The sequence below is a fragment of the Varanus komodoensis genome, unplaced genomic scaffold (genome assembly GCF_004798865.1).
Source record: "Varanus komodoensis strain SLA01 unplaced genomic scaffold, ASM479886v1 scaffold4, whole genome shotgun sequence".
In the NCBI taxonomy this organism is placed as follows: Eukaryota; Metazoa; Chordata; class Lepidosauria; order Squamata; family Varanidae; genus Varanus; species Varanus komodoensis.
This window is the reverse complement of record NW_025335941.1, coordinates 15,875,016-16,019,194: the sequence shown is the minus strand read 5'-3', so window position 1 is coordinate 16,019,194 and position 144,179 is coordinate 15,875,016. Positions and strand designations below refer to the sequence as shown.

The 144,179-nt window shown below is 40.5% G+C and overlaps 1 protein-coding gene across 1 annotated transcript; it reads right to left on the bottom strand.

Annotated features, from left to right (window-relative positions):
* Positions 1 to 24,308: 24,308 nt before the first annotated feature.
* On the bottom strand, positions 24,309 to 113,425 carry TIAM1 (TIAM Rac1 associated GEF 1). Its single transcript, XM_044442696.1, has 26 exons — positions 113,351 to 113,425; positions 112,022 to 112,998; positions 89,157 to 89,601; positions 84,453 to 84,625; positions 78,356 to 78,589; positions 76,341 to 76,526; positions 74,125 to 74,271; positions 71,229 to 71,303; positions 68,580 to 68,750; positions 64,324 to 64,428; positions 62,383 to 62,464; positions 57,769 to 57,855; positions 53,617 to 53,841; positions 50,308 to 50,411; positions 42,730 to 42,909; positions 40,561 to 40,629; positions 40,153 to 40,278; positions 38,061 to 38,169; positions 32,874 to 33,053; positions 31,199 to 31,317; positions 29,663 to 29,771; positions 28,276 to 28,334; positions 27,567 to 27,669; positions 27,008 to 27,095; positions 26,106 to 26,278; positions 24,309 to 25,127 (listed from the first exon to the last, which is right to left on the bottom strand). Exons 2-26 carry the CDS (start codon positions 112,985 to 112,987, stop codon positions 24,643 to 24,645), a joined length of 4,800 nt encoding a protein of 1,599 aa, XP_044298631.1. The 5' UTR covers positions 112,988 to 112,998; positions 113,351 to 113,425; the 3' UTR covers positions 24,309 to 24,642.
* Between the last annotated feature and the right edge of the window lie 30,754 nt (positions 113,426 to 144,179).

Here is a 144,179-nt window from a genome sequence, read left to right as displayed (position 1 = left end):
CCTATCATGTTGTCCACAGGACCCACTCAAGCCATTCAGCCTCTGTATGGGGCAAAATGAGGAAGAGGCAGATGACACAGGCAGGCAGTGATGAACCTTGGGACTGAATTTCAGATGCAATGAAATGGGGAGAATGGAAACCATGAGAAAGTAGAAACCACTTGGATGTATGTCAGGCAGATCATGGTAAAACTCACTGATCCCTGGTAACTATGCAGGGTTCTTTGTTAGGTTGTCTGACCTCTGTATTGCAATGCTAGGCTAGTTCAATAAAGGACAGTATTTTAGAAGCTTTCACCTTGATCTGCTGGAAAGCAAAGAGGAGAGAGTGTGGTCACGACAGATGGCTTGCCATAAACAGCACCTTCCCTAATGGCTATTCTGTCAAGGACAGAGGGCAAGCGCAGTCCAGCAACATTTGCAAGACCACATGTCCCAGGGAATGTTGCCACTGCCTCTGTAGTTGCTTCCAGGCTGATCTGGGCCCCATAAAAGGGCTTTCCCTCTTGGTGCAGCTTTTCTGACAAGCATTTAAATTAATTTATTTATATTATTTGCAAGATTTATATAATGCCTCATATGTTAGTCTTGTATTTTGGAGCAATGAAGTATAAAAGATAAAACATAGAAAAGAGCAAAGCAATATATTTAAAACAAGATCAATAAAACTATATCAGTAGACGGTGGCCGGTTAGGTCCTGAAATAAAAGTGCTTTTTGGAGGCACTGGAAACAATACAAAGTTGGCACCTGTCTGACCTCCAGAAGCAGGGAATTCCAAAGAAACGGAGCTACTGCTCAGAAAGCTCTTCTCTGACTGGACTCTGAATGGGCCGTGGGTTCACCTGAAGCCACTAGGGACTTTCCATCCCATGACCTCAGTGACTGGGCAGGTAGGCAATGGAGGATGCACTCTCTCATTCGTGTGGGATTTTTAGCATCCCACATAAATATACCTAGCTTCTTAGACAATTCTTAGACAACTTGTGCAGTATACTAAACACACCATCAGAAAAACCACTTGGAGTTTACACAATAATCTTGTCATAAAGAGAGCAGTGGGAGGCATGTGAAAGGTGTCTTAGGGCACAGTCCTATGTGTGTTTACACAAAAAAGAGACTATAAGGACTTTTTGTCTAAATATGTATAGAATTCCACCCTTAATATCCTTTGCTAGTGTACTCTCTCCAAGGTCACTGCAAATGCTGGCTTAAGATGATGAAGACGACGATGATGACAATGACAGAGGATAGCCCCCACTGGAAGGTAAGAGGCCATGTGAATTATCACAGCAAAATGCTTGTCCAGTTTTCCCAGGAAATGCCAAAAGCAAAGTAGAAGCCCAAGTATTCGTTCTACTGTGGAAATCCCTCCTCAAATTGTGCTGCCCCAGGCAGCTGCCAAATATTTAGCTGAGCTCTCCCTCTCTGGCGTGTTTTGTACAACCTCTTGGATGAAATAACTCACTGGGTCCATTCCATGCTACTCACTTCCAACAAGGCATTTTTGTGACTGAAGGGGGGCATGAGTACCTCCATAAATTGCATTTAAGGAAGACAAGCACACATAAATAATTTCCTAAACTGAAAGATCAGTCATAAATATTTTTTCCCAATTGTCTTGCAAGTCCAATCTTATTTTAACAGTACTGGGTAACTGTCAAAGGAAACATCAAAGTCCTTTCACTTCAGGACATAAATTCTGTACAGTTCGATACAGCAACATAAGGTTATGAGGGTTTTAACTAGCCACCTTTTTTTAACCAGAACCAGCCTTTTCCTGACTTCCCTCACAATCAATTTATTTCTCAGCCCAGTCCAAATGGTTTGGTGTTGGCCTATAAAGCATGACATGGCTTGAGACTGTGATACCTGATAGAAAGTCTCTTTCCATAGCTATCTTAGGTCATATTTGAAAGGCCTTTTCCATATGTCCTGTCAATCAAACATTTGGAGGCTGGCCTAAGGGGGGGCGCTTTTTCTGTGGTGACCCTGCCTCTTCCAGCTTTGGAATACTCTCCCTGGCACTTACATTATTGTCTTTTCAGTGCTAGACTAAGGCTTTTCTGATTCTTGAGCTTTTGAAGATCCGCATTTTAGTCCCGGCAGCTTAGTTTGAACTCTTATTCAGATAGCTGTTTTTAGCTTTTGTGATTTACGTTGTATTTTATGGCATGACGTGAGCATGCGCTTGTTGGAGTCTTTATCTGTAGTAGTATTTAACGGATTGTAGAGTTTTAATTGCTTGCGGTTTTTATTGCAGTTTTATTGTGTTTTATTCTATACAATGTGGAGAGGGACTTTGCCTATGAGGTATTGAAGCAATAATAAATTATACGCTCAGTAATAAAATACAGCATAGATTTAGCTGGATCCCTGTAAATCCAGTCTATTCTATCCACAAAAGACTAATATTTCGAAGGCATGTTTCATCTTTTTCAGGATCTTAGGAGACATGGTACTGAATTTAGAGGTGCTTTCTGCACTTTAGTTTTGAAAGGTAATAAAAATTATGACTTAAAAGTATTTTATGTTCCTAATACTAACTAGAGTTAAGTTCTACAAGAATAATGTGTGATCCCTGAAACTCTTTTAACTTACCATGAATCATGGACAAACACCAAGGAAACATGCTCAGCTCAGAACCAAAATGGACTGCTCAAGCTTGGAATATCTGGAAAACCTCAGTGGGTTTTCACATGTTTAGCTTAGACGCACAGAGTTGGACAAACTTCAGTGATCATCTAATGCAGCTCTCCACTGCGACAGGAAATCTACTGCTACAGCAACCCTGAAGTCTGGCCTTCCAGTCTGGCCTCTACCCTCTGTGCTCTCCTGAAATGCACCTTGCTGAAGCCACTGATGAGCTTTCCATGGGTCTGGGAGAAAAGCACGTGAGCAGCCGCTGAATCTCTGCCAAGGATGAAATGCCCACTCTGCCGGGAAGGGATGCAATCAAATCACAGAGCAGGGTGATGGGTGCACTCTCTCTTCATCCAGGCGCCCAGGGTATCTACACATTCAGTGCAGGGCTGTGTGCATTGGCCGTGATTAGGAACCAATCGAATGGAAATGCACTTGAAGGCTGCGTATGTGTTATGGCTGATCTTGCAGTTGAGGATTCCCTGATGAGATTACAGAGAAACCTGGGCTTCTCTGGAGCATAATCCATTAGAAGCATCCATGAGAAAAGATCCCAAGGTTAAAAGAAGCAATTGTCTGATGATGTGGCCTTTTTCAGTTTCAAAAGCAACAGGCTGCTTGATAAAAAATTAGGAATATTCATTGACAGTGACCTTTGACTCCAAATTCAGATCTTTTCAGAAAGTTTTTCATTATGACCAGGTTGCCACTGGTGCAATGGAAATGCTTCTGGCAAATACTGCTTTAACCTTTGCACCCATCCTTAATTAAAGTGGTATTTTCTTCATTGTTGATTGGTCACATGGACTTTAGCACTTCCAGAAATAGAAACAGAAACAGGTCTTTCAGTTTGGACTACGTGTTAACAGCTTCCATGAATTAGAATGACAGAATGTTGGCTGTGTTTTATGTTTCCTTTCTGACATATTAATACTTGAAAATATTTGTGACCATACACAATCAATATTTATTCCAACTATCCCAAGGTATTACAGCAATGCAGTGACAGACTTGCTTGTGCGAATAGTTTGCATGTGTCAACATAAGGTGTGTGAAGAACGATGGACGGAATGCTAAGAAACTAAATGAATCATAACGTAGAGAAACACTTCCAATGGCGGACTGTTGGTTTAAAATAAGGTCCATGTAAAGTCGATTGTCACAGACTATACTCAAGGGTTCCTAGCTGAAGTCAGATATAGTATAGGGAGGGAGCTTGCATTGCTGTGAGTCTGCATTTTATTTTAACCATGGCCTCTAGCTTGAAAGATTTGTTTTCCCCCAGTTTCAGCTGGTGCATCACTGTACCCCCTTCTTGAACAAGGCAGAGCCAGCTCCTGTAAACCTCGCCTCCCGATTAAATGACAGCAAATCTCCCTGCATGCTTCTGTTCTTGAAAAGTGTTTAGAATTGGCAGCTGGTACAAACTAGAGCGGCCAAATGACTTTCCAGTATACACTTTTAGGTCATGCTACAGTGATCCTATGACAGCTGTAAATGCTTCCGATGCATTCCAAGGTCCAGTTCATGGTGCTGATATTATAAGCGTAAGTCCCGGACTGCCCCAGGGGTGCGGTTTATGCCAAGTGGCAGGAAAGGGGAGATGGTTGTGGCTTTGCGTGCACAGGTTCCTGCCAGCATGCTTCCTTGGTACAAGCAGGTTCGAGGAGGCTTTTCCTTCACTCTGTGCTGCAGCTATGCAAAGAGAGCTGCAGCCAGCTGAAGGAAGCTGCAGCCTTGGCCTCTCTCCTAGCTGATCACCACAGACTGGCCTGACCCTGCTACCTGTGAGCATACATTCACTGCTGCAGGCATCATCAGCCACAGCTGGGCAGGGCTAGGAAGGAATTTTACCTGGGAGGTGGATGGCATTGGTCTGGATCAAGATCAAAGGCGAAGGAAGTACACGCCTCCTCTTTAACAAGGACAGGGCTTGTTCCCTGGGGAACTGGGTACCAAGCAAATGGTATGTACCATGGCAGGATCTAGCTGTGGTCCAGTGAAGCCTCGCCTTGTTAAAGGGCCACCCAGGACACAGGCTGGAGTGTGTATCAGAAAGCTGTGAACACTGCTTAAAGAATGAAGCTGTGGCCAAGTTAAACTCCAGCACTGTCTTGGTGTATTATGTGGCTAACTTTCCTGGAATAGTTGCACAACGGGGTACATCAGACACAAAGCCCTAATCGAAGTGGGGCCAGGAAATCTGAAAGCTGACCACAGCTTGAGATCATGTTCAGGGGTCCTGTTGTTCTGCTATGTACCACCTAAGGATGAGTGACAAATCTGTTTTGGGGGTGAGAATCCATCAGATTCCCTGGCCTTGGCTGAGTGAGCTCGTTTGCTCTGTCGCGGCTGTGAGTCCAAGTTCCTGGCAAGCCCACCCAGCAACGGAGCCTCAGGTGAACCCTCAAAAAGCAGCCTTCCTCACCTGTGTCACATGTAGCAGCCTTTGTTTGTCTGCTGCCTTCCTTTTGCAGGTGTCCATGGACTTCTTCACAGCACAGCTCACTTTGTGAGACAGGGACTAGCATGAGACGAAGTTTGCAAACTCGGATTACACAGAGCTTCAACATGACCATAGTGCCACCTCAGAAGAGATTTGACCACTGGAAATGTGAGACAGGGGCTTATTTGTGCAAACACCCCCTTTATGCAATTTGGATATCCAATTGGAGGTAAGATCAACCCCAGCTGTGTTCGTGTTCAGGTGAACTTTTCTGTCTTTAAACTGGAAGTCTGACTCTATTCCTTGCCATTTTGAGGTGTTTAATTTTATTTGATGATGCTTGTTTGTAAACTACTTTGGAAGCCTGCACAAAAATATGTGCATATGATCTTTGTCTCTTCTTGCCCTTTCTCTAAGGTCTCTATCAAAGGTACTATCATTTTGTTTTAGAGTGGGTTTTAATGGTTGCTAACTTTCCTTATTTTATGGCTTCATTGTTGCACAAATCCAAGAAATCATGTTATTTTGTTATCTTGGATGTTGTACAACTAAGAGAGAGAGAGAGAGAGAGAGAGAGAGAGAGAGAGAGAGAGAGAGAGAGAATAGTTTTGACAGCAGCACTGTCACTATTTTAATAGGAAGGGTATTTTTTCAAGCAGGAAAGTATTATAAGTCGCCTAGAGAACATATATTGATAGTTGGCTGAATAAATATGGCAAACAGATGATAAACATTACTATTTCTCAAAGGTCATTTCCCTTTGTGTCATAAAAGTCTACACTGAATTGTGCATCCAGATGTTCCATAATTTTTATATAGGCAAAGGCCAGCTGAAATCATTACCATGACTTGCCTCTCACTTCGAGCTTCTAAAAATATTTTTTAAAAACCCTTTGTCACTTTTTTGTTTCCATTTGCAGCTTTTGTTCAGTTAATTATGGGTGGCTATTGTACACTCTGGAGATTAGATCTTATTCTTCTACATGTAAGCACTTCAAACTAATTTCTTTTATTTCATGCCATCAGCTGCTTTTTCCATTTTGCAGAAGTTCCTTGCCTTCTCTCTTATCAAATCTAAGACCTTGTGCAGTCAAGCATCCATCAATCACTACAGCAGTGCTTGCTTGCAAGAAAGTGGAATTTAGTTTTAGCAGGAAGATAAGTAAGCAGACTCAGTTTACTTTCTATTCCTGTGCAATAAATATTAATAGATCAAACTGGAAAATAAAATACATGTGCAAACTTTTACCTTTAAAAATGCCATTCAGAAATGAGCAGCCAAAACACAAATCCACATGACCTTTTTCTGCCATACAAAATCTGTAGCAATGGGGAAAAATGTGTTGCTGTGTATTTTCTGTATAAGGATAATATGTTTTAAAATAAGTTACACACAGAACAAAACAAGGGTTTCCGTAGCCTTTGTATGGCAGTATAGATGGCATTTGTCTCAGCATTTTCATGTATTTCATTACTGCAATATTGAACACTATACAAGGATTCAGAAATAGAAATGAAGCTCAATTTATTTTCAGTAATGCTTTTACAACACTTTGGACCTCCCTCAGAAGAGGAAAATACCCTTTTACAAGGCTTAAGTAATTTTAATGTGTGCATATTTCAAGATTCCTCCATTTCTAACATTAATGCTTAAGAAGGACTGGTCAGGCAGATGCAAAAGAGTGAAAATGATCAGATTCAAGCCAGTGCATGAGTTGCACTTTCAAAAAAGCTTGTGCCAAAAGAACCAGCAGGTTCATGACAAGGGACTCTTGTACCCATAACTTTACTGCTTACCAAGGAGATCTACATGCCAAGTGGTTCACTCTAGCCTGCTTGTATGGACTGTGTTAAGGCCTGATCCTTGCCTGTCTAGGCTGAATAAGGTGGTTAGGCTTGGGCTGTCTTTATTCAGCATGAGTGGCATTCCACCTGCATTAAAAGATACTGTGAGAAGCCTTTTATTGAAGATGGGTCCAACTAAATTGCATCCCTCCAGTTTAAGTTATTATTGTCCAGTATGAAATCTTTCTTTCTTAGGCAAGATGCTGGCAAACTCAAATCAGTGTTTTCCTGATTAGCTGGTTGTCTCTGATTAACCAGTTACCCTAATGGATTAATTCTGTAAGGAGGTTGACATGAAAAAAGTGACCCTGCCTGGTTCTCTTAGCAACATTAAGTGCTGTCTCTTAAATACGGAACTCGGAAGGTAGGTTAGATTTGGCTGGGGACCACTGCTCTGAACCATAACTTTGGCTCTTGGGCTGCCATGCAGTTCCATCTTGTCTCCCATACTTTTCTGTATCTGCCAGATGCTGCTAGGAGAAGTCATCCAGGGATCTGAGCTGAGGAATCATCAGTATACTGACAACACCTAGTTCTCTTTCATCAAAACCTAAGGAAGTATGTGGGAAACGTGTTGGATAGATCTGAGGACTGGGTCGGGTGGGTGAGGAAACTGGGGAAGCAGTACTGGTGGCCCAAAGACACCTGAGGATGCTCCTTGACCAATCACTGCTTTTAGGACCTGAAATATCGGCAATAACAGTATCATTTCCTAGAAAAGTTAAACCTAGAAATGGGCGTTCTTGCCTTTGTAATCTGCAGGTTAGGTTGCTGTAACAGCTGTACCTACTCCTAAAGAGTATCCAGAAATTTCAGCTGGATGAAAATGCTTTTGCCAGATTACTGGATATGTCTAGTCAACTGAAGCATATTAGCCATTGTGGTTCGGGTTGTTCAACCAGCTCTAGATTTCTGCTCCCTCCCTCTTGTAATCATTGCTTTTTTTATATAAAGATTTTTATTAAAATTTTAAACTAAAAACTAAAAACATCAATCATCAAATACATTGGATGTACTGGATCAGCCCCCTATAACATATCTTTTTAACATTCTATAATCATATTCAAATCGATTTATAAAAATGTAAAAATATCTTTAAATCTAAGCCAAGTCCCGTTTCTCCAGCCAATCATAAAAAAGGTCCCAAGTTTGATAGGAGTCAGTATCTTCTTTCTCCTTCAGTAATAGAGTCAATCTGTCCATTTCTGCACAGTCCAGAATCTTTTTTAAAATCAGTTCCTCAGTGGGTAGTTCCTCACTCTTCCAGTATTGAGCTAGCGCAATCCTCACCACTGTGATTAAATGTAGCATCAAATACATTTCTTGTTTGCTAATATTTTCTGGTATAATGCTTAACAAGAAAATTTCCGGTTTAAAAGCTAAGGGTTTTTGTAGCATTTCCTCAAGCCATTTATGTATTTTAATCCAATACTTTTTCACATATTCACAGGTCGACCACATATGGTAAAAAGTACACACATCATGTTTACATTTCCAACATCCATTTGACATATTTGGAAACATCTTAGCTAATCGTAATCATTGCTATTTTCATTCTGCTGTGGCCTTAAAATTTATGAGTATTCAGCCTTTTCTTAAAATTCTGTAAGTTCACTGAAAAAAAAAGTAGGACACATTTTGAAAAAAAACAAGATCATATCTAGAACCTGCAGGCAGCCACCAATAAAATACCTGGCCACTTTAAAAAAAAATCCAGGGTCATTTTCATTTTCTGTAGACTATTTAGTTTGTATGTAACAAACAAGCTGCATCTAGCATCCACAAAATGAAGCCTCATTCTAAGCCACAGAAACCAACAGGTGAAGCATTTTCAGCATTTACGCATTCAAAATGGAGCTGTTGCACCATGAAAAACAGAAATTACTGTATAGATACAAGAAGCAAATTCTCACTAACATCAAATGAAAGAAGAAAATAAATAAAATAACCTTGAGATTTAAACATGTGCCGCTTTTTTGTCTGTAGGTGGAATATGTAAGCAGCCAGGAGATCTGAATAAGCTGAAGTGAAAGAAATAAGGACCTTTCTTCTTGCTCACTTTCTATGTACACAAATTTTGTGCAAAGATGCATTCAGTCATGCAAGCCTCCTCACAAATTCTGAAATTGTAATTCTGTGCCAAATCCCCCATTAGGCCTGAATCTAATGATTAAGCGATTTAGCCCAATGCTATGTAGTCTGACTGGTGGCAATTCTCCAATATCTCACTGTGGTGGCCACTGAGAGCCTAACTACACATTACACTTCTTTTATTTCCCTCATTATACTTATATCCCACCTTTTTTCATTCCAAAGAACATACATAGTTCTCCTCTTTATCATGTACCATGGGTGCTGCCTTCCTCCCCCCACCTTTTCCTTCCCAACTCCTCCTGACAATGAAACAAGACAAAAGACTTGACTCAGCTGCACACCATGAGATAAGCGCATCATTAAACAAACAAATGAAAGGAAATGTATCACCAACGAGGACATAGATTTACATAAAATGTGTATAGTCTAATTATTATATCTACATGAAAACTTAGAAAATGTTGTTGTAATTCAAATAGAAATGCAATCCATCTCACCAAAGTGGGGAAGAAGGAAACCGGTATACTGTCCAACTGCTAACAGTTAATGTTTAATGCCCTCCCAGCTTCCTCTTCTTCAGGTTATTTTTTAACTGGTGGTGAACTGGACAGCCCTTCAAACAGAGGTTGTCTGTAGCCAGAGGGCCTTTCAGATGGAGGACTATCTTTGACATCCCTTCAATAGGAGGATTGTTCTCTGCAAGGGAAGACTCATGGCCACACAAAAATTCACATGCAGGTCTTTACAGATTCCCGGAGGTTTCTGTTAACTGGAGTTGCCAGGGTTGAACATGAAGATTTGTACATGCAAAATGTGTGCTATATCACTGAGCTAAGGTCCTTCACTGAGTAAGGGACAGCCTTTTCAAATGCCTTTGTGAAATCCAGAATGGATTGGAGGAAGAGAATGAAGAGAGGCAGGAAAGAAAGAAAGGATCCTGAGATGTAGGAGGACTCACTGCACTTATGCTAGCCCAAAATATGGGACTTCAGGAATGGCCGCTACCTGTATTAACATATTGGAATCCCATGTTACTAGATTCCATGCAGTATTTCCTCACAGAAAGCCCATGCCCCGTGGATGAATTTTCTGGATCATGAAATGCAAGCATTAGCAAGAACCAAATGCCTTGGGCAGAGCTTGCCTGGGATGCAAACAGCACATTCTGTCGGGAAGATTTTACGGCCCAGTCCAGCGTTTTGCTAACCTCTTCAGTTGGACACATTTGCTGTCTCCCTTAAGTAAATTATGAAGTTTAGAGTACAGATGCAAGCCTAAGGCCTTAAGTGCTTTAAATGAAAAGGCATTGCTGTGACTTTTCCTCCCCTGCCCCCGCTACACACCAATTAGTCCCCACACGAACTTGATTATTACTTCCAAATTCCTCCTGGTTGTTGCTTTCCTGCAGGAGGCTTTTTATTCCCTGGAAAACTGGGAGGTAATAAAAATCCCAACAGCAATAGTAGCTCTGCCAGATCCCTCTTCTGGCATTTGGAGGAGACATTAAAGCCATTACATCAGTACAATTAATTCTGTTCACTGAATAATATCTTCCACTCAGAAGCAAAAAACCATTAGCCTAATATCTTTATCTATCTGACAAAGCACCAATTAGTGCATTGAAGGGGAGGTAATCCTTCGTGTCAACATATGATTAACATCAAGAGAAAACTTTTTTTTTTTTGCAACAAAATGTTCTTGTTGCCATGGTAGGATGAGAGTAACAATACGTGGGTACCGCCCTGACACTAACTTCCTGTGACAACTTTGTCAAGTCATGTCACTTCTCTGTGATTTTGCCTTAGCCTGTCCTGTTCTTGACTTGTTCTTCAACTGCATGACCTGCAGACAACTCAGAAAACTGCGACTGTCAGACTTTGAGGGCTAACTTTGTTCAGTGTTCTCCAGTTCATTTCAAAACTGTTTCCTTTGAAGCACTTAAGAATTAGTTAAGTCCCAGAGCACAGTGAGTTTTAACGTGTGTGTTCAGGTTATTAAACAAAACACACACACACATTAATTATGCAATTCTACGCATATTCAGACAGAAAAAAATTCTCATCGTGCACCATCTAGCTCCCAGCACTCTGGATGGAAGATGCTGGGAGTTGCCCAACTTTTTTTCTGTCTAAAAATGTATAGGACTGTACCCTTACCCTAAATGATGTAAGGCATTTGGGATGTTTAGAAACGGTCTCCCACAGAGTATCCCACAAAAGCTACGTTTGTACCAAGCAAAAAGGGAACTCAGGTACAATGTCTTAGATTCTCATGTGTCTCTTTTAAACCCAGCTTTTGCTTATACATCTCTAAAGAAGGGGAGACTACCATATTCTAAACAATAGTAGAAGGGACTTCAAAAGTGGAAATTCTGCAGTAAATTTGTGACCCCCCAGACATTTTTACCTACCATTTCCCTGATCCCTCATCATTGGCCAAAACATCTGGAAGGCCGCATGTTTTCCACCCCTGTTTTAGCAGGACTTGCTTGCAATGTATACCAGTTTGTTCTACCTCAGTTCTAAGAGACTGCACACAACCACTGGCTTTATTCCTGCATTTATTCACTACATTTCTGCAAGCATCTTTATAAAGCTCAAAGCCCAAAAGGTCACAGTGGATTACAATTCACATATAAAAATATTCTATTTAGCAATTGGTGGTCAATGCACAAATGAAAATAAAATATACATTGATCAAGGAGTGCTATGTTTAAAAAAAACCCCAAATTGTTCCTGAGAGCATACATAAGACTAGCATCAAACATTGAGAAGTGAGCCCTGCCTTGTGTATTCTGCAGTATGCACCATTTTGTCCCTACTTTATACTTCTTACAGTACTAAATTTTCAAATTAATTTCATGTAGAAAATATGCCTTTTAATTTTTCTCTACTTATCAATGGATAGTTGATTATCAGCTTTCTTCTATTGCTCTTCTAACTGAATGAGAAATATGTATCTGCTTTTTTATATTTTGAAATTATTTTCTCCTCCACTTGCTTTTTCTTTAGCACAAAAAACCTATATATTATTGATTAAGTCCTTCTCAAGCTGCTTACAATATGACCATTATTATTCTGCCTGTGGATGTTGCTCCAAAGCATCTTTCATGATTTAATAACAACATTGGTAATCCTGTTGAAACTAGATAGATAGGACCTACAGTTCTCTTAAAAGTTAAAAAGTACCAGTGGGGCACAATCCTAGAAGGTTAAGGCATCTAATACAGACCAAGAGAAGCATACAGGCATGTGCTTCCCTTGTTCTCCAAAACATTTAGACACCCAATTTCAACCATTCAAATGTTTTTTCTCTCCTTGTGAAGAAGGCTGAGATACCACCTGAATTCTCTGCAGAATGATGAAGCCTTACTCCTCTTTCATCCTTATCCTCCTCTTCCTCTTCTCCCAGCCCCCCACAACAGCTTTTCCCTAGTGCCTTCCCCACAGAGGGTCTTCCATCTTCAGAGCTACAGGCAGCACATAACGAATGGCACCAACCATGAAGGCCAAGGGAGGATCCTCTGAAGATGGAATCCATATGGTGTACTTAAAGGGTTGCAGCAGAGACTCTGCCTTTTCCTATAGACAGCATTTATTGCCCATAGGACTTCACCTTTGCCTTAGCCTACAATACTTAGGGTCTTCCACAATTAAAAGTCTCGGTAAGCACAAATCTTGCCAGGCTGAGTTCAGCAAGTTTTGGTGTGGGCCTGTGTGATGTGTTATATGCTATACTGTTTTAGAAATAAAATACCAAGATAAATTGCTAACAGTGCACACAGCTGAGAAGAAAATGCACTGGATTAGATCCAGGATCTGCCTTCCATGGACAGAAAGTTCCATGCATGGAAGAGGACTCTACCTGGTTTCATCACTGTAGGTCACCCCATTTCAAAAGGTTCCCTTATTTTACTTGACTTCTTGCGTGGTATTTTCAGGGGACTGGAGCAGCTCCCATGTGGAAGACAGGGTAAGGAAGTGTTTGTCTGCCTACACATTTGCAATTTCCTAAGTCTGAATCCAACCCACTGTCAAGTGTAAGGAATATAGACATGTAGTATAAGGTGAATATCCATCAAGTTTAAAATGTTTAATGGCTTGGGACCTGGTTATCTAAAGCAGCGCTTGCATCCATATCTGCCCTCCTGCCCCTTGAGATCGATGGCAGAGGCCCTTCTCCAGGAGCCCTCCGTGAAAGATATTAGGAGGGTGAGTACCCGGAGGAGGGCCTTCTCTGTGGTGGCGCCCCACTTATGGAATGCACTCCCCAGAGAGGTCCACCTGGCACCATCGTTACTTGCTTTTCGGCACCAGGCCAAGACCTTTTTATTTAAACGTTATTTTAATTGCTAAATTTATTTATTGATTTTATATCTTCCCAGGATGTCTCCAGATTTTTAATGTAATTGCATAGTATTTATTTGTATTGGAAGCCGCCCCGAGGCTTTTGCGAATGGGGCAGCATAGAAGTGTTCCAAAAAAATAAATAAAAGCTCTGGCAACTGTAAGAGGATGAGGGGATAGCTGAAGGTTCTTCTGGAGGCATGTAGGCCTTTAACATTAGACACGGTAGTGTGTCCATATAATTAATACTGATATTGGTGCCATAAGAACATACTTCCAAATCACAAGGTGTGCTGAGTAAGTCAGAGTTCGGGAGTGAGCTAATAGTGTGGGCTCTCCAGTGTGAATAAGAAAAATAATGGATGAGAGATAGAATTCTTGCAGAGAAAAAGCCACACATAGCTGGAAAAGAGTTCCCTTAGAGATATTAGGCACAATGAACCTGCATGGAATGGCTCCCACTGTTCTGAGAAAGCACAGTAAGCCACCAAGAGGTAAGGGAAAGAACACTGCAGGCCTGAACACCATCCCGTCAATAGCAGCCAGCAAATGCAAAGAACACCCCTTTTACCCAAAGAAAATAGACATGGTCACATAGCAGAAAGCAGACGGCTGAGGTCATCAAGCACCTGTCAGACTAATTAGCATACATCAAAAGGCAATAGAACCCTTCCCATTCCCATAGAAGCAAGTATGTAGAAAAAGTATAAGAACCAGGGACTTAGCAAATGCAAGCTCTGAACATAAGCTTGGCAACCAGCCTGGAACATGGGCTGCTTGCACCCCTACTGCCTTCAGGCAGGACTGCTACCAAGAGGCTTCTGCTAAGGCAACCGACGGAGAAGTGGTAGCCTTGGACTCTCTCTCTTTTTCTTAGCTTCTTTCTATCCATAAGGCAGAAGGCTTTCTGTCTGTTTTGTGCTGTCAAGTAATCTACAACTTACGGTGACTCTGTGAATGAAAGTGCTCCAAAATGTCCTGCCCATGACAACTTCATTCAGCTCTTCCAAGTTCAAGGCTGTGGCTTCCTTTGTGAATTCAGTATGATTGTCTTCTCCACTGAGTTTTGCCTTCTCATGATGTGTCTGAAGTACATCAGCCTCAGTTTTGGCTTTTTTGCTTCTAGGGAAAGCTCCGACTTGTTTGGATCTAGGACTCACTTGTTTGCCTTTTTGCATTTGTAAAGCTCTCCTCCAGCACCATGTTTCAAACACAGAGTTTTCTCCTCAGAAGCATGGGTTAGGCCCTGGCAAAGATGGCAAACCTCTTGAAGGCAAGTACTCCCCTTTGAGGTGTCGTCCCCAGAGATTTCCTGGCATAGCAGGTATATTCTGACATACTCTGTCACTTTATTGACAGAATGCGCTGATTCAGTGCCAGCTTCTGTCCATGGAACAATGTGGGAAGGCCCAAAGTGACCTGGCCCTGAAGCATTTTCCCCCTTCAGTTTTTATTGTTTGCTTGCCATTGGGGGCAAATATTTTCACTCTTTGTAGGGTTTGCAAGTGTTTGATGAGTACGCCAAAAGCATGTGTATCGAGAAAGGGCCTGGTGTATATGCTGGTATGAGGCCATAGCCCATTCTGTTTCTTTGCAATGGATACTATTCAAATTTCTATTTCACCCTGAAGGCATGAGCACTCCATCCAAATAGCACAGTATTCCAACACTGTTCACATTATTATTTTTTATTTATGTAAAGCATTTATATGCCATCTGTTTAGCATAATCCTCTCAAAACGTTTGCAAAGTTAATTACATTAATTACATTAATTAGTTCAGTTGGAATGATAACAATAGCTGGTTTCTACCCAAATGCTACAGCTTCTAGAAGAATGCAACTCCCTCCACTGGCCTCTGAGCTAGACTAGAAATGTTCAACTTATACCACATGATGACTGGTTTAAATATAAATGCAGTCAGAAACAACAGGGAGAAGGAAAGAAAAATGGATTCTCCCTTAATAAAAGAATAAGAAACGATGCTCAGGATTATGATAATAAAATGATTCCCAACTCAGCAGGATATAACCTTGGTCAAAATAAGGACAGCATATTTATCTTCTAAATATAGAAGTTAGGAGCTGTAGTAGAAGAAATTCTTTTCCATTACAAAGAATCAGATGAATTACTGTGACTGATAATTGTTTAATACCCACCTAACAATAAGTCAGGAAGAGCACATGAACACTCTGAAATGGCATAGTTAGCAAATGAACTCCTAACTTTGTTGGAGTCATGGTACTGTCATGTCACACGTGAGAGTTCATCTATGACATGATGCCTAGAGATGAGCAGGTGAAGCTAGCAAATCTACAGGCTTTGCCACAGGAGGTGTTCATTGTGCAGTCATGACCCCTCACTCGTGGGGGTTTGTTATGGGGTCCTTTTGTGCTGTTGTCATCCTCTGGGGCTTCTCCTGAGTTTGCCAGCCATTTTGTGGCTTTTTTACAGTGGTATTATTGCTACAAAGTACTAGTATATTTCCAGTTCTGTTCTATATCACAGCTCCATTCTAGGCGGCATCTGGAGGAAACCAGACTGAGGAAGTCTGTATCCAATGTGTGTCACTCCATTGTCAGAATGCTCCGATTCTGCGGATGCTTCTATCAAAGGAACAAGGTTGGGGGGTACCCTTTATTAACCTTAATCTTTTTTGGGAGGTTGGTGAACCCTTCCGAATAGTATGAGGGTGTTACAGGGTAAGAGGTTGCAGGACAGAGCTTCCTATAATTCACTTCCTCCCTTGTTTTCTGATAGAAGCTTCTCCTGGATCAAAGAACCTTCCATCAGCAGAGTGACAGCAAGTGGATATCACCCAGGGCTGCTTGCCTGAACAGATTAGCAGTTCAGTGGGACTGTTCAGTTAGATTAATGGTTCAGTGGTATGCAAACTAGTAATGCAAAGGATCTGTGGAGGCTGCCACTGCTTCTGGCGCATACTTTTCTTTTTACTTCTCATGCTCCTTAACCCCATGCCTTTTCAGCCATAATCTGTCCCAGCCACATTCCCATTCCTCGGATATAAGAGCTTGTTGCAGACGGACTCGACACTGTAGGATCCTTAGTGCAACAGTTATCAGAAAGAAGGTAAAGCAGAAGTGCTTTGAAATTGGAGGTCATTTTCCAACCTCTTGCACAATTTGAAGCAAGCAGCTATTCTAACAGATGAGCTACTACTGTCCCCATTCATCATGTGTCTTAAGTAGAGGGTGGGGGAGCCAAAGTGAACAAATAGCAGAGGTGGTTGGAGAAGCTGATTAGTCCCTTGGAAATGGATGATGCTTGAATACAAATTGTCCTTGGCTCCAGACTGTTGTGGTCAGGGTAATGCATAAATGATTTCTGCTTCACTCAGATCTTGCTGTAAGACATGTGTGGTTTGTAAAACTCTCAGTACACAATCTGACATATCTATTAATGTATGTTTGTCCTCTTTCCAAGATAGCAAGCAATATATTGCCTGGAGAATAGACAGTAGGCCAGCTTTCCAAGACAAAAATGTTGGCAGTTTCATAACAGGGAACAAGCCATAAGCAGAACTGCTTCTCACTGGATGTAAGAAGTCTCAAGAGGACCACAGGGGCGTGAGCAGAACTTTGCCTGCAAGCTTCTTTCTCAAAGCCCTGCACACCTCTGGCCTTCATGTCTTCAGGTAGCTGCCTAATTGGGACTTTCTTTCCTGCCCTGAGTCTCTCCTTTAGGGTGGGTGTGGAAGTTCCTGTGATGTTCAACTTCAGCTTTAACCTTCATTCTGATATACAGAATATAAACAGTTACCATCAGGTAATGCTGGAAAACACCCCATCTGAAAACTCTCAAAAGTTGCTGCCAGTCAGTCTAACAGACAATACTGGGCTGAGCTGGATGGTCCAAAGTTCTCACCCAGTATGAGGCTGCTTCAGGTGTCTTATGTCTTCTGAAATTTAACCTCACAGAAAGGTCAGTGGGCAGATCTTATCTGTCCGAAGCTTCTGGCCCATCCCTTCCACCAGATAACATCTTTATATGCATGCATGCATCTTTGTCAACATCTTGTTCTATGAACCATTTTTACAGTGTAATCCTTGGCATGCCAGTAGAGAGCAAAGTTCCATGGAGATGAATGGAGGTTTCTGCCAGGTAGTGTGCTTAGGACTGCCACCTCAGTATTGTTCATACGTCACTTGATCCCTTTGTTCCTCAGGCCTGTATTGACATGTATTACTTTCTTTTAAATTACAGCCCCTCCAGGAACAACTAAGGACACAATCCTATGTATGTTTGGACAGAAAAAATGTTGGTTGAGGCATGTTGGAACTTGTAGGTTTCTTTTCTAAACATTTATACCCAGGTGCATAAGGGTTCCAGGCAAGGCTTTTATTTTGCTCATCATTTAGAAATTTTTACAGGGAGTTCAAACACTGACATCTTTCATTCGCAATCCTCCCATGTCTCCCCATAAAATCCATTAAAGGGGGAAAGAAAGAATAGGTACTTAATGTCTTTCAGTCCGTAGTGCTGAAAGCACCCCATTGTAGCTGAGTGGCCAAGGACATCCTTTCTGTTCAGGTGCAATCCTTTCGAAGTCTAGTTTAGAAAGGGTCAGGAGGAAGTTGGGAAAAACCTTTACCTGAAAATGTGGATAACTATTGCCATTCAGAGCATACAATACTGGGTGAGATGGTCAAATGATCTGACCTGGAAGAAGGACGTTTAAGAGCATAAAAGCAGCTGTGCTGTATCACACCATGTGTCCATCTAAGTCCGGCATTCTCTTCACATGGTGTATGACCAGTTGTTCATGAGTTCCCAGAAGAAGGACGTGAGTGCAACAGCGTTTTCCTGCTCAAGTCCCCCAGCAAGTGGCTTCCAGTGTTCTTAAGATGCCTGCTGTTTCAAATGGGTATTATTACTGCAAAAACAATTTGATCATTTTGTGATTAGTGGTTGAAAAATGAGGAAAATACGCAATTCCTAAAGGAGGTATTAGAGAGTTAATTAAAAGTTTTAATCTTCTTCAGATGGAACACAAATCTAAATTCATCCTTTGAAATTGCTTTTTCCTGATTGAATGACGTAAAATGCAAAGGAATGGTTGCTTGGTATCTGTCCATATTCCATTCAATCAGTAAATACGGCATCTAAATAATGAGGAAAGAGTCAATGTTTTAATTTAGTTTTGACCAAAATCCAAAATGCACAGCTATTTATGAAAGAAAATAAAAAAATAAAGTTTATTTTTTCTCACATTTATTTCTGATAGATGAGCACCATCTTCTGGCCAGAAGAGAAATATTTTTAAGCAATAAGTGTCATTGAACTTACTTTTATTTTTAAAAATCTGTGATACCAGAAACATTGAACAAAATGTCTGTGATTTAGATACCCACAAGTACATGCTCCATCAAACTTCATTAACACTGAATGCTTCAGCCATTGTAAATGTGCCCTACTAGGTAATCATAATATACATCTAGTTATTAGGTTAGCTCAACATTTTAATATGGGGGTGGGGGGGTCTCCTTATTCTATATGCAGATTATCATCTTCACCACTGCCTGCATGCAGCTGATGAAAATAAACTTCATGTTGCCTATCAAAACTGATATGGCCAAACCCAACTAGGGCACGATCCAGGAAACATAAAACAAAGTCTGCTCATTCAAATGCACAGGTCTTGAAAAAGGATGCAATATTTACACTCCTAGGCCTGGATCAGTGACTTCATCAACTTCTTGATGCTCTCTCTAACCACCACAACCCTAGATTAACATTTGACAATCCATTCTAAAGGTTGTGACAAATGCCAGCTTGGCTTTCTGGTGTTTATAGAAACAGTGTTGAGCTGATTCTTTGATTTACTGTATAGTCTATGTGTCTTTAAACTATAAACACTATTCAGGAGTTCAACAATGATGAAATAGGTTCTTTGCAGTCCAAGGTGGGTTTTAGATTTACTGCATTTCATCAGCAGCATCTTCTCTTCCCAAGATGCATGATATTAGCAGCCACATTCAGAAATAAAGCTAAGCTATGGCTGAGAATTACAGTAACAGTTTAGCCATAGTTTAAGCATGCTATCTGAACCTTAAATTGTGATTAAACATTATCATGTTGGCTTGTTCCCCATTAACCTTATTTAAGATTCAGTACAATTTGTTCAGTCCAGATGACATGACAAACTGCCAATAGCAGCTAAACCACAGCAAAAGTTTCTACATCTTCCTCATGGGCAGACTGAAGGAGGAGTACATGAACCTGGGTGGGATCTTAGGCCAGCACTGCAAAAGTATTTTGTCCTATTACACGGCAGTCAGCTGTTTAAAGGAGAAAAAAATCTAGAAAAGACTATGGACTAGAATAGACTCATCTGGAGAACAATTCCAGATTGGGAATAGTAGGCCTTTTTCTGTGTAAACCTGCATAGGTTTGTACTTTTAGTTAAAGGATTAACAAACCCTGCTAAACCTAGTACTTGTAGATCCTTCATGAGGATAGCATATTATTCCTATATTTATTGCAACTGTTTTTTTAAATATCTACCAATAAGCATTGTTATCCAGTACTTCAAAATCCGTAATTCCACAAATATTAGTAACTATAAAGCAAGGACACTTTAGAGTATTTATTCATATATACATTCACTTGTGTGTGTGTGTAATTTGCCACTTTTCATTTGAACTTCACTTCACCCTCCCCACAACCCTCTGAAATAATATTTGGACATACACAGAAACTTCTCAATATCACAGGTTTTCTTTTTAATTGCTACAAGAGTGATGGATTTGTGAAACTGCATTCACACATAAGTATAGTGGGACACTGTAGATAACTTTATAACCAACCCAATACTGATGAAGGTCAGTAAGACTGTCCTTTAATTACTTAGGCATTTCACAATGAAGAGAGGTTCAAGAGTGCAGAAACTGATTCCTTGATGGTTGTGCCTTAAAATGTGGAGTGAGTATTCCAGCGAGCAGATGGCTGAGCCATCGTAACGAACAGCTTGTTGTCCAAAGACCTCATCTGGACCTTTGTATGTTTTTGCATGTATGTCACATATATATTCTCACCCCCCCCCCCCCGGTCGCACAAGAACGTATTCTTGAAGTTGCTCCTTGCTTCAGGAAAGGCATGTCAGGGTTGCAGAAAGGCTGCTGCCAGAAGAGGGCACTTGGATGCTTTATTGCATATGTCTGTAACTTTGGATTAGAGGCACAGAGCCACACTAACTTGACCTCTGGCCCAAGCTGGTTTGAACCAAAGAGTCAAATCTGGAAAGATTCCATTTTAAATTGATGAAACAACACATTTTTAAAGCAACTGAAGGAAAATATCAGTTTCTAGTCTGAAAATCTCTGAGACAGGAAACATGCTGAGATCCCCCAAATATCATCTATGGTACCTGTGAACCAAGATGATCACCTGTAAAAATATGGTAAAAGTGATGGGTCAGATGTGATACCTTGCAAAACTGTATCATTAAGATTCCCTGTTAAATCACATGTGTCCTTAAAATTTGATTGCTCCTTCCAATCTTGCTACTGCTGCTTCAAATCCCTCCTGCCTTTTCCCTTGATAGTCTCTTCCATCAATACATTGCCAAGAAATTCCAGAATGTGATAGCCTACTTTTAAAAAATGTCCTTTGCTAATGTGCACACCTATCTGCTAGTTATATGCTTCATTAGCACAATTGTTAGTGGACTAGCAGATATCCCCCTTTCCCCTTTCTACAATTTGAAATGACACTTGAGAAATTCCTCTGCTTCAGTCCCCCCCCCCACCACAACCTCCTTTTAAAATTATTTCCTCTGACACACTTGCACAAGTCCATAGGTTCAGTATTGTTCCTGTTTGTTTACATTCCTGTTTAAAACAGGTTTTAGAAATTGCTCCATAAGAAATCGGTTTTGCAGATGCCAACAGTATGTACACTAACCTCAAAATCTCCTTCTCCTTAGCATATTCTCTTCCATCAATTTCTTTTTTAAAATATGTTTCTGGTTATTCCTGTGCAAGTGTGCAGGATTACACCTCTATTGCTAGGAGGTCATTGAAAAGGTCTTTGACAAGAATAGCCTCAAGGGGTATGTGGCAATCGGGGAGCAGGGGGAGAGAGCTGGAATTACACCCACGCCAAAGGCTTCTTCAGCTGCCACTTTGGGCTCCCCCTGCTTACTGGACCGGCAGCAAAGGAGACTGAAAGTAGTGGACAAAAGGGGAAGAGCTTTGGGAGCAAGTATAATTCATGGGGAAGTCTCTCAGGCCGATTTCTGATGGAACAATGTACAAAATAATTGTTCTACATGAGCATATCAAGGCAAAAAATATACTGGAGTGGTTCTTGAACCTATGGAATTGTGCAAGTGGGGTGGAAGAAACTGAAATCAAGGGATTGCTCTCTGGAGATGCACCAAGGTGAAGATAATTCTCAGCAGCTATTTCCAGAGGTAGAAAAGAAAGATATTGGATAGGGGCTGCAAAAGCTTTTATTTGAGTGCAGCTGCAGAACAAGGAGTTGCACCAACAAAGATCTCTGGATACTGCTGGGAATGGGAGGGAGGACTAAAGAGGAAACAAGCCATAGCAAGGCACAGAGTGCCTGATCACCTCTTGGAAGCAACGTGGAAGCAACCCTCAGTGGTTTACACTCGTGGCTTATTATGGGCCTTGAAAGTACTTCCATGTGGCTGGAATCTGCCTTCTGTTCTATCAGGTAAAAACAGCACACTATACTGAAACAAATCAGGACAGGAAAGAAACACCATGACAATGCCATTCCAATGTTTTCCAGTATTGTTTTATTTGACAGGCATTTACAACGTTCCATTCATATACCTAAAAACATAAAAATAGACCTTCTTTCAGCTTATAAAAGAAATATATAAGAACCTTTGACATGACAGGTCATGACATTATGTACAAGAACAATGGCACCCTCCAAGCACAGGACGTCCAGCATTTCACAGGCGTATTGTATTCCACTGGGGACATCTAAAACAGAGTCATGTCTATTAAATCGGTACACAACTGACTTGAATTTAAATATGGTGAGATACACAGGGTATAGAAACCTCGCTAAAGCTTTTTTATTAAGAAAACAATTAAAAGATAGCAAAAGTTAAGAGAATAAAACTTTCAAAACACCAAGTATAGTGCACTGAGAATCAAACAGGTGAACCTCCAATATTGGCTGGGATACAAGGCAGCGGATGCTGCTGCTGGGTAACATTTTCTGTTCACATCTCAAAATAGAGCCATGGCTGAGTGTATAAAATGTAATCCCTAAAAGCTACTATAAAATTTAGCTTTTCGGTGTACCTATGAATGTGTCAAACATTGATAGATACAAAAATGATCCCCCCTCAGAAAAGAAACCAAAACCCAGGCCTTTCTTCTAGATTGAAATTATAATGGGAAAGCTATATAAATATTTCAAAAGAAAACAAAAAGTGCTTTAAAAATATTTGGAAATCTTTAGATTTTAGTTGCATCTTTACCCTGTTATAGATGTTAAATAATAAGTTTAAAATGGAAAAGAGGTTTGCTTGTATAGAACATTGTTCCATATTCTATAGCACTGAAGAGAAAATCAACTAATAATGTACACTAATTTCACATAGGATACAAATAGGATGAGGTCAGTTTTATTTGGCCGTATAATGTTTTAATTTTTCCTGAGCCCTAACTTCATCAACCACAGAAGATCAAATATATCCAAGATGTAACATGGCCAATCCAAAAGAATTACAGCAGGGATTAATTTAACCTTCTTGGTTTCTCATCTATATATTGTCATTGCTAACTTAATTCCAGTCTCAAATATGTACAGCTGTCTATTTTTATTTTACAAAAAGAGAGACACAGAAGAAAAAAGATTAACCCAGAGAGTTTCCAGTTCAGAATTATGCTAGAAAACCAACATCCTCCACCCTTTTTAAAAGGGTTGATTTTACACCCTCGCTTGGAACAAAACAGTATGATCCTATGCATGTTTACTTGGAAGTAAATCCTACTGTGTTCAATGGGACTTACTGCCTACTAAGCATGTGTAAGACTGCAGCCTAATGCTGTAAAATGCCCATGCCTTTGTGCCCTTGCATTTCAGGTAAAATACAGAAAAATATCTTTTTCAAGTGTTAAATTTGGATCTCCCTTTTTCAAATAAAAAAAGAATTTGGCATTATTATAATTTGTATGTAAAACTAGAACTTCCAACATTGACATTAGACTAGCCACGGACCAAAGAGAACTCAGCACGACATATAGTCCAGATTTTTCCTCACACATTCCTAATAATATACATCATGTCACTGGATCCAGTGATCCTCACTTGGTGACAGTAAGCTTTGTGAATGCAGCTGTGTGCAAGCATCTTCCATACCAAACAGATGTTTGCAACTGTCCTGACTGAGCATTTGTTAGCAGGGAAGCTTGGTTGTAACCACCACCACCCTGCCACAAAGTGGCCGGACAACTCAGATCTGACAGTGGCAAACATCTGCTCAGAAGTGCACGTGCAGTGCAGGCCACTGCATGCAAGCCCCCGGGAGTTGGATGCGTGTGTTTTACTCCACTCAACACCATTTCCACTTGTGGTATCCCATAAAGAAAAAAGTCTGCTCATAGAAGCCTGTTTCTGTGCAGAAGTAGGATAAGCATCTCTCAAGTTTTAAGAGGGGACACATCAAGAGTGCTGCAGCTATGGGGACTTGTTCCTTGTTGAGTTGCAGCTTCCTTCTTTGAGATGAATCCATGATTGATATGTCACATATAAAACCCATTTGCTGTTTGTGCTATCATGTAAGCTAATTTGCTGCATATATATATATATATATATATAAATATATATATATATATATATATATATATATATATATATAAATATATATATAAATATATATATAAATATATATAAATATATATATATATATATATATATAAATATATATACACACAAACATCCACAGCAATGTGTTGTCTAGTAATATCTATGCATCCCATTTTAATATGCAGCCCCTGATTAGTTTAGAATAAATAAAGCCCTTGGTCGTGGTCAGAGAAGGACTCAAGCTCATGCCATTTCCAAATTTTGCTTTGCTCTTTTCTCCTTGTTATACATTACTTTAAAGGGAAAGAAGAAGAGAGAGGCTGTGTGGTTTTAACCAGTTTAGCTGCCATAACTGTATGTGCAAGTGTGCATTCTAAAGGATCATTCTCCACAAATGTGTAAGGGGTGGACTGGGGGCACATCTATGCCTACCGTCTAAAGAGAAAGTGATGGGCCTAAAGCTCAGTGTTCAGTTTCCTCGGCGGAACGAAATCTTCACGGCGAACCCAGATGACCTCCTCACTGTTGTCTTCCAGGCCACCATTAATTCCAGACAGAGCAGCCTGTTTCTTTAACTGAGTCATTCTGGAAGCGTGTGTGCCCCCTGCGTACCGTACCTTGTCTCCTCGGTATGTCTGGTCGCTTGTAATGGAAGTTGCCTGCAACTGCTCCTGAAGTTCTTTGTCAACAATTGTATTCCTCAGAGGCTCACAATACTCGTCATCATCGCTGAGAATGTCTGTTTCTTTTACGTCCTCTTGTTCTTCATACTGACCAAGGTCAAACTGCTCTTCTACCCAGCGGTCAGTGTCCTTGCTGCTAGATGCCTGTTGCGACTCTTTCTCAGGACTACTAGCGAAGACAGCATCTGAGTCAATGGTAAACCTATTTCGAGCCAATCTCCGCCGCCTTCTCCCAAGGGACTTGCTTGGGGCAGACACTGCACGCACAAAAATAAAACCCCAGATGCTTTTACAAACAATTTGCTAAATATGATAATTTTAAGAATGTGGCTTCCTGATATTTTTTTCATTTTACATTAGCTGGCTACTAATAGCCAAGGAGAGTGTACAGTTTTTCACCAACATTTCCTATGCAGGCAAGTCAAGGTTTATAAAACCTTTATAAAGTTTTGATTTTTGCTCCTCAGGCTAGGTAACAGAACACAATTTATATCCTTTCTCCCACTGGCACCTAAAAAGGCTATTAAAACTCACTTTTAACCTGACAGCCATAATGATCGAAACATCTAGCCAAGGAAGAGTTTGGCCTTGTGCTTGATATCCACATCCTTCCCACCTCTATCTTCAGGCTTGTTTATGGTAGAAACATGTTTTTGAATGTTGCAGAACATTTGAGGGGAAACATAGAAACAGAGCAAGTCAGAAGGGTCCTCTTGGGCCATCTAGTCTGACCCCCGGCTCCAGCCGGCTCCGCTCACAACATGCCCCACCATGTGCATGCCCAGCCTATCTTTCAACACCCTCACCGATGGGGCCTCAACCACCTCCTGTGGAAGTCCATTCCTTACCCTCGGGAAGATGTGCATGTGTACATAAGGGCTTTTGCATGTGTAGAATGGGCTATACACAGAACTAAGACTCCCTGACGTGTTTGCTGTGTACTTCAGGAATGCATCTCCCTTATACTGTTCACTATTTAAGAAATGGAAGGTATGCCAAATACCTCTACCATAAGCTGTGCAACAAGCTATAAAGTCCCATATAGACTCTGTTCCAACTAGAAATATTGATGAATGGAAAGGTTCTCTTCTAAGGCATATCAAGTAAAGGGAGAAGTCTGCCTTCCCGAAGAACAGGAAAGACTAGTCCACATTTTGTATGAATAAAGAACTCAGATGTGTCTTACTATTATAATCAGTTCACTGGGATCTTGCAAAGCTGTAACCTTACAGTACCTGCCCTGTTCATAGCTGGCCGTGCACCTTTTAAAGCACTCAGTCTTTTTCCTCCAAAAGGAACATATTGCTGAGATGAAGGCAAACTTTCCGTTTTAAGAAGTTGCCTTCGGTGTTTGTCACGTAATATTGAATGCACAGACTTCAGAAAATCCTTCCTGTGTTCTGGAGAACTGAAAAGAAGAACACACACACACACACATTAGGTACCAAATTAGCGTGTTTTATATTTCATTTATGAGCTTAAACAATAGTATAGTTTTGTAAAATGCTTTACAGGGCAATCGTATGGCCACTAGACAGCATTTAGACAGCCACAGGAGTGTTTGGATGTCCACCTCTCAGGTCTGTGAACTCTGGGGGTATCCACTGCTGGAGTTTCCCCTCTCTTCCACTGCTCACTGCCAGCATGGAAAGAAACTCACTGACTGCATCTCTGAGGTTGCTTTGAAGGGGTTAACAGGCATTTCAGGGGGGCAAAGAGGGGAGGAGACTGGTCCCCCGAGGCATGACAGGTCCTTCCCTTTCCTTCCAACACACCAGAGAGGAAGAAACCAGCTGCCTCCAGGATGGGAGGAACACAGAGGAGGCCCCCACTGCTCTGTAGGGAATGCCCACAACTCTCCCAGTTTAGAGGGCTATGGGCACCACCACTGTTCTAATTATGCAGAATGGGAACTAAAGCTAGGGACAATTTCAAGTCCATGTACAGTCCATGGCAGTGGGAAATAAACCCAGGTCTTCCAGATCTGTATCCACTTTTCATCTACACCATTTATTGATCCATCTAATCATTACTGGCAGCTCTTTAGCCATGGCTCTCAATCAAATTTGCCACCAACTTCCTTAAAACAGTCCCATACATCTAAGTATACACATATATGGGGCACTCACTCCCTTACCTACAACAAAGGTGGAAGGACCTCTCTGGCCGGCCTTCAGACTCAGATTTCACATGAACTATCTCACAGACAGTATTGGTCTCTGCATCTAGAGGAAGAAATAAGAACATGTTTCTTTTAAAAATGCCACTTCAAGCTATTCATGGTTTACTGCTACTGCTACAACATTGCATTTATAGCCCACCTTTTTCCTCTTGTGAGGAACCCAAGGCAGATTACAAGGTTTTCCTACACTCCATTTTTATCCTCTTAACAACCATGAAGAAGAGCCATATGGGGGAGCAGGGGCTTTTAAGATTAGAATCAACACTACTTAAGTGGATCCTGAAAAAAGAAGATCATCAGTGTAGTTGGTCTTGGGCTGCTATTTTATGGACCTTGCATTTTGTACCTGCTCAAGCATGACCCCTGCATCTTTGAACAACTATTGCTTCCAAAGAGCTATATATGACCAATATATGACATTCAAGGAGTCATATATTGACAGCTGCTTTCTCTATTTTGAAAAACAGAAAGTTTTACAAGTAAAATAAATCCTATCCGAACATTTCAACATTACCTGCACTTGCTGGTGCTCGAACTTGCAGAGCTTCTAGAGGGATCATGTGTCGAAAACGGAATGGATCTGAGTCCTCATAAATTGAAGCCCTATGTGATCCACCCTAGATTAGAGGAAGAGGGGAGAACATTGCTTATTATAGTAGATGCATATAATGCTGATTGTTCATTTCACACAGAAGATGTGAAATACGTACAAAGGTTTTTTCCAGAGAAACCGGTCTTGAACAAGAAACACTGTTTCTTGTGTTACCAACAGAGAAAAACAGAACCAATCCCTGTGGGTTGCCTTTAGCTCGATAATATATTCCCCTACCTAGTTTTTAAAGAAAATGTTATTAGCTAAAACTGTAGCATGGTTTCATAGTTTCACTTTCTGGGTTGCCAGTGGCAACAACCCTCTTGCTCAGTGGTGTAGAACCTCAGGCTGGAGGTCCCAGTACAGCGGCCCTGGCCCTTCCCATGGCCCTGGCCCCAACTACTACCCATTTGGTGGTTTCCCACCTTTGGGGCAATTTATCTTCATTATAAATGGCTATAGTAATGCATCTACTAAGGATTAACCTACTGGCAGTGAGCGCTTCAGGCTGAAATCTGGGGGTTTTGCCGTGACCATCCCTGGAAAATAGCCTCTGAGAACTTCTCCAGAGAGGAACCTGGTTCTCAGGCTGAAAGAACTTTTGCATTACTCACCTTAATGATCAACTTACCAACTTTTTCTTCTGTTTGGAACCATCTTTATATACAAGAACCACAGCAGTTTTGAATACTAGAGATAGAGGAAAACATATAAAGAGTCATTAGTTTGCTGTGAAGAAGGGGAAAAAATGTGGGCTACTGAGTCAAAGGAACTGGAAGAAATTAGAGAGTATATCCTGAAGCACACCCATTCCACACACATCAGATGCATTGAAGAACAGAGGTGGTCGGTGCAGGGGGAATTCTAGTGAATGCAGAAGAGTAAAGACAGGCTATCTGTACTAAAGCAATATCTAATGTTTAGAATTGGTATTAGCAAAAGAAATAATAAATAACACACAATTATTTTAAGGGTACATTATTATTGAACATGTAGTCCAGATTATAGCTTACTATTAAAAAATCTTGAAGTTATTTAAAGTGGGTATCATCAACTCCATTTTTGCTACAGTTATTTTTCATTTTAATAGCATAACTGTAGTGTATGGAGTTTAAATTATTGCTGCTTAAATTTTCTTGACCAAACAAGATTTCCAGAAACAATCAGCACAACAGTAACTCATAAATAAAAACGGGCAACATTCAATTAATGAATTTTCAATGTTACGAAGCCAATGGATTATCTCAAAGAGCTTTCTTACTAATCTTATTAAACTGTTATGCATTCCTAGCTCACCTGCAGGCAATTAATTCTGTCACACCGATGTGCTTAGTGGGGTGGCGGGGGGAACCCAATATCAACATTTATATATATTGGTAGAATGTAGGTGAGCAGCCCTGGTGAGCAATACATACTGAGGATGGAAGGAGAAACACCTACAACCACCTGTTTTACATTTTCTAACACCTTCTTCAAAATCTAGTAAGTTCAGGTAGACTTATTGTTGGTATAAAAACATTATAAAGTAACATGCAACCTGTTTTTCTTATTACAACACTTTAAAAAAGAAGAAGTAGATTGATCTCTCTGAATGCAAGGTCACCTTGCAGCAATTTGTTTCCTTAGAACATTTGACAATTTTAGTGGAGTTTCCCCAAAGCACAACTGCAGATTAGTTACTAGAAGATCATTTGCAGGAACAGATGTGGTAGTGACTTTGTTCACTGAGGCCAACATCTAAAAACTCTGGTAGTCATGCTCAACCTACTCCATACCACAAAAGGGAAATTCTGGGCAGCACATTCCACAGAACAGAAAGAGTCACTGTGGTGCATCAAAGTCTCGGCCAACATTACTTTTTTGAGTGCACCTGGCTGCATTTCTTGTTTGTTACTCAAGTGCTAACTTGGAAGGACAGGTAACTTGTAGGCAGTTGTATCCCTGAGAAGTTTAAGTTTAAATGCATAGCTTAGTTGAAAGAATACCATTTGCTCTCTGTTTGAAAAATACAAACATACCAAACGCTGCCAATTCAGGTTCCTTCTTCCATTTCCCAAGTGATGCAGGAGGGTTGAGCCAGATGACTGTGGTATGCAATAGCAAGTCTCCCATAGAAAGATCTGCAACCTGACAGCCACACAAAAGAAATGCCAGTGTGATATTTGGATTATACTCCAGAATCCTTGAGGTTGCTGTGGAAACTGGAGCTAGCGAAGAATGTAGCATCTCAGCTGTTGCCAAGAGCTACCCCTTCTCAGCAGACAACATCTTTACTGAAGGAACGGCATTGGCTATTTACACCTGGGCCAGGCTTAAGGTTCTAGTGCTGCTGTACAAAACCTTGAACAATGTGGGACCAGAATGCCTCCCCTAGTACCAACCTGCCTTGTTGCTGAGGTCAATGGAGGATATTCTCCTGATGGTCCCACACAGATCTATTGGCCAGTTGGAATCCACTAGGAGACGAGCCTTCAGTGTGGAGGCTCCATTGCTATGGAATTCCCTGTCTCTGGGGTCCAGGCAGAGAACAACACGGTGCTGTTTTTGGCACCTGCTGAAGATGTCTTTGTTTCAAGAAGCCTTTCTTGCTGACCAAACGTGGTTTTAATGTCAACCTCTTATTAATACCTTGTTTTAGACTTTTTTCTGCTTTAGCTTTATAATGTTTACTGCTCTTGAAGCTGCCTAGATATGGAGTGGTAAACAACTCAGTTTTCCAGGGAAAGAAATATGGGCTGCAGATAATGAGATTTTCACACAATAGCCTAATGTGCTAATCAAAAGGTCCTAGGGCACCTTTAAGTCCACAATTCTAACTAGGGCTAATCAAACTGTTATTTTTTATGGGTGGGGGAAGCATTAACTAGACCTAGTGACAGCCTTCCTTTCTAGGAAGGGCTACAACTTCCAGTGTGCTCTAGCCAGTCACAGAAGGCACCAGGTTGGAGAAGGATGTCTTCGTGAAAGGGCACTGGAAAGCTTTGCCCCGAAATGCAAACCCAAGTTCTTCTGCATGTACTGAATTGCACTACAATGTCATCCTCCCCTGCCTTTGCTCACTGCCCCGTAAGCTGGAAGGGATGGATGAGTATCTGCATTGTTTTTCAAATTAGAGTTTGTTAACAATATAAAATAAAGAAAATACTTTAAGACTTGGATTTATACTTATGTAACCCATTAACCAATCAAAGATAGACAATTTAGCTTCCAGATAAACATTGGTAACAAATATTAAACTTATTTCCAAATGTTGAATTGACATCACACTTGCATGGAGCTTAAGACAAAAACAAAATAAAAAAACCCAATCCCAAACAACATTAATATACAATTTGGATGGTTGTACAGTACAAACACAACACTCGGAGCCACATTTATACCTGTGAATCCCTGTATGTCACCTTGAGTTCCATGATAGAAGAAAGTAGGATATAAATGCAACAATTTAGATAAATAAAAATAATGCTAGCATGGGATATTACATTTTATAATTATTAAGATATATGTTTTGGGCTTTGTTTTAAAAATAAGATTATCTTCCAAATTATCATTACCTCTTTTTTGTCTCCTGTTTGTTCTGCAATGAGCTGGTCAAATACAGCACCATATTCTTCATGGATTTTCTGCATTTCATTAATATGGCTCGCAACTTTGTTCATTGTTTTTATGGCCACTAGAAGAAATGCACAGCAACAGAAAATAATTATGGCAGTAATACATCACTACATTAGCGTGCCCAGGAGGTGAACATCTGTATTACATTCCTTAAAATGTGTATTTTATTTTTAGAGTATTTATAAGGTGACACCCCTTATAATCTTGTACTTGTTAGGAATAAGGGCAAGTTATCCTTTCACATGTTGTGTTCTCATTCTGTTCTTCAATATATAGTATATTGTATGATGGTGCAGCAATCCAGCAGGATGGCCTCTGCTACCTTCATGATTGCGTTTGGGAACAGCAACTCTACACATTTTTAATTTAATTAAATACAACCACAGCCCAACAAGGAATTGTGCATGCCCTATTAACTGCCCAGAAACTCTGGTACGACTAGGGAGCAGCATAGAAATGCAAAAATAAATAAATAACCCACAGTTAGTCTGCGCTATAATGCATGTGTTGAAGCAACTTTATGACCACCAAAGGTGTCCTGGTTACAGAAGAAATATTGTATGATGGTTCTATATTTGCACTTCTATGATAATAGACAGCATCACAAACCTGGCTGAAAGTATATAGACATTAAAGGCAATAGAAGGAATAGAACCATAATACTACTTTATTTATTACAACCAAAAAGGACCTTCTATGTCTAATGTCCACTGATGCACATTTAATGTATTATTTGAAGGACATTCACATGTAGCAAACTTTCAATGAAGCTCCCAGGGATGGGAGTACAATTAGTTAGCTCACATTAATAAGTGAAGTAACAGGTGACCCAAGGTCAATTAGCCTGTGAGTTTTACACTTCTCTGAATTTTGTAATGCAGTTCTATGAGTTAAAAATGCATTGCAACAAGAATGTATTAGAGGAAAATGTTTGCAAAATAAGCATGAATCAGGGAAAGGTGTATATAAAAATTAGTATAAACTTAAAAGCTAAAGGTTTCTCCATGACAATAAAGTCCAGTCATGTCTGACTCTAGGGGACAGTGTTCATCTCCGTTTCCTAGCCGAGGGAGCCAGCATTTGTCTGCAGACAGTTTCCATGGTCATGTGGCCAGCATGACTAAACACCGAAGTGCACAGAACGCTGTTACCTTCCCACTGAAGTGGTACCTTTTTATCTACTTGCATTTGTATGCTTTCGAACTGCAAGGTTGGCTGGAGCTGGGACAGAGTACGAGAGCTCACCCCGTCAGTGGATTCAAACTGTCAACCTTTTGATCAACCAGCCTAGCAGCTCAGCGGTTTAACCCACTGCGCCACTGCATCCCAGTACAAACTTACATGGCCACAAAAATGCACAGACATTTTCGTAGACTTTAAAAATGCAAGCCAATATACTTGAAAAATATGAATGTTACAGAATGCAAAAGACATAGATTCCATCATCTCTAGAAACACTCCTCTCCCACCCATCCCTCTCTACCAGCATACACTGACTCAAGTTCCAAGTGAATTTTTTCAGATACATGAATTATTTTCAAATGTTATAGATGTTAAGTGGCTCATAAACATGAGACATAGGAGGTTTTATTCTCTCACCAAACTGCAGCTTACCATCAAGGTGATAATGTTCTTCACTTTCTGCATCAGTGAGGGCAAAGAGTTCTTTCAGTAGAAGAGGATACTTCAATATCCTCTGGATAGGCTTAATGAGATACGACTCTAATGTCGATGAGTGTTGTCGTCTAGGATTCTGAGCATCCAAAAAGGCCTTAAATACTGTGTCTGTTTTAGCTAGATCAATGAAAATAAAATGCAATGCTCAAGACATGATGCAGACATTTGACATTTATTATAGATTGGTTATTTATTTATTTACATATATTTATAGGCCACCTATAATTGCCGAGGCCTTCCTAGTTGCTCTCTTTTCCCAAAGGTACTCAAAATAGTGTACAAGAGGGGTGGACAGAAAGTAGATTTTCACATTTTGGGAATGTGACACCCAGCATACCAAACCATTGATGATGGCAGGAGGTACAGGGAGTTGAAGTTGAAACCTGCTGGAGTCTCACATGCAATATACTGACTTACGATAAAACCAATATTGCCAAAGAGATGAACTTAAGCTTTTGCTACCACATGCATGGTATGTGGAGTGACAAATTTCACTGAGTGCCACTACAACAAGACAAAAGGAGGAAGGATGGCATGGGAGAGGAAAAACAGTGCATTAAAATATCCAGATGTGATGGGACTTCATGCGTATTTGTATGCAAACAATATGTATGACGATGGGTCTATAATGGAATCAGCTGACTTGCAGTTTTGCACAGAAAGGGAAAAATGGAAATATGAATATTCATATATATGTATGAATGTATGTATTATGTAAAATACATACACATAAATAAATGCATGTATGTTCAAACTACCGCACCATTGCACTCATTTCACATGCTAACAAAGTTATGCTCAAAATCCTACAAGCTAGGCTCCAGCAGTATGTGGACCGAGAACTACCAGAAGTACAGGCAGGATTTCAAAGAGGCAGAGGAACTAGAGATCAAATTGCCAACATACACTGGATCATGGAGAAAGCTAGGGAGTTTCAGAAAAACATCTACTTCTGCTTCATTGACTATGCTAAAGCCTTTGATTGTGTAGATCACAACAAATTGTGGCAAGTTCTTAAAATGATGGGAGTACCTGACCATCTTATTTGTCTCTTGAGATACCTATAGGTGGGTCAAAAAGCAACAGTGAGACCTGAGCACGGAACCACTGACTGGTTCAAAATTGAGAAAGGAGTTTGGCAAGGCTGTATACTATCACCCTGCCTATTTAACTAATATGCAGAGCACATCATGAGAAAGGCGGGGCTAGATGAATCACCAGTTGGAATTAAGATTGCTGGGAGAAATATCAACAACCTCAGATATGCAGATGATACCACTCTCATGGCAGAAAGTGAAGAGGAACTAAAGAGTCTCTTGATGCGGGTGAAGGAGGAGAGCGCAAAAGTTGGCTTGAAACTCAGCATTAAGAAAACTAAGATAATGACATCCAGTCCTCTTACTTCCTGGCAAATAGATGGGGAAGAAATGGAGGTAGTGACCAATTTTATTTTCCTGGGCTCCAAGATCACTGCAGATGGGGACTGCAGTCAAGAAATTAAAAGACGCTTGCTCCTGGGGAAGAAAGCTATGGCAAATCTAGACAGCATACTAAAAAGCAGAGACATCACCCTGCCAACAAAAGTGCATATAGTCAAGGCTGTGGTTTTCCCAGTTGCAATGTATGGCTGTGAAAGCTGGACCATAAGGAAGGCTGAGCACCGAAGAACTGAGGCCTTTGAATTGTGGTGCTGGCGGAGAGTCCTGCAAGTCCCTTGGACTGCAAGGTGATCAAACCGGTCAGTCCTAGAGGAGATCAACCCTGACTGCAATTTAGAAGGCCAGCTACTGAAGATGAAACTCAAATACTCTGGTCACCTATTGAGAAGGAAGGACTCCCTGGAGAAGAGCCTAATGCTGGGAACAATAGATGGCAAAAGAAGAAGGGGACAGCAGAGGATGAGGTGGCTAGATGGAGTCATCGAAGCAGTCGGTGTGAGCTTGAGTGGACTCCGGGGGATGGTGGAGGACAGGAAGGCCTGGAGGAATGTTGTCCATGGGGTCGCAATGGGTCGGACACGACTTCGCGACTAACAACATGTAAAATACATATACAAAATATATGTATTTTTAAAATTTCCACATGAAACATACAAAACTCAGTTTATCTAGCCACCAGAAAGGAGGACTGCCTACTGCTCGTTCCTGTCTGCTGAACTTCTATGATAGCTTGGCCATATCCCAGAAGAGCTTACACAAACTCTGATGAATGTTCACTTGCACGTTTGTGAAGCTCAGATATACTCTTATGAGATTTTGACCAATCTCTTGTGGTGCCCTGCTGCAGCTACAGTAAGGTAAAGCAAGGTGCGCAACAGCAAAGTGGAGCCCTGCCAGCTGCTCTCATTGCAACAAATGCCACAGTGGAACATGCGGCTGCTTTGCCACAACTGGCAAAGCACCCACCAGAGGCAGGGCAGCAGCTGCAGGCCCTCTGGACAGAGGTGGGGTAGTCTGGCACTCCTCTTAGTCTGCCCCCCAATGCTACCAGTTCAGCCTGCATCATGGGAGGGCCAACCCTGCAGTCAAAACAGCAGTCGTGTGGTTCACATTATCTGAAGCTTTCAGAACGCAGTTTCATGCGTAGATGTACACAGGGCAAATGTATTCCCTTCCAAGGGCTGGTTCCCTGGAGGAGGGAAGAGCTGTGGCTCAGTGACAGAGCAGACAACCCCAGGTTTAATTCAAGGCCATCTCCGAGGACTACTGGGAAAAACTTGGCTGACCCTTCAGAGCCACCACAAACAGTGGTGAACTAGATGGACTGATGGTCTGACATGGTGTAAGCCAACTTTAGGTGCTTTCTTACTGTTTTGTGCTGGGAATCAAATGCTGTACTACATGCTTGGTTGCCACCAGCATATGACTTGAAGCCCATCAGCTCATCTCCTAACTGAACTTTCATGCCAGATATGATGGATGTGAAGCTCCTATCTACCTCCTCTCTATTCCAGCTTACCTACCTGGTCCCACCCACAACATTGCTCTGCACAGACTGTGTGTTCCATCCACATGGTAGGTACTTCTACCTCACAAAAAAAGGAAGGTCTTATGAAACCTCACTTGATATGCCTTCCTTGGTCTCTGTACAAACACCAGACTTGTGACAGTTCATGGTGTATTGACAGTCTCCCTCCTTTGTGTACCATACCCCAGCATTCCCAAGCTATCCTCATGGAGGGTAAAAGGAAAGGAAGAGGTGTCCTTACATTACACTACAAAATTTGCAGTTTCTTTTTCCACCTCCAAGCCCTTCCTTAAAAAGATATATAGATATTGTGGATATGCAGGATGTGCTGTCAAGGAACCATTTGGTCATATACACAAGCATTTCATGGAAAACATCTGTATCTGTTCTTATGCATAAATGGCTTTGTAGATAGCTGGAAAAAATACACCCCTGGAGCATGAGAAGATGGAACTGCCACCCTATCTAGTTTCAGAGGAAACTAGAACAGAGCATTTAAAAAAAAAAAGGAGGTAACTATATTACACAGCTGATCAACTTGCTAGTAAAATCATATAAGCAGTTTTGAAGTGCGTCAAGAAAACAAACAACAAATGAATGTGTTTCTGTATTGGAAGGATTACAACCATATTTTTACACATTAAGTTCAGTTATATGTAAGAAAAATATTTGGCTATTGAAAGAAGCAGAACATGCAGCACTTCAGAAAGTATAAAAGGATCGATTGACCCAATTTACACACCATGAAAGCTGCCTGATTGCCTCCCTGAGTTCTTTAAGTGCTTCCACTTGCAAAGGGAATGATTAGAATGCACAGTAAAAATAACCACATGCTCCTTTCAACATGTGCAGGTGCATTCGCACATAACTGAAGTAAAGCAGGATATTTATACTTCTCCAGACCCGTGTGCATTCTGCCTCTTGAATTTTGCTTAGGTCCAATTTACTCATGCAGTGAATGGCTTGGTAGCCACTTGAAAACGAAGCGATTTAGAGGCTGTTCCGAATGGCAAGTGGCTCACTTCCAGCAATTTTAATCATGCCAACCCAACTGCTCCTTTTTGCCATTTGTAACCACTCAGTCCTCAGAGCCTGGTGCAGGTGTTCCTCATCTGCACAGAAACCACATGCCCTGGATGGTGAAGTGGGAAGGTTCCCAACAGCCCCTCTGGCTAATTGCTGTACATTTGGTAAAACTTATGGAGGGGTGTATATGAATCATGTGCAGGACACCCAGGCACATGGAAGATCTGTGTGTGCCTTACTGCAAATAAACAATTTGCTGAAGGCATGGACAGCAGAGGAAAGCTGGTGGAAATGGGTCCTTTCCATGTTTTCAATTGTGCTGGGGTTCCAGGGGTGCGGGTGAGAGAGAGGGCACTGAGAGAAAGAAACAGTGGAACAGACAGATTTGATCCCTAGTCAGTGCGGAAATGTAATCAAGAAGTAAATGCTGCTACATAATATCAGCAGTTTTCTCCTGAAGAAGGCCCTCCTGACTCAGGTATTTTGTAAGAATCAGGTGAACAGATCTTCTGCCTCTGAACTAGCCACATAGAAAACACTACCGCAGAGCTAGGCAACCCGTTGCCCCTCTGGCTGTGTTGGACTATAGCTCCCATTAGCTTCAGCCAACATGGCCAATGTTCAGGGAGGACAAGAGTGGGAGTCCAAGATACGTGCAGGCATCAGCTTGCCTACTCCTGTAATAGGATAAGCAATATTCCATCTCTGTTATCTTGATATTTTTTCTTGACATTTGCCATTGTAAAATCATTTCACATTCTGCACTGTAAACATTGCATGAAAGGTGAAATGACTGGGCCATCTATCATTGTAGTGTATGTTATCCTTGTAAAAGACTTCTCCATCTACCACGCATATAAAATCATACAATAATAAAATGTCTGAAGGGGTCTTAGAGGATGTCCAACTCCCCATCAATGGAGCAATCATGCAGCTATGACATTCTTGACAGACAAGTGTCCAGCGTCAACTTAAATACCTCCAAAACATAGGAGAGTCATTCCCATCACCTTTGTCCCTTGTAGTAACAGCATCTCCCAGACCTACATTTGCTGCATGACAGCTTTATGGCTTGAGAAAAATTACATCACAACTGGGGAGCAGGAAATAATGCATTCATACAACTCTTACCTTTCACAAGTACTTTTGGAACCTTTGTGTGGCTGGCACAGAAGGCACTGTATAGCTTGAAACGATCAGCATAATACAAGAAGGATCCACCCAAGGAAAACAGCACTTTCTAGGATCAAGAGCATGTACATCAGAATATTTAACAGGGTTCCTTTTGGAAGTCTAGCTGGACCCATCATTAGTAAAAAGAAAAGAAGTACAAAACAATTGCTTTTTTCATCTCCTTCTGTCACAGAGCGTTTGAAACCATAACTTCAAGGAGAAATATGTTTTTATACATCATAACAATTTCTAGCATTATAAGAAAATTAATTTAACAAGCACTTGATGCATAACAGGCTCCACTTAGCATATTTCTATGACCAAAACTGTTGATCAAGTAATTCAAGGGCCACTGGAACTTTCTCTCTGTTCCAAGGAACCATTTAATTTAATTTAATTTAATTCATGGAAATTAAATGTCTCTACATTTGAAGGTGCGATAGATGTTTTTCAAGACCAATGGAGGATCTATTTCATGACCAATGAAGAGAATATAGATCCCTTCTCTTCTCTTGAGATGCAAGTGGGCCTTTTGATTTTTGGAGGAGGAATATTGTCCTAGTGTAAAATGCCTCAAGGGGAGGGAAGGTAGTTTTGCACAACAATAGACCATCAGCAGCCATGCTCTCTTCACTCTCAGGAAGAGAGATGACTGCAGCCTTATTATTTATTTAATGCATTGTCCTGCAAGAAACCTCACACTTGTGGATCACTTACCAGACAATCCTGTTATCTTACTGAGGTCAGATGGAAGTCTAAAAACTGAGGAAAATAATCTCCACTTTTTATTTAAGTACAATGATTTATAGAACAGACACACACTGACCAAACATATTATTTTACAGAATACTACAATAGGGATGAGTCATGTCCCCCAGCTCTGCTGAAAGTCCCATCTTTTGAACTCACTACAGTTTTGGGGATTTTCTCTTTCCCTTTGTTTCATTTTTTCCTACCAAGCTGAAAGCAGTCCTTTCGAAGTGCTGCAAGAGCACCTTGGAGAGGCTGCCCAGAATTTCTAAACATTTGTTGCGTACCCAGAATTTTTGTAAAGATTTGCAAATTTTTTATTTTTTAAATATTTGCTTACCTTTATGTGCACAACTGTAATATTCACATTTGTACAGGTTCGGGATGGGGAGCCACAAGTGAGCAAAGTGCAGGGCTGTGGCTGCTGGCAACATCCAGCAGGTACCAACCCAGCATTCACTGTCAGAAGGAGCAAGAAAGTATTCCCCCATTTGGTTACTTGTGACAGCTGTACAGGTGCCAGTTGTCAGTTGTAACTGACGGCACAAGTGATCTTTAAGTGTGAAAAGGGCAGAGAGAGGAGTGGACAGAAACAGTGGGATATTGTTTCTTTGCTGCTCTTGGTGCCTCCAAGAATACTCGATAGAAGACACATGCCATGGCTTGATTGCATCCACTGAAATTTTTCTTCTCTCTGCACTCAGGTTGCCTCCTGTTGTTTTATCACTCCCAGCTCTTCAACAGACAGGGCATCTAGGCACAATTGTGCTGCCCACCCAGTAACAGGACCGCCAGCCACATTAGCCAGAAATCCCCTAGGAACCATCTGGATCCATTGGCCTCTAGGATGGACCATCTGAAAAGGCTCCTTACCACCACAGAAGGCAAAATTCAGGCAGTAGACAAAGGGTCTGATTCAAAGTCCCTCACCTTCACAATACTATCCCCATACCTAGCTGAAAAAAACAAATCTAGGAGGGCTCTGAGACATGCACTGGGCCAATAACATGTTGGGACAGTCCCACACTCATCATGGAGTCCATGAAATCCTGAGCAGTCCAAGTCAGCAGCCTGGGGACCCCAGCATTGCAACCAAGACAACCTCTGTGAGCTCAGGTGGGGAGACTGTGGAGTTGTGGGGTGAATGGAACACCAGAATATGCAATCTGTCACACTGGCCCAGTACAAGATGCAAGCACTTGGGACTAGGAGTGATGTGCAGTCTCAGGTGGGTCTGACGTTTCACACCCCTTATTTAAACATTTGTAAAATGATCTGCAGTAAGAATGGAAAGACTTACTTTAAACTGGTCAACTTTTTCAAGCTTTTCCAGATCTGGAACCAATCTCACCCCATCTTCAAGGGTTTTCAGGAATTCTACTTGAAATGCCACCATTTCAGTCAAATTTCCAAAAAGAACATCAAGCTGGTAAGACAGAACATTTTAAATATGGGTTGAAAACTGTTCCTCCCACATGAAATTGACAAAACAGGATTGCTAAGTTTTAATTTGTAAATATCAGCTGCTTTATATTATTCCAAATGTGAATCGTACCAAGCAGCCTGTAAACATTTGTCCTAAGAAATCCCTCAGGGCTTCTGCTTCATGCTTCTGCTGAAGAATCCATTTGAAGCATAAATGGTTATCATATGCAGCATTTTTAAAATTTTACTTTCCTGAACAATATCCTTGACAAAGCTACTATACCTCTTCCTGAGTGAGAAAAGTTTCCTTCTGTAGAGGTTTCAGGTATCTTTCCATTAGACAATTTAAGTCCTGTAAGTGAAAGAATATTACTTAAGCTGAATTTTCTAAAAGTTTAAAACATCCTCACAGTGACCATGGTTGTCCCATGGACCACAGTGCGTATGCGCTGTTAGGAACAAGCAGGAGAAAGCAAGTACATCACCCACAATGTCTGCTTTTATTCAACAACCCACAATCAGCCTGTTCATAGGTGTTGAAGTGAATCCAGAACTTAACACAACTAACTAGATAGACAACCCACTGTTCAGTGTTTGCACAGCAACCTATTGAAAAGGGTGATTGTAGCAGATGGAATAAAAGCAGAAGAGACTGGTATCCTTTCCCACACATGCATGACAAACCACAGGCTTTCATTAGGTGCAAATTGGCTCATTATCTTCTATTCCTGGGCATCAGCCATTAATAAATATTGCAAACATTCTGCTTTTGGAACTTCCATGTTGGTTATTATCTGCACACAAACGTTTGAACTAGATTTATAGTGGTTTAATTTGGTGTGGCAGTTTACTTATGTTTATCATTACCAATACAACATGATGTAGTTTCAGAAATACACATTCAGGCCATTCCATCTTCATTTCTTCTCTGCACTGGTTCAAGGACACCTGAGAAAACCTCCTATGTGTGTGTGCATGTGCAAATATAAATACAGCTGATACCAGCTTCAGTGGCTGCTGTGCAACCCATGGTGAATAGGAAAATATTGCTAATCTGAACATGGATTGAAAGTTCTCAAGTAACTTGCTTTATTGACTGTTTTTATGGATTGTTGTAAACCACTCAGAGAGCTTTGGCTGTGGAGTAGTCTAGAAATGAAATAAATACTACTACTCATCATCATCCAAATGCTTTACCACAGAAAGTTACTGAATAAATTTTGTTTGAAGAAATATCATGCACATCCAAACATTAAATTACAACTAATACCACTTTGCTTTTTCTACCTGCAAGGCATCCAAGGCAGCTTACACGATCCATTCCATTTTATCCTCATAACACTATGAGGTTGGTTGGGCTGAGCGTCAGTGACTGGCCCAAAGTTACAAAGTGAGCTTCATGGCTGAGTGGGGACTAGAACCCAGATCTCCTGAGTCCCCGTCCTGCACTTTTATCTACTACACCACCCTTGCTCTCACGCTATAAGGAGGTTATTACCATTCCCCTAAGCTGAAATACCACAAGTGCATGAGCTCAAGAAGTCCCCAAGTCTCAACAATAAATGCAATCAATGGTTTAACCATGCCTCAGCCCTCATATTCAGTAAGGGTAGCAATCAAAATGTAAAGCATTCACCACCACTTCCATCAGCCCCCTTTCCTGCCAACTTCACACCCATTATGACCATTACTACTACTACTAAATTTCTATACCACCTGATAGCCAAAGCTCTGTGGGCAGTTTACAACAGAGCATAAAACAAAACAAAATGCAAGACAAATATCATAAAAACAAAACAATGGTAAAAGGAATGTAAAATTAAATAGCTAAAAAGCATACATTAAAAGAAATGACCCTGCAAAGGTAAAATATCACCTGGACAATCCCCTAGGCCCCAGGTAACCAAACAGTCCTTTGAAGTCCTCAGCATAAAGGGCTGTTTTGCCTTGGAGCTGAAAAGATGGCCAGTTTGGAGTCATGTGGACTGCAGTGAGGAGGCTGCTCCAAAGGTGGGAGGCACCACAGAGAAAGCCCACCCACTTATTGCCACCCTCAGAGCCTCCCTCAGGACTGACCCTGAAAGGAAGATCCCAGAGACCACTCAGAGCTTCCGTGCCGAACTGGAGAAGGAACCAAGCTTAATGTTGTGCTAATTTCCTATTAGAGATGCTGGGATGAATAGTCCTACCCACTTTTCCACATAAGTCTAATGAAGTCTCTGGCTCTCCCTTCTCCTGCCACAGGTAAGTTTTGCAGGTCATGGGCTGGGCAGGGGAAGCAAATGGCAACGGTGCTAGTGAGTTGGGCACACGTGCAGCACACACATGATGAAGTGCAGCCTGTAGAAACAGGTGGAGGCCTTTCGAGGTAAACACAGAATGCTCACGCACTCCTCGTCCACACTGCCCTTCAAATATGATCAGGAAACATTTCCCCAAGGCAGCCGTTTACCTTAACATATGTGCGTTCTGTTTCAAGGAGTTCACAAATAACCTTGCGTAGTTTATCAGCATCAGTTAGCTGTCTTGTAGTGCCTTGCTGAGGCCCAATAAATTCTTGAGGACTCACAGTAGAGTCAAGTGGATTCATCTCATGAAGACTGCGACAAAAAGCAGCAACCTGTTCTGTACTCTTTAAATGAAACAACAACATGCAACATATTATTTCTAGAACAAACAGTAGCATCAAACCATCCAAATTAAGTTACAGTCAGTATTTCCCCCTTAAAAGAAATCCCAGTTACTGTGACCTTCTAAAGCAAAATATGTCCTATTACCTATTATCAACACCAGAGGAATGCGAATGAAGAATTGGTTTAGGGTTAGACAAATGAGAAATGACAGATTTCTAAACAAACTACAAAATACAGTGCACGAGATCATTAAATTACACTAGAAGTCCAATCAGGAGAGCTGCTTAGGCATTTATCAACTGCTGCATCAGCACAAACGGCACATGAGGTTATACCTACAGTGCAGAAATGTTATTCAGGTATCACAGTAAGAGAACTGGCTCAAATATCTAGGCTAGTGATACCAATTACCCGGAGGAATTTGCTACAATTGCAAGATGCATGATTGTTCCCAGCAGGCAGAGAATGCCTGGAACGTGTCCTTTCTTTTAATCCAGCAGCCTCTTTTTTACCCACAGAGCTTCCTCATCTGCCATTTTGGTGTTTCAGAGGGATATTGTCACCACTGTTCATACACAGAAGCTGTTTGGAAATGTGACCAATGGCTGATCACCAACTGCTTCTTCCAGCAATTATGGTCTTTTAATATCTCAGTTTCTAAATGCATTAGTGGAATTGCTAAGTAAGATAACCTGCACTAGCAGACTTGTTTTCACCGAAGCCTGAATTCTGCAGACAGTTTTAAACTGTTCTCTGAATGAGGATGAAATGGCTCAAACACTTTCCAGGTATTTCTCCATGTCTTTTAGTCTGCAGGCGAAAACAGTATTTCTACAACCTTGTGCATGTGCCTTGTAAAATAAGTAAAATCCAAGGAAAATGTCAAGTTGAATTTTTAAAATGTGACTTAGATCCATTTTCTGTCTTGAATGGTTACGGTTGGTATGACTATGGGATTACTAGAGTACTCACCTGAAGGCTTTTGATAGCAATAGCTTTGTCTATTTTCAAACAAAGGTTTGAGCAAAGACTGATTTTTAGAATTCTCCTCCTTCAAAGCCCCTCCTTTGATTCTTGTGTTATCAGAAAGCTAATATTTCTCCTTAGCTTAATATATGTTAAGCTTTACATCTATTATATTAAAGTTATGTTAAAGCTTGCCAAAATGTGTTTTATATTGTAATAGTATGTATAATAACAACGCCACCCCACCCCAATATCATTTATGTTTGTATGTTGGTAATGCTTGCTAAACCACTAAGTAAGAAAGCTTTATTATCTTATTTTCAAAGCATGAACACTGCTTGGATTTTGTATAATTTATACTAAAGCATGTTAAATGCTATATATCCAAAATATTTTTTCATAATATTTTTCTCCTGGAAGGCACTGAAACTATTAAATACCCATTAAAGTCACTGGTAACAAAATTGTTATAATTTAGATTACAGTCTATCAAAGAAGCAGCAGCAGCAATCCTGTTACACATTGGAAAAAAGTTTCAGGTGGTATGGCAAATAACAAAACTCAAGAACTCATATGAAGGGCTATCAGAAGTTTATAGTCCAGCAGGGATTATGCAGTTATGTCGACTGTGTGATCCAACACAGCCATGTGGGACCACCACACACAGCCAACACAGCCTGTGCAGCAGGGCTGCCTCGGAAAAGGACCACCAGGATTCTGCATGCTGTAATGGTAACACAAAAAGGGGCGGAGGTATTTTACACACACACACACATGATTGGTATTTTAGAGATCATGAATATGTTTATGCATGTATCCCGAAAAATATCAGGCCATTAATTTAAAGTTTTTCAGAGAAATTGCCTGCTTTTAGATTCAGACACTTTTATACATTTTAGGATTTCCAAAATACACTGGCAAGGTTTTAAATGGAAGCTGCTATAATATGTGAGTTCATATTATACCACAACCAAGTCCGCCTTAATAAAATATAATTTTAATTATCTGACAGCAAATTACCTAGCATCCATGCATTTTCTTGGAAAACGTATCTAGTAAAGATGCATTTAAATTTGTTAAAAAGAAACAATTTCCTGAGAAGCAACTATCCAAACCTTCATTTAATTTGGTAGCCATGATCAGCATTTTTATTAAGGCTAATTTTGGGTAGCTTACAGAACTGATTGTACCAATGCATTAATAAAAGCCACATCCAAATTGCATTTTTTCTTCAATAATGCAATAAGATTCAAAAAGATTCTACCTCATCTGACTGTAAAGCAGTTGAACAAAAATTCTCACTAATTATTTAATGCTCTTTCAGCTGGAAAAACAAACTTCAGCCAAGACTTACTCATTGTTACCCATAATATTGCATATTTAACACAAGCCCTGGAAATGACCTCATTTTCTTTGGAAGCCACAGCCAATTATTACTTTCAAGTACAATATAACATTATCTCATTATCTGTGCTATATAGCAGATCTCACCAAATGAAGCAATTCCGAAGAGAATCAGAAGCCCTTTCAGTGCCTTTGTTTCTGGGTTTTGTTTAACTCCCCGAAAAGCTGACATCATCAAAATATTACCCTGATAATCCCATTATTCATCCTTTTCAGCAACCAAACACAAGCAATAATAAAAAAAGAAATCCAGATTTCTTGACTTACTTTAGTAATAATAATGATAATCATAATAATTTTTAAAATCTTATTATGTTTAAAATCCTAGTATTTCAAGCTTCTGGACACCATCCTGCATGTAAATGAAAAAGGACAGCTACCGTGTGTGTCTCTTGTACTCCTCTTCAGACCTCACATGCTCAACAGAAACAAGAAGAATGAATTTCTCAGATTTAAGCTGTAGAGTCAGTTCTTAATTCTTCCTTTCAAGGAGCTTTTGAAAAAGAACCCAAGCAAGGACAGCTTAAACTAGAAAAGGAAGAAGCAAAATCCCTGGTAGAAAATGAATGTCTATTGCTTGTGCTTGGAAGAGCTGATTGGCTACAACCAGTACTGCACGAGAATATTAAAATGTGAAGAAATAAAGCAGCTTACCAATTAGAAACCTTTGAACACCAAGAGCTTTAGAGGACAGTGGCTAAGATACCTTTCCTTTTAAAACATCAGACACGTATGTGGTGAGAGAATGCAAGGTCATACATGTTAATATGATATGGCTGCTGCTAAAAATAGGAAAAATGAATGCTCAAAATACTTTAGTCACTGAAATGTTTGTACAATAAGTAATTATTCTGTGCTACCATCAGAAGCTGATTAGCTTCTGTGTCAAGGGACAGCTGCCTTCATTTAAACAAAAGGAAACAAATGTCCAGTTTTGCTTATGCTCAGAATTCCTCCCCCAGCCTATAAATGGACATATGTTATCAAAATGCTTCTTACCTGTTCCTCATTGTACCTAACGACCTGAAGGCAGTGAAAAACAGGGCAAAGGATGCATTTAAAATAAGCCCTTCCCTCCCTCCTCCCTACTCCATTGTTGGCAACTGAAGGGTCCAAAATGGGATATAAAGGGCTGCTTAGCCAGGATGTGGGCCATGCTTCATGACCTCAATCTAATCTTGCTTTCTAGCATCATCACATAGTGAAACATGGCTAAATAGATTTCAAGCAATCTCACGTAGCCAACTTGAGTTGGCCAAGAGCCATGTGGTCACAAATACAAATTACAAAATGTTTCCTCCCCTTGTTCTGATCTGATTTCGTAACATCATGTCTGGGTTCCTGATTAAATGGTGGCTTCTACTCATCTTCAAGTGGAGGTGACTAGAAGCCTCAATCAGACCTTTCCTCCCAACACAGGGGTGAGGATGTTGGTCTTGGGACTTGTCATGCTACCTTCACATGGACAGTGACTTTGTGAGCCATGATCGGTTTACACTGCCTTAGGAAGAAGTCCTAACTGGGAAAGAAAACACTGGGAAAAGAAAGTCCAACAGCATGAGTAAGGTATGCAAGGAAGGCTTTATGGAACTTTTCATCTTCCAGAAAGCTTCCTTTCACCCCTTACTCCAATTATATTCATCAACATTAGTGTAAGCTGTGTGCTTATGTAGAGGCAAAAACCCTTCCTCCCCTCTCACAATTAATTAATGGGCTATTTTCTAAATATATTTGCACACTTGCATAATGGTTCTGCCACTTTACTCTTTTTAAGGTCCCTGTCAGGGAGGGCCAAGCCAGTTAAGGTGTGAAGTAAGAGATTTATCTCTACTACAATTCCATCTGTCACAGGTAAAAAGATGCACTTGGAGATGGCTAAGCCCAATTCTTTCTGAAGGCTCAACCCAAAGACAAAGATTCAGTCCACTCCCTCTTTTGCTTTGTGCCTCGGATCTGGTTCACATTGTGCCACCTCTCAGCTGTATACCAATAAAACAGAGTAGCACACAACCCTTTTATCCACTCTTAAGATAAACAGTCATGCCTTACATACCACACTAGTCGCTGTGCCTCAGTATATATGGCACTTACGTGCATTAGCTGCCCAAGATGAAGACCTCTGTCCCTGGTTCCGGTTCCAGTTTAAATTTACTTAAACAAAGCTATGTTCCCAACACATTCAATCACCAGGTCTTTTTAAAAGGGAGGGGATTCAATTTCAGAATGCAGTAGACAGAATACTCCACAGAGACATATCTTACAAAATCCTGGATACAGCAAGTCCCAGGGTTAGATAATAAACCTTTGAAACTGGATATTTTGTTTCTTCTTGATGTTATTTTAGACCAAGGTGGACAAGACTCAAAAAAGATTTGCAGGTAATTTCTCCCATACACAAATTTTACGTATGGTGAATATTCCTGTGATTATAGTCAAAGTCAAGCAAGTTGATCTAAGCTGAGCTTTACACAGAGAAATACAAGATTTCATACAATGCACCCAGATACTGATTTGGTAAAAGCTCCACAGCACACTTGTAATATCCATTGGCCCAGTGGCTTGTGGTAAATGAGAATTTCTCCCAGGTGGCTTAGCAGGAAAGGCTTGCAACATTTGTTCCCTTTCCTTTTCTTTTTTACACAAAAAACTACTAATGCAAGCATGTGTGGAAGAAACAGACCAGTCACCACTTGTGCTGGGCCTGTAAATTGCGTGTGCACATGCCATGGTGGGGGGCTTACATGCAAGGCTGCAGAAACGAATGAGGCAACTCTGTAATACTGGTAGATGGACAGGAATACTGTTCCAGTAATACTGTAATGCTGGACAGGAATCTTGTTTTAGATTAACATAATACACAAAGCGGTGTATGTTTAGAAATGTCATACTATGATATAGTCTAGTAGAAATATAATACTATTAGTAATAAAGTTCAAGCACAGCTTCCACCAAAGATAAAAACTAATGACATTATCTCTTCTACCATTTGTTTTGGAGGCTTAAATTGCATAAGAAAGCATCTTGTTTGAATGGAACTATTCAAGTCAAAATGCAAGTTTCATATACCCTTATCAAGGATTTAACAGAAGCTAGAATAAAATTAAAAATATATTTCCTTTTAAACCCCAAACCTGCATTTCAGCATATTAAGAGACCATGAAATAAGTGATTTTTCATTTATACAAATGACTGCTTCTACTTCAATAAAATCCTTCATTAATTCTTTCATTCCTTATTGCATCCTTCCACTTGAGATTATGAGTGTTACAAAAAGTAGAGCAATTAAGCCTAGTAATCATTAATGACTTAGCCAGTTAAAGAAAGTTGGTAATAAATGATGTATGCTTTGCTGCATATGCTTGCATTGATAAATCATTAAGCTGTTTCAATCTCTTTTTAAATTTGCATATTCATCAAACTTTAAAAAAAATTACATAGGCAACTAGGAATCTATCTAAAGAAGAAGCACCAATTGGTAATTTAGGAATATATTCTGGCTAATAGCAGTCTGTTTTAAAAATGCAGCACACCTCATACCAGTCCAGCATAGCTCATACCTCAGGCTTTAAAACTTACAATGCGTCAACAGAATTTACTACATCTTACTTTTGAAACAAAAAAATGTACAATGTCACTTACTATAATTAGCTCTGCAAGAAAACAGAGCAAACTTCTGAATCTTCAGCATCCAGTACTAGCTCTCGATCTGAGCTTTAGTAGCTGGTACAAGTTTTGCAGCTGCTTCAAGCTCGGGAATACCTTCTGCTAGCTGATTTCCACTGTCTGGTAGTAGCTATCAAAGGAAGGGCTACTGGCTTGTATGACAAAGGGTCAGGAAATCAGAGGCCAGGCACTTTTTCCTTCCTTTCCTCTATGATAGCCTAACAACTCAATTTGCAGATCAGCTCATGACTGAGAACCACCTCCCATAAGTCCGTAAGTCATAGTTCTTACAAGATGTGATTTCCATGTAGGTTATTCTGTGTAGGATATCCATATGTACACACATGACAAATACAGATGTTATCTATTTTGCCATGCATACACACTGCATTACAACCACTAGCACAGCTCCTGTCGCATAATAATGGGAATTAATTAATGACATTAATATGTTGGACCTATCAGACAATATGCACATATGATACATGGAAGTGATATTCATGGAAGAATTACACAGGAAGCCACCTTCAGAAGTAGTTGTAATTGATAAAACAAATGCAAGATAAGAACAAGCAGTGTGAGGAGCTCAGATTTACCTACCCTTAATCATCTGCTGCTGATTAGTAGAAGAATTCTGTAGAATCTGGTTCACAAACTTTCTGTATGGATTGAGGTTTAAAGGAAAAACCTCTTTCAAGTGACATTTAGGGGGTTTTTTGTTCATCTTTTGAAGTGCCCATCCTTTTAAAGTCATGTTGTATCTTTTACACACACAGCTTCAGAGAAGGCTTTTTTCCCACAAATAGGAAACTGCACAGAAGCTACACTAGCAAGCGCGTATGGGTAGCAGTTAGTAATCAATTTGTTCAGTCAATTTAATGTAATTGTTGAGTTCCACTTCAATGAAAGGTAGATTGCCTGGAATAACTGTCCATTTAGAATGCCACACTAAAAGTGCAAGGTTAAAAATACACAATTCTGTAAGTCAACGCATTAAGAATTAGTCGTCTGTGCATATATGTATAAGATAGAGAAAGCAAATGTGCCATGCCTGATGGAGCATTAAGACCAGTTCACACATGACAAAAAGGGACAGCACATATTTGCATATTTAACATTCAAGAATATTAGTACGTCACATCCTGCACACCCATGGGCAAAAGAGGAAGGTTTCAGCAGGTGGTAATGGGGGCCCATTGAGGCTCTAATTGTTGCAATTCCATATCACTTATGAACACCTTAAAAAAGCAAGGCCAATATTCCCCTGGAGAAGTTCTCTAATCACACACAGCTGTAAAATCAGCAGGCCATCTTTGAGTCTAGGAGGTTCTGCTACTTACAATGCAAAAATGAAAGTTACACACCTTGCTTGTTTTATCACTGTCGTCAGAGGACTCCAAGATGTGCACTTCCGTCTCTTCTGGAGTTGACTCAGTACAACTGTCTTGATCACTGCAGGGCAAGGGTCCTGCCAGGAGAAACAAGCATGGACAACATTTTAAGAGCATAATGCAGTAAAGACTGATATACCCCAAGTAAATAGAATTACGTTCTCTGACCTTCCAAGACCTATGCTGACATGTCCCATTCCAGAAATGATTTGGGGTAAATTACAGTTTTGCTAGCAAGCATTACTTTCCTGTTGTACTAGCAGTTCATACCATTAGTGTATCAGCAGTATGGAATACTGCCCTAACTTATGATCTAATATGGATATACTCCAATTAGCCCCCTGAAAAACATCTAGAATCCAAGAGGGAAACATCACTGTCCCTAGTCTCGTAAAAGTCAATGCTAACACTGGAGAATCTGGTATTTTTTCCAGCTTGCATATATATTGAGAACAGTTCTGTTTCAATAATCAAAAACCTCCTGAAAACTCATTACTGGTTGAATTGCACAATTACAATATTTTCAAGTATTTTGCTCTGCAATTGAAATATTATTCTCCATTATTTTAAAAATGTATTTAGAACCTCTAATTCCTATTGCCTGCCTGCATAATTAAAACAGGTCTAGGTTTTTAAAATGCCTAACACAGGTGTTTCAAATAACAAGCTCACCATGCATCCTACCAGGTTTGAGCAACTTCAGTTTGCCTACTACAAACCTACAGTTCCTCAAAAGGCATGCAAAAATGCCTCCTCTCACTCTATCCTAGTGAACCTAATACTTTTTATAGTTATCTGGCCATTCTTTCCTGTTATAGGGAAAATGTGCTATAATCTACTTCCTGCAGCATAGATCCCAGTCCCATAGCGAAAGCTATTGTTCATTTGGGCTGTAATGAACAGCCACTAGTGTCTCAGGCTGCTGAACAGACTGGCTGTTGAATTATCATGGAACAATCCACCCAACAGCAGCTGAGGTCCAGCACACTAAGGTGCTGGTTTATTTGTTTGCTTATTTTGATGCTGCCAAAGCTCTCTGGGCAGTTTGCAACTCATAAAACACCATACAAAATAGAAGCAACAACCAAAGCAGCACTTGCTTGCATTGCTTTATTGCTATACTGCCCAATAGCGAAAGTTATTTGTGCAGTTTACAACACACAAAACACTATCTGTGAATATGCATTTTTAATTGAGAAAATGTGGACACATGTATAGCAGAAATCACTTTTCTCAACACAAACATGCACCATTATGTAAGGCGAATTTTGGCAGTGACTTAGTCCTCATAATGTGAGGTTAGGGATATTTTACAATAGTTTTGGATGAAAAGTAAACACCTGTGCCCCCTCCCTGCACTGCAGAGAGGATTCAGAGAAGCAAAATGATTGACTTGAACTACTGTTTGCCTGGGATGATGGGATAACGTAATCCTTACAGCAATCAAGGAGGAGCTTTTGACAGTTCAGTAGATTACCAATAGTCAGAACAACGGAACAGGAATTTTACTTCACAGAAAGTGAGCTCTGAACTCTCCTAGCTACATAATGGGTGCTACTCATTTTGGAATCCTTGAAGATAAAAGGTGATATTTCGAAACACACATTCATTGCATTAACATTTTTCATTGCTTCACTTCTCAAACCTTCCTGTCATAATATATAATGCAGTAATATAATACAAATGAACTCAGAATTGGCTGGCTGCCAAGTGTGACTTGCCTTCTAGACCCTACCCCCACAGAAACTAATGTTCATCTCCAGGATACAATTACCTGTTAGAGTACCAAGCAAGCCAAACCTCTTTCTTTCCTTTTCTTTTATTTTCTCTTTTTTTTTTAAATTTGCAAATTTAACGTTTCACAGTGTAACTGACCTCAGTCATAAACTCAGCTGCTCATAGACTCTAGTTACTCTTGGTTCTTTTGGTCCCCTGCCCCTCCCACTCCCAGAATGGAAATAGAAATTGTGCATGGAAGACACTGGAGAAATACAGGAGATATCAGCATAGTCCAGAGATTAGACAGAACTATGTGACCCCATCCATAAATGGGGAACAACTGAGTTCCTCTGTTTGGCACTCACTCAGTGTGAACCCAGAAGTTCCCTCTCTAAACATTAAGAATAGTTACACTAGTATTTTCCCCATCACAGGCTTCAACACTGCATTGGTTTTGGAAGGTGAAATGGCCATCAGGGTTGCTAAAATATTTTTGTTTATCTATATTTTACAGTACACTAGCCATACTGTGGACTCTTACCAGAGACTAGCCCCAACAAAGTTAGCCAACCACAGAGGCCTATTGTCCACTACAGCATACAAATGTTTCATGCTTGTTTTATTAACATAGTACAATGGACAAATTAGTCCTACCTTCAACTAGCTTCATGTAGGACACTGCTGACATCTTGTGGCCAAACAAGATATGGAATTCCATAACACAAATATGGAATGAGACTCATCTACAAAAACCCTTGAAAAGAGAAGCTAAACAGTGTTTGAACCCTTGACAATTTTAAGTATATTTTTGTCAAGTTTGCCTAGCACAAGTCTACAGATATCAGAAGAAAAGTTTGTTGTTGTTTGAGAGAGAGGAGCAGGAATACAGCAAAACTGAAGCATAAGATTAAAATCCACAACGTATCTTTAAGAAATGCAGCTGGTTCCATTTTGAAAGCAGTACGATTGGCTTGCAACTCAGGTCTTTAACCTGCCCTTGCACTGCCTCACTCACAGTATTTTATAGGGGATCCAAAAAAACTCATCATCTTCCATTTGCAACCCACCTGTGTTTTCCCACTGCTTCTTCCATCACCTTTTTATGCCATAAAATCCATTAAGATGGAACAAAAATCAGAATAGCTGCACATTGGTAGCATTAGGAAACTTCTAACTAAAATCAGTCCCAGGTCTCTTTGCTTTCACACATGTTCTAGGCAGGCTGCTTCAGATGTTGATAATTCTAGTAAAATCTGGATCCTTATGGCCAGTTGACGACATCATTTCACTTACCCACAGCTTTCTTTAACTGCTTTGTAGCCTCCCTGATGAAGCCTTTGTGCACAATACATGCACTTTCCTATATATATCCCTCATTGCCCTCTTCACATGCAGTAATGCATCACTATGTTTATGGAGAATGTTTCTCTTCTGATTAGAGAATGAAGCCCACCTGGGCATGTGGGACTTAAAATGAGGCTGGCTATTCTTAAGAGGTCACAAGGACAGGCACCCGTACTCCACCTGTAAATGAAAGCCCTCAATGCCAGCAAAGAGGAATACCTTGGTTGCTGCATACAGTTCGAACTGGACTGTCATTCACATCAAAGGAACCATCTGTGCGACGTGGTGGGAGCTGTATTAGTTTCTGCCCTGCCTCCTTCTCAGGGTAAGTCCGTACTATAAGGCACAGAGAAGGCTGAACAAGAACATCTCTTAGCATGGATGAATTCAAGTCTTCAGCAGCCTTATTATTAATTTCAACAATTTCATCACCAGCTTTCAGTCCTGCAAAGAGAAATAGGAGATCAAGACTCATCCTGATTTCTATTTCACTTCAGGATTACACATCAGCCTGAGGAATAAATGCTGTATTTTCAGATAAGAACATTTCATCATTGAACACTTTTAATTTATAAAACACTTTTAGAGTACAATCATAGTATGATCCGCCCAACAGCACCTGAAGTGCAGTACACCCAGGTAGTTATTGGCTTGCTTGCTTTATTGCTATACTGCCCAACAGCCAAAGTTCTCTATACAGATTACAACATATTAAGCACTATATAAAATAGAAGCAACAATCAAAACACCATAAAAGATTATCATACAAAATGTTAAACCAATTTTTAAACAACTATAAAAGGTGCAATCATAAAATCTGTTTAAGCAAGTGACTAATAAAATGTGCAGCAGTAGAGGCAGTCTTAACTTGATCCCAAAAATATACTGAAGCTGGTGCCAGGTAGGCCTCAGTGGGGAGCTTGTTCCATAACTGGGTGGCCACAACTGAAGAGGTTCTTTTTGTTTCAACCAACTGAGGCTCCCTTGGAGGGGGCAATCAGAGGCAAGCCCCAGGTTGTGATCATGGAGTCTAGGCAGGTTGCAGCTAAGAAAAATCTTCCATCAGTTATCGTGGTTCCAAGCTGTGTAAGGCTTTATGGATTGGAACCAGTGCCTTGAATTGGACTTGGAAGCTTACAGTCAACCAACGCATGTGTGCTAGAATTGGTATTATACATTCGGACAGTCTGTTCCTGTTATTTATCTGGCTGCTGAATTTTGCACAAGCTGCAACTTCCAAATGGTCTTCTGCACCAAGCAGTGTACATTGTAGTACTCCAGAGATTACTAGAGTTACCAGAGTGTATATTACTGATACCAGGCTATCGCTCTCCCGATACAAGTGCAGCTGGGCCACCAAAGCTGGCAGAAGGCACTCCATGCCAGTAAAATCACCTGGGCCTCAAATAACAAAGATGGCTCAAGGAGCACCCCCAAGCTATGACCCTGCTCCTTCAAGGGCAGTGAAACCCCATCTAGAATAAGTAGAATTCCCTCCATCTGATCAAAAGAACCACCCACGAACATCATCTCAATATTGTCTGCATTGAGCTTCAGTTTGTTAGCCCTCATCCACCGTTGCAGCCAAGAACTAGGTTAGTACATCCACCACCTCACCTGTTGACAATCAAAAGCAGAAATAGAGCTGGGTGTCATCAGCATACAGATGACAACGCACGTCAAAACTCCAGAAGACCCCACTCAGTGGTTTCATTTAGATGTTAAATGGCATGGGGTACAAGACCAACCCCTGAGGAACCCCACACTGCAGAGTCCAAGGGGCAGAGCAATTTCACGCAAGCACCATCATTCACACCCAACCATCCAGGTAGCAGTGGAAGCACCACTGTTCACTGTTCAGTGCTCCCCACTCCCAACTCTGTCTCCCCAGAAGGATACTGTGATTGATGGTATTTAAAGCCACCAAGATATATGGGAATATCAACAGGGTCACACACCCTCAGTCTATTTCCCAGCATTAGGTCTTCATAGAGGGTGATCAAAGTTGTTTCTCTGCCAAAACCAGGCCTCAGCCCCAACTGAAACAGATCCAGATAATCAGTCTCACCGAAGAGTACCTGGAGCTGGCTGGCCACCACCCACTCAAGCACCTTGCTCAGAAAGGAGATATTTGCCAGCTACCTAAACTTATTAAGATCTTCTGGGTCTAGAGAAGATTTCTTCAGAAGTGGTTTCACCACCACCTGTTTTAGGTGTCATGCAACCACTCCTCACAGAGAGACATTAATCATCTCCCTGGCCGAGCCAGCAGTTACCTCCCTGCTAGCTTTTATCAGCCAGGAAGGGCAAGGACCCAGTACCGATGTGGTTGCACAAACCACAATCCAAGCACTTTGTCAACATCCTTAAGCTGTACTAACTGGAATTGATCCAGGAAAAACTTGATTGGGCTGTGTTCTGGTTTTCTTGCCTAATTACGCTGCAATAACACGGGAGTCTAGGTACTAGCAGATGCAAGGTATTTTATTCTGGAAGTGCCCAGTAAATATGCAGTGGGCCTCAGATGGCTTCAAGATATCCTTCTTCCATGACACCTGGCAGACCCCAGACCACCCTAGAGAGGTCTGCTGCGTGGCAGACGGAAGACTGAATAGACACAGCGAAATATTGTTTCTTTGTTGCTCTCACTGCCTCCAAATATATTCAACTGTAGGCACATACCAAGGCTTGATTTTATCCACTACCAATTTTTCTCCAACCACACTCAAGATGTTTCTTATTTTGTTTCATTACTCTCAGGTCCAAGGTATACCATGACGGGAATGATCATGTCAACCACCTGGGTCATATCTTGTCTTCCAGAGATCAACCAGGGATTTGACAGAAACATGAGACAAATCAGTTTGAAAGCCCTCCCCTGGAGTCCTCTGAAATCATCTGGATCCCTCAACCAACTTAACAGGTCCCTCATACTTCAGAGGGAAAAACTGCTATTCATCTAAATCTCAACAGGGAGTGATCTGACCATGACAAAGGGACTGATGCAAAGCCTCCCACTTTCAGATCACTATCCTCATGTCCAACTGAAAAAAAACAAACCAAACCAAATCGCGTGTGTAGCCGTCTACACGTCAGGGGTCAATGACATTTTGGGACAGTCCCATACTTGTCATGAGTCCACGAAATCCTGATTTGCCTCAGATAGGTCACCTTTAACATGGATGTTAACATCCCTCAGAATGAGCAGCCTAGGGGACCTCTGTCAGCTCAGACAGGAAGGCCGTTGGGTTATGGGTTGCAGAGTTATACCTACAGAATCCCCTGTCTGTCCCGCTGGCCCAAAATGGGATGCAAATGCTCAGAAGGCAGGGAACCTGGAAAGAGAGATCTAATTCCTACAAACCTCTGAATCTCCTCTCCCCAGCCCTGCAGTCTCCTTCAATGCTGTAATAAATACCCTGGTGAGCAGAGGCCGATTCCCCATGTTCACCCACCCAGGACTTGGTTATGCATCTGGCAGCTGGATACAAAGTACAATCTCTCAGGTTGCCCAATGCTACTAGTGCTGCTCCATTCCCGGCCAGGTGATTTTGCAACTTTTGCCATTAACTATATTGTCACGGGGCATTTGACGTTGTTAGGGTTCAAATGCCTGCAGTGCTCCTTACACAGAGGGAAATAGAAGAATCATTCCAACACTGCAGGCCATTCTGCAAATTAGGCCCTTCTAAGTTTCATACCTTTAATCTTGTTTGTCCATTCAACCATTCTTGTCTGTGTATTAGAATTCTTTTCATTTTGCAGATGGAAAAGATAAGCAACTCTCCCATAACTAAACTTACTGTGCAGATTTTAAAAGCAGACTTTTACAATCCCTGTCACACATTTTTAAGGTGGAACACTCATATTTACTCATAAAGTAAGAATGCTATCCAGTTATCTCTCTATATGTTAAGATATTCCCATTCTTGAATCATCCATTAAATAACATAAAGGCATTTAAAAAACAAGTGAAGTAACCATAAGACCATTTACCTACCGCAACTTTATTCTGGAACTTCTTGCATTTATTTAAACTAGGATAATTCTGTTACATGCTGATTTAAGAAAAACATTAGGCAATCTTAAGGAACAATAAAGGTAAGGCTATCAACTTCAGTGCTGAGGGTTTACACTTACCCTTCAACATTATCCTGTTACCAGCTCTAGAATGACTTTATAAAACCTTTTAAGAGATGGTTTGATGATTAAAATAACTTGGAAGAAACTGTAGCTGTATTGATTTTTTTAGCCATTCCAAAATTATTTTTCAAAGGGCACAAGGGAGAGGTGGTATAATCTTAGTAGTAGGAGGAATAGACTAATTTTGCATTCTAGCAATGTTTTTAAAGCAATTCCTTACTATCATACCTTTTTTGAAAGCCAGGCCTGTCTCTTTGACACTGTTCACATGGAGCCGACGAATCCCCTCTTCTTCCACAGAGGATAAAGAAAATCCTGCATCCAACAATAATTTTTTTCAATTTAGTTTTGCTGACAGCAGCCATTCTGTTACCTAATGCTAAAAGCATGTAGCTCTGCTCAAATAAATAATTCCCTTACCAAAAATGCACACCATGTTTATATGGACTACATGCGCATCATTCAAGTAGCTGGACAAATCAGGACACTGCTGCTCAAACCACCAATATTTTATTACTTTTGTCTAGGGCCAGATCTGATTGCCAGATTTTGCACATGAACCTTCTGAGCCTTGGCATGCCTAGAAAAACTGACTATATTAAATAATATAAGGATATCTGCCATGAGATGTGGGTATTACAATAAATACTATAATACATGGGTGAGACCAAGCAATAAAGCATGTTACTATTTCACATATTACATTTTTTTCAGCAGTATAGATATGAGAATAATTTTATGAGGCTGGCCTATGGTTTTGCAGGATTGGCTTTAAACATAAATTGTAAACCTACACAAATCACCTTTTTCTGTTGTTTCTGCAAGACCATCATTGGTAGTCTATGAAAGTTGCCCTACTGGAGCGTATCACGCAGTCACTGGTTTATGCAAAATTCACAGGCACAGCAATTCTAAGAGTGAACATGGAGGAGCTGAGTGGTGAATCTCCTGCTTTATCCTGAGCCCTGCAAACTCATGTCTGCTAGTGCAAAAGGTGTAAGGGGGAACGGTTTCATCATGCTTCTCAACCCAGTTGATATTTTAAATTCTCCCAGACATAGCTGGCAGACCGAGATCAGGCCCACCCTGGGTCCGCTTATCTCCATCTCAAAGATGTCCCTCCTCTACCACACTCTTTCAGGGCCTCGACCAGCTAAAGCCAGCACTGGTGGTAGCTTTCCATAGGCCAAGCTCTCAGAGGGCAAAGCAGCACATCCATAGGGTCAGATCTACTCTCTCCCAGCAGAGGAATACCTTTGCCAAACTTAACTCTTCAATCACACAAAATTAGAGGCTTGGAATTGTGCTGTAAACAGGTCGAGTTCCCCTAGTCTTCAGTAAGCAGACATAGTCCCTGCTACAATGGGTGTGTGTGTGTGTGTGTGTGTTAAGTGCTGTGGGTGTGTGATTCATGAAATAAATCCTCTTCTCCCACAGGGTGATGGTGCAAATCAACCCAGGAATACACACACTTACAGGAGAGAAAGACAGGACACATGGCTCCACTATGCATATTTTAACAAATGTTTACCCTGCCTCTAAGCTGCCTATTTAATAAAAACTATTTTTCATTTGTAGGATTCAAATAAATTCTTTGACTCTTGAGACTGTCTTCCTTTAAAAAGCCATCAATTTTTAAACTACAACTGACTGTACATTTTTATATTTCAATCATAAATGTCCAAAAGTGGGAGCAGGGACAGTTTGAAATAACTTCCCTAACTTTGAATTAAAAGCATGCATTACACTTGATTTCTGCATTTGTCTTCCTCTTGTTTCAAGAAGGATTCAGTTTGTATCATGCACCCCTAAATGTGCAGGATGTGAATAAATGTTAACTATCATGCAGCATTTATTACTAAGACTTTTCTAAAAAGAGGCATTTGCTGCTCTGAAATTCTATGACCTCCTAGGGATATGTAGCTAGAAGCTTGTCTTTTTGTTTATTAAGCAAAATATTTGTGATTTTCATGGGGGAAATAGATTTAACACAGAATTGGCCATCAGGTACATGGAAACAGATGTAATAGGAATTGAGTCTCAATCAACCTGCCTTCATAGTAATTTTGCTGATTGAAAGATGTGTTGGTTAATTGTATTTTTAAAAAGAATGGGAGGAAAGGAAAGAGTTTAGCAGTTGACTATAACTGCATACTCTTAAATTGAGAAACCTAATTTCTGACTATGCACCTCCGAATATAAAAAAGGCCAGTCTGTTAATCTCAGAAAGTTATCTACAGTATGGATGGGCTGCCTAAACTGAAACCTGGCAGGAAACAGAATCAGTTGAATTACTATAGCTCCAGAGAAATGTATCCAGTTCACAAAGGTGATAAAGAATAAATTAGATGTTTCTAAGGCAAAAATTAGGTGGTCTCACCATACTATGACTTGGTGTTGATCATGTGCTGAGTTTGTCTGGAAAGCTGTAGCAACTAGTCACACAATTAAGTCATCCTTACTGTATTTTTGGTATCACAGGCACTATTCAGATGTCATAGAAAAGTTATGGCTGGTTTGTCTGTCTGTTTTCTCAGAAACACAGTGCATCCATGCTCCATTGCTGCATCACAAACTTTGATTTCTTCCAATTCCATGGTAATTACAGTTACCTCTGAGATCCTGATTTATCAACATATTGTTAATACTAACTATAGTCTGCCTCCAAACAATGATCAGAATCTCTTCCTTCAAACTATGATTTCCAATCCTGGCTAGGAAGTAAATTATGGTTGGAGGAACCATTCTTTACCTAGTCTGGATCTCGTATGACCATGATCTTATGATTATCACAGACAAGGAAGTACAGGAAGGAACTGGAGTATATGAGGTAGACAGGAGCACACCATCACAGAGCATGTTCCTGACACTTGAACAACGGAGACAGAAACAGAACTGAGCCTCAGAAACACACAATGGATTGCGGGGGGGGGGGGTGATAGCATGGCATGGCCCGTCTCAATGCAATAGGTGCAACAGGTCAGAAGGAGAGCTACCCCATACAGGAGCAAAAATGAAACACTTAAAAGGGCAAACGAGCACATCCAATCAGTGTATAAAACTAGATGTTATGAAAGTTAAAGTTTGGAGGGACAATCACAAACACTTCCTGGTATCACTGGAAGGAGGGACAAAACTTTTAGTTCTTACAAAATTCCTATCTTTGACAATTTGTTTTGTCAAAATAGATGACCAGCTTCCCAGGCAGATGCGGCCAATCCACTACGGAATTATCATAGACTAAAGTATAACGTATGCATATTTAGAAAGAAAAAGTTCTACAATGCCCAGCAGTCTCCAGCCAGCAATGCTGTAATTGCAGAACTGTTTTCTATCTAGACATGCGCAGGATCACACCCTTAGTTGTTAGGAACTATTCTTGCTGTAGTCTACCAACAACATCTAAAATGGATTAGACCTTTTCCCTTAAGATTTGACTCCAAGCTATCAAGTCAGTCTACATGCAAGTATTACACTGCTTAAACAATAGTCCTATGGTTTAAATGTCTAAAACAATTATATATGATAGGACTATAATCTTGATAAAAATAAATTATTTCCATTTTCTTAGCAATGATAAGTATTTTGTGACATTAAATAGTAGTTCTTCTTCAAACTTTTAAGGGCTTTTAATATTGGTCCAATATTAAGGTGATGGATTGTTGTTTATATACAAACAACAGAATGGTCATTTGTATGTAAACAGAACATAATTAGTACGAATTGTTGTACTTCTGCACCCTTTGGGGTAACTAAACCTGCAAGGCTGTACCTGTGCATGTTTAGAGGTGGAAAAGCACTATAATTTCCAGTATGCTGCAACCAGCACCCAACTGGGCTGTTGCTGGAATTATAGGACTTTTCTGCCTAAACATGCATAGGATTGTATCCTAAATTGCCTGCTTGAGTTTTACTGAACAGCATGTAACTCCTATTCATGGAACAAGTTGCTGACAGTGTAGAGATAGCTATGGTCAGCTTCCAGTGTGAGAGGACAATGTAATTCATCAGAGAGGCAAAGCGCACATTTGTGCATTTTCTAGTTTGTTTTGTTTTGGTCTGATTCTGTAATAGGGAGTGAAAGAAGAAAATATTGAATGTGCCTTTTTATAACGACACAGGACCATTCTTATTTATTAAACTGTGAGAAATTTTACACTCATTTCCATATCTTTGATCTAAATCAATAACTGGCTCATGAAATAACTGAAAGGCAGATAAGTTAAAATTATTTAATCAGATCACACCCACGATTATGGTATGCAATTATGCACTGGGGTGGATCCAAGCATGCACTCTGCTCTGATTGACAAGCTCAGCTGAGGGCAGGGGTGGTGGCATCTTTTGATTCCCTTGCCTGCCACAGCCCCCAGTGTCATTGTTCTGTGCTGCTTCTCAGGGTCCCACAACCATCCAGAATAGCATGGAGCATGCACTAGGTCAAACAAATGTTGCTTTTAAAAGAACATCATTTAAGAAATAGAAATAACATTTCAACTGATGTCTACAATTTTTATTATAGAATAGTATTTAATGTTGCAAAGCTTATACATGAATAACAAATGTACATGTCTAATCCTACAGATACATTTATTTTGCCACATTATAAGGGAAGAAGAAACCAATAACAACATGCTTTCTTAATAAAAGGGATACAGACAGTTTCTGTCACTATCTGGCATGGTACCAAACCTCAGAAACTGGACAAGGAACACCCAGGTTTAGAGGCTTATGTGCGTCTAGGATGGGGATGATAGGACTGCATCATTCAAGAATTTTGAACATATTTATAAGGTGATATTATAAAAGAAGCAAAATATATTTTAAAAGTCCCACACTCACCATAGCTATCAGATAACATGTCAGATTTTTCAATCCGAATTTGTTGCGTAATTTTCTCACAGATTTCAATTTCTTTATACAACTGAAAATCAACCAAGGGGAAGAAAGAAAAAGAAAATATCATTAAATATATTACTAGCTGACATGTTTCACACTGTACACTTTTGAGCTTAGGGCGAAGACAGAGATGACAATATCAAGGAGGGTTGCAACACTATGAACACACTGAATATATCAGAAATAAACTGACAAGTAATGCAATTTTTTTCAAAGTCTTCTTTGTCCATTCCCATCTTTGTCAAGTGGAAATTCAGAAAACTGCTATGGGTGCCACCACAAAATGGATCCCACAGTGGATGTGGTAGTCACATGATGGCTGCCATGGGGGCCTGCCTGGTCAAAACTGAGCAAAGAGATAGTAGCATTGCTAGAGGGTGGGAGGGAAAGAAAAAGAGCAAGGAAAAGTGATGAAAGGGAGAGAAACAAGACTGCTGTAACATTTTCCCAGGGTCTTAAAACATTTGCTTTGAAGGGGGCAGGAATGGAATAGCTTTGTGGGCAAGCTGGGATGTACCAGTGAACACCATTTGGGAACCTGAACTCTGAATTAATTCATGTACTGTTAAGTCTCAAATTCGAAAGAGTGGTCATGATTTTGAATGGGTAAATCTATATATTTATTCATAATCTTTGAAAATTTTACTGGTATTATAATCTATTCACAAAGTACTTTCACATGAGATCACTCAGTAAAAAGGATTGTGCACAAAGAAGGTGGAGTTCACATACAAGCTTTGTAGATAGCGCTGCCTAAGAAGTAGAGAAGTAGAATTCTGGCTATTTCTACTAAAAAAATGGCGATGCTTCAGAATATATGATGGTTGAGCTCACTTCTATTATTAGGTTAATTATCATGCTATTTATGTCACTTACCTTCAGCAATAAATAAATAAATAAATATAGCAGCAATATGCTAAATATATTCAGCATATTCATATTATTATTCAATAACAGTTCCAGTCACCTCCCCTAGGGGTCAGCATTTACTGTATATCATATTATTTCTCAATATCCAATATCTCAAAGTGACATGGAAATGTAAAACAGCTTTCTATCATTTCCCACTTAAGTATCCATCACAATGCTCCTTCACCCCACTCTGTTCTTTCCTGCACTCCTCCAATATATCCTAATTATAAGCTATGAATCATATCTTTCCACTTAAGAGTGAATCACTAAGGTCAGTGTGTTGTGAACAAGTCAGCCCTCCAACCTTAACTGTGCCCCTGACCAACACCTACCAAATCCATTTTCCGTACAAATAGCTTTTTCCCTCTGCTCCTGGCAATGAGGAAAATGTAATCCGTATCAGAATTGCGTGTGTGTGTGTGTGTGTGTGTGTGTGTGTCTGTCTGTCTGATTCTCCAATGCATGTGATGCTCAGGCTGAAAAGGTTGCACACCTTTAGACAATGGAAAAAGAGAGCTGTGTTCCAACTGACACTCATCAAGAAGTATGTTGTGTGGCCTTGGAACAGTTATAAACTCTCAGTTTACCCTACCTCAGAGTGTTCTTGCAAGGATAAAGAAGTGAAGAAAGAACTCCTTGGAGGAAGGGTATGATAAAAGAGCATCCTCCCTCCCTCCCTCCTTCTCTCTCTGTCTCTCTCTCTCTCTCTCTCTGTCTCTCTCTCTCTCACACACACACACACACTCACAGACAGACAGAGAGAGAGAGAGAGAGAGACAGACAGACAGACAGACAGAGACACTTTCTTAACTTGCTTCTGGTGCAAAGTCCAAATACAAGAATGTCAAAAGTTTACTATTAATAGTCAAGAATCTATAGAATTAACCAAGAGTTAATGGTCAATTGCACTCTCTCCCTACTGCACATTTACTATAAAGGTACACAGAATCGTTGTTGAAGGGTGAGAATTACCAGTTCATAAATATCTTCTTCTAGCTTTGGTATGTAGGATTGCATTTGGTTTCCAGTTAGGAACTTAAGACGTAGATAGTGAGCAGAGTAATCCAGCTGATGTGCCTAAAAAAAAAAAGGGTTGGTGGGGGAACATTACTGCAAGAGATAGATATAAATAAACACACACCCTGAAAAATACTTTCTCCACCACTCAGAAGAGAGAATCCATCCTGCCATTGCAAGAATAGCAGTGTTACTTTGAGTGAATGCACTGCTAATGCTCACCTATGGCTTTAGCAGAGAAGGAATGCATTTCATCATAGAAAAGGGGAAAGAGAGCAATGTGTGCTTCATATAAAACTGTCAAAGAAAACTTTTTAAAACTACATGTAGTAGGAGACTAGTTCATTTCTGAATCTTGTCAGTTTGCCATCAAGATCTCAAATACCTGCTATTTCTGAATGAAAAATGTCACATCAGCCTCTTAAATTGCCTTACATAGTATTATCCCAATCCAAACCTCAATTGATGTGCAGATCGAATCATCTCCGACTGAGATGATTTACAACATTATAATGGTTAATTATTATTAGCTACAGGTTACAGCTTCTGGACTTCTGTTCCAAGTACCTATTGTTTAATATATTATGCTAGAAGTGCCATTTTAGAACTACTTCAAAAACACCAGACTTGCAGCCAAAGAAAACTGAAAACAAGACAAACAAGTGTAGCTTGTCAGTGTTACAGAATGTCCACTTCTTGTTACATGCCATCAAGCTGTCTCCAACTTATGGAGACCCTATGAATGAATGTCCCCCCACCCCCAAAATGTCATCAGCAAAACAAAAATGGCATGAGGTATGCGTGTGCATCGGCCCTGCATGCAGTAACCGGAGAGCCAACCTATTTAGACCTCGGTGTCTTCTTGCCACTTGCCCCTTCCCCTCTCCACCAGAAAAGGGACTGCAGGGCTATGCCTTCCCCTAAAGAACTCCCAGCTTTGGTTCACTAAAGCTATTCAAGACCCAGATGTCCAAGGCCTTTTCCACACCATATGAAAATGACTGGGTGGAGTAGAGCCACAGGAAGTTTGGTGCCTAGCTCCCTCTTCTGTGGTTTCACGCTGAAGATTTGCTAAGACGGTACTCCAGTATTCTTCCCAAGGTTGGAGATGGTACAACAGGAACAGCAGGGCTGCATTTTCACCAGCATTAAAAGGTGACAGGAGCCAACTCCCCCACTCCTCACTAGTCCTGCAATGTGTTTGCCTTTGGGGAACAGTACTAATAGCATCCAGGAGGAAAGGGCCAGCAAATGAGGGCTATCATTCATCTATACACCGGAGGGCAATGGTTACTTGTCTCAGGCCTGTAGCAAATTCTACTCTGAGCCACATCAGCTAACATCATTACTTATGACTTAAAGCTACAGTCAGTCCCATTGTGGCCTATTACATTCAAATCTGCTGGAGACAGTCTCACTCTCCATAAATACATATTAGCACAATTCATATTAGTAGTCAAATAGCTCCGCATTCTATCCAACAGTGACTGTTTGCCAACGAGCAGAGGAAGGGGAGGCCCCACTAGGAAAGCAGAAGTCTTTGCAGGCAGTACTGGATGTCACCCTTCCACTTCTGCTGTTGTTTTAATTTAGAAATATTCCTCCCCATTTTTCCCAAATAAGCCCAGCCAAATGCAAACTATCTTCAGCGCTGATGCAATTTGAAACCAGGTTAGCTACAGCATGTATCAGTGAACAAAGGATGCAGAAAAGCCTATCCTTTGAGAAATGTTTAAATATGAAACTAGACAAGCCAGAACAAGAACAAGGAAATAACACCACATGGATGGAACAAATGACCCACTAGCCTCTTTCCAACAGCCTCTTTCTGTCTGTCAGGGATCAGTGGAAACCTCACATACATTCGGCAGATCTTTCAGCTTTAGTGCTGTTGACTGACAGAGAGGCATGTCAGAGAGATTAAGTCTGACACATTAGAGAACCCACAGACTAGAGTAGTGACCATGCAGCATCAGGCTGACCACAAATACTGATGGCTATTTGCTGATAAACAGCAGTTGTTACGTTTCCTCTTTATCCTGTAGGAAAACCCATAGTTCACAAAGCATATGGGAGATCTCTGGAAGAGGTAAGTTATGGGCAAGCTCTTCCCAAGGCCCTTGCAACTATAATCAGTAGAACCATAATATTGTTTTCCTAAGTTTAAAAACAGCAAGTTCATTATTGGCAATTACTCAGAAAGCAACCTAAGGAGTTTCCATTTAGCTCATCATGGTCTACTTTAGGGCTGGGGAACATGTGGCCTATGGCCTGCATGCAATCTTTACCCCAGTGCGGCTCCTGCTACTTCCCATAACTTGAATATATTTGCAGAAACTGGAGAATGTTTAGGGGTGTGTGTATGTGTATCACACAAACACACAAAACACTGAAATAGCCAAATTAAGCTTCTCTGGAAACAAGCTAAATTTAACCGTTGTTTCATTCTGCAATACTATGCAGCAGTTTGCTGCTGAATTTTAGTAGCAAATCAGCGATTCTTTGCTTCATTAAAAAAAAAATGGAAAGGTGTCCTATGGACTGCATTGGGCCTTATCAAATGAAGCTCACATTGCATATGGAGCCGGGGGCAGGGGTGGCCTGGACCTCCTCCCATGATCTACATTGACTGGCAGCAGACTCCAGAGCTCTAGACAAGGAGCTTTCTAGCCCTACCTGGAGATGCTAGGGATCAAATCCAGGGACCTTTGGCAAGCAATATTTACCACATGGGGATTCTTAACAACAACATCTAGAGCATGAAGAGGTTTACATGAAATGTAGAGCTTGAAATGTTTACTATACCACACCTCGACTGGTTCTCAGATGGCAGATGGCAAACTGATGTGAAATGATGTGGATCACAGAGTTAAAGGAAAAAGAATGAGCTGAATGCAAGAGACAGAAGAGAAAGATTCATTATTAGATGTTACAGAAAAGAATGTAACCATCAGTGTTTTCCTACACTGATAATTCAGAAAAGAGAGGAAAGATTCATAGCCTGCACCACAAAACCTTTAGCCAGAGTGCTTGAAGGGAAAACAGTAACATTTCCAACTGCGGCCTAATATGTTTGTTACTCTAGTCTTAAAACAAAGCAGAATGTGGACTTAGGCATTTATCTTCATGAAATGCAAACTAAAGAAGACAGAGCATTATCAACTGAGAATCTGGAGTATTGCTGATGAAAAAAGCCATAAATATAAAACTATTACAAAGAACTTTTAGTAATTTTGCCTATTGTGTGCCTTTTAAAAATATCAGTCTTTGCTTATATAATGAAACAATTTTTCCCTGAGAACTTTAGTCTGCAGAAATTCATTTGCCAGTGAATACAAAATGTAATCACTCTAAGCACACCTTGCATGCAATTCTGGGCTTTTTGAAAGACTCAAACATTGTATTTCTGAAGGCATCATTTGAAGATAAATCCTTAAAACTATCATGCAAATAGATTTTAGCATTTCAGTTTAGCTTGTTAATAGATGTTATCCAGGATGAAAAGCCAGATTACAATGATGTGAAGTCACAATACTTGGGGAAAATCCATACATTACATAAGGCAGATACAATACCTTATTACCCACACCTGTATTACCAGAATAAACAATCTGACCCCTAAAAACTGATGTGGGAGTTGCAGTGCACATTAAGACTCTCCTGTGCAAACAAGTTTTTCACCATTCCTTGAATGGAAGGGGAAGCTCAGCACATGCAAAAGGTGTGGCAATGAAACACATGAAGAATTCTGTAGCAGAGCACTGCTATTTCCCCACATGTACGTGCCCTTTTAGGAATATGTTCTAAATACCTTCTTTCACTGAAATCAACTTCAGTATTATATGGAATCGTTCTATTAAAACTGGTGCTGCAATGATAGTGGAAGAACATATTCAAGGTCCACAGATAAGTGCAGTCCCAAAAGAAAATGATGTATATTTTCATTAGGGAATGGACAGGATATGTAAAGACAAGCAGCTTCACTAACACACAAACACACGCATGTGCACATAGTCTTCTTAGATGCAGATTGTTCAAATGTGGGAATGTCACTGTTTTGCATGTTTATGCAATTTTTCAATTTAGTTAAACCACAGGATTGTTGGCTTTAATCAGAAAGCTTTGAAAGGGGAAGAAAGTATCTACGTCACAATCTCAAACATATAATTTGAAAAGCTTCTCCCATCAAATCTCCTTTTTTTTCCTTTTACCTTACAAATCATCTCCAGGACATCCCTGGTGGTGTCGCCTGGGTGGACTACAGTCAAAGCAGACTGGTTATTTGGAAGGCAGTACCACGAAGGTGTGAAATACTCATGAACCCAGATGTCAGAGTCAGGGTTATGTGGGTGAACAGCAGTTAGCGCCGCTTCTTTTTCTCTCTGGATAAAAAAAATACAAGTGGTAAAAACCTGGTCAAATACAACCCATCCATATATTAGATACCTGCAAATACAGGCACATGAAATATATATATTTCTATCCAATCAAATCACAAAATTAAAGCACTATATTATCAAATGTGCAAACGTTTACTCTAAAAGCTTAATTCAAACCCCTGAGGATTGCCAGCTGGACTAGCAGTTGCCAGCTTCCTTCACTTACCCACCAGGAATAATTCCTGGCTTTCTATGCAGTGCAGCAGTGCATCTTCTCAACATTTTTTAATCTATGGGGATATTTGGGAATTTGAGAAACTGCTATCAGAACTACCAACACAAAATACCATCAGTGAATGGTTGCTTTGGCATCAGCCTATCACATGTATGGATCTTGGGCTGCAATTTTTTCAGCAAAAACTTTTGTGTCTATTGAACAGCAGAACATCTCTTTAATAAGGGATTACCCCATTCCGTTAATTACTGGCAGTCTGATACAGTTAACACTTCTTTGAAAGATAGGTTTTGGCAATGTCCAGTATTTGCTTTTTTAAGAGGATCTGTGTATTCTTTTAAATTATTTCCCTGCTTCATAAAAATTAACAAATTAAAGGGAAAATGAACTTTTTTGTCCTTTAGACAGCTAATGATTGTCATTACTAAACTGGAAGGATAAACACTCATCTGCTACCATGCAATGGATTGTGGTCCTTAGCACACTTTTAAACAAGGGGCTTATATATACCAGCTTCAAAATGATTCTTATTTGGATATTTGGTCCTCTTTTGTTGAAGGCTATGTATTATTGCTAGAAAGTTGTACTTACTCCATGCAAATCTATACCCCTATATTAAAAATGGGCAAAACAAATTTATTATAAAAAAAGTCAGGCTTCCACAGCCATAAGCACTACTTTGGGGACCCCCTTCATAGGCTCTACTGCGGGTGCTCAACAGTAACACGGTGGACTTCTCTGCTCTCTTTATATGGGCAATCAGGATTACACTGGTAGTGTTCATGTGTTCAGAGTCAGAAGATGGGAAGATGCTATTGAAAGGACACCAGCAGAGTGCTGGAATGCTCAGCCATAAAAAAAGAAAAGCTTTGTTTCCAAAAGTGTCAGTTCTATAGAGACCTAAACACAGTAAACACTTAGTCCAGACTAAACATCTTCCCAATAGCCCCTACTCATTGGTTCTTTCTATAGTCTCTTTCTTAATGTTTTGAAATAATTAAATTTCAAAGACCAAGTGAAACTCATTTTTGGCCTTCTGCAGATATCCATTATGGAAACAGGAGACTAGACTTCTATTTGTTTTTAAAAACTGTATAACAGAAGTGAAAGTAAAATATATACAAGGGGTTAGAAACATGCAAACATATGTCCAAAAGAAATTATCATCGAATGTTATCTTTAGCTTGCATTTGTTAGTTCCTTTTGGGGGAAGGGTCATTTTCTTTGATCTATGTGTAATTTTGTTACGTTTTCCTTTTGTAATATGTTGCATACTTTTCCTCTAATGTATCGAATTGTGATTAGTATGACTTACAAACAATAAAAAACTGAAATGATAAGTCCAAAAGAAATTATCATCGAATGTTATCTTTAGCTTGCATTTGTTAGTTCCTTTTGGGGGAAGGGTCATTTTCTTTGATCTATGTGTAATTTTGTTACGTTTTCCTTTTGTAATATGTTGCATACTTTTCCTCTAATGTATCGAATTGTGATTAGTATGACTTACAAACAATAAAAAACTGAAATGATAAGTCCAAAAGAATGCTAGCCTGGAAAAGTAGCAGAGTCAAGGAAGATTTTTTAAATAGAAGTTATACGAACACAATAAAAGAGGATAAACCATGGCAAATGGAATAAAAATGCTATATCTGTCCATCTAGCTAGAAGAGGATGGGATGATCAGCAGAATGCTCTGTCTGAATGCTGGACTAGATGGAACACTGGTCTCATCTAGCAGGGGAATGTCTATATTCTTTATTTATTCTGGGTATATTCTGGTTATTGTTTTAGAGGTAGGTGACAACATGGATTTAAGAGAAGAATTCCAGCAATTACAAATTCATTATTTCTCTCTGTCTTTGTAAAAGATGGAAGCCATTAGTTTAATATTCTTTACGAGCAAAGATTCACATCAGTGGAAGCAAGGACTCCGTGTAATCAGAACTGTGCCCACCTGCAGTGTCCACCAAACATGAAACCACTGGCCTTGTTCATTCAGATGCCAAAGTACGATCAGGAGCTTCCATCTCCTCACGATATTTGGAGCTGAGTAGTGCCAAGCTCCCTAACCTCATGCTTGGCTGTATTTCAAACAGTGCATCATCTGGCAGAGCTTTGCCACCGCATGACTTGCTCTTCCCATCAGGATTTTATTGCACTTTACTTTGAATAGGTTTCATTCTAAAAACAGATTCACAAGGTAATTGAACCCCTTTGTGTAAATCAAGCCTGTCCTTTATTGTTACCTTGCCTTCTTGCATATTGTCATCAAAGATTCCTTCCAGAGATTTCTTTACAGAATCCGTTCCTTCACCGAACACCTGCAGAGGAACAGAAAGTGCTATTTTAGAAGACAAAAGGATGATGCAAATGCTTGCTAAATTTGGAAGTATCTCATGACTGTTCAGGGGAAAATTATCATACCATTAAAATTGGATACAGTTCTTTCCTGATTAAAAAGTAACCAAATGTCACTGCTTATCTGGCCTACTCCAAAAATGTTCCAAACAGTGCTGAATCTAAACCAGGACCTTTGAAGACCCACTAAAGGGAGTGTCAAATGAAAAATGGAGGAAAGCAAGCCAGAAGAGGTGATGACAAAACCCCAGCAATGCATTCAATATCTTAGGAAGTGGTATCTCCATAGTAATAGTAATCCTACACACCTATCTTGATACTTTCCAAGATCTGCCATAGCTAAATCCTGTACTGTGTGAAAATTACCATACCTGAATCCTGTATTGTGTGATAATAGAAAAGTTATACCAGGGGTCAATTTAGCATCCAAAATATTATAACAACAATTCTCTGCCTAGTTACTACAGCTTTGCAGAACTATAACAGAATAGACACAAGGCGCTTCTTTAAACAACCTCAAAAAGAGCCTTCTGGTTTCCAGTTCCTAATATATATTTGGGTGGGTGGCAAAGTCATCTGAGTTTAATTGACCCATGTTTTAATGTAAGAAAGCAAGTGGATGCAGCTGGACACATTTCTTTTTAATTGGCTAGGATCAACTCAAGGCAAAATAGAACAAAAAGATGAAGGGCAACAAATTTTCATCTTTAGTGGGGGGAAAACACTTTTTCTTGATGGTGCTGAATCCATGTTATGCTGACTAATAAGCTTATGGAAGAAGATATGGCTGGGGATTATACTTTGTCTGGGCATATAAACCATGACTACCCCAAATAGCTTCAGCTGTTTGAGTTGTATAGAAACTAACTAAATAACTAACTAAACACAATCCTGAATTAAGCCTGTCCAAAGCTTCCCATTACATAACTCCCAAATGTGGTCCCCAGTGCTTAGGAACAAACAGGGATTCCCCCTCCCCTCCCCACTGCCTTTAACCAAACCCACATGGTTTTGCATCTAGCATTTTTGTATTCCTCTAGAAAAACTGGGAAGGAGAATACTTCATGTATCAAATGGAACCACTTGTAGTCTACATGTAAGAGTGTTTTTAAAAATTCTGCATAGCTTGCCCAGGCTTTTATTCTATACTCTTATATAAATCTCTATTGTCCTGTAATATGTAATTAGAGATCCCTAGATGAAACTAGCTAAATATATTTCAGCTTTATTTTGCAGCCTCTGAAATGTTTGTGATTACGATCTCTTATTTGTAAGAAAATAATATCTGCTCCAGTTACCATAAAGGATAAATATCGAATGATCTGAATTAATTCAACTGGGAAGCTTTATTATTTGCATGATGAGGTCCTAGTCTGGAATTATTTTTATGAAAGCTAAAGAAATAGGTGATCTTGAGACAATGGAGTCCAGATTAAACCTGAAAGTCTCCCTAAAGCACAAATAGTTTAATTGACATAAAAAACATGGCCATGAAGCAGGCCTTGCAAGGAAACATGACTGCCACTGGCTCAAGACAAAAAGTCTTATCCCACAGGTGCCAGTCTTGTTAATACGCACACTTGGGGTAAAACTGACAGTAAGACTGAGTAGAAACCAAAAACACTGCTCAAACAAGGAAATAAGCAAGATATTTTCCATTTCTGGCACCACCTTTAAGTATGCAAATCTGATGATCGGAGCACCAGGGACAAAGTGCCGCAGCAAATGTGATGCTCCAAGAAGTTAAGGAAGGGGCCAGGAACACCCAAGCGATGACTGCCAGAGCAAAGGCATGCAAGAAACTATGTGGGCCTAGAGCTAAATATGAGACATTCACTTGGTTCACAGGACACAACAGCTCACCCACAGTGGGTCATGACATGAAAACCAACACAATTTCTGCAGGATGGCTTATTTTTCTACAAACAAGCCACTCCGAGAAGTCATGGCTTCTTGTGGGTTATTCAGGATAGCTTGTTGTGGTGTCTGAACCCAGCAGGGGAATGTATCATGGGATATTGGGAAAGGCTGCAGAGCTGCCTGCCAAAAGCAGTGGAAGCTCCTGCCATGCTGATCTCGCTACTGCCAGCATCATCCCCTCTTATTCCTTATGAAAGCTCTCCATCCTGTGTTAAAGATCAATGGAGAGTGTACTGAATAGATTCTCAATTTTATTTTTTCTTTCATTGAGGGGGTGTTCCTGCATAAATGCATAGACATGAAAGTCTGCCACCATGCAATTAAGCAGAAATTTCCCTTCAAGCTTTACTATTCCACCAAGCATATTTTTAGCAATTTGCTGTACTGCTTTGCCATGCAATTTATTTTATTTTCTCCTCAGTTTTACTGCTCCATCGTGAAATGTGTGCCATTTTATCATCTGCCTCACTGCTCTGTAACTCATATGTATATCTGACAGCTAACAACAGAGCCCAGTGGGAATATTTTGTAAAATCTAAGCTTTTAGCTTTCAATTTTCTTTTGCAGCACAATATGGCTGAAAAAAGTTATTTGATCCATCTCAAGGTTAAACTCAGATAAATCTTGGCATTAGAAACAGAACTTGCAGCATGTTACTTTGGTTACACAAGTTACCACCTAACCAGCAGAGCAGTTTGCTGCCCTAAGCTCAGTTCTGGATGCAACTTGCAAATTAAAACCTTTTACCATAAGCAGACAGCTTTTGCCTTATCATAAATCCTTGCAAACCTTTCTCTGAACATATCTAAACCATTTCATGTGGACATGAAAGCCTAATCCAGACATCTAATTTTTTAAAGCTACCTGATTAATGCTTGGTCTCCCTTGTTTTTTCTTTGAAGTAGTGTCCAAGCCCCAAAGGGAAGAAAACCGGCTTCTTCGCTTACTTGCTGATCTTGACATAGCCTGTGTTCTTCTCCTGACACCAGATTCACCTGTACGAGCGGCCACCTGCCAAGTGCCATAAAACAAATGAATCACAAAGGAAACAAACATTGAGAGTCACGGTGCATATTTCTAATGTGCCTGCTATGATGTTTAAAGGTGAGTGCATACATGTGCATTCTATCCTACAGGAATTTTAGTTCTTTTATTTCATGTAACTAATATTTTAAGATTCAGGCTATAAATTTAAATAATTAAGGTATAATAATTACTCATTAGCATAGGTTCCATACAGATGCTCCTGCCAAAGCAGGGAATGAATAAGCCCTATCCTAGTACTGTATCAACAAAAAAGTTTTAAAATACAGCAAAGAGATTCAAAGTCATTTTAAGGCTGAGCTTCCTGAGAGGCTCAAAGAACCTGCACATTCCCTGGCAACCCAGAAGAAATACTTTTTATCATCTTAGGCGAGAGAACAAAACAAACACAGTGTAATCACAGCACTGTGCGCCATGTTCCTATTCAAATCGACAGTTGATCACAGCAACCCACTGAAATCTGCTTGAAGCATATCGGCTTTGTCCATCCCTGTTCACTCCCATCCTGGCTGTTCCATCTCCAGCTGGGGAATGTTAATACAATGCTCCACAGCAGGGTGGGCAATGCAGATGTCAGCCAACCTATTCCAACTTTAGGCACTCTGATGCGGAGCACTTAGCTAGCTTCCGGAAATAAAGCAAGAACCAGGAACCTCAGGCCAGGGGCCAAATATTTATTTATTATTTATTTATTTAGGAGACTTCTATGCCGCCCAATTCGCTGAAGCCTCGGGGCGGCTCACATCCATAAATAAACTTGCACAGAATAATATAAATAAACAGTATAAATATGACTCTTGGGTTTCCCCCAAAGGCCATGCTCCCTTCTTTTGGCATCAGCCCCTTTCCCACAACATTGTTTTTGGTGGTTTCTTGGCTTTTGTGCATTTTTCCTCATTCTAAAAGTTTGAAATGTCTAAGATTTACATATTAGCAGTAAGAGTTTTACAGTAGTATATGCTCATATTTAGTTTTGTGACAATGCATGTATTTTTGGCCTTGACGCCTTTGCCTTTTGGCCTCACAAAGGGAAACAAACAACACAGGAAATGAGGAAGTAGGACACCAGTGTTTGCCTGTCTGTCAGAGAAATCCTGAGCAGGGCAACAAACTATGACTTAAATAAAAAATGGATTAATTTTATGTCATGGAGTCCTGCCATCAGAAAAGCAGTTCCTTTGGATACTCCAAGCAAAAGCTCTGGCTCTCCACTCTAATGCTACACTTAAAATTTACTCCACTTGCCCAGTCCTGTTATATATATTTGGTGACATGAGTCTGCAGGTGACTCATCCATTTATAGCTATCATATCAAAATTGGCTCTAACTCCCCAAATCATCATAATGGGAAGACCAGCAAGAAACATTGTCCATAATATAAAACCTATGTGCATACATTATTATTATTGCATGTTGATAAATTGTTGTGAACTGCCCAGAGAGCCGCTTAATAGTGGACCATATAGAAACAAAATTCTTCTTCGCCATCATCATCATCGTCAAATGACTGAACTTAATGGAAAACCCCTTCTTTGTACAGGCCTCCTATAAAAATTTATATTTAGATAAGTTTTCCAGGAAAGAAGGTGGCATACTATTCAATCCAGTGGTTCCCTTTTGTTGACTGAAGTTCTTCCAATGACTGAAGGGCCTTGGACCTGCTGGGGGGCTCTGTACACAGGAGGGAGCCCTTTCTGCCAATTGTCCTTGCCTTTTGCAGGCCCTGCACCACCTTTGGCCACTCTCTGCCAAAAGGTCTTTCAACCACCAAGAGTGGATTTTTGACAGCTGCAAGGCAGGGTTCATTCAAATATATATATTTTTAGCAATAAAGAAAAATTGAAGACAGAGATAGAAATTTGCCACAGAGAAAGTGCTCAGCTTTTCCTTGATATGGGAAAAGAAAATATGCACACATCTACCCAATAGAACTGAACATAGGTTGCACAACAACAGCACTCAGTTAACCTTCTTATAGAAACACCAAATGGTTTCTATTTTAGCAACAAGAACCTCTGGCATTAGTTGAAACTCACCAGTGCATGAAAAGAAGACACTGAAAAGATTCCAAGACGACCCATTGCATCTTTAGTTGGACGACTTGCAAATGCAAGCAATGTTTTTGGATTTGGTAGCTCCCCTCCTTGAAGGCTAGCTAAATAGCAACGATATCGGAAGAGGTCCATTTGAAACTGCTCCAGGTTTTGTTCCCAAACAAAGATCTACAAATGGGAAGTTGAGGAAGAAAGCAGTCTATGGTGAACACACTGTAAAATTCATATGCATCAATATTAAATTTCATCAAGTTCTATTTTCTACAAATGACTGTATTTCTGAGGATGAAAGAGGGATTTAACTTCTAAATCAAAGTAAAATAAATATCTTTATTTGTCAAAGGGGGATATATTCCAAGACAGCTATTGCTTTGATTCAGTGCTAATAAGATTAAACACTGTGGTTTTAATTTCTTCCTTATTACAGCTGTATTCACTTCTTTACTCCAAAATCATGGAGTGACTGTTTTAATGCAATGCTCAGTTGGGAAAGGAAGACCAGGATCATAGCAGAAAAAATTGCAAGGCTGTCAGCAGCAACAGCTTAAGAACCAATGAACTTTGTCATCACGCAGAAGAAATGCACTGGGGAATACATAAAATGCACTGGGGAATACATTCACATCTGTCAGTGACATCAGTCTTTGTGATGCAGGTTGCTCATACAAAATATTTTCAAAAAGCTGGAATTCACACTGTTTCAAAGTTTTTATTTGATTAGCATTCCAGTCATCTTATCAGCCCTGGTTAAAGAGATGCAGCTGAGAAACGGGGGTGCCCTGTGTTACTTTTGATTGTACAATCCCACACTTGCACATTCATGCACAAGTAAGCCCAACTGAGCTCCATGGGCTTCCTCCCGAATTAATGTGCTTCAAATTGCAGCCTCAATTACCATTATATTAGAAAGATGGGTATTTGCAGAAGAGCTTTCTTCTGGCAAGTTATGCAAATCAAGCTGAAAGTATAAGACAGAGATGATGACGGCAGTCAAAGCTCTTTAGAGACAGAGAAGAGTTTATCTTGCAAAGTGCCATCTCCAAAACCAAATGCAAGCAATAGGCAAGTAAACTGCAAGCAAAAGGTCCAACAGCTTCTCACTACAGTCATGAATGAGTTCAGTTCCTGAGAAAACAGAAATTTACGTGGGATTTGTATGCAAGTCATATCACTTATAGCCGGTCCTCCACATTTGTGGGGCTAAGACGTACAGGACACCTGTGAAAGTGGAAAAATTGCAAATATCCCTACCCCCCTCACCAAACCCAACAACATTTCCTCTGTACAGCAAGGAAACGCTAGAGAGATTTCCTTCTCCAGATGGGTAGGGCAGCAAGGCATACTTTGCAGGCATGCTTTGCTTTCTCTCTCTCTTTCTCTGTGGTGAAGATTTGGAGACCTTCCCTGTCTCCCCTTTCACTTCTCTCTCTATGGTAGTGACAATTTTCCACAGGATTTTTTTAAATATAACAGGCTTTATGGCAGTTCATTGCATTTGTATGCTGCCCCATAGCCCAAGGGATCTCTGGGGCAGCTCAGAAGAAACTTGTTCATAAGTAAGAGTTGGTTGTAACCCGGGCATTGTAACTCAGGGACTGCCTGTATTACATTGAGCTCTTTCATTCGTCTCAACTACCTGGATATCCTAGGTAGTCATGAATGAGCATGACCAATTGCCTGATCATGGCCACTGCAAACAGGAGGAACTAAACAACCCAGAGATGTTCCACCCCTGGGATGCCTATTGTGCTGTCCAAACCCAGAATCCTGGGTTGTTGCGGGAGAAACACCATGGAATGGAACCTCTGGTGGGCTATTTCGCTCAGCAGGAATGGCTGGGGGCTGGGAGGCAACACGCTCACTTGCTTATACTCATTCATAACTAACCAGGATTTTTAAAAACCTCGAATAATAATCACTTGTGAACTGGGTCAGCAACTTCTAGGGCAATCACAGTCATAAACACTGTTGGGAATGTGAATGTATGTTATAGTTACCTGGTCAAGAATGGTCTTCTTTTTCTTGGAGTCTCTGACAGAAGACAAACTGAGGAAATGCATTTCCCCCATTTTCTTCATCTTCTCATCCATATCAATCTTCTGCTCCAACTTTTTAATCTCTGTTTTCAACAACTTGACAGTGTCTTCTTTGTGGTGCTGTCGTGCTACTGCTGTTGCACAAGCAGAATGAACTGCTGTAATCCAATTCTCCAACTCTGTTTGGCTAGAAGTCTAAAAACAAAACAAAACAAAGAAGTCAGAATCCTCTTGATTAACCCCTGCTGGTTTTAGAAGATTCTGCTTCTCTTGATCTTGCTTCTAACAGATATGATTAAAACAAACACTACTCTGTGTCTATGCTTGGGTGCCTGTGTCTTTGATTTGCCCCCTTTCACTTGTCACCATGTGCCCAGCAGCAGAATCAATGGTAACAGCAACAGAATATTTACTAGCGATAGCTCAGAAATTAGATACACAGAACCATAGAATCAGAAAAGGCCTTGCGGACCCCCACACAGCTGCAAAGATCATCATTCAACACACTGCATTAGACTGCATCAGCCCTGAGGCAGCCGGAATGCATGCCTATTTATTTTTATAGCACAATTACATTGCCAGTCCATAACAATTCATAAAATACTTAATGAACATTGTGTCCATGGCTATCATAGCAGTGATGAAAAGAAGAACACTTCCCTGCTGAGAAAGCACATAATCATTAATTATTACATCTTCACAATGCCTCTGTGAGACTTTCCATGCTTAATGGCTGAAGAGAGAAACCAGTGAAGAACAGAATAGACCACATCAAAGAGCAAATGACTAGAAGAGCTTCACTACAACTACTATTTTGAACCATAAAGCAACGTACTATGTTCTCCAAACAAGGCTACCCAGAGGAAAAGAAACACATGTGTTAAGTTGTGGGATTTTTTTTAAAAGTATGAATAATATTCAGCTGTAACTGCTAATAGAAAATGGGTTGCTAAATAGAAAAAACTTATGTGCCTGGTTCTTGCCTAAAATTAGAGATCTGTCCCACTTCCTTGGACAGTGAGAAATTGGAATAGAACAGGATTTAAAATGTCCTTAACTGTAACTGAATATCAAGAACTAAACACTCACTAATATCTACATAGTTTGTTCTTTTTCCAGAGCATATCATATTAATGTTATGCAAAGTGGTCATTGCTGGATGAATGTATCAGCATAAGTCATCCTCTTACTATGGGTTTCCTGTGGTAGAAAGTCAGCTGGAAAAGGTTACAAAGTCTAGTGCTATTCTAAAATGAAAAGAGGAGGATTAAGTGATCCAATGCATCACTTCACTTGATGTGAAACAGGTTTCAAGTCTGATTTACAATCTTCAGTTAAGAGCAAATCCTGGATACCATTAACCATGGTTAATGATGGTGCATTAACCAAAGTTAAGGGCAAGAAAAACAGGGCGTATCATGTGTGAAAAGGAAAGGAGCATGGAGTCTAGTCCAGATCTCCTTCTGCACCAGCCTGTGATGTGCTTGAGATTCAAAGCTCAACCCAGTCATCTGTTTGCTAAATTATCTTCCTTGCCTCCTACCTTTTTACCTGTTCAAGATAATTTTAACGATGTCACAGTGGGTACAATTTTTTTCTAAATTATTATACATTGCTCCACCTCCCAACACAGGCACTCCATATTTTCTTGTTTACAGTCAGGTAAGCAAGTCAAATTAAAATGTTAATCTCCTCCCCAATACATAAATATAAATTTACTGTTACATACATATATGTAGTATAAGTTAGTATTATATTAGTTAAGTTAGTATGAAGAAGTCTACCAATGGCATACCCTCACCCATTTAGTTGCAGAAATAAAAATAATCCTGATTTGTATTATATAAAGAAAACTGGGAATTCAGTTAAATTATATAATGCTTTGCCACATATCAAATACATCTGTCATTAATTATGGCAATGTTTTAACTGGACGGTCATAGAAAGGGAACATGACATTTATTATTTTAAGCTGTATTTTTGGGTGAAAAGAGTTGTAGACTAAGCTATTAGATTGGACAACCACATGTTGGAGATTACATGAGTGGAGCCAGCTGGAGCCGGCGGTCAGACTAGATGGCCCGGGAGACCCCTTCTGACTTGCTTTTTTTCTTTTTAGCTAAGAAGGCTTCTTGCCTCCAAGGGAATGGTGCAAACTTGCAAAGAACTGCAGGGAGCTGAAATATTAGAATGCAGTTTTAAGAAGTTGCAAACAACTCTGTGTGACTATCAAATGTAATGAAGGTATGTAGGCCTAATCAGAGCTGCCTGACTGAAAAGGAAATTAGTAGGAGGTGTAGCGTGTTTGGATACCAGACAGCAAGAACAAGATTACAATGAAATGCATACTTTGGTAATATGAATAACTCTATTTTTATTTTGCATTCAGTTGAATCAGCAGCAACTAATGAATGTAGACATAGTAAATGAGATAAAAGCAGTAAAGGACTTAAGACCTTAAAATAAACAACAACAACAACAACAACAACAACAACACATTGTAAAGCAACCTGTCATATTTTCTATTTTATCTGCTACGCAAATGTTTGTGAATTGTCTGGTAAAGGTATACTATTACTAGTTCAAACAATGCATACATTTTAACTATTGTCTGCATAACAAATCAACTCATAGGCTACAGCAATTTGCCAATCATTTCCATAATTATATCCAATCTTTCCTCTTTCTTCCCCAGTCCATCTCTGTTTCACCATTTAAATCCTTTAAATTTAGAAGAGCTCCAGCACATTGCAAACAATTAGTTTCATACATCTAAAGAAAATAACCCACTAATTTATTCTTTTTTAGTTCATTTTGTGCTCTTTCCCACATGAGATTACAGGAAAACCTAGCTCTGATGTCTCATAAAGGAACTTGTAATAAATAAGGCTCTGTATTACAACAAAGCCCATGCACCTCATGCAACCTTTTCTATTAGCCTCCATTGCATTTGTTTTCTGCAAATCATGGATTTCTAAATAAAATGCATCTGCATAGTTTTGCAATGCTCTAAGTATTGGGGAGGGAGGGAGTTCATGGTATATTTCCTTAATGCTGTTCCCATATGTTGCTATACTTACCCGCTCCACTCCCTCTTGAATAAAGCACTCAGTAGACATGGAAAACAGACTTCACTCACAAAGAGGATGAAGGACAAAAGGAAATGATGGCCTTGCAAGATTTCTACCTGCTCTGTATGAAACTAAATGCAGTGCAGTTCTATTGCTGGTGTAAGTATAAAAAGTCTATGGAAGCCAAAAGCCCAAATCCAACTGAACTGTGCCTTTGAGGATTGGGACAGGCTGGCGGGAATGCACTACTTAAATTCACTGGTGTGATAAATATGTAGCACAGGAGTGTCAAAAGTCTGGGGGTGGAGAGAGGAGGAATCCTTCCCTTTGATGGGAAAATCAGAGGATAAAGTAATTCCTAACCTACCCATAATGGAAGAAAAGGAGTAATTCTAAATGACCTCCCCTCTGTTCTAAAGGATGGCCACATTAGTCACAATAGAAATACTTCCACTTAGAGAGAAATACACAAGACTGAACTGAGGCTGCCTCAGTAATCCCCATATTTAGTTGTTTCGGACAGTGAAGGAAACCCTGGGGTGAAGTTATTAGTCCAGAATCCATTTACCAGTTTGACCGTGAGAAGACAGTGATAATATTTAAATATTATGGCTCAAAGATACACATTAGAGTTATATAGGCCATAATTCAGCAAGAAATCGGTCCTATTCAAATGTTCAATACCCATGCGCTAGCCCTGCTCCCAGGGCCACCATACTTGCTGGCCATGCACTGCAACCAACACACGATCACCATCAGCCTGAAGAATGTATTTATTTATTTTTTAAAATTATATACCATTTCCTCAGCACATTGCTCTTGGAATGGTTCACAAATAACCAAACAGTAAAATAACATAACAGGTAACCAAAAACCTATGCAAGAATACCAACAAAAACAAAATGAACCATAATGCAGAATAAATAATGGCATATTGAACCACTGCAACCAATCATAATAGAAGAAGCCACTACAGCTTGTACGGACAGGAAGCGTAAATGACCCGAGTTTCTGTTCCAGCAGAAGAAACCCCATGCCTGTGGAACCCACTCCCCACTGACTGACACCCATTGCACATCAGCTTGGGCCACGGAGATGGAGCCAACTCCCTATAATGAGCAAAGCAGCTAACTATACATGTGCCTGATGGCTTCTTCACATAGTTGGTACCCACCATGACTTTACCTTTTATGATGACTCTGTTGTAGTTTATGCAGAAGAATGGAAGCATAATTTTGAGGAAACTGTATGAAACTGCATTATAAATCTCTCTGGTAGCAAATGAGAGATGCTGCTCATCAGAGGGCAAAGAGATCACTAGAGTGATCTCAGTGATTACTCAATAAGCCCCACACTTTGATGGTTCAGACCATCAGGAGAGGAGAAAGCAGCAGCAGCAGAGCAATGATCCAGAACTACATTCACATTCTTTAATGTACCAGACCTGAAAATGTGCCTGAAGGCGATAGATCAACAGAAATCTGGCCATTGCTACGATTTACATCTTGCTGTGCCATAATGAGTCCACTGATAATTACTAGCCTATTATATTTGAATGGTAAGTGTCGACTGTTTGTTCTACTGATGACATCTTAATGGCCACAGTAAAATGAAATCACAAGTCAGACAAGCTGCCTGTCTAAAACTGAACCTGCTTCCCTGCCCAACTGCCGGATGGTAAACTACATACCTGAAAAGAAATGAGGTGCCATTCAAAGATGGCATTAGTTTTATGACATAAGTAGCTATTCAGGAATTCTTCAAATTACTTACTTCAACACCAATGTGAGGCTGGGGCTGCATCAATCAAGTACATCCACCACTGCTAATACATCACAACTGCAGCACAGAGTGCAAACTTTTATGAAAGGAGGCAACTCTGCAAACAGGTAAGTGCAAAAGCTCCTGTGTGACCTGAATCCTGCACTGCTGGAATTACCTTTAAAATGACCTGTGGCAATGACCTTCAAGTACGGTCACTATCCTCATCTAGTTTTTAGATTCTTAATAAACAGAATATTATAATGTCAAACCATATAGGGAAGGACTACATAGTGCACTAGTTTTCAGATCTGTTCCAAGAACATCTGGAGTAGCTTGGCAGCGTCTTGAGGGCTCCTCAGCAAGAGGATTCATACATGGTAGATTGAGAGAGAGTTTTCCCAGTACTGCTGATCTTCCTCTATAATGTGCAGCACCCGAAGATTATTGTGATGGTGAATGATGAAAACAGAACGTCCTAGTCCACTTTTTTTTCCAGAATCCTCTACAATACACAGAGGTCCTTGGCAGACAAATCAATGGAAGGGCTCCTCGATGGTAAAACATTTAGAATCCATTTACCAAGACCAAATTATTTATCTATGGAAGAATATGTGCAATACATGGTCACAGTCCCCCCACCAATAAAGCCTCAAAGAAAGCATATTTAATGATCTTCCTAGGCAGCTTCTTCTTTGGAGGAAAAATGTGGATGTATTTGAAAGAGGAGGCCAGAGTTATAAACAAAATCCTGAGTGTGCTGATCAGTGAACTGTTCTATAACTCAGTCTGCAATAAAAAGAACGATCGGACTGTAAAGTTATCTCTTCCCAAGTTTGAAGATATTAAGTGCATATCCCTCTCATTTCCCTTAGGCCCCCAAATTTACTTCCTTCGGGCAGAAGGCAGTGTCCAAAATAGGTAATCTCAAAGTAACTGAACTATGTAATTTAGTCTGACCTTGCTAAGAAACTAGGACCATATTTCTATCAATTCTAAATCAAATAAAATAGCAAAATCATTTGGTTACATCTTGACACTGGAGTGTTTTGGGGTCTCCTAAATCAGTAAAGTCCACCCACTGTTAACTAGGAAGGTTAGTATTTCAGTGTTAAGGCACCCATCTTTCAACTTTTGGAGCACCATTCAGGCCTCTGCCTGAGGAATGTGCTAAGAAAGAAATCAGAAGAAATTAAGTTATATAATAAACCAAGGACAGAACAAACCTGAAACAGAAATGCGTCACCAAGGGAATTGCTGAGGCAAAATACATAGTCTTTCTTTGGGTGCTCGGGCACCGCTTGCACTATGCTGTTTTCCACCCAGACTGCATGCTTTGGGATGCTGTTGTGGTCAATTCCAGATCTGCCATCACTTTCATAGAAGAATAAGGTACATCCTTAAGAAAAACAGCAAAGCATTAGCAAGTGACACAGGTGAATGAGAGAACATTGCAGCCCTTCTGAACCCAAAACTTAAGTTTCAGAATCATACAATGCCAACACTGAACATAATCATAATTAAATCAGCCCAAGTGGGGCGTGCAACAAAATGCTGCAGTGTAGAGTGCGAAGTGACAGTCCAAGTCAGCCAAGTACGGCCTCATCCATAATACTTCATCCTATAACTCAGTGAAAAGGCTACAAGTACACATAGGATCATGGCTTAAAAAGGAGGGTTTAAGAAGACTGCACTGTCAATTCATGATCTATCTGCCAGGCAACTGATTGTGAACATTTTTCACACATATTATGGCTTTCTCCAGGCATCCCACTCTTAATCCCATTGCTACAGTTGAAATTCCTTAAGCAACTATAGTTCATTTGTTCAGAATTTCAGAAAGTCAGGGGTGAGGCAAGCATTCTCTTAATCATACATAGTGGAAGTATATGTGCTTTCCATACTCTTCCTGCAAGCAGCACAGCCCCAGTTCAGCTTGGGGCCATGGCATGACAGAAGGGTTTAAGCTTCATCCCTCTTTTTTGTCATGAAATTCCATATCCACCCCATGGAAGAAGCTTAAAAATGAGGAAAAGAATCTGCACGGATTCAAATGAAGACCGTTTTTTAATCCATTCCTCACTCCCTGGGGATGGGGTAGAATTTCAGCATGAAAACAAGAGGGGAGGGAAACTTAAATTCTCCTCATTCAAAGCACCATGGTCCTAGCCTGAATTCAGACTATGAACACTTGCAGAAGAGTAGGGGAAACGGTCAGACATAGCTCCATTATACATCTCTAGAAGAACATTTAATGTCTGGCCCAAAGATATTTTAAAAGGTCAATAAATGTTCAACATTATTGCATTAAACAGAAGAGCAACCACAAGCGTAAGATGTCTGGAAATAAGTCCCATGAGGAACAGCTGAAAGAAGTTGTTATATGGGAGCACAGGAACTGCTATTGCTCTGTCCGAAGTAGTCCTGAACAGAAGTAGCCCTAGAGGCTGGAAGAGGGCCCTGATTTTGTGACAGAAGGAGGATGCTTATCCTATCACATTTTCACTGGCCACTAACTGCCTACATCCATATGACCTGGGTCAGGCTCTCTCTATTTAGAATTTGATCAAGTCCATTCTTCATGGGATGAAGGCTTATAAACTCCAAAAGGGCTATGGAAAGTAATAGTTCAGAGCAAATAAATTTGTGATGATTAGAATTGCAATTTAAGCAGAAATGAAACTAGTTCCTAAGGGGAAACAAGCCTGAAACTGATCGACTAAATTAAAACAGGTTTCTGTGTTTCATGGAAAATAAGGATATGAAAAATACAATGTGCACAAACAATTTCAAGCAGTTATGTAGTCCACAATGATTAACAAGTTTATTATGGTATAAGCTTTCTTGGACTACAGCTCACTTTGGTACCTAGCTGACCAGGGAAAACAGAACACATTTTCACATATTAAACTACATTTTCTCATCTGTACATCTAACTTTTTAAAAAGATGTCATAAATCATCCCCCAAAATGGGAGAGTTGGCATGCAGGAGCCAAAATCATGTCAGAAAAGGAATGTAAAAGAAGATACACCTGAAGAAACCTGCCCAGGGATCTATGTGGTTAATGGGGTGAGCTAGAAATCAAATAAAAAGTAAATGGGGGCAGGGAGATCTATGGCAAATTGCAGAAATTCAAAAATGTAAAATAAACTGTTAGAAAATTTCTGAAAGATAAAAAGATTAGTATGACTTAGCCTCACTGAAGAACAACAGGTAAGGAACCCCTTAAGTTTCCATTTAATTATCATATTTCAGTGTTAATGTGTGTGTTATCAAACCAATTAATAAAAAACAGCTATGATTTAAGGTACTTTTGCACGCATTGGAAAGCTGCAGTGAAGTGTTTCTGTTTATCCAGGAAAATAAACAAATCAGAATAAAAATCTTTATGGTCTTGTTGAACTTTCAAGTTATCCACAGTCACCATCTAAGCCCAAGACTCACAGGAAACTATTTCCGGTAAGACACAGCAGTTGTTAACATCAAAGCTTTAATATTAACATTATTAAACCCCAGTATTCTTAGATTCTTAAATCCACCCTTTAAAGCAGCAGCTCTTTTGTGTCCTTCCTTCCTTCCATCTTTCCTTCCAGCTGGCTCTTTGTTTATTTGTACCACACCATCACACGCTCCCATCATGCTGGATGAACTAGAATGATTATGGCCTCCTACTTTGCTCAGTCAGCCATGGAAAGTGTCTGATCTATTTCTCTGACCTCAGCTGCAGTGCAACAAAAGCTGCTATATACATACAGCTTCTGTAAACTGCTGCTTCAGGCAGTGCTTGTAACCAAAAAAGTCAACCAGTGAAATCACAAGGCCCACCCTTTATTCCTTGGACTCAGCAAGTAACCTTTCTCATCTCTGGAGACCTTTCAAAACAATAAAGCAGAGAACTTGGTTTCAGTGTGTCCTTCCCTTTGACCTCTTCTGAGCAGTTGCATTGTGACATTTTATTCTCTGTTCTTATATGGACGGGTGATAACATATGGGATTTAAGATTAAATTTAAATTTGGAAGACATCTTTGCACACAAACCAAGGTGACCCCTTCTGTTATGAGCTTATTCCCATGGGACTGCTGAGAATGAGATATGTTAGATAGGCATTTCAGAACTACGGATCCCACTGTCCTATTTCCATACCGTAATGGCTTCTGGGACATGCTGCAACTTAAGCTAGAGAAGAGCTCCTATTGGGAAGAAGCAGTGAAACAAAAACTGCAATCATGCATACCTTCCATGTGAGCCAGTCCAAACCTGGGCTACACTTGGGCTACACTTTCTCAAGACACTACCCATCCAGGAAGAAAGGGGACCTTCTTGGTGGCTCCTCCCAGGCTTTGGAACTCCTTGCTGAAGCATGCTAGGTTAGCTCCCTCTTTGTTGCCTTATTCCAGCAGGCAAAGATGATTTGATCTAAATACACATTTGGCATGTAATCTGGACTTGTTGGTCTGGAGCTGTTTTTGTGTTTTTAATGTATTTTATGTTTTTATAGAACTGTGCTGTTATTTTAAATCTGGGTGTTATTGTTCTGAGCTGCTTTGAAGGCTATGTCATGGCAGAAAGTCAAGGTATTAATAAAATAAAGAAGAACCATGGGGCCAGTATAATCTGTGAATCTGGAAGCAGGTGAACTGTCAATGCAACAGGGATCAGAAGCAGGAACAGAAATAGAATCTAAGATTAAAACTCCAGTCAAATTTACTTGGAAAGAAGCAGTGTGGGTTATTGCAACCAGTGGGATTTATTATTTCTATGTAAATATGTTAAAAACTGGGACATCAGGTCTCATGAGTCTCAGAACCACTTATTTGTCAAACAATATTACTGTCCTTGCTAGAGCCATGGAAGTTCCCTGCCATCCTATGTCTGCCTACAACAAAATCCAAATATTTCCTTAGGATTGAACACATAGCTAAAAACTTTGAATTTAAATGACTGTCATCATATATCTGCTTCTAGCATTCATGTTCATTGATGATGAAAACAGTTTGATTTCAAAGCCATGCTTATGGTAAGAAAAAAAAAGACCTAATTCACAAGCTAATGACAACTCAGCTATAGGGTAAGCACACTTTGCCATTGAATCATGAGTTGCCATTCTTGTACTATGGTTTAATTATGGGTTGTTAACCACAAACAAGCCAGAGTTCATTGAACAACAATCTATGGGTTCTCTTCCTAGGTCATTTGTAGTTAACATCTCATAGTTAAACTACAGCACAAACTTTGCACAAAACGACAAGCCATGATTTAACAACCATCTTTGCTTCAATGTTAGTCCATAATCAACTCATTCTTTGAGTTGCCACTATGTGCAAACCAGAAAAATGAGCAACAACTAGAAATAAAGACATGCTTAGTAGCGTCAGGATCAAACTGCATCAGTTTCCATTTACTTTTACTATCTGTTCTGTGCCAGCCTATGCACACGCAAGCACAATTACTTTTCTCAAGACAGTGTTGGTATGTATGCATGTATTTTGGGTCTTACTTTTTTAAAAAGTCTATCCTGCTCTCCCTTCACAGAATCCCAGGATATAGCTTTAATGCCACAAGAATCCAGTGATACATGGGCGTCTGAGGCCAAGTACTTCACCTAAAAGCACTTCCAAATGTCATGCCTAAATTGGGACTGGAACCTGGACTTCCTACATGTAAACTCAATAATCCAGCTCCTGCAACATACTGAACATGTTGTCTTCAAAAATGCGAATTATGTGACAGAAAACCCAAGCTATACAACAAAGCTTTAGAGAATTGCTTTAATTGTATTGTATGAAACAAACCACTCAATACTTTGCCTACTTAAATACATTCATGATCCTTAGATGTAGAAATTATATTCTTCACTGCTACTTGATAGTTTTGATTTGTGTGACTGTTTTATGTCTTACTAAATATTGAAAATATACTCACTGTACCTTTTAATGAAACCCAGTATTGCTTCCACTTCCTCCGTGCAGCTAGCTCCACCTTTTTGTTCTTTTTGTGGACAAGAAAATTTTTCACTGCAAGAGCTCCAGCTTTCCGTACAGTCCCCTGTCCTGCTGTCAGAAGGATATCAGATTGTCCTGGGGAACTCAGAGTCCCACTGCTCTGTTCATCACTCAGCGAAGAGCCAGCTTCATCCAAATTATCATTGGTGCTGCTCATCTCCAACTCCCTCCGAAAGTTCTCATATACTCCCTGGCGGGCACCATCTCCAGTAGAAGAACTTCCGCTGTCACTGCCTGCAAAGGCCCGGCTGGTGGTTGGAGAGTAGCTGGAGTTGGTGGCATTTGACCGTCTAGAAAGGAGGTCTGTGTCAGTTGTTGCACCTTCAATCCCACTGTCGGCAAATTCACTCCCGTCACCTGTATTAACATCCTAGTTAAATAAACGGGGGAAGAACATGATGGAAAAGTATTCCAAATCAATCTAATTGTCAAATTGAAGCTTTGCATTCAGCTACAACCACAATACCCAAATTCCCAAGCCAGCATGAGCAATATGGATGGTGGGAAATGCAGTTCAACAGTTTTGGAAGGTGCCGGGTTGGGAATGGTTGATACAGAAATTTCATTCTAAAATCAATTAGCACAATGTTCATCAGCTAATTGTGCTGATGAAATATATATGTGAAATATATTTATCTGACCTACTAATGGCTTTTTAATGTATCTTAGGCTCTGTTGAGCAGCGCAGACTTCATTTTCTTAAAGATCTTCACATTTTATGAAATAATTTAATATTTCTTGGAAACAATCCAGCAAAAGATAGGTATTTTAAAGCTTCAGAATTTCAGTGGGTGATTTACAAATGTGTTTAAATTTTAATCTATTCATGAAGCTTTTGAAAGTTATTCATCTGAAATGATAATATAATCATAAATGAAAACTGAACATACATTAATACTTCTTTAAGTTGTTCTGGTCCTTGCTGATACTGGATTCAGTTCAATTTTCTTGTTATAGTGGCTGCTGTGATTTATTATTTGTAGGTGCTATTTGTCAAGATCATTTTTAAACACTGAATTGGATTTTAAATTAAAACATGATTAACAAATTAACTGGCACAATTCAGTCAAACTTAAGCACCTTAAATCCCATTTATTTTAACATGAGCAAGCAATTTAAGCATGTGCCTCATCTTTATAATACAGTCATTAGGACTCAAAAGTTCTTATTCTGGCTTGCGTCCAACCCTGCTCTTACATAAACAGAAGACTCTGTACCCAGTCCTCTCTTCCCACTGTAACAAGCCCCAATATCCTCCACCATTCTGGGTGGTCTGCAGACTCTCCTGAGCATCCTCCACTGGATAAGAGAAGATAGGAGGAAATTTCTTGGATAGGTAGAATTCTGCTTATCTTTTTTGACATCCAGCCCTATAACTGAAAGCTAAGTTGCTTGTTTTCATAGAAACATATAAAATTATCTATAATGTGGAAAATGTGGACAGTGGCTATCCCTTTCTTATAATATTAGAACCCAAAGAGATCATTCATGAAGCTGATCGGTAGAAAATTCAGGATAAATGGAAGTACTTCTTCATAACACATAGTTAAAATATGGAATTCATTTCTACAAGTAGTAGTGATGCACACCAATTTAGAGGTGTGCCTCTAAAGGGCTGTGGACAATTTCATGGAGAAGGCTACCAGTCTTGGTGGCTCCATTCTGGTGATCACAAGCAGGAGGGCAGTTTAATGGTGCTGGTGTGCTGCTTAGACAACTGGTTGGCCAATATGCCAACAGAGTGCAGGACTAAACAGCTTTGGTCTGATTCCACATGGCTAGCCTTATTCTTTATTTCATTTCTACACTGTCCCCCAGCTGCTCCATTGTTTATACCATACAAGCATATTCTTGGGGTAAGGATCCCTTGATATTTTTTAAGGAATTCCACGTATCTGCTGCATGGGATTTTGAAGCTGCTTTGTTTCTATTTAATATAAATGATTGAAACAACAAGCAGATAAAATAAAACACTTTGCTTACCATTTCAAAATGCTTTCTCCCTCCTATTAATGTTCAATAACTACATCATAGACTTCTTAGCTTATGAAAATGAAAAAATAAATAACTTATATGTGGCTAGGGAGGAAGATACCCTCCAACAGAACAATGACTGCCTCTGAGGGAAAATACAAAATATCTATATATATATCTATATATTTATCTATAAATTCTTACATGGGACAGTTCACACTTGATATCTGTTAAGAGTGTCATTTTATTCTTCTCAAAAAGCAGATGCATGTTTAAAGGTGCTGAATTTCCTTCTCCTAATGCTATAGGATGGTTTCAGAATGTTGAATTATGTATTCTTAAAAGACCCCTAAAGCATTGCAGCAATAGAGAATGTCTTTGGGTTAGGAAGGAAAAGATACAGGCTTTCCAGAGTGCAAAGCAAGGAAAATTTCCTGCAAATCTGATTGGTTGCTGTGAACAGGCCGACTCAAGAACTGCTCCCAAGACAGAGCTTCCTTTGAAGCAGTGAGGAACAAACACACCGCTTGGAGCTGGGAACTTCTGGCATGCAGAAAAATCGTGAGTGGTGGCTCACTGTGGATGCGCATGTTCAGTGCACTTGCGCATGAAGTTAAATGCTCTAACAGGCACCACCAAATGGTTCTGAACTCTGGCAGATACACAAAGACCCGAGCCCACATCTGCAGGTATGATATGAGTAAAATGTTATCTTTACCACAACGATGGGAGCCAAAAGCAGCAATGGCAACCGTATTCCGCCACAGGCACAATAAGCAACAATGGGGTGACAGCAGCAAATGTCAGTCGGGCACTGAACATTCACTACAATAAGAGCAGCCCGTTCTTCCCAGTCTGATCCCAGATGACCTCCTGACACACTATTAAGAGACAAGGTCTGCAAATGCAAAGCCCCACATTGTCTTAATTTCTTCACTGCTGGCCCTCAACCTACAATGGGACAGCAACTTGAAGAATTAGGGCTTTATTCTATCCTGCTCCATTTACTGAGCAGTGGAACTCACCAGCACTATCAGCTTAAATTAATTTCCCAGTTCCATTGTAGCCCTTTCAAATAGGAGATCTTAGTGAGAATACTGCAAGTGTTCAACATACATAATAGTAAGCCAAGCAATTTCGTTATTCAGCAGGGGAGGGGATAATGGGATTCCAATTCAGTTATTGGATAGCTTGCTCTCGGGGTGATTGGCCACCAAAATACAGTAAAATCCTGATTTCAGCACTGTGCAAATGTCAGTTTTAGACTGACACAACCCCTGTGGTTAATCTAGACCAAGCTGTCAAAACGGATAAAAATAAGAGTCTCTCTGAGGATTAAATGCTTCTTGTGCTTGATTTTTAGAAAAAGTGGGTCACCCTTATAAGTAATTAATTTCTAGCACTGCTTAATATTTTCAGAACTATTTCTTGGTAAATGTTACTCAGTTATCGACATTTTTATTTGCTCCATTTCTTTTGATTTTCCTAACACATATTTTATCAATGCATAATCTATTAAAAATCTACAATGCATGTACTGTAAAATAAGAGCTGTCAAAAAAGAATATTAACTAGAGACATTAGGAATTCTATTTTTAAAATGTTACAGAAACAGAATTGTTTTGAACTATCACAATGGTTCATTCCATTGGTTCTTTCTTTGATTCCTTCCAAGAGGAAAAGGCTGAGATGGAACTGCAACATAGTAATAATCTCTGGTTATGGGAATTGTGAACGGACACACCACTTGTAGCTTCCCCTGCCCCCAACCTAAAGAAAAAAATCCTATATTATTGTCTGGGATGGGGCTATATCAGAGCTTGAACAGATACCACCAAGAATGCTGTTATGCTGGTCAACATAATAGATAAATGGCATATGCCCTACTCATTATTAGCTACAACAATGGTTTTGTTCTGCTTTAAGCAGAAAACCTTATTTTTAACACCATATTTCATTTTAAGGTACAGGAAAAAATAATGTCATGTTAAAAACCAGAAGATAATTAATCAGGGAACATCACCAGTTACAATCTTTAATATATCATGGATCTATTGAACTTTTTTGCATTAGTAGAATAAAACAGTTCATGAAGAAACTCACAAACTAGGGAGTTTGAATAATTCAGGGGCCAGAGGCTTGAAGGTCTTCAACACTGAAGATAAACAAAATCCATGACACCACCCCTATACAAGCAGAGTAAACATTATTCATAAACTAATGTTCATGTTTAAAATTAACACATGCCATTTTTAGGGTTAATAATAAATCAGTTTTGCTGGAAAACTGGGACTAGCAAAATTCCTTACAGATTGCAAAAATGTGTTTACAGAACAAGGCAGATGCTAATATACAAAGACTTGCAGCAAGGCCCTGAGACACAAGGGGCCCAGCTCTTCCTCCTACCTTTGCCAGTTGAACGACTGACACACAACGATACTGCTAAATTGGACACTGATTCAGCTGTGTTTTCCCCTGTTCCCACATTTGTAGATTTCAGCTAGGCCACCTGCTTTCATTTAAGCATCACATTAAAGCCATTTTTTTCCATCCATTTGTTTGTTGCTTCTCCATTTTAAAAAGTGTTTTTATCAACAACTCTAGGAATTACAGGAAAGTAAGCTGTCTTCATCTTGTGTCATATTGTAACAAATTAGGCTTTTATGCTTTTTGTAAAAACTAACACTCAAATGACATTTCCTACAGGCACTTTAACATGTTGTAATTAACAGAATTCCCACTTTCAATTAATAAGGGATCATCTGAAAGTCACAGAAAAACAATACCCCTTGCCAAAATAATGTGTTTCTCAGTGAGTCAGACATTAAAAAGCAAGCAGGATATACACATTATGCAATCACACAACAGAAAATATAGGAAGGTTGTGAGGTAGATTGAATTACTCATAGTTCCCATGAGTAAACCAACACTTAGGTTGAAATTCTAAGTAGATGTACAGCTGTTTCACTTGTTGCATTATAGAAGCTCCATGTATAGATTGCACATGATTTTGTCGCTCTTTTGTAAGTATGTTTAATGCAGTACAAGTCAAATGCCCATGAGATAATAGCCCACACTAACCTTGTGATCATCCCTTCCACTGAGTGACTGCTTGGTTTGATTTGTTGCATTCCTGTTCCACCTTTCCTCTAAAGCATTCAACGTCACATAAAAATAACCTCTCCATTGTATCCTTACAACAATCCTATTAGGTAGGTTAGGTTGAATGTCACCAACTGGGTTTTCACAACAAGCTAAAGCACAGTAGTTTCAAATCCATCATGGTTTATCATAATGTGTAAACCCCACTTATGAGCCACCCCAACACCCATGGCTTGAAGATGTCTCATAGCCACTGCTGGATTTACTGTATCATCTGACCCCAGAAGATTCAAGAAGCCTAGCAGTAGCTTGAACTGCTTGGCAGGAGTGGGAGAACGTCTGCTGCTCTGGCCAAGCAGCTCTCGGTGGCTACCTCTGACAGATGTGCTGTGTGCTGAAGCAGCCCTTAGCACAGCTGTCAAAGGCTCCCCGGGCTGCTGCACCCACCAGTCAAGAAGGCTCTAGAGAAAGCTCAGGACACTCCTGCTCAGGGGTGGCTGATCTGAGCAAGGAAGGATACAAGGTGCATTCCGCTGGGTTTCCTCCAAAGGAGAAGCATCTGACCAGGTACGGCAGCTACTGAGTTGCTGCCTTAGCAGACAAGGTGGAGGGAATGAACTACAGTCTGCTCAGTCTTCTCTGTGCGCAGCCCCTCTCGGCCAGGGTCATCCCCACCTGCCACGTTAGGCCACCTCCTCCTGCCACTCAATGCCATGGCCAGCCCTTTCAAAACAACAGTCCACATTTCAAGAGAACTCGCAAGCAGGCTGATGCAATGGTCACTCCCTCATTCTGCCACCCCAGCACCGCTGTCAACTGAGTGTCCCCACAGTGCCACCTGCAGGAGCTCCAAGGCAAGGAAGATGCTCCAGGGCTACAACATGCCCAATCATTCCTCAGGCACACAGAAGGCCCCAGAGCAAGCAAGTCATGGCACACGGTGTTCTGTGCAGTGTCCTGAGAAGTTGCCCCCTGACTGGCTCAGAGTCACCCCAGTGAGCTTCATCACCTCAGTGGGGAACTGCTAACTCACACGGACAGAAGACAAGTGTGGACCTAATAGAATACGGAAGGAAAAAAACTACTGTGCCCCCCATCCCATGCATGCCAGTTGCACACAACCTCATTTCCATAATTACCCAGGCCACATGGCTATTGCCCTGCCATCTGAACTTGGAGATGGTAGGAAGCAGGGATGGTTTCTCAGCTACTCCAGCACCTGGGACAAACCATGGACTGCTGGGTGGTTTGGAATGTACCCCTGCTGTCTATTTTGCCAGCCTCTGACAGTGTGACTCATCACGGAAATAAGGCAGCAATGAAACACACATGAGATACAGGGAAAACAAGCCACCCATCATGTGAATCCAGTCAATGATAAATACAAAGTGATGCATGAATCAGAGCTACAGGGCTTCAGGGCTACATTGAGATGCCTCTAAAGATGCACCCACAAAATAAAGTTTCACAGAATCTGCATTCTGTAGCATTTAGTTTTATTACAAGTGGGGCCTTGCAACAAAATGTTGCAGTACTGATTGCTTCAGTTAGGAGATGGCAACATACTGAGCTACTGCCTACCATTATTGGATGCAGCTCCCAAGCCCTCCTGCTTTCGTAACAGCAGCAAACCCCCCATTTGCTGCCAAAAATTGGTGGAAAACCACTATGGAAAACTGCAATAACCAAATTAGGTTCTAAATTCAGCCACAGTAACACGCTGTAATGGTATGCCTGCAAGACTCAGTGGCAAATCGTGGATTTCTTTTTGCCACCAGTGGCAGGTGTGTGGGCCATGGAAGTGTCTGATCTAGATCTCCCGAAGGTGTTCAACCATGCCAAGCCAGCAAAATCTTTTTCAAAGATGCTCCATTCCATTCTCCCTCTCCAGTACTCCTTCCAATAAATAGTGTTTTGTGTTTACAGAGAATGTTTAGTCTTTATTGGGATGTTTGGATGATTCCCACCTTGAGATATTGTTCCTGTTAAACATTATACATTTGCAAATCCTGGAATTCATCCAAGCCTGCTAATGTACTATTCAACCGAATTTTATGTTGCCAAAACAGCACTCAGAGATCATACTTTTAAAATGTTTAAAATTATTTTAAACAGTATTTGAAATTATTCTGAAATTATTTGAAATAATTTTAAAATTATTATTATTATGGTCTGTCTTTTGCAACTGCATTCTTACAACTATCTAATGTGTGTAGTCTTATCTGGTCAATTTTTCTGTAAATTTCCGCTATCAAAAGGAAGAACAAAGTGGAACAGGTGGGAGCCAGTGTGGTGTAGTGGTTAAGAGTGTGGGACTGGGACTCAGACAATCTGGGTGCTCGTCCCCGCTCAGCCATGGAGCCAACTGGGTGACGTTGGGCCAGTCACAGACTCTCAGCCCAACCTACCTCACAGGGTTGTTGTTGTGGGGATAAGATGGAGGAGGAGAATGATGTAAGCTGCCTTGAGCCCTTTGAGGAAAAAGGCAGGATATAAATTGAAAAATAAAATAAAATCTATGGAAACTGACAGAGTGAAATGGCATATAGGCTTATTTTTACACAATTGCCAGGAACCAATTCCCAAGTTTTCAACTGAAAAGTACCAGAAAGGTGGAGTGGAGCAGGAAGCTTACTGGTGCACACTGGAGTAAGGGAGCTACAGTAAGTACTGTCAGGGATCACAGTAACTGCGGGACTAAGTACCCTGAAAAGGGGCCATGAAAATAGGGAAGGCAATATTCCCATTTATCAACTAGCTAGAGATTCAGGAATGTGTTGAAAAGATTGTGGACACTGAAAAGTGTCAGCTCAATAATCTTGCAGTAAAATTGAGAAGATTGGACTGCAAGTAGGATGCACTTTCTTCCCCCATCTTTTGGTAAACCTTCTGCTTCTGCTTTCCACATTTTTGGCGCTTTTCAATTGGCAATTGGGCACACAATAGTCAATATGCAGTCTTGCCTTGCCAATTTCCTTTTATAGTGCCTACTCCTCCTTGGACTCCCCGTCAGCCGGAAAAAAGGGGGTGGTAAACCAGTGAAGGGTCCCTGCAAAATTCTGCACGAACCTGGTGGATGAGCTGTCACTGGCAGTGGCAAGGTCAAGATTACCAAGTGTAGTAGCCCACCCTCACAATCCATGATGAAATTGCTCTTCCAAGTTTGTAGGATACCACAACTCATTATGGATCAAACAAACCCTCGAACAAGCCATGGATTGTCAGGGTGTCTCACTGCTAAAATAAGCCAGCCTGTGGGAGACAGTCTAAGGGTGGCCATCATGGCAACCCATCGTGGCTAATGAACCATGGGGAGGTAACCCAGGCAAATGAGTTTGTTATCAATATAGATTTTGGGGCATTATCTGAGGATATATGATGCTGCTGACTTGCTAAGCTAAAGAGGTGTGGACTGATCAGTGTCTGGATGTGATTCAAACTGGGAATGCCACTTCCATGACAGAAAAAAGGTGGGATATAAACTTATTAAAGCTGGTGTGGTATAGTGGTTAAGAGCATGGGACTGGGACTCAGGCAATCTGGGTTCTAGTCCCCACTGCAATGGAGCCAACTGGATGACTTTGGGCCAGTCACAGACTCGCAGCCCAACCTCCCTCTCAGGGTTGTTGTTGTGGGGATAAGACTGAGAGCAGGAGGAGGAGGATGTAAGCCACTTTGAGTTCAGTATAAGAAAATAGCAGAATGTAAATCCAATAAAATAAATAAATGTAAAGACTTCAGAACTGGGGCAAATCCTTTTTCAAATTTAGATGATTTTCTGACTCCCAACATTAAAAACTGATCAGTAAGTGAGGGGCCAACTGTTTATGTGCTCTGCATTTCTTTTACAGCTCTGTAAAATTTACAGAAGTCAACGTCTTGCACACAATGAAGAGCTGACAGTCTGGAAGGCAGATACTAAAAGCTGAAGTGGCACATGAGTCAGCCCTTTAAGCAGATGGCACTTAAAAAAAGATTTCTCATTTATTCCAAGGACCAAATATGCATTGTTTCAGAAATTCTCAGAAGAATGCTATAAAGTTAATTGGTCTTATTCTCTCCTCCACCACAGCCTGTAGCACAGGTGTGAGGGGTGGGGCAGTGGAGAGAACAGAGAGAATGCAAGCATAATAAGGCCATCTAGGAGGTATGTGGATGAGGTAAGACTTGAACTTGTCTGCACATAAACACACACTCTTAGCCATTACACAGCAGACCATCAAGGAAAAGGATTTCGAATGTGCTTTGTACTGCTAGAGAACATCGAGTTTCATTCTGGAGAGAATGTGTCATACTCCTGAGAAACCAAACTATTACACCAAAACATCTTTGCCACACTTGTTTTAATAGGATCGGCCTGCAGAAGTCGAGTGTGCACATACACACACGTGCACACGCAGTGCTGGAAACAAGCACCAAGCATGCTTCAGCGAGGGAAGAGCTGTTCAGTTTTAAGGGTCTCATTGCGCGAACCGATTCAAAATGTGGGCAGTGTTACCAGGTATTTTACAACTATTCTGGAAAGAAAGTGCAAGTCCAACCCCTACAAAAATACACCGTGTCCGCCTGCACCTCTGTGAAACCCTGCAGGACCCGTATGGTCATTGCATAATAACCTCTGTTGCTTCAGTTCGCCTAAGGGTAATCTCCAGCTTTGTCTCAAGCTGTTTCTCTAGGAGAAACAAAGAAAGAAGCACACACTCATACACTGCTGGCTCATGCACACACACACACACACACACACACACACACACACACACACAGAGAGAGAGAGAGAGAACTGAAAGATTCCAGGCAATTTAAAATAGAGGAGGGTAGAAGGTAAACTGGGGATTGACAGATCTCTGGGTCATCAGCACTAGGATGATAAGGATGGTGCCTCTCAGTTTTTTAACAATTGCAAAAACTAAAATGCAACGTTTAATCCCTCTATTATGTGGTGAAAAAGTGAACCCTCGAGGGGAAAATAGGGGTAAATTTTTGTGAGAAAGCACTTAGGGCTTAGTTCTGGTACTGGTCACCAGAAATGTAGGGCTGAACATGGACTGAGAGGCAGCACCCTGTTCCTTTTTTCTCCCTCCCTCCCTCCATTTTTGTGTGCGTGTGCGTGTGTGTCTGAGCTGCTATTTTGCATCTGGCGACATTTGGTGGACCTCAGGGTTCACCAAACAAATTATATCCCACAAGCCGAAGGTCTGCCATGCCTGATATTAAGTGAAGTGCAAGCAAAGGCAATCCATTTCCCTTTGAATTATTGCTGTTACAAGTCCAGGGAAAGCTTTTTGGGTTGAGCAAATCCGTACAGAGTTCAGTACAAGCAATCAAGTGACTGCTTCAGTACAAGCCAGACCTACATTCCACAAGCACACTTTTTCTACGTTATAGAGGTTCCTCCCCCGCTGAGGAGATAATGTAAGAAGCCCTTAATCATGAGGGAGGAAAGCATATTGTGAGCACCCCTTGTTTCCATCATGGTTCTGCCACCAACAGCAAGAAATGGGGTCTCCTCCCATCAGTCATAAGACTGCAGCCTACCCTACTTGCTTCTTTGCCAAGCCTGATAATCCCCAGATTACCAATACAATGAAGAAAGATGCCCTCCAACTCAAATTCAAGCATGTTTACCCTTGTTATATAGCCACTTTCCCTGCCAATCTGGGAATAATTCCAGCACTGAAGCATACTAATACGTTCATGTTATCTGTGAATAAATCCTTAAGATGCATACTAAGTGATGCTGAACTTTTTTTCATTTAGAAGCCAAAATCTATTCTGGAGAGACTTGCTGGTCTCACACACACTTGTGGGCAGAGGCCAAAGATGCAGGGCCAAAATATGAAGAATTCCAAAACCTCTTACCACTAGTAACTAAGCCTTAGAAGGATTTCAACATTTTAGAATTGGGGGACATGACACAAAGCCTAGGAAAGCATCAAACATGTGGTAGCTGGGGAGAAGTGGATTGTGTCAGGGGAAGTAGGTATGGCCATCTACAAAATCCTGGAGAACTGGATTCGGCCCCACGTAGGGCTAGATTTGGCCTATAAGATTTAGGACAAACACTTCTTACATATGAAATGGTCCAACATATAAAATGGTGGATTTTTGAAGCTACGGACAGATCTAATTGATACTGTATGAATTCAGAAAGAAAAATATTCCATATTTAAATATGAACGGCCCATATAAAATCCTCCCAAAGAAAGTCACTGCTCTGTTAACAAATTTCACTAACAGATATAAGTAAGCAACTAGGTGAAGTAAAAAAGCAAATTAATAAGATGAAAGGAGGCCTTAGAAGGTTCACACATCTAATCAACCAGGGGTGTTCTCCAAACAGCAAGGAAAAAAAGATTGCCTTTCCCAAGTTCACCACAGACCTCAATCATCTCTGACAGCAAAGCATCTGCATTGGGTGGACAGCAGATCTGCTGAACCAGTCAAATTGTCTGCTTTACAGTGTTTCCCCAATAACAATACTATTACCAAACTGACCTGATAGGAGTAACCCAGCCAGAACAAAGCACCTACATCATCAACAGCTAGAGAGCATCCATTTTCTTCGGACTGTTCTCCCATTGTCTGCCTGATGCCCTGTGAAAAACCAAACCCCTTGATAGGGCTTAGTTATGCTCCCTCCTTCCCCAGTTGCTTCTTCCAGAGAGGAAGTAGGGCACTGCCCATTTCCTGAACCGCATACAACTGTGATTCAGCAGTCCACCAACCACTTAACAGAGTTTTCTCCCTGGTATATAATAAAGCTAATTCTGATATGCCATTGGATCTTCCAGTATGCAGGAAACAAAAGCCAATTTACACTTCATGTGGGGTTCTGAGAAAGGAGTGAAAGAGGCCTGCTTCTCCCTTTCTTGTTCAAAGTATGGGAGGAAGAACGGAAGGCAATTCAACCCATCCTCCGGTTTTCTGGAGCATGCCAGAGAATTCCAAGGAGCAGCTGGAGGAAACACCTTTCATAATCAGAATTGGGTTGCCCTCAAAATAGGCAAAAATGGTGCCCATTGCAAACATCATTTATAAGCAGTTCCAAATCCCCTAGATTCCTTTTAGAATTCTATTTTGTTTTTAAAAGAAATGTGCTTCAAGATTCTTACAAAAAGGTGTCCTGAACAGTTGTTACTTTATTCAAACTAAGGCACACATCCTCAGCTTTGTGAAGATAAATAGCTGCACATGCGAAGGCTTCCATATCACCTGGAACTTCAGCCACACAGCTGCACATGCAAAGCCTATTCATAAAATATGCATGGATGCTGAGGTGGTTTAGTGAGCATGCAGGACATCAGGGACAGGACAAACTGCTCACCACCAAGTTTGATAAGTAAAGTCAGTATTCTGAAATATTTCTTTTTAAGGCTTTGAAATCACCTGGGATTCAAATGCAACTTTACATTTTATTGAAAAATTCATTCCCTTCCACTTTTGCTGCCTACTCCTCTTTTCTGCTTCTCCACCACTTCCAGCTTTTCCTATGGACCCAAGAAACTAAAAAAAGGAGCATTGCTTCCACAAATTTGTTTCACTTGAAGAGAGAGGCTGAGCACAAGGCCCTGATTCCTTCTATCATTTCCCACCCACTGCACACAAAACACACCAGCAATCCATTCAACACCATCTTGTAATAAATACAGAGCAACACTTGGCTGACTGCATACATATTCAGTGTCATCTTCTTTTGGAAGGGGGAGAATACAAGTTGATCTAACATTAGACATAAATGAAGCAATGGACAGAGTTAGAACTTTTTCTCCTCCATGCTAACCACCCCCCGATCTGGTCAGCTACATTTCTGCTGCTTATGACTGTTTTTCACTATGTGTTCATGGTTACTGGCTTTCCTCAGACTACTACACCCTCCACCCATTACCCATAAATTGCTGCGCTTATGCAAGAGCTCTTGAACTGCCATAGTAGGACAAATAATACAAGATCTTACTTGTTCCATTGATACCAGCAATGTACAGAGATTGCTCCACACTTGCTGAAATAGGTGTTGTTGCTACTTCATTAACATACTGATGAGGTCACTGTTATGCTACATCCATGTCTGGTAAATTTGGTGGTACGATACTATCGTCATGGCTCTGTGTTCATCTAACTTCCTGACCCATAGGAAATGGTACACCCATTATTTCTTTCATCACACATGTTAAAGTTTTCTTACAAGTCTTTTCCAAAACATTTGGATTATGCATGTAGAGTCATAGAAGAAACTGTGTTTCAAGCAGGAATGCAAAAACAGCTTTTCTGGCCATCCTGTGATCAGAAAATGTTGGCCACTGCCGCATGCGGTGATCTTGGTCACTGCAACTTCTCCCTTAAGAAACTTCCTAACTCTGTTCAGTCTTGCCATTGGCTCCCCCTGTGCCCAAAGAAGTACATGCTAGAGGCCTCTTCAGAAGGTAGCTCAGGCAACAAGGTCCACCTGAGCTCTGATATGTCTTGTACTTCATGCCTTGCTCTTCAGTCCTGAACCCTGGGTAGCCCTGGGGTCCTGCCTTCAAGTTTATTCTCTGATCCACTTGCTCTCCAGTCCTGACCCCCCTGCCTGAAGCCCCGTCCTCATGCTAATCCAACACTCTACTTCTGAGAGTCCCACATGAATGCAACAGCACTGCTCTCATGGTTGTCCCTCAGAAATGGGCATTCGGTGACACAATGGTGTCTGAATGCAGGAGGAATCATGGCTCAAAACTGCCACTGACAGATCTGTCCACTCCTGAAAATGTCTTTTTAAAGCATGATTGTCAGCACATCCTGTGGAAAAGAATTCTGTAAGTTCATTACAAATCCTTATAAACCACTATACAGTGCTGGGCAGTACAGAGATGTAAAAGCAAATTAAGTACATGAAATACATTATATGAAGAAGTCCTTTATTTTTGCCTACCTTGAATTAACTGCTAGTGTTCTAGTTGTTATGAGAAAGCCACAACATGTTAATTAATGACAGGGAACATACACTAACCCAGCCCTCTAGATGTGGTGAACTGTAGCTCTCATCATTCTCAGCCAGCATCACATGGCTTTGCTTATTTCTTGCTTTAAATAGAATGAACAATGAGAAACATTAAGAGTTTTCCCAGTGCCGTCCTATAATCATGCACAATAACCCTAACTCTTTACATTCTTAATAGTATGTGCTCCACAATAGGCATATATAGTGAATGCACTGTTCTTTGCAGCTTGAATTAAGGAGCAACCTTCATTGCATTCAAAATTAATTCATGGTGCATGAGTTGTTTTTTCTTAATATACTGCTGCTACAGCTTGGTTCTGCCTGCTTGTCTCATATGGAGTTATGGCCATTGCAGCTTTTACGGAACCTCAAAAGACAAAACATTCATAGAAGATAGAAAAGCAAAAGAAAGGAAAAAAGCCTAAAAGAAAAAAACTGGACAGAATTTGGAGTTTGCTATTTTCACTTTAAGAGTTGTCTATAACAGTCTGTTGTATCAGTTTGGTAATGTTTTGCGTTTTTTTATTATTATTGTAAACTGCTCCAGGCTCTAGCTAAACAGAGCAGGCTAAAAATGGCTACAAAAACAAGTCAACAAAAACAGAACATTCTTCATGCCCTTCAGAAACATGTTGATCACAGCCCAGTCAAGCTATTTGTCCCGGATTGTTCAGAAATATTTTCAATGGACAGAAGATGAATGAGGCGGTGTGTGGGGTGGGGGGCAAGCATTGTTTTCCAGGCGGAGAACTTGCAGCAAATCACAATAGCATGGGATGCCAGGGTTTCAGCCATTCTTCATTCCATTCTTCGCCCTACCCAGCCTTCCATTCCCCTGCCCTGCATCAGCATCCCACCACCACTGAGCCTGCCTAGTCTTCATGAGCCTGCTTATGGGGTCTCTCTGAGACTTCCACCTCAAGATTGTTTGTATGTCTATACACTTTGGGCTTCCTCCAAGCCTCCTCTCTTGTGAGTATGGTGCCATTTCCACTAAAGAAATAGTAGCACTCACTTTGAAATAGTGGAAATGGAGAGAATGATGAAAAATCATTAAAACAGTGATTAGAAAATGGTTGCTCCTTTGATATTTAATGAAAATATCCATGTATGACAAGAGCAACAAATTGTTTTCACCTGCACTGCTCCCCTGTCTCACTTCTGCCTTCTTCCACAAGAGACAAGGGATTCTTCTCCCTCTCTTTGGTTCCTCAGACTCACCAGAATAAAGAAGGCATCCTTCTGATTGCTCCATTCACCTTGGAAGCAAAGCAGTTGTTCAAAGCAGTAGCCTTTAGTTTCCTTGTATCAAAGTGTTAAGACATGATCTCTGCTATCTGTCCTGTATCAGAGATCAGGCGTGTCTCAGATCTTCAAGAAAAATACAGATTTTCTGAGGAACACGTCTCATCATCTACATCAGTATTACTCACGTTAGCAACTTCCCCTCACCTGAATCTTCTAACTAAAGATGCCAGGGACTGAACCAGAGATCTTCTGCATGAAAAAGAATGTGCCTTATAACTAGACTGTGGTCTAGTGTTTAAACTGTTTCCAAAGTATGATTTACATATGGTTTTAAGGACACAATCCAATGCAAGTTTCAACCGAAAAACTCCTCATCTTCCACAAGACTTCCATTTTCTGTCTAACCACAGAGGATTGTACCTGAAAGTGCAATTTTTTGCTTTTTATGTGGAAATATGCTGTTACTGTTTTGTAAGGGAGAGGTATTGTCAAACGGGATTAAGTTTTATTTTAGTTAGAAAATGTGATTATTATTGTCATTTGCTATTTCTGTTATTTTGTATTATGATGTTTTAACTCTCAGTGTAGCCACCTTGGAAATTCAGTTGGATCCAATGAGACAGAATAATAATAAATCCTATTGTAATATGTTTTATTAAAGATCTTTAAGACCTGTGTGAACAGCATTACATGGAAATTTTCTGGAAAGGCTCTTTAAATGTCTTATTAGAATAAAACAGAAGTGGCAGTTTATGCAATACTTTTAAAAACTATCATTAATTTTTTTTTAACCGTGTTGAAAAATCATACCGGAACACCTAGGAAGACAGTCTTTGTTTCATAGATGAGCAATGCAGACAAAGATAGCAACAACTTGCTAACACAACTCTACAAGTTTTCCTATGATCATGGAGCTCAAGACAAGTCACTAAGACCCAAGTCACTATAAAGTACATATTCCATTGTATTTCAGTAAACTTCAGAAAGATCCAATTAAGAAATGTGAGGCAATTGTTCTTTACTGATGAAGCCAGACCTGGCTTCCATCAAAAATTGGTCCATGTGGTTATAGAACAAGTCTGGTAGTATTCTCAAGCAACTGACTTCAACGGAGCTGGTAGAAGATGGTTACATAAACCATTCTGCAAGCAACTTATGCAGTGTGGGGTTTTTCATGGTGTAAACCTAGTCAATGTGTTTTTTGTGAATTTTACCCAGCATCAATCACTTTTCTATTGAACCCCTAATTCTGGGATATAAACTGGAAAATTCACCAAGCCTACTAACCTCCACTGACAACCCAGTCCAAAACCTGTTTGCTAAGGAAACATTCAAAAGTTCTTATTGCATAAACTGTATGTCTGGAATTGCATTTTTCACCCCAATCCAACAAACTTTAACCTGGAAATAGATTTCTTGGTTTTCAATGGAGCTAGCTTTCATTATGCATGTTTGGAATACTGCCTAACTCCAAATGTAGCTTTGTGCCCTAGTATTATAGCCACAGTGTTTAGCCCTAATTAATGCCACTAAATACAAATTATCATGGTTGTAAGCCCAAGGGATTAAGCTACAAAACTTCTTATGGAGGCAAGTCACTAGGGGAGCACAAAGCTCCAAAAATCCCCTTTAGCACAGAGTATTTCTATAATCAAGAGGGGTCACAGGCATGTCAAGGGCCATTTCAGGCTGTGTGTGTCCACCTTTATTTTTAATGAAAGCAGAATTCAGTATACAAACCTACCGGCAGATTTCTCAAATCCTGACAGGTTGCCTTCTGACAAACATATCTAATTTTCCTCTCCCCTTTTTGCAGCTGGAAACCAATATGAAAAACCAAGGCTGTGGGTATCTCATCTACAAATCTAAACAGAATGCAATTACTGTGAAGAGCTTTCATGTTTGCCCAGTGCTGTGCAACAATTTGCTCCTCCTTCCAATGGTATGAATTTAAAATTTATTTTGAAGTATACCTATTCATTTTTTCAATCAGAATGGCAACCTAGGTAATGGCTCCCACAGCAATCATTTATTTCTTCAAGAAGGACTCATCAGAATTGACAATGGAGAATTATGTATTGATTTCGGAATGATACTTCTAGAAGAAAAAACATCCACAATAATGATCCACAAACATCCCCCTACCTTTTTTTAAGGAGAAGAAGCACGTTACCGAAACTGTACTTTCAGGAAACACACATAACTTTGTTGATTTCCCCATACACTCCCCAGAAATCCTAGGAATAGTGACTGGATAGAATGATAATTTTCTGGAGATACCAAGCCTCCTCCTAGAACTACAGTCCCCAGGCTTCTACCACAAGAGGTAATTGCTGTGTACAGGCACTGGGGCAAGGTGCCAGAACACGCATGAGCGTCTATAGCTTTGATGGAAATTCAAGCTCAGGCAGTGAAGATTAAATTGTTGTGGAATCTCAGCAAGCCCCAGTATCAGATCAAGGTCAGGGAATGTCTGGGGCACAGGGAGAAGAGATATTAGTCTGGGCTGGGGGTGGGGGAGGGGGGTGATGGCCAACTGGTCTGTGGGAATGGAGACAGCACAACAGGAGGTAAAATGGACAGCTGTCAAAAGCCCCAGAGGAGGAGTCAGGGACTGGGCAGGTCTCACTGCAGGGACTGAGCAGTCTGTCTGACATAGAGGAGATATCTGTCTGACACAAGTCCCTCCTTGAGGAGGTGACACTTACTAGAAGTCAGCATAGGCGGGAAATTCAGTTAACTGAGAAACGGGAGGCATGCAGGAGGGGTAGGTTTCACAGTGCCCCACCTGCTGGGATGCACAGGTGGAAGGGATATAAAGACATGTGGATTGAGGGGTACTAGAGAGGGCTCAACGCTTTACTCTGGGTGAACTCTGAGATATGTAACAATACAGCCTTGTGAAAAGAAACCTGCTTACTTGGAGGAGAGCTGCACTTCATGACAGGCATGACTATAAAACCAATTTTGTGAAGCAAGCATTAACTTGGTTCATACATAACATTAACCCATCATTTATTTGATCCATAGGTTACTGCATTCTCTGCTTCTGTGATATGCAAACCCAGTGGTGCTAAGAAACCAAGGTTTGTTAGTAAGAACCTAGAAAGTGAACTGCCAACTTGTTGGCTTGTGAACTCCAAGTTGTTTAAGTGATGGGTTGTTAATGTGTGTGAATTTGGAACTATGGATGGGTTATTTTGCCAGGCTACAAACAGTGAGGGACAAGATTGGTAAAATTAACCCAGGCTTTCTATATGCCAGTACTATAGTGCCATTACTGCATTTGGAATACAGGGAGAAAAGCAGGAAAACAAACAAGCCAAGAAATAAGAAACAACCCATCATTTGTTTGAAATCTGTCAGGCAAACCCTGGGTAGGACAATGAACCATAGATTAACCATAGGTTAGGTGTTATGGATGAAGCACCTTTATATTCCTCTCTCCTTGAGGGATTGCACCCCCATTCAGAGACAGCTAATAGGAGAACAGAAAGAAAGAAGACCTCCCCATGACAAAAAATCATGCAGCTAATCTTTATATCCCATTATCGCCATTCACAGCATGCCCTCCTATTCTGTGACTTGTAAAACTGGCTAGAGTTTTGCTTCAGAGAGGATGGATCTGGAGAAGCCCCAGCTGACTGCTCAACAGGGTATTCATGGACTGGTGAACAGATAAAATTCAAGAAACTGACAGCACCAATTTAGATGCAACAGCTGATCTTCTTTAGTGCTTTATTTTTTCAGCTAGAAAAGATAAACAACACTTCTCCTCCACATACACCTTTCTCCAGTCTTGCTCAGCTATATCGAACACTTGGCATGAAAATGAAACTGCTGTGTGGGTGCCCCCCAAGAAAACTTCTAAATATTAATTGCTTAGCACTAATGATCTCCAAAGCCCTTAAAAGCACTCACAATTAAAGAAAAGCAACTCCCACACTTAAGCTCTAATTTAGATAATGGGTTCTAAGACCTGTAAGCAAGGAAAACTAAAGTTCTATTTGCTCTGACATATTCTCAAGGAAAATTAGGAACATTTCTTTTGGCCAGGTTCATATACCAAGGTCATCAACTCAGCTAAAATAATGGTAGACTAGTTCCTTTGCTTTATTTCAACAGATGTTTGTAAAGTGAAGAACTCCAGAATCCACTTTAGAAGTGGATCCAAAAGAATCCACTTTTGGGCTGTGGAAAGTGGATCTTCAATTTCCAACAATACTAGATGAGACATTTTTTCTCTACACTTGAAGTGAGCATGCTGATAACTAGAACAGTGATGGTGCCTAGTCCAACAATCACATATTTCAGAAGTGACACAGAGACCCAAAAGTGCTGAGATCCTTTTATTACAGCAAATCCCACTGCATAAGCTGAACAGTCACTCTCTCCAGACTGTTCAGCTGATGGCATTATGCTGTAGCTTTTCTAAATAGTTCCAGAGCAAGATAGAAAATTGGAAAATCTCTTAGGAACCATATTCCTCCAAGTTCTACATCGGGGTCAGGAACCTGAAAAAATTCCAGCTCCTCCTATGACAAGAAAAGGATCAGAGCCATTCCAGCTGTTTCTGTTATGAGGGAAGGTACAGAACTCCAGATACAGTCCTGACACTCCTATGCACCTCTTGAGTTTTGGGTCAACTCTGCCAATGAGTTGGAACCTCCTAGTGCTGTGAGTACTGGCCTTGGGACGTGAGCAGCTTTTAACACCTCAGACAGAGGAATGACCTGAACTCTGCTGTTCTTGAGACAAAGAAAAGATTTCTAGAAAAGGACCCCAACTTCCATGCACTTCCCTGCAGAGATCTACCACTTGGTTTGGAACTTCTGGCTACTGTGAGTCCAGTCCTAGCCATAACCCGTCCCCAAACTGGCGCCCTCCAAATGTGTTGGAGTGCAAGTATCGCAAGTTCTGCATACAACCCTCAGAACCAAATTCCAAAATTGAGACAAGCCTAACAATAAAGGCATCCTGAAACTATGGCGAGGAATATACCTTTTTTCTGGTGACCAAGCAACAAAGGTCAGTTACTTAGTGTTCTATTGGGAAGAGTCAAACATTTAAAATAAACCTCTGTCAAGAGATCAGAATTCATAAAGATAAGCCTGGAAGCAGATTTTTTAACACCAGATGTCCTAAGGGGTGATGTGGGTCAAGATGACCATTGTTAACCAAGATAACAAAAAGTAACTGAATGTTTCCTATTGACTGTGTTTTCCTTTCACTGATGGATGTGTCCCACTTTTATTGAGCAATGTCTCCTGCTATGACGTTTTCTATCCCTAATCATTACAAAAAGCTAACTATATATCTTTGCTGTACATGATGATTGAGGCAACTGGTCCCGGCTGGAGATGGGCTCACTCTATATGGCTAGTGCACACCTAAAAATAAATAATCTTTTTATATAAAATGACTGGCTGGTTTTGCCCATCTCACACAGTCAGACAACGAAGGGGGGCGGGGGAGTTGTCCTCAGAAGTGGCATGGAACAAGTCTGATGTCTATTGAAATGAGAGTCATTTCCCATAGATGACATCTTAACAATGAACATCAGGTAGTCAAATTGGCTGGAAGTTTACCAAATGTATTTTCCTCATGGAGAACACATGAAGAAAGTACAGACTTGAGTTCAGATTTTAGTATATCAGTGGGGGAAACATTGTATTAAGTGTAGCTCAAGACAAACTAAGATGCTATGTATCTAACTTTAAATTCCATGTTTACCAACCTTGTCAGAACAGTAAACAGAGAATATGTGGATGCCATATAAGAGCCCCCCAAAATAAATTTCGGCTGTATGTGCATGTGTGGGTGTGTATTTAAATAAAGTTTCTTCTCTGGGAAAACAGCAACATCTGTTTCAAAATGTAACTTTATATATAGAAGCAGAGCATCTTCATGGACTGAGCAAAGGCACCTAAACCAGAAACCTGCCTCCAGTTGTCTTCTGTAAGATAGTGTCAACTGATGTGCATGCACATATTCATTCTTTCTGTGTGAGTCCTCTCCCTATGTATTTAGGTTTCTCCTCATCATCCAGGGAACATCTCCTCCTGATGCATTATGTTCATAGATGTCAATACCTACACTTGCGGAACGTTGAAAGCTGACCGGCTCACACTGTCAGATCTAATAGCACTTAAGAATGGTATACTGCCAAAAGCTTCTCAGCATCAAGGCACAAGGCCACTGGTTTATTGCCCCTCTACCCTAGCCTATCCAATCTTCTCCTTTTCTGGGTCACAAAATATAGTCTGTATTGTCTGCTACATATGTACAGACATGGACAATATAATAAAATCAGAGTAGTCACTGAAGCATGCCGTCTGGCGCTAGCCTTGACCTATTTGTTCGGGCTCTTTCTTGGACTGTTCAGTTTTGTTTTGCTGGCTACATTTCACATCAGTTGTGCACAGAGGGCAAACACAGACAACTGAGGAATGCTATGCCTAACATTATTCTAGCAATTATTTTTAAAAGATGAATTCTGAAACTGAAAATATACTTCAAGAGAAAACAGCAGGATGAAATTATGCATGAAATGCATGTAGAATTAGTTGCATTTTTGCTCTGGTTCATGCCACCTTTATAATTACATCTGACTATAGCAGAGAACAGGACAGCACAGAACAACACAACACAGAGAGCAACTGAATCAGGTAAACGTATGCAATTCACCTCCAAAAATCACAGTGACTAAGTGAAATAAGATGGAATTTATGGCATTTCAAATTAATCAGATGAGGTCAAACAATTTCCTTTGGGGAGCAAGTTAAGTGCAATACTATTATTAAAACACACATTTTCAATTATAGTTTTCAAAAAAAAAACCCCATACAATCCTAATGGTGAAAGTAAGTGGGGATAAGAAACTGCATAATTTTCCTTTCTTTTGAACAAAGCAAAATATAGCACCACTCAGAACTCTTATATAGCACATTAGTTATATCCAGGGCTTCTTTTGTCATAGAACGCACTGGAACAGCGATCCGGCACCATTTTTCCAATGGATTTTACGAAGTGATTTTGAATCATAGCAGATCAGCAGCAAACATCATTAACACAGTGCCTGCAGGCTGCTTTTGTGTCTGCTATCTGATAGTGAGAGATAGCTGCTTGGGACGCCACTACTGCTACACTGCTCCCTGCTGGCTTGGGAGTTCTGGCACCTTTTTTTTTTAACAAAAAAAAGCACTGGTTATGTCTATATATTGTGACCTTGAGCTTTTCAGGCAGGTTCACCTACCAATCCACGCTCTCATTTTTATTTTCAGAAAAGGTTGCATGTAACAACAAATAATGTGGAAATGAAGATCTAGAAATGTTTGCTTCCAGAAATACTTTGGCTCTACTGAGACAGCACTGCTCTTTTCGTATAAATCAAGAGCCTAGATTTACCAGAGTCTTACCTCAATAAGGAATAGCAAATGTGTAGCTTACTGGTGAACTTTAGTGTTTGAAATAAGAAATAGGTCTTTACCTGAGTCGTTTTTGCTCGTCTGCCATGCATACTGTTGCTATGGCTCATTTTGGGATGTGTGATTCCTTCAGAGAGGCAGTGAGATTTTCGGCAGGGGAGTGTGTTGTAATTACTATAAGAAGGAACGTTCTCCATTGCGGTTGATGACATTTTGTGGTCTTCAATATCTGGGATCCGAGACACTAAAATTCGACAGTACCCTGAGGTGATGCGTGGGCCACCATTGATTGAAGTGCTTGATATCTGGGGAGAATACAAGTCACTCATGGAATTGGCACGCTGGCAGGTGACCAATGGCTGGCGGCTGTTGCTCGCCTCTCTTCCTCGAGTCTCCTCACCATCCTTTTCCTCAGCCGAGCCTAGGATCTCTTCATTGCTTGTCAAATGCTCTTGACTGAGATCAGAGAGTGAAAATTCCAAGCTATCCTCCCGCCAAATATCTGCAGATTTTGAACGTTTTTTCTTGAAACTCATAGGCTCCAAGAAAGTGGTCCCATTCGTTGAGTATGAATGTTGCCTACCACCCCCTTCAGCCAGGTAAGTTGACTCATCTTCATAAAGTCTGCCGCCTTCTGAATTTGGCATACTCTGTACAGAGGCTGCCATGAGGACTGTGCTGCTATCCACACTGGGAGTGACAGAAGAATCGGTGTGGTAGGAAACTGGCCTTAAGCCCACATCCATCCTGTCAACCCAGATTGGACTTCCAAAATCCTCCAAATTGGCTTCTTGGGTAAAAGGCTCCAGACCATTCTCTGCCAATGACTGAGGAATGCTGGGAGTGCTGCTAGATCGTGTGCTTACTTCTGAGTTCCTGTGGATAATTTTTCCTGAGGAAGCATGTCTGGTTCGGCGAACTGCTTTGTTTGAAAGGCGAAGAGAGCGTGATGTATGTTTTCGACTCAAGCTGGCATGTTTTTCTCCATAAAACTGATGTTCTACATTTTGGCTCTCTGCATTTCCCATGGTTTTAATGCCTGCAGGACAAAAAATGACAGCATTACAAATTCAATATTTTACAAAAAGGTAGAATACTCTGTCAGTGTTCCTGACAAAACCATGGTTCAATATACCAATATTTGCAAGGCAACTTGTCTTCACAATATCATATTGTTGTTACCTTAAGACTCATAAATTGACCCATGAAACATGAACTGGAGTTTTTCAAAAAAGTATCAAGATAATATACATTTGTGTTGGCATGAAAAAGGATTGCTTGCCCCTGAATGGTGCAAAACCATTACATTAAAGACATGGGAAATCTTAAAAAGTAAGATCACACGACTGCAGTCGCCTTGCTTTTTATATTAAAATCTATCCCTGACATACCAGCATATCCAGTCCTGATGTGTCATTCTTCCCTCTTGCTGTACTGCTGCCAGAACTACTGCCACTTCCTACAGCTGGGAAAAGAATGGTTCTTGTTAAGTACCAGGAATGAGAGGGAATTGCACAGCTTTCATCTCAGGTACATGACTGCAAGGGACTTTTCTTTCCCAGCTGGAAGAGGAGGAGGAATAGGCAGCAGCAACAACCATACAGGTGAGAAAGGTAAGAACAACGTATCAGTGTACAGTTTGCTGGTTATTAAGAAAGATGCTGATATTTTTAAAAGCATCAACAACACATTCAACAGCCTTGCAGGACTTCTTTCTTTATCCTCTCTGCCTATAGCCTAAATTATGCAAAATAACCAGCAAACGTAGAATCATCTCTGCAATTACGAGAAGCCTTTCAAAATTAGTTCACTTTGAATGGTTTGTACAAGGTGCAGAATTTAAGCTTTCTCTCCCAGAATGTGCTTTACTTTGAGGAAGACAAAGCATGGAATACACACAGCCCAGGGAAAAATCGGCAGAAGTCAACATTTTTATCCAAAGGCCCACAAATATTACATAGCCTTCCTACAAAGCTTAGGCTAGCCAAATAAGGAGGCAAGGTGAAGCGGTTGCCGCAAGCAGCAGATGTGAAGTATGCCTGTCTTTCTGCAACCTGTGCTTGGCAGCACGGTCTGACCAGCAGGTCTCATACGGCAGATGGAACATGAAGTCACTCCAAGCTCCTTTTATGATGACCAGCTGTTTCTTGAATACCAGGAGAATCCTGGTGAAATATTTATATTATGAATACAATGAGAGGATCCTGAGCATCATCTGTCTGAGTCAAGGTTTGTTCCCCTCTCCTTCCTGGCAAACTACAATCACTTGGCCTTACTTATACCTCTATGCAGCAATCATGTATATCCCATTTTGCTGTGTGGCTTGAGTTAAGTGTGTGTGTGTGTGTGTGTGTGTGTGTGTGTGTGTGTGTGTGTGGGGAAGGGGTGGATGGAGAAAATGAACTCTCATAGTTCTCCATTTGGCTTGAAATCCAACTGTTGATTGTGCTTGTGTTTGTCCTTCACCAGAGGCAGCAAAAACCCTTGAAATGGCCCAAGTGCCAGGTCAACATCTATGGCAGGCATGCCCAGGCGCCTAGTGAGGATCCACACTACAGCAGAGACCCCCTGGAGTCACTTCTGAGTCAGAATGTGACTTAGACCACAGTGTTGGTGTCCAGGCAGCAGACATCGCCACAACTCATTGGCTGTCCCGCCTGTCAAGCTGGCAAGTGCTGGTAATGAGAAAGAGAAGAAACAGCGACAGCAGCAGCAGCTGGCAACAGGCTCACTGAAGGAGGGGGACCACTGTGGGGTTCTTACCCAAACCTCCAAGTTCTGGACTATTCTTGCAGACAAGGGATTATGAATCAGGATTCAGAGCAGTCCCACACACTCTAGACCTTTCCTTAAAACTGACCCCCCTCAAAAAAAAAAAGATGAAATCCAGCCATTTTTCAATCATCATAAGGGCAGGCATAACAGGTTAGTTTTTTCCCCCCAAGGGCCAGTGCATATACATATTTATTTAGAAGTAAGTCATGTTCCACTGAATTTACTCTAAGGTAAGTATGCTTAGGACTACAACCTTTTGTCATTTTCTGCCCTGCATTAGGGAGGTTGCAGAATGGTTTTACAATCATATAGTCTAAGAACTGCTGACTTAAAGATTTTCAACCAAAGCAGCCAAATTCACCTGCAGTTGTTTAAAGCTGGGGAGATTTATGTTCCAAAGGATCATCCTCAAGAATATGAATTCACTGTGTTGTACCGGGTGGAGAAGAATGAGCACATGACTCTTAACTTCTGAAAAGCTGCTAATTTTAGACCAACTTAGTTTCTATATACGGAGTCCCTAGACATGCAGCAACTTGCTGGATGAGTGCAGCAACTGGATACAATTTGCCAGATCAGCACATGCAATGAACCCTACAGAAAACATAAATAATGGACACAATCATGCAGCATTGTAAAAGCTTTTCCAACCACCATCTCAAAAGTAACATAACACTAATCTATATTTAGCAAAAATAAATAAAAAAGGCACGTGTTGCTTTGGCAAGGAGCAATGCATTTGCAGCCATAACATTCAAGCAGCTATGAATGTGGTACTTTTAGTATCACCATCTTTGAAAATACAAATAGAGACATTATGGGGAAAGTTTTACCAGCCAGCGTGACATGATAAATGGCAAGTGTTGGATAGGTCTCTGATGGAAGCAGGTCACCCTTAAAACACTGGAGCGTTCTTGAAATTTGCCGTGGGCACTGTTCAAATATGGAAAGGGTCAGTGCAATTTTCTAGGCTTTCAATAAAATACCAATCACTCCAATAAATGTTCAACAGAATTTTATAAAAGTTCTGAAAGACAGGCTGGACTACAATGCAATACAAAGCGGAAACCCTAAACCCAGCATTGCAGCTTGAGAGATTATCATAATAATGCCCCTTTCTGTCAGTCTTCCTGATCCAAAAGTGATCTGTCCTCCTTGCTCCTGGAGCTCTGTCAAACACCAGCCACCCCAAAGCTTAATAGCATAAGAAAGCCAAAGCTTTATTCCTCATATGCCCTCCCTGGCTCAAGTGCCACTTGGCCCGATTCTTCTGGACCCCCTGCAGCGGTTTTTGAAGAGTTTCCTAATTATGGCATATTTTCCCTCACTGCTTGCCATTCACAAGCTGCCTAATTAACATAATTACCCTTACCAAAAGCAGGGGGTTATGATGTCCAGACCCAGTGAGGGTGGATAGCCGGGTGATTTACAAACCACTCTGAAAAACGTATCTTGTCGTGGTGTTTCAGGGTGGTCTGCAAACCACCCGAGCCACCCACCTTCACTGGGTTTGGGCACCAGGACAACCCGTGCCCAGCCAAGGGCAATTATGTTAATTAGGTGGCTCATGACCAGCACAGATGGGAAGGGAAATAATGCTCCTTGCCTTATTTTCCCTTCTCATGTGAATCCAGTGCATGAATAAATGGAGAGGAGGGAGGCCCTCTTCTTTAGCCTGTTTAGACCTATTTGTCTTTTATATTTCTTTTTCTTAGCTGCTTGAATTTTTCAGTTGAAAAGGCAAGATACAAATATTAAGCATTCATGGTTTGAATCTCAACTTTGCTGTGAATTTACAAGCAGACTATGACAAGCCTTTCACTCTCAGCCTCTGCTTCTGTAATAAAGGGTAACAATACTAGCTGATCTTAAACAGTTATTTGAAAGTAGGGGTTGTGGCCTGCCAAATGTTTTGGCCTGCAGCTCCCATGATCTTGCAGCACTGGCTGTGCTGGCTAAGAATGATGGGAGCTGCAAGTCACAACATTTGCTGAAGGATCACAATTTAACCAACCCTTGTTCTAAAGGTTACAATCTATGTGAAGGGCTTGAAAAGCTTCACTAGATAAATCATCCAATAAATTAAAGTGAGAATATTAACGAACTCCCACTGCATATGTTCACATGTACAAAAGATGCCTGTCATGTCCTCCCAAGAACTGCTGGTGCTTTCTTATGGTCATACACTTCATGCTCAGAATGATTAAATTCAACAAGGACATTTGAAAAGAAAGGGTTATCTTGCTTATTATTCTCACAAATATTTGAAGACTTACAGTACTAACAATCTGCTATAAAGGGACAGACGCCAGTACAGTGTGCTTAATCCCATTGATGTCAAATGCCAAAGGGGGGGAAGGAGAGATAGATGTGTGTGTGTGCGCACGCACGCAGAGTGGCATGGAGCAGGGCAGCAGCAGGGAGTACTCCTATAGTGCTCCTCTAAAGCAACAGGGCAACAACTCTGGTGAAGAGGCAGTAGCTTCACGGAGCAGCTAGCAAAAAAAGCAAAGCCAAAGGAAGGCAGCTGGCTCTGGCCATGCCCAGGGGAGCGTGTGGGCCAATGAGGGAGAGGGAGGAAATGCTGGCAGGAGCAGTGCACCCGGAGATTGATGTTCAGCCACAGAGGCTGATGGGATACCAGTCGCCATTAGAAGGAAAGACGGAGGCACATGAAAACCGTGCGTGCCTGGAATACATGTGCCTGTCTGAACCTGCTGTACAGTTCCTGCATGGCTGAGTGTTTTGTGTGAATGTATCCATCGACTTGCAGTGTCAAAGCAGCTATTTATATTATCAATCTTTCCATGCAAATAAGTATAAATAAAAGATTCCACAGATACTGCTTGTTTCAGTCCTTTCCTTCAGACAGGGAACTCCATCAACTAAGAATATTCTTTTGTTTTGCATTTCGTTTTGTTTGGAATGCTTTTTTCCCCCTTTCCCAATCTATTCCAGACTAAATTTCAAGAAGGATAAAAATTAATTTAAATCACTGAAGTTTTAGACTTCATGATTTTTTAACTTCATCAAGTATTAAGTACCTTGCAAGACAACAGATTGTAAATTTAAAATTAGATTCTAGTGGGCAGCTGTTATCATCTGATCCATACTTTCTGCTGGAAACTAAGACTTTAAGGCTGTGAAAATGGGAGGAAAAGGCCAATCAAGGGCATTAGATTGTTTTGTCTCCAAAAACAAAACAGCCCTGCCTGAGTCTGAAGTGACAATTCCTTTAAACTCAAATCTACCTCACCCTCCTATAGAGTAGGAATTGGGTTCTGTTTTAAGGAATGGAATTCTTCTGGCACTTAGCACTTTCCCCTACCACCTCAATAGCCACTTCTCCACCAACTGTTCTGCTAGGAGTTAGTGCAATGGCACCAGGCAGGAAACTGCAGGAATATGTAGGGGAAGGCGAAGATTTCAGATGATTATGCCCTTCCTGGTACCATCCAGCTATTTTGGACTTCAGCCCCCATTAACTCCAGCCAGCATGGCTATGGTCTGGACTGCTAGGAACTATAACTTTGGGGGGGCACCAGGTGGGGAAAGTCTGGTTTATCCAAGTAAGTATATCAATACCCATCTACCTTTATTCTCCTTGTTCGGTGATTGGGATGGACCTGGCTTTAAACAAATGGCCATCTCATCTTGGTTGTGCCTCACAGGAGCAGAAGAAGAAACTTGCCGCATCAGGACAAAGGTTTCTCTAGTCCAGCGTGCTGTTCACATTTTGGCCAACCAGCTGCCCCGGTTGGAAACCGATGCACAGGACATGAGTGCAGAAGCACCCTCCCAGTTGTTTCCTCCAGTAATTGCTGTATACAGCCATATGGCCTCCAATACTGGAGGAAGCATACAGCCATCAGAATGACTAGCCATTGATAGCCTTCCCTTCCCTGAATTTGTCCAATTCCCTTTTAAACCCACCCAAACTGGTGGCCATGACTAGAAATGAACTGCATAGGTTAATTACACACTGCATGAAGGAAAGCTTCCTTTTCTCTTTCCTGAATCTCCCATGAATGACCCCAAACAGTAGCATTATCAGAGGGGGAGAAAAATTCCTCTCTATCCACTTACTCTACAATGTACCTAATTTTGTACACCTCTAACATGTCCTCACTCATCTTTTTTCTAAGCTAAATAGTTCTAGCTGGAATTGCGCAAGACCCTTGATCATTTTAATTCCCTTTTCCTCATGAATCACAGAAATCAAGGACTAAAAGAAAATTACACAGGTTGTACTCATTTCATTTTACTGTTTAAAAATATTAAAGTTTAGTATTTTTTTAAAACCTATTCTGCTGAATTCCACTATAGCAAAATATTTCACACATATGATATCTACAGTTAAAAGCCTACGGCCAGATATTTTATTTTCTAATCCACTTTAAACACATAAAAGTATTAAATATATTCTGAAAATGTCCCGCTGGCAATTCAAAGCAGGAAGTAAAGACTGGGAGGGAAGAAAGGATAACATCAATAGCCACTCAATGAAAATTTTTGTTCCTCTGTATTATTTGATGGGGATAATGATAAGCCACATGCATACAATATACATACCTTGCAAGGCAGTACTGAAATCCAGCACGACTTTTTCCTAGAGGTGTGTGGAATTTAGATGTATAGAATGGCAAATGCTATCAAAATCTGTAGTTAGTGGAACTGCTGAATTTGTCACCACCTGCCACTCAAAGACTCCATTATTATCTTGTTGGAGCCTATGAATATATGCCAAAAACCTGATGGAGAAGAAAAGAGAGAGAGAGGAGCAAAACAGATGAATTAACCAAAATGGATATAAAGTTCATTTTCAGCACTTACTGAACAGACTGGACTACATCAACATTTCATTGCATAAAAATTATCTTCCTATAGAATCAAAATGTGAGGAGGGGGAAGGGATCATGTAAGAACAAGGCTAGAGGATATATGCATCTGGGCATTATTGTACCATGGGCAAGAAATGGGATATTCTTGCAAATTCACTTATAAAACTAAATACGTATCCTTAACTGAAGTGAAGAGAAGGTAGAAGGGAAGTAATACAGAGAGATATATAAGTAGACAAGCAAGAGTGTTGTAATCAGGAAGCACATCTGTGCTATCTTCACAAACTATACAAAGGGGCTATCTATGAAACAACCTCACAAAGCAAAGCAAAGAGACATCAAAGAATGCTATTGAAATGTTTATGCATCAACAGAAGTACATAATACAGAAATGCTAATGGGGAGCAATTGGAAGAACTGGTTTAACTGGATTCTGTAAAAAGAAATTGCATAATGAAATGCACAGCCAACAGTATGAGACAAAATACATTTATTTGCTAACAGAATGAAACACATCTATGGACCAGTTTCCTTCACACTTGCACATCCAAGTTTTGATTGTAATGGTGGTGGTACAACAGCCAACAGGAGGAGGAGACGATATTCTCCTCACACAATGAAGATGAAGGTCACTGATGTTTGGGGAAACAACTAGAGTGATAACAAAAGTAATAACACTCCTGAGACAGTAAACTTGACTCCAGAGGTGTTGGCTGGGATGACGGGAGTTGTATGCCAGTATTTCTGGAGTCACACCAAACTGGGGAACACTACCTTAGAGGGAAGAACTCTAGTCCTAGTAGTGGTCTTTAAAACGAAGAAAAATAATACAAATCCATGTTTCCTGAGGTCAAAATGTAAGGAAAGGGTTAACAACATTTTATTTGATTCAAGTTTACTTCTCTCTGCTTTGTGCCTCTCTCCCCTCCACATCTTTAAGCTTCATTTGAGATCTGAAAAGGAGCTCATGAGTTGCCCAGAAGCTGGCAGAAATTAATAACATGAAACTCATTTATATTGAAATAGCCTCATTATCATGCCAGCTGCCAACAATTTTCAAGTCTGGATTCATGATAGCAAGCAAGGTCCTACAGGCAAGCTTTCTTCCACCTGCATCTTGTACTGAGTATTTTTTACTCAAAAATATACTTGGGAAAAAGAAAAGAAAATCATATCCTTGTAAATGCTGCTGGGGAAAAGGAGGTTTTAGGGAGCTTTCCAGGGTTTACAATGTTGCTAAAACAAACTCTTTGAAGACAATGGCTTGGTTCAGATGAACCCCCAGATCTCGGGGTATATATGGTTTGGCATAATGCAGAAGAGCCTCAGGTGCATGCTTTCCATTCTACCCTTCTGTGCCAAGACTTCCTTCCTCCCCAAATCAAACTCTGGGCCTGATTTGCAGGGCAAGTACCACCAGAATGCAAAGGCTAAGGTGCAGAATGGCGAGCACGATTTGCTAAAATCTGGGAGTCACCCCATCATGTAAGGAAAGAAAGAAGGAAGTCCAGTGCTAACTTGCATCATACTAATCCATGCTGTGGTGTTATGTCTGAACCAAGTCAACGGTTAACAAACAAGAGCTGAGTTCTTATGGCACAATCCAAAGCATGCTGTCAGTTTATTTTGTACTATCTCTCTTGTAAGGATGCATAAAGGTACAGTCTTCATTTACAGTATTTTGTTCTCGCTATATAATTCTGTTTCTGTTCATGTTTGATCCATTTCCCTAAAGCCACCGACGCACCACCTGGCAGTACAGATTCAAGGCTTAGTGATCATACTATTGCAAGTCATAAAGAAATTACTTTGAAAAAGAAAAACCCAGGAGGCAAGCCAAATCCTTTGTTTCAAATACAGTTTTACTTACTGCTCCTAACTCTATTTTTACTCTGTTGTTGCATGCTAATTTTGCATTTTGCATGGTCACAAACCACTCTAAGTGGTATGCTTACTGGAGTTAGATATGTTTTCCTACACAAATATGTTTTCTCATTTGGATGTGTTGATGTCTGGCTCTTAGGACAGCTGGCTTGAGAGAGCCAGGACTAGGTTGTGATTAGTTCCCAAGCAGTCAATTAAACATGCCTGAAAAAGAGCCCAAGCTCAGACATAAAACTTCTTTGAACACCATGCAGTAGCCAACATTGTGCTTCACAAGCTGGGTTTTGTCACTTCACCTCGGTCTAATAAAGCGGATTCCCTTGGAAATGCTAGTGTCAACCGCAGATCTGGACTATAAAAGGTTCCTCAAAGGAAAAAAGGCTCAAAATGACTGGTCCTGTTCCTGCATTAAAAAAAATGATAAGCCAGGAAAACTTTTCCCAAGGGGTGTGACTTGAGCCCACTGGAGCAGCATTCCAATTAAAGCCAACAGCTGAGTTCCTAGGAGAGTCTTTTCATATGGCAATTGACAATGTCTTTTAGCTGGAGGGCAACTTTGCTCAGGTGCTATGCTATGATTCCTCCCCTCCCCCCCCCCCCCCCCCCCCCCCCCCGCACAGAGGATACTATTCAGATTCTAGCTCAGTGTCCCCCACCCCACCCCAGTTTACATCACAAGGGAGGTCTTTCGACCTTTCCTCCCAACAAGATGCCTTTGTTAATATCAAGCAAAGGGTTAGCCACAGGAGACTTCTTCCCCTTTCCAGGAAGCCGCAGGACTGACTCAGTTCCTCAGAATCTAGAGGACATTTTAAATAGAAGTGAGGCTCTACATCTCTTTTCCTACCTCTAAAAATGCAAATTTTTTCATAGTTGCAAGTGAAAAAACTCTCTTTCACCAACCAAGCAAGCAAATTGAAGGACTGAAAGCACATCTTGCATTATAGAAGTTAAAGTCATGAGTAATATTGGTTAAATACATGCATTATCATGTATGATCTGCAAAACGCTCCCTCCCCACTGCATACACCATTATAAATGACTCGTTTTACCATTTTAAAAGGTTTGATTTTTTTACCATTCTTATGCTAAGAGCTCCCAGCTGTACACTCCAGCATGAGCACCCACTTAGCCTTCAAATTTTATTTTTATGCTTACAAACAGCGGCAACTGTGCTGAATTTTGTATATTGTTTCCTCTTTGTTTTCCTTCCCACCTCTTTGACACTCTTGGCAATGTTGATGTGTTTATTCTCCCAAAGCTTTGGAGCATACATGCAGCTTGTGTTTTGTTGCTGCTGTTCTTTGTGTGCTTGCTTGCTTGCTACAATGAAAGGTGATTCTCGCGTTGGTCAGCTAGACTCCACTGAACAAGGCAACTGTCCCACAATCCATCAGATCAGGATGAGTTTTGCACAATTAGCCCTGGATCCAAACTAGCACTAAGAAAGGAATTATGACTTCTCAGCTACCTGAATGAGCTCATGGGTTCTAGCTGTGGTGGCTATAAACTCCAACAAAATTCTCATAACATCCTATGCAGCAAGATTCTGATGTTTGTGGATGAAACATATAGTTGAGAAGTTTGAGTTCATGGTTTAACTGTTCTTTGTGAATATACACAAGAGAATCAAGGTCTGTACAGCAAAGGCACGCCATGGAAACATTTGTTTTAAAGTGATTCACTGAAGATTATGGCTTTTAATACATCTGATATACCTTGGCTATGGGGGACAGGGACAGGAAAAGCCATTTTATGGATATTCTTTAGAAAAATAAAATGCATCTCTCTTTCCCAGACATACTTGTCTGTTCATGAAGATTTTCACAAACAAAGCTGTAGATAAACCTGTCAAATAAATTATTCCTCCCGCATGAACATCAATCCTACACAAATCTATAAATAGGAACGTAATTATCCCTCTAAAAGACCTTGTATCTTTCTGTAACTGACATGGCACATCCTCCAAACAACAATTAAAACTAGCAAAATCAGAAATAGCAATTGGTAACAACTATAAAGAGGGCAGTAAACACATAGCCATTACAGTGAAAACTCTTATCCCTAATTCTAAATGAGTGGGACAAACTGCTCTTCAGAGCTGCCCTTCTTGGGACCACTTTGTATCTATTTCTTCAAATAAGTATAATGAACAGCTTCCCATGACAGGAAAACCTACTGGTTGCTGTAGGAGTTGTTGTACCCATGAAGGGCTGCTGTTTCATTCGGACCCCAGTGACAGACCCCATCAAGGTTAACAGGAAACAGCTACAAGGCAACTTGACAAGAGTGGTCAAAAAGAAAAAAAATCCCTTGTCAAGCTTGTTTGTAGCCTTCGCCACATCTCTACGTTTTTTCCTTGAGAGCACATTCTACTGCCTTATTCTGAGGAAAAGGGGTTTTGGCAGCTATCTATTTGACAGGTGATGGAGGCTTTTTAAAGCCTCCATCACCTAGACTGGTATATATACAGTCTAATGCCCCAGTGAGAAATCTCCCACTGCCTGTCAAAACCCCCCGCTTTCTCCAGGGGACCTCCTTTCCTTGAGAAAAAGCAGGTGAGACACACTTGTGCATTTTCTTGATCAGCTGAAAACTCAGGGAAAAGTGCAAAATGTGTATCATTCTGAGGACTACTAAGGCAAAACAGGAAGAGAGAAGGTGATCTTGCCAAAGGAAGGGAATATAAATCTCGCCACCCCGTGTGCTTTCTCCTGATAGTTTATCTTCTAGCAGCTGTCCAGAGAAAGCAGAAGGTGTTGCACTTTGGCAGTGGATACTCCTCAGGACATTGACCCATCGGAGGTTTCAAATTTCCACATTCACAGAACTGGGAACCTTAGCAGCTCCATGAGCTCAGTTAAAAAAAATTGTAAAAACTCCAAAACAATGAATGAATATGTCCTGACTTTTGGTACTTTAAATATCATTCGCCAGCCACTGACAGCTGCTCCAAGGTACCAATCACGAACTTTGTAGGGATTCTTGGAGGATGTCCAAACAGGGACTGCATAAGCCAGCTGTTAAGCCAGCTTTTGTAAAAAGGCAAGGGTGGGGGGGGGGGGAGACACATGAGCCCAAGACTGCTTCTGATCATGGAAGAGAGGGGAGAAACAAGTTGGTGCCCATAGGAAGAAGAGGAGGAAGGGTGGGGGGTGAGCAACCCACTGTGAGTCCAGTAGTCTGTTGAGTACACTGTGGGTCATTTTCACAGCGACCAACTTACCATGACTAATTGCCAGGGTGGTTGTCATGCTGTGTGAATACACCCAAGGACAACAGGCAGCTCAGAACTGGGGTACAAAATGAACTCATTTTCTTTTGAGACTGCATAATAATACATCCAAGGAAGCTAGTTACAAAGTCATTGTTGCTTCTCCAGAAATGTGGGAGTGAGCACGTTAAAAAAGGATGAAGCATTAATATCCCTGTTCAGATGATAAAATGCATAAAGATTACCCTTCGCTTAAATGAACTTGTTCACACAAGAATGTACCCAAGGGATATGTTCATGGGAAGGAAGAATCTTTCTGAATCTTTTAAGCATGTAGTGCCTTGAAAATATCCCATGTAGCTTCCTATCCTATGAGTGCTGAAATAAATCAACACTCACAGTCTTAGGTTAATCATGAAGGATAAAACCTGAAATACCTACAGACCTCTTTTTTAAAAAAGCATGTTTCCTATTTCTGAAAATAACTATTCTAAATTTTGCTTCTACTTCAGCTTCCAAATTAAGCTTAGGGGCAGTTCACACATCACAGCTGTAAACTGTGGGTTAATTAAGGAAGCCACAATTTGCAGAAATGCTCAGGATATATAATCTAGGTCCAAACCCAGTTACTCTGGGGTTTTTGTTTTTGGGTTTTTAAGTTAATCTATAAACAAACCATGGTTAATGCTGAGTAGTTTAAACCATATTCAACCCAGAATGTCTGGATTTAGACATCTTGCTAACCAACTATGAAAAGAAGACTCATTGGTGATTTATGCAAACCAGAAATGGTTCACACACAACTCATAAACCCTGTGCATCCCTGCAAATTGTCATTATTTCCTGCCATGGCATGTGAATCAGGACATCATCACAACACAAATCCTTGCATTCTCATTTACTATTATTTGCTTTTAATCTGTTAATTCAAGTTGCTATTATGTTGTTATGTGCCATGAAGTAATTTCTAACATGTGGCACCCCTATGAATGAATACCCTCCAAAGTGTCCTATCCTTGACAGGCCTGCTAAGCTTTTGTATACACAAGGCTGTGGCTTCCTTTGGGAAACTGAGCCATCTCGTATTTGGTCACCTGCTACCTCTTCCTTCAGCTTTCCCCAGCCTTACTGTCAGGTTAAAAAGTGCTTAACTATATCATTTGACCCATGTTGATCATGCTTAACAATAGATAGAACATTCTTGCTTCCGATTTCAATAAGCCCTGTCCTGAAAATATAATATGGAGCTAGGGATCCATAGAAATGAGTGAACCTTACACTGGTGGAGTCCTTTGAAGTTGATTACACATCCTGAAATGGAAAAATGGCAAAGGGCCAGTAAAGCAAAATGATCTCCCTAACATGGATTATTGCTGATCCATCAATACAAAGTTTCTCTACAAATGCTTTATTGATTTGAAAACAGGCTAAATTCCAAACAGTGGTTCATGCAACCTGATATTTAAACTTGATGTATCTTATCTGTACCTGGTTGCAGGAATGGATCAAGACATTCTGTTACATTTTTCACACAGGTTGTAACATGCCTGAACCCTCTTTGAAACAAAAATGTATACAAGAATGTTAACTGCATGCAAAGTGCATTTGTCCAGCATAGCTTGAAAACCATTTGTAGTTAGTTGTGAAGTCACGTCTGACCCATCACGACCCCATGGACAACATTCCTCCAGGCCTTCCTGTCCTCCACCATCCCCCCCCCAGTCCACTTAAGTTCAGCAGACTGCTTCATTGACTCCTCTAGCCACCTCATTCTCTGCCATCCCCTTCTTCTTTTGTCTTCAATTGTTCCCAGCATTAGGCTCTTTTCCAGGGAGTCCTTCCTTCTCATTAGATGGCCAAAGTATTTGAGTTTCATCTTCAGTATCTGGCCTTCTAAAGAGCAGTCAGGGTTGATCTCCTCTAAGACTGACTGGTTTGATCTCCTTGCAGTCCAAAGGACTTGCAGGAATCTTTTCCAGCACCACAACTCTTCAGTGCTCAGCCTTCCTTATGGTCCAGCTTTCATAGCCATACACTGCAACTGAGAAAACCATATCCCAAACCAAATTAGGCAAGTGAAAAAACAAAAACACTTCTCTTGCACAATATAAGGGTCTTTCAAATTAAGAAGAGTTGCTTGCAATTTCTTGAAGTAGAAAAAATCCTAAATGGATGCAAATGTTGTAAATCCATGTGTGTATATGCAAACCTATTTAAGTATTTTCCATTGAGAAGTCACAGTAAATCGATACACACACTTTGTTTTGATGAGGTGACATAATATTTGTATCCATAACCATGCAACCCTAAAAGTAGTTTAAGAAAGCATTTTTATCACCTCAACTTCCTGTTCAAGTTCACCTCTGTAGTAAAGCCCAAACATGTTACTCGTATTTACTCCACAATAGACCCATTATAGTCATCAAGACTGCTCTGGAATAATTGGCTCATGAACAATAGAAATCTGCTGCCATTTGAGAATAGGCCACATGCAGAAACAGGATCAGGTAAATTGGGTGCACAAATGCCTTCTGTACAGAGGAAAACAAATTCCATCCAACTGTTTGGTAATGTGGGGATGCACATGAGCATTAGCCAGTTTTCTGAGAGGCCACTATCTACGTTTGCATGTAAGAACTCTTGTTTGTTTATTTCAGTGTATCCTACCTTCTTTCCTGCAAGAAACTGAAGTCAGCTTACATAATCCTTCTCCTCTCCATTTTATCCTCACAACAACCCCGAAAGTTATACTAAGTTAAAAGTTAGTGATTACCTTAATTTCACCAGTGAGCTCCACAGCCAAGTGTGACCTATAACCCAGGACCAAGCTGGCTGTCTCCATTAGCTGATGAAACTAGGAAGATGTATGAACATGGTCTCTTCCGTACCTCATAATTCAGAAGTGACTGACATGCAAGCAGACAAAAGAAGTATCTTAACTAAGGGCCAAATTAGACACCTTTCTTGCTGAAATGACAAAAGTGATGGATGGTGGAAGGCTGCTTACTCCTATCTCCTCTATTGCTTCTCCCCTACAAGAGCACTAAGAACACATGTCTGGTACCAGAGCTGAGAAGGCAACAAGAAGGGGTTAAAGGGAAAAGAAGAGGTCTACATAGGGAGTGTTGAGAAGACCTTGCCCACCTGTGAAATTCTATTTTTTCCTACTAGTTTAGTTTAAGGTTTAAGGATGCTACTCAGTGTTGTGAGCCGAGGTTTTCTCCTTCAAGCATTCAAAAACCACAACCCACTTTCCTTGCAAAGTGTTCTTTATTGACCCAAAAGCACAAATCACAATTTGCTGAACCCAATCTAGTATTCACTTCCAGGAGATCTGGTGAACATGCCTGGGCCCCATCCTTTTGGGAGGGGCCTTCTGAAAGTAAGCATGCCTCCCTGCTGCATGCTGAACCTCTAACTGGGCTGCCCTCCTCTGCTGACGCCGCATCATGGAGTCAAGAGCCAGGGCTGCCTGGCCTTTGTCCGAGAAACATCCATTTATAGAGTCTCCTCCAGCCTGCTGTATATTTTGGCTATTCCCAGGAATGGCCTGCCCCCCAGGGAGTCTTGCCCAAAGGAAGCACTTCTGCTTCCTTCATCTCAGGGTCTTGGAATGGCCCATCCCTCCACAACTCCCCTTTGATCGCCTTCACATTCCGATTCTGATTAATCCCAGCCAGTTGTCCTTGAGAACAAGCAGTGGTTCAGTTCACACAACACAACAGCCCATCATGGCCCTTGAGGAATTGTGACATATGCTGGCCAACATTATGAATATAGAGTTGTTGTATTATGTGTTAATTTAGGTTAAGCAGCCCTCATATAACAGATCATGGGTTGGGCAAGGATTGTTTACACCCCTTGACAACCAAGCTTCCATGACATGGGCTACGTATTAATAATGGGAGCTGGCACATGCTACTGCTTCTTAATGGTAAAGTAACCTACGAAAAGCTGCCACGTTGTAAGAACTAGATCAGTGTCCTATTTCAATCCTTATTTCCAAGGTTTTTTTAATGTTCTAGAAATAATCCAATATAAAAGGTTGTGTGTAGGTTTGCAAGCTAGGCCACAATGAATCTGTGAACACAATGCTTTTGGGTGGGGCCTTGTATTGCTCACACAATCATTTGGATTGGACAGATGTTTTCAAAAAAAGAAAAACAGTGTTTATGACTCCCAGTAATAATCCAGTTTGTAAATCAGTTAGTATTACAGTCTTTTTCAGTGAGCCGAGATAGTCCAGGGCAACTCTAAAATACAAACTTACAAAATTACTCCCCATAACCAGTGACCGATAATTGAAGGTTGCAAACACTCCCACAGGAAATTATGCACAATAAGGTACCCTCAGCTGGTTACATGTTCATGAAGCATGCCCATGGAAGCTGAAAACACATGGTTGGAATGCAGAAGGCAAACTTTGCTAATTAACTCACAATCTGCATTTTTATTAGATAGACATCCATCTTTTAATAGATAATTTGTCAGATGAAATAACTTGGAACAAGGTATGGGAGGGTTCCCCTGGTAGTTCTTAGCAGTACTACAGATACACTAATCATCCATTATTTTCTTATGTGTGTAAAGCTATTTGAAAGCAAAGAAGCGCAGAACATTTCAAATATCCATGGCAGCTCTCTGTGACAGCCAGAAAAATCAACATACACACATGAGCCATAATTTCTGTAGGAAGGTTTTGAAATATCTGTAGGTTCTGAAATAGGTTTTGAAATATCTGAACAATTCTGCAACAACTGGAACAGTCCTTATCAAACAGCTATTATTTGTCTGTTAGTGCATTTGTCTGCCTAATAATGAGAGTTCTCTTGGTAGATTACATGCTACAAAAAGAACAAACATGCATTGCACCCACATACTCTCATTTGCGTTGATCTAGAGTTCTATACCGATAGCACAAAACCTTACTTCTCCATCCCTCCCCTGCCTTCATATCCTCCCTTGTCCCCCAGAACCCTCTTAGCAATTCTGAAAATAAAGCCAAGCTTTGTGGGTTAATGTGTCATCACAACCTAGAGATTTAGGGGTGTGTTTGGTCCTTGTGGATTTGCTTTAACGACACAGTAAAACTACTTCTGGCTTTTAATGTTATATCAACATTGTAGCAGTAGGAATTTTCAGTACTAAAGGCATTCCAGTTTGCTAATTATTTTACTTAAGAAGACTTTAACCTGACCATTCACTGTTTAGCTGATGCAGTTCCTCTGGCCCTGGTCATTGTTATTTGAAAGTTTTAAATTGTTCTTCCACAGATCCATATGCTACTCCAAGCTAAGCAGACTGTTATTTATGCCATAGGCTGATCAAACAAAGAAGAATTAATGGTCCTATGAAGTGAGTCTCAATCCACAAAAACTGTATTCTCTCAATGCAGCGGGATAGATCGGTCTACTTTGAGTATGTAACAATTTTGGCACTTTTTAATGAAAGCCAGAAACTGTGTTGGGAAATCTGGGGAAGTGTGGAAACAGGAGGATAACTTGTTTCCAATCCATCCATTCATTTGAGAGGTGCAAATCAGGTTGGTTCACTTCAGAACTCCTACAGCAGCATTCTCCACACTAGCATGTTCAGTAGGACCGATGGGAGTGGCATTCCTATACATCTGGAAAGCGCTAAACTGGAAAAGGTTGCCCTAGAGCTGGGACAAGCAACCTGGTGCACTCCAGATGTATTGGAATGCTGCTCCTGTAATCCATGGCTATTGGCCATGCTGGTTTGGGATTAAAGGAATTACAGGCCGTCCCTGGTGGAGGGCGCCAGACCAGGATTACTGCTAGTAATGGTGAAGATACAAGCCTGAAGGTCCTGTGTAACCACAGTCCAATTCAAATCTCATTTTACATTTTCTGTATGGATTTCTGAGATAATGTAAGCCACCCCGAGGCTTCGGCGAATGGGGTGGCATAAAAATGTTTTAATAAATAAATAAATAAATAAATAATGGTAAGAACCTAGAACTCTGCAAAGAATTTAGCACTTCTTTGTATTATTAAATACTTCACCCACCCATAACCTAGTAATGTATATAGAAGAATAATGTCAAAAGCTAAGCCCAAAAGCCCAGGTTAATCATACTTGCAATAAATTCTTGCTTGGACTTTGATCCTGAGCACACCTGCAAATAAATGAAATGCCACTAATTTCTTTCTGAAATAATAACCAGATACATATGAAGAATCACAGCTATATTGCATATAGTACCTGGCCTTTTGACAGTTACTTAAAAGCACCAAGTTCCATTTGGAGAGCAATCAAACCTACAAAGTGATAACTCCATGGTGTGCATGGAGCTTGAACAAGAGATGTTTGCATTATCTCGTATGTTTGCCTATGTGCACACAAATTGACTTTTCACAAACTTATCCTATGCAGGTGCTTCTAGGAAAAGTGTATATATTCTGTCTAGGGAAGCCCCTCCCATCACCACCAGTTCTCAGTATAATGTGAGTAGAATGAAAAGATGTGGTTTGTCAGCTCTAGCAGCAGCTATTCCAACCTGCCAAATCTAGTTGGCCTGTGCAATTAGTGGTGCAGGGATGTGATCTGGTTATGCAGATGAAAGCTAGACCATACAAACGGACTAACTTGCCAACACTGAGCCTTCACTCAGGTGGAACCACACCTAAGGCCTTTCAGGGCAGGAAAGAAACACCATTACAATCTCTGTCCATGCTATTCGCCTTTTCTCATCTCTTAAGCAACTTCCTTCCCAGTGGTTAACCAGTACAAGCAATGATTAACACAAAGCAGGTTAACCAGGTTTCTAGACATAGATCTGAACAATATCTGCATGTGCTAATTTATATATAAAGATGCAGATTTAGAACTATAATTTAAACAGAAATACAACAGATCTCTTTGCCTTTTGGTACTGTCCATGGGGTTGTGGATGGTGAAGGACAGGAGAGCCTGGAGGAATGTTGTCCATGGGGTTGTGATGGGTCAGGCACAACTTTGTGACTGAACCAAAAACAACAAACAACAACAACAACAAAAAACAGGTCTCACTATAGCAGTGAAAGCTGTGATCAGGTGTCTTGTGTGCCTGCTGCTCAAGTCTGTGTCTGGGAGCCAACTGGTGATGAGGACTTCAGGGCCTCCATCACCCCATTCTCATGGTTCTTGGTCAGACTTGGTTTAGGCACAACAGCAAATAGCACACCTCAGACAGAGAACTCAAACTATATCACATGACTATCCTGTTGTAAACTACCTCTCTGCATTCTTACCCAGGCCATTTTTTAAAAAAACACCACAAGTCCCTGTTGACTTTTAATAATCAAGGCATTAATATGTAGTTCTTCAAAGACTGATCACTTTAATCTGTTCTAGAATTTTGCCCACCATTGACAGACTAATTGGTCTGTGGTTTCCTAGACTCAGACACTGAGATCTGCCTGTCTTCAGTATTCCAACATTTCACCTGCTCTCCAGGAAGTATCAATTCTGAAGTAATGTCTACAACAAGCTCCTTTAGCACCTGGGATTGTAAGTCATCTGACTCTGGAGATGTGGACATATTTAAAGCTGAAAATATTCTGTAATCATCATCTTAGCTATTCCGGTCTCCAAGCTCCTCTTTATATAGTTTGTTCTACTTGGCTCAGTTCAAACGCAACTTCTCTTGTGAAAGACTACAAGAAAATGGGAGTTGACCCATTTTCCATCACCCGTGAACAATTTACCATCTTCATTAAACACAGATTTACCATCTTGTCATTTCTTGTCTTGTCAAGGTCAAAAAAGCCCTTTTTGTCATTGTCAGAATTTCTCATCAGCATCAGCTCATTTTACGTCTTTGCTTTCTTGACACCAGTTCTGGGCTACTCTGTTTTTTTCCTCCTTGGTTAAATGATCCTCATTTAATCTCCTATACATGTCCCTTTTTAATCTCAGGTCATTAGAAGCCAGCAATGCTCCTCATTTTTCCATCTCATGGGAATAGTTTCTACTGAACATTTAAACAGTTTCTTGAACATTTCCATTTTCAAGATCTCCCATTTCCCTTGAAGTCTTTCTTCAAAATTTCTAGTCATTTACTCAACTTTTCTATGTTTTTTAATTGGCTTGCCTAAAGTTAAGGTACATATCCTCCTAAAGTTCAAATTTTCACACCCTTCACAATTACTAATTCCTAAATAACATGATTATCTTCTCCCCAAGGTTCCTGCCACTTTCACTTCATCAACCAGTTCTTGCCTTTTGGTTAGGATTAAGTCCAGGATAGCAGATCACCTCATTCCTTCTGAGATATGAAGTTGCCAGCAAAACATATCAAACATCTATTGGGAATTCCATTTTTAGCAGAATTAGAATTCCTGCAGATTTCATGAAAAACCCCTAATGCTATAGTTTAACTTATTCCAGGAAAAAGCCATCCATGCTTGGGCAGTGAGCAATATAATGGCACAATAATATCACTTCTGTTTATCACTTAGAACGTGTTTACATTCTTTACATATAATATTATTCTGCCGGTTTTGCATCTTATCTCTCATCTCAGTAATAAAGCTCAGATTATACTTATCATCCCTTATTAGTATTTCAAGTTCATCCTCTTTGTTTCCCATGCTCTGTGCATTAGTATAATGAGGTTATGGGACATGGGTGCTGCACTTTCAAAGATTCCTGCTGTAGTCATCTATAAAAGACAACACCTCCAGTGCCTTGCCTTTATCCCTTGTATTCTTGACCTCAATACTTGACTCAGTAGTTAGCTCTGGGTTTTTGCCATTCATTCCTTGAACAGCTTAAAAGTCATTTGATCAGTTCATGTTGTTCTTGCTAAAAACATTCTTCTTTTGGGTGGGTATCACAGTCCATGATGTATCATACTAATGTTCCCTGACTTGCAACAGGAAAATATGTGGGTTAACATTAGAAGTTCAAATAAAGGGTCATCAAATTCAAGAAGAGAGGGAAGACATACATTAATGAAGCTAGCTTTCTATTTGCAAACTGCAGCATGTAGCGAGACAGTATTATATGGTCAGGCAAAGAAGATCAAATGAATTTTATGGTACTTCTTCATACTAGCCTCCCCACAGATAGCTGTCCTATATATCTAAAGCCTACGCCAAGCACTACTGCAGGATTAGCTCCATGGCTATGCACTGGTCAGATGTAATTTTGATAAATAATGCAACTGTTTTCTGCTAGGTCTACTGCAGAGTAAAACAAGCTGTATCACAAGGCAGATGAAGGAACACACTGCTACTCAGGAATAATTCAGGACCTGGTTCTGCAAATGTAAAAGAAAAATCCTTTAGCATGAAGCTTCTCACTCAAGAACTGCTGAATTAAATTTCTGTGAACAAAAAAAAGTATTATAAAACCCCACTAAAACATCCCTTTGATTTCACACAGGTACTTCATGCTGATTCAGCAGTGAGAATCTATTTTATTGTAATTCATTATTGCTGTCTGGAGGAATCCCAAACCCATTTATACAGATTTCCTCATGTTACACACCTACATTTACTTAATGTCAGCAAGGAGCAGTGAGTATCTACTTCACATGAGAACAATCTAATTTGCAAGATACAGACGCAGGCTTAGATTCAAAACTGAACAAACTGAGGCTCTTATACTTTGAGCTTATTATGAGAAGGCAAGATTCACTGAGATGACAAACATGCAAGGGAAAGTTAAAAGCAGACAAAGAAAAGGAAGACCAAACATGAAATGGATTGACTCCATAAGGAAGGCACAGCCTTGAATTTACAAGAGAGCCGTCACGGATAGCGCATTTTGGAGGTGTACGTGTCCACCATAAGCTGGACGTGACTTGAAGGTTCGTAAGAACAAATGCAAGGTGGAAATTAGAGATCCATCATGGCCAATGGTCAGTGACCTCCTCACCTATGTCCTTTGTGTGTGCTAGGGAACTCATCCTCTGCCACTGTAGCCAGTTATTGTATGTGCTCTAACAAGGGCAAACCCTATAATCAAAAGGATCCACCTGTTACAGACACATACCTGGTTGTAGTAGCAAAAGTTAAGATATGTAACAGTGACTGCCTCTTTGAAAAAAGATAGCTGACATGTATTTTGACAAATCTGTACACATGAGGGCAAAGGCCAACTAGTTAAGTCCTTAATCAGGAGCTGTACACATGCACCTCAGTCCTGCACCTCAGGATTCAGCTTTGGCTCGATCATGCCCAAACTTTCTCAACATTTCACACTCCTGTGTGCAGAAAAGTACAATCAAATGAGATGGATGATCATTTCCCACACATTTGCACAGAGAAATGGATGGTGAATAAAATAACAGCTTTTAAGCTTGAATTTGCTGTGTTTTGTATTCCAGTTTCTTAAAAGTTTTGCGACACTGGCCTACTAAGTAACCAAGAAACTGATAACATACCTGCTGATCTAGAAGCAGGAGCTTTTCACATTTGTTTACATTTTCTTAATATTTGCATAGGTATAAGCAACAGTAAAGGCAAGCTTCCAAGTTTGGAATAGATACAGTAATCTTTAACAACTGTACTTAAAATTAAAAAATGTTTACATGATTTTTTTTTTAAATCCTCCCTCCCTTTTCCTTGGTTCTACAGTTTCTGCAGCCAAGCTGCGTTAATCCTCTGTTTAGTTCTCTATAGGCTGACCTCCCTTAATAGTTCCACGCTAGGATGCTGAAACACTCTATTAATAATTTATTCCTCTCATTCAGCAATGGCTTACTGTTCCATAAAACCCACTGAAACCTGCTAGAGTCTCTCTCAAAAATATCCTGAAAGATATGTACATTAAATCCACATGATTTGTGAATTTGGTGAACACCATGTTGCTTAATTCTAGATTCAGTTACAATTTAAAAAAATATTGCTACAAAAGCAAACACTGATTAAAAATTCAAACTTTGGATGAGCTGGCATTTCATCTAGAGTCTTATCACCACTTGCATCAGGTTTTCTTGCTTGATCAGTTTTCATAATACTAGCCAGGTAAACAGGAGAGAGTTAAGATGAAAGAGTTGCTGAAACTCTACTTACTACTTCAATGCATGCCTTCTTAACTAATTCTCTGTTACAACACCTTAAAAATCAACTGCTTTATTGTGGCAAATAGTTTTATGGACCACTTCTGATGAAACTGGCTATAGCCAAAAAAGTGATTGCCACAATAAATCTGTTAGTTTTTAAGATTTCTCAAGGCTGTTTGTAGTTCCTTCTTGAATAATATTAAGAGCCCGGATTGTCCTGAAAGCCAACAGTGTGTAAGTAGATTTTCTCAGAGAAGATATGGGAAGATGATCTGCAATCTTACAGCTCAAGTGAAGGGAGCTCAACTCCCTTAGATTACCAGATAAAAGCTAGGCCTTCCTTTATTTCTTGTAGGGTAATTGTTGCATGCATAAACATCATAGTATGACTGAAAAGAGATAACAAGCAGTTCATGTAAGCTGTCTGAATCTTCTAGACAGATATGTTGGGTAACCAGCTTGGGACAGCAGCCTGTCAATCTTGCTGGTGTAAACCAGCAGCCCACAGCCCAGATTGTTCTGCAGGTCAATCAATTTCACTGGATTTTTTTTCTCCCTGCTTGGCCACTGTTTAATAACCCAAATCAGATACAAGCCATACATCAGGTCCTGATTTGACATTACGATTTTGGAAGTAAATGATGGTTTCACCAGACCATGGTTTACCATATTCCAATGAAATAGTCAGCAGGAATACACAGCAAACAGTAATGTGAAAGATCTACATTTCTTGCTTCTGCACACAAAGAGGTAGAGGCTATGTGTCTGACCTTTTCTCATACTTGTATGAACCTTGGTTTGTTGTTATGTCTAAACTGAGTCACTGACAATCAGTGGACAATTTTAACTTAATTAGCTTGATTGAATCTGCATTTTAAAGGAAAGGGTCTTCAACTTTTTTTTTTATCTGAAAGAGAAGCTATCCTTGCCAAGGATGTTAACATAGTAGACAACATCACTAGGACTTTATCATTGACTCCATGGGTAGAAAAATCAACTATCCAGTCCAAAACACAGAAAAGCCAGAAAATATAGGTCTGCCAACAGCCTAGAACACCACTTGCACAAGCCCTAAAGAAAAGAAATTTATTAGAGTTGTCTAGGGAATGAAGAAAATTTGCTAGTATGTGTGAGGCGGATGAACTAGCCAAAAGACTATAGATATTTTGCAAGGAATACTCTTTGTATGCACAGCAGTACTTCAATGCACAATCACCACAGCAATTTTTTGCACTTAAAAGATCACTTTTAAGTGCAGGATACAGTCACATAAGCATCTCCCAGAATTAAAAGCAAATGTTAATCCTGCATGATCATTCAAATCAACCCAAGGGTAGAACACTTCTAACATAAGTAACTGTCTTAGCATAGTGTTTGCAGATAGACTATGCAGATAGGCAATGACACAAGCAACATCTAAAGCAGCAGCAGCTTGCCTTAATTAAATAATAGAAATTTATTTTTGTTGGACTGCCCTTGAGAAATTATTCAAGATGGCAAAGTGCCTTGTCAATTGCTGTAGTTTGGGATCCAGCTGTTCAGTATCAATACGATCCAGCAGCCTGTGTTTTTTCAGTACTGGTTCACAGAAGGTACAACTCAAGATAACGTTGGCTTAGATTATAGATGACTTTAAAGGTTTGCTCCTTCAACTGCCTTGATTTCTAGTACTGATTGTCAGCTTGACATCAGTTTCCGTTGAGCCTACAAGGCTGTAGAGTCAACCAAGTACATCTCTTCACTGAAGTTCTGTTATCATTTGATTGTTCATGAAAACAAGTTTGATACTCATGCTACTATCTCTTCAAAGAAGAGAAAGCAATTTGAAATAAAATTCTTCAAAACAGTTTGAAATCACAGCAAGCAGTTTCCATAGAAGAGCTTAAAGTAATCTCTGTGGGGCTGAGAAATACTTTGCAAGTTCAACTACATTAAACCAAATCAGCCTCCCCCAACCTGGTGCTCTCCAGTGGCCATAATGACTAGAAATGATAGGAGCTGCAATCCAACCAGGCTGGGGAAGCCTGGTATAAATCTTGGAGAAATAGCTTTCCAGCTTCAAGTTTTCACTAGGCATAATACAAGATCTTAACTGAAAAAGAAAACTTTCACAAGAGAAGCTTTAAACGGTTGCAGAGATGGTAACCTATAATTATGGAGTCAGACAGCTTGGGGAAAAGGTGCATCTTTAATAAGCAACATAAGCCTTTCCTGCCTCCTCTTTCTGGAAATACATCCACTAAATCCTTCTCTCCCATTAAATCAAAGTTGTTTTTCTAATCGCAGCTAACATTTCTGAGCCATGTGCCTTTACTGTTTTACTCCCTGTAAAACAACATAAATACTGGAAAAATGATTGTTTTACAGTTTATTTTGCTTAAAATAGGGGGCAAAGCCCACTTTTCTGCCTCTCGTGTCTCCTCTTCAGCATGGAGGAATTATAACGAGGCAAGCTACAATTTAAGCGGCACATCACTAGCACGACAACACCTAGTACACAGACACCACAGTCCCCGCAAACACACACACACTCCTCCAACTCTTCACAGACTACAAGCTATATCCAGTAGGACACTTCTACTTTTGACCAAGCCGCTTACCATTAATCGGAAGCACAAACATATTCCCTGCTCTCATTTCGCAGAGCAGTCCGACGGAGCAACAAAAATGAGGAAGCGCAAGTCTTTCATTCCGCTTCTGGCTCAGACTGTGGGTGTAACTTGCCAAGTCTCATGCAAAGTGGAGATGGGTCATTTGGGTGTGTTTGTAAGGCTCTCTCTCGTCCCCCTTTCCCCCCACCCTCCTCTCTACAGTCTACAGCTCCTTTTGCATTTTTTCACATAGAGAAGAAAGCAAACCCCACCTCAGCAGGGTCTCTTGAGTTAAAAAGCCTGAGACAATGGCAGGTTCAGCCCAAGCAGCCAGCTGCCTGAGAGAAAGGCTAACATTTGAAATGGCTCTTCAGCCGCTTTGATGCATGTGCTCCAGAAAGCAACAGACTGAAGCCCAAGGAAGCACTAAGAAAAGTCAAAACTAAGGGCAGGTGGGTTGTTCTGGGTGAAGAACTGGTTCGGGGGGAGTGATGCCCCTGACAAGCTATCGCAGAATAAATTGCGTGCCCCCCAGCACGGTCACATCTAGGATTTTCCTTTGTGTTTTGACATCTGAGAAATTGTGAAGGTGAACCTCCTAAGAAAGGCCTGATTTTCTACATAGCTGATTTCCTCCAAAAACACGGACAATTCTGCTTAAAATACAAAAACTACAATGTTTTATTCTGCAGTATTCCACCACTCACACAATTCCAGGCTCTAACAGGCAGTACAGAGAAAGACGTATCTATGCCTCTATTTACCCCATAATAATTCTGCAGTTTTAATCCAAAATATCCTCACAAGGAAACAGGTCCTCATGAGCACCGCTCCTGCACTGAGAATTTATGCTTGTCACTGCAGGGAATAAGGGGGAAGGGATGGAGTCCCAATTAGCAACATCCAAAGATGCATACCTAATAAAATGCACATTACTTAAATTTCCTGCTCCTGCTCCCTTCACAGCCACTTGTGTTATTTTCATGCAATCTATAAACTCACCTGTCTACAGAGTCTCAAGAAGCTATAGTTGTGTTTGATTTAAGAAACTGTTTTACAAAGCAGATACAAATACAAAAACATTGATATCAAATGTTCATGAAACATTAAAACAAATAGCCCAAGCAGAATAATTAACACGCAAACTGACCAGCCCAATCAATCAGCAAAGGCATGGGTGAAAGGATGGGTCTTTAAGCAGTGCCTAAAACTCCATTGTTCTGGTATCTCCCAAATCCCAAGGTGGAGACCATTCCATAAACTGAGCACCACTCTGGAGAAGGGTCACTTTCAGGCTGCAATCTGCAGGCCACAGTAAACACCAGCAAGCCCGCTTCTGATCATCTTAACGGTTGTAGCAGTAGGGAAGGCAATCCTCCAGGGCAGTTATTTCCAAGTTGTCTGGGGCTTTGTATGCCAACAGCAAGACCTTGAATTTAGCTCAAGAGCTAATGAGAAGCCGATATTCCACATGAGATGGGATATCTTCATGACTACCACTTAAAATGTGTCTCTGCATGGTGCGTACTAGGTGCAGGTCACTGTGCATACTGGCTCATCATGCAACTCATCCCACATCATGTGGATTATTTCCATGCCACCATGAAAGAGCTAAGACACAAGCTTACAGCCAAACTCTGAGATGGTTAGACTGTCATTGCAAACCACAGCGGCTTACTTATTCAGCCAAGGTGGCCTGGGGCACCTACAGGTACAAGGTTGCTGATTTGCACCCTGCTGCAGCTGATCAGGTCATCCAAAATCAATGAGTGACGATCACGCCACCCTCACTGGATTTGGACAACACAAGAAGTCATATGTAGCAAGGGTAAGTAAGGAAACAGGCTGACATGAGATCAGCAAATGCAAGGTAGTTAAAAGCCACAGTACTTTGCTAACTACCATCATGTCATGTAAACCCTATAGTAGAACCAGTCATGTCTGTACTTGAATGGGTTGACTCCACTTTTTTTATTCATTATAACTTTGCTTCCAAGAATAATTACTACACAACTTGGTGCATATTTAACAAGAAATCGTACTATGCTCAAACATGCTTACAAATAAGCTTGCACAGGACTGTAGCCTGAATGAAAGCCCCACATTATCCTGAGTGCCCTATGTGTTTCAATAAACATGTCTGCTTGGGTGAAAGACAGAAATAAAATAATTCCTTTTGGATATTTTGCCTCAAATTTATCTCTATTTTAAACAAAATTACTTTGGATCTCATTTTGCCTTGCTGGTTTTCGAGGTCAGCAGACCCCCAGTTTTGCTTGCTAGGGCTATATTTAGTAGAGCAATAAAAATACCGTATAGTCAAGTATATCAGCCCTTGCAAACCCATATTAATTAGTAAAAAGAACAAAATTTTAAACAGTCTAAGTTCAGATCTCACCATCTGATTCAACTGCATGTGTTCTCCTGCAATGGGTACACTATGTTTACTGGGATCTCAGACAGAGACAGAGATCGTACTGTGGGTATCCTACACCTTTCTTGTCCCCAAGCCTTGAAAAAGGATGTGGTAGCATTTGGATTCAAAATATTGGCTATTCCACTGAGGTGCTGATTGGTGAATGTTGAACAGACAAGTTAAATCATAGTCTATTCTTCACTTTGTCAATACAAGGAAATCTTGGCACAAACATTCATTCAAGTATAAGACAAAAATGAACAGAACTGAATGTGGAATGTTATTAATCAAGACATCAAATAACGGTTGCACATAGTTGAACCATTTATCAACATCTGAAGTCATGGTATTCATAGAAATTTCCTAAGGCTGATCTCGGTATAAATTTACAAAGAAGCAGTCATGTCATTCTGTTGCGGAAAATAAATAGAATCAGGTGCAGCTTGACAACTAATGAGCTTCAGTTATTAGTCTGCAATGCCTTAATCTTGCACTCTTGGGTGCAGAAGTGTTTTAATAAAGGCACAATTAGGCATGAAGTGCATTTTATGAAATATAAAACAGTCAGTTTTAGAGTTCTGAAATGTACACATGAATATACACTATGGCAATCCTCTTCAGAAGCCCCTGGCCACCCACATGCTACAGAGGTTTTAAAACTATAACCCCCAACCACATTTGCAACCCAACTTTTCGTGGGCATGCATATATGTGCATGTACACACAGAGACACTTGGCTCATGCGTGGAGAGCAGCATGGCACACAGGAGCTATCAAAGTCTGCGTTGCTGCCACAGAACCATGTAGGGTATCATTAAGAATTAATATATAATAGACCTGCTTAAAACTCCAGTAAACAACTGATAATGACCACCACACAATCTAGCATTTGCTTGACCCTGGACACTGAAAGCCAAACCTAATTTAAAAAGGCCTTACAAATGTAACAATGACATTTAATTTATTGGTTAGAATCATACCGATGACTATAAAATGAAAATGGTTATAACATAACTTCTGAATTTTGAACCACTAACACACTCTGAAGGTTTACAGGCTCACAGGACTGAAAAGAGCATTATTCATTATCCAAAAATGCAAGCATTAGAGACATTGCAGTTGCATGGGAAAATCATATTTATTTGAAATCAAAAGCCATGTCCAGCAGCTAATGGCATGCGCAGATGTACACACAACTAATTATGAATGTAGTCCTGGAGGAGAAATATTTTCATCAGCTGGAACCAGCTGAAAACAATTTACTGAACCTCCATTTTAAATGGCTTTCAGATTTAAAAGAGATTAAAAGAGATGCACCTTTTGCTGTCAGCAGTCTCTTCATTTGCATTCTGTCACAACAAATTGCAGCACTGAATCCCACCAGACTGCCATTGCGCACAGTCATTAGACCTTGTTCTGCTCAGGATGCCTATAGAAGGATGTTACTAATTTGATTTTCTGCCAGAAAGTGCTCTTGTAGAAACACAGATAACAAAGAAACCCATGTCAATTTGACCTTTGGCTCATTTTTAATTAGAGGAGAATGGAAACACAGTGAATTCAACCTTTAAACATTACAGGTAAAAGGTGCACCAAAAATAAAAAAACAACAACAGGTGTATGGGGAATGATAAGTAAGCTACAGATTCAGTAATATACAGGAGATGTAGTTTATCCATACAGGGGTTCTGGTAGAAACAAATTGCTTTTTCTTTGGTCATATATTTAAACGTCTTTGGCTAACCTTCCCCTCCAAAGAGTATCAGCTGTAAACCAAGCAGACATGCCTACAGTTAAGTCTGACAAAGGAAGGTGATTCACAGAGATGACATATTATGGTCTGAGCATGTTCCAAAATCACGAGTGACACATACCAGTTGGGGAAGATTCACAGAATTTGACTGACACCACCCTTGCTGATAGCCCTTGAAGGCAAAACAATGGCTTGTCAGTTCATGCCCGCTGCATTTGGAGAACAGGCCTTTCCAGGCTCTGGATCATCCTATTAAACAGTCAATTAGGTTGAGACAGTCTGGTAGAAACCTTCACATATATTTTCCAAATGAGGGATCAGAATGACCTCCTTTCTGTGCCTGTGGCGCAGCTACGAGTAACTCCAGAGACAGGCATGTGCAACTGGGCTGGTGGAAGAGGACTTTCCCTTCCCTCTGTGGTAGCTCCTCCAGCCCCATGCAAATGCTATGCAGTGGGTCTGGTGGGAGCTCCAGTACTGGGGGAGACAAGGGATCCCCAACAATCAGGAAGTGCCATCTCCTGTCAGAGGAGCCCCTCTGTAAATAGAATCCAGCAAATCCTGGATTCCTGTCCTAACTGTATTATTTTCTTAGGCTATGTGTTTAGAACAACTTCCTACGTTTCCACAGAAGAAATCAAACGGAGTGTCGTCATGTCCAAATGGCACTCTGTTAAGGCATAGCTCACATCCAGGTGCATGCTAGGGCTCGGACAACCCGAGCATGTTGCCCAAAAGCCCTTGTCCCATAATAAGCACCTGGCAGGTTATCTCTAAACTCAAGTAGCACAATATACAGTTGGAACAAATTTTATTTTCAGTAAGACACATGGAGCAATTTTCTCAGCTAGGAACCTGCTGGTATTTTCAACTTCAGCAATATTCCCCTGAATGCCCAAAGTATGGGAAGGAAAGAAAGCAATCTCCAAGAATCTGAAGGTTAAGGCTAGGTGCTACTAAATAAAGAACGGGTAGAGAAGAACCAGGATGAGGGGCTGACTATGAGGGGATCAGATCCGCCCAGGAGGATGCCAGCTGCTCTCAGTATACAGTGTGGCACTCAGCATGCTAAATGACTCATTTTCTCAATCCTCCCCAATCCTTAAAATATTCAGAATGTTGCTCCTTCCCACTTTCTTCATTCAGCCCAGGCAAACCAGTTCCTTTTGTTCCCACTTCCCGAGGCTGCCCAGTGCCACTCTTTTTTCACACTACTCCTCTATGCTGGGAAGATGTTTCTGCTTATTACCCATAAAGCCAGCTTCATCCTGCAATGCTCTCCATGCTGTTTTCTAGTCACATCCTAAGCTGGGCAAAATACTTGAACTAATACATCTGACCTATAAGGCATGCACTACAATTCAACTGCTTTTTTTGCTCCTCCCCTCTCTCTCTAAAATCCGTTTGAGTATTGAGTTCAATTCACCTACCTATCATACACCTTAGGAAAGCCCTCGCAGTGAATGAAAATGAAGCATTACAATTGGATGAATTCCCATGCACATCAGCTCTGGCAGAGTTCCTTACCCTAATTATGTTGCAAGGCTAGATTGACTTCCCAGACAATCTGGAGACAACACGCTCCTCGAAATGCAGTCAAGGTATCCAAGGCTTTGGATTTACTGCTAAGGAGTAAAGACAGGTGTGCTTTTGTTCGACATGATCCTGTCCATACCATGCTGAAGAAGTCACAGCTGACGACTTGCCACACACAGGGTGGTAAAAAAGGAAA

What these genes read in the sequence shown, in the direction of transcription:
- TIAM1 (XM_044442696.1), bottom strand. Translation starts at nt 112,987, where the DNA reads ATGGGAAATGCAGAGAGCCAAAATGTAGAACATCAGTTTTATGGAGAA. An exon ending in ATACTGGGTTTCATTAAAAG is followed by an intron (nt 84,626 to 89,156) that starts GTACAGTGAGTA and finishes GTTTTTCTTAAG; the next exon opens with GATGTACCTTATTCTTCTAT. An exon ending in GCCAGCTATGAACAGGGCAG is followed by an intron (nt 25,128 to 26,105) that starts GTACTGTAAGGT and finishes TTGTGCGTGCAG; the next exon opens with TGTCTGCCCCAAGCAAGTCC.